Source organism: Rhinolophus sinicus, chromosome 1 (genome assembly GCF_057876585.1).
Source record: "Rhinolophus sinicus isolate RSI-liver-muscle chromosome 1, RSI-T2T, whole genome shotgun sequence".
NCBI classification, from domain to species: domain Eukaryota; kingdom Metazoa; phylum Chordata; class Mammalia; order Chiroptera; family Rhinolophidae; genus Rhinolophus; species Rhinolophus sinicus.
Window position 1 is genome coordinate 25,389,760 of NC_142501.1, and position 114,285 is coordinate 25,504,044.

The 114,285-nt window shown below is 46.6% G+C and overlaps 4 protein-coding genes and 2 long non-coding RNA genes across 18 annotated transcripts; 3 read left to right on the forward strand and 3 right to left on the reverse strand.

Annotated features, from left to right (window-relative positions):
* The first annotated feature begins 4,688 nt into the window (after positions 1-4,688).
* Positions 4,689-20,904, forward strand: PLEKHG6 (pleckstrin homology and RhoGEF domain containing G6). 7 transcript variants are annotated; one of them, XM_019754360.3, is made up of 17 exons: positions 4,689-4,852; positions 5,419-5,627; positions 6,346-6,551; positions 7,820-7,975; positions 8,467-8,640; positions 9,007-9,102; positions 9,369-9,419; positions 9,705-9,854; positions 10,779-10,889; positions 11,043-11,192; positions 11,408-11,545; positions 11,847-11,966; positions 12,198-12,330; positions 12,448-12,563; positions 19,032-19,189; positions 19,756-20,454; positions 20,670-20,904. In XM_019754360.3, exons 3-17 carry the CDS (start codon positions 6,414-6,416, stop codon positions 20,677-20,679), a joined length of 2,400 nt encoding a protein of 799 aa, XP_019609919.3. In that variant the 5' UTR covers positions 4,689-4,852; positions 5,419-5,627; positions 6,346-6,413; the 3' UTR covers positions 20,680-20,904. The 7 variants fall into 7 exon arrangements, with proteins under 7 accessions (XP_019609919.3, XP_074182252.2, XP_088653599.1 ...); XM_074326151.2 differs by having other exon boundaries at positions 8,476-8,640; XM_019754358.3 differs by lacking the exon at positions 4,689-4,852 and adding an exon at positions 4,884-5,157.
* A 200-nt stretch (positions 20,905-21,104) lies between these two features.
* Positions 21,105-33,453, reverse strand: TNFRSF1A (TNF receptor superfamily member 1A). The gene is made up of 10 exons (XM_019754367.3): positions 32,992-33,453; positions 26,321-26,474; positions 25,953-26,081; positions 25,603-25,752; positions 25,345-25,423; positions 23,235-23,302; positions 22,997-23,110; positions 22,663-22,691; positions 22,239-22,473; positions 21,105-22,100 (listed from the first exon to the last, which is right to left on the reverse strand). The coding sequence occupies exons 1-10, from the start codon at positions 33,028-33,030 to the stop codon at positions 21,793-21,795; spliced, it is 1,305 nt and encodes a 434-aa protein (XP_019609926.3). The 5' UTR covers positions 33,031-33,453; the 3' UTR covers positions 21,105-21,792.
* On the forward strand, positions 33,369-35,023 carry LOC109459676 (uncharacterized). The gene is made up of 2 exons (XR_012494058.2): positions 33,369-33,476; positions 34,678-35,023. It is a non-coding gene; the product is annotated as an uncharacterized LOC109459676 (long non-coding RNA).
* Positions 35,024-36,924: 1,901 nt separating this feature from the next.
* On the reverse strand, positions 36,925-60,695 carry SCNN1A (sodium channel epithelial 1 subunit alpha). Of its 4 annotated transcripts, XM_088797481.1 has the most exons (14): positions 59,674-60,695; positions 59,127-59,191; positions 58,606-58,966; positions 48,127-48,388; positions 47,076-47,266; positions 43,442-43,545; positions 42,884-43,047; positions 42,364-42,462; positions 42,038-42,155; positions 39,262-39,340; positions 39,073-39,130; positions 38,911-38,966; positions 38,659-38,734; positions 36,925-38,290 (listed from the first exon to the last, which is right to left on the reverse strand). In XM_088797481.1, exons 1-14 carry the CDS (start codon positions 59,745-59,747, stop codon positions 37,922-37,924), a joined length of 2,076 nt encoding a protein of 691 aa, XP_088653607.1. In that variant the 5' UTR covers positions 59,748-60,695; the 3' UTR covers positions 36,925-37,921. The 4 variants fall into 4 exon arrangements, with proteins under 4 accessions (XP_088653607.1, XP_019609924.2, XP_019609923.2 ...); XM_019754365.3 differs by lacking the exon at positions 59,127-59,191 and having other exon boundaries at positions 59,674-60,435; XM_019754364.3 differs by lacking the exons at positions 59,127-59,191; positions 59,674-60,695 and adding an exon at positions 59,420-59,558.
* LTBR (lymphotoxin beta receptor) lies at positions 59,620-73,358 on the forward strand. Of its 4 annotated transcripts, none has more exons than XM_088797493.1 (12): positions 59,620-59,758; positions 65,694-66,287; positions 66,475-67,498; positions 67,635-67,731; positions 67,988-68,113; positions 68,193-68,345; positions 68,721-68,817; positions 68,956-69,047; positions 70,859-70,966; positions 71,277-71,302; positions 71,879-72,107; positions 72,447-73,358. In XM_088797493.1, the coding sequence occupies exons 3-12, from the start codon at positions 67,403-67,405 to the stop codon at positions 72,686-72,688; spliced, it is 1,266 nt and encodes a 421-aa protein (XP_088653619.1). In that variant the 5' UTR covers positions 59,620-59,758; positions 65,694-66,287; positions 66,475-67,402; the 3' UTR covers positions 72,689-73,358. The 4 variants fall into 4 exon arrangements, with proteins under 4 accessions (XP_088653619.1, XP_074182256.1, XP_088653623.1 ...); XM_074326155.2 differs by having other exon boundaries at positions 66,744-67,498; XM_088797490.1 differs by lacking the exon at positions 59,620-59,758 and having other exon boundaries at positions 65,699-66,287; positions 66,475-66,646; positions 66,744-67,498.
* Positions 73,349-104,532, reverse strand: LOC141570149 (uncharacterized). The gene is made up of 3 exons (XR_012494060.2): positions 100,563-104,532; positions 89,945-90,225; positions 73,349-75,752 (listed from the first exon to the last, which is right to left on the reverse strand). It is a non-coding gene; the product is annotated as an uncharacterized LOC141570149 (long non-coding RNA).
* Positions 104,533-114,285: the final 9,753 nt, after the last annotated feature.

Here is a 114,285-nt window from a genome sequence, read left to right on the forward strand (position 1 = left end):
CATTCTTGCCATTCTTGAAGGCCTGAGCTACATGGGAGGAGAGAGGAGTGGGGAACATTCCCACAGGTGGGGGACTCCCTGTCATCACCTTAGCCTCATGTCATGCGGGGTGGCCCTCGGGGCCTCTAGTCCTGCTCCCCACATAAGAACGCAGGACATGGAAAGGCCAAAAAGGAACACCCATGGAGCCATAGATAGGGGAGTCATACTACTATATTCTCGCTGGCGGCTGGGTTGGAGACACAGGAGGCAGGAGCCACACAATCTGCAACCCGCCGTCAACTTCTCTGCCAACCAACCTCACTTGTTAGCTGCAATCCACCTCTCTGCAATCCGTAATCCACACTCCACCACACCACGCCACGCCACTACACCACCATCTTCTTGCTAGCTTAGCCACGGCAGTTATATTAGTGGCCAATGGCTCACTGGTTACAGCTGATGGCCAACTAGCCACAGCTGATGGCCATCCAATCACAGTTGATGGCCATTTACTACCTGAGCTAACACCTTTCCACGTGCGGGCGAGAGCCTGGAAACTGCTCTCCTGGCTCTGTCCCCACACCTCACCTGCTAAGGAACCTGTCGGGATCCCAAGCTATAAAGGCCTATTGGCCTGGCTAAGATTCCACACCCCCTTGAAGACTGATCATATCAGAGCTCAGACCTGAACATTCAGACACTGACTCCAAGCTCTGTCCCAGGAAATCCCAAAAAAGGAAATCTATCTTTGGAGCCCTCACCTCCTCTTCCACTCACTTTCCCCCTAAGCTTTCCCCAGAGGCAAAGTTCTCGTGCCCTCATAGTGCCCCAGTCTTGGCTTAAGGTAAGAAAAGCATCTGATAAACTAACCTCTTCACACTAAAGCAGAGGGAGCCCTCCTCCCTCCAAGGCAGGAGTCACTAAGCCATCTGTCATGCAAGGTCTCAGCTCCCGCTCCCCGCATAAGAACTCAGGATATGGTGAGGTCAAAAAGGAACAACAGCCATAGATAGGGGAGTCATACCATTATATTCTCGATGGCAGCTGGTAGAGACACAAAAGCAAACATCCGCCAGTACCCCAATGAGGGGTCTTCCTGCACCCCAGTCTCGCTGGCGGCTGGGAGAGACACAGGAAGTAGGATCCACACGATCCGTAATCCACCATCCATGCTTCTCTGCCAACCAACAACCAACCCCTTGCTAACTGCAGTTAGTGTTTGCTAGCTTAGCCATGGCAGTTATATGAGTGGCTAATGGCACCGTACCAGCCGATGGCCAACTCATCACAGCTGATGGCCATCTACTACCCGAGCCCTCACCTTTCCACGTGAGGCCGAGAGCCTGGAAACTGCTCTCTGGGACTGTGTCCCCACATCATTTTAGCGCTATTTCGTCTGAGCGCCTCCTTCAATAATCCACAGAATCCTTCTTAACATAATATTCTAAGGAAACCACTACTAATCCATCAGAATTCACATGGAAGGTAAAACTTACACGGCACGTTGGTCCTAAAGGGTCAGAAACCTTTAGCAGGAGCGCCGAGAGAATGCTGAAGCCACAATAATGAACCAGGAATGCCAAAGCGAAGTTGTGGGAGAATTCCAGATATCTGAAAAACACAGGCAGGGCAGAGAGATGACAGAGTAGGCAAGTCTACCTAAATGTCGATTCTATCTGATTCTAGGAAGTCAATGCAGCTCAGTTCTACACTAGGGGCTGTTCCCTGCCCTCAAGGAGCTTGGAGTATAGTGAGGGACATGGGTATATATGCAAATAACAACCGTACTGAGCAGAATAAAAGTGGTGCCTTTTAAAGAAACCCAGGCCATTGAAAACAGGGAGGAAAGTGGTCACTCTGGTTGGGGTATCATCAGGAAGTTTCCTGAAGGAAGCAGTCCTTGGGAAGGACCTTGAAAGAGGAGGAAGTGGAGATGGGGGGATAAGGTATCAAGAACGTCATGCCAGTTGAGGGGAAGTACTTGAGCATAGACATAGAATTAGAGAAGCTGGACAGATTCAGAGAATGGGCACATGTCCAGGGGTGGAGTAGGGGAGTAGCAGATTAAAGGCAGGACGTATAATTGGGATCATATTGTGAAGGTCTTTGAATGCTGGGAAGACGATTTGTCCTCTAAGCCAACACCCAGAGATCAGCTGCTTGGAGGATGGGTGTCCTCAGGAAGCCTTTGAGAAAGCCTGCCCTTTCCCCTTTTCTTTTTAACAGTGCTCCTCCACATCTTTGTGTCTTTGCTCATGCTGTTCCCTACTCCAGAAATGTCCTTCCCTCCTGCTTTGCCCAGCAAATTCCTACTTGTCCTTAAAGTCCTAGCACAAAGTTCACCTCTTCTATGAAGACTTCCTGGCTTCCTTCTGTAGTGATCAATCCTCCAAAGTGCTGCTATAGCTCTTGGTTCATTCTTTATATGTATAACTTAACATATATCTATGTTCCGTTCCCCATATGTCTGTCTCCCCATTAGTCTGTAATCTCCTGGAGATCAGGGACTGTCTCTTATTCTAGAAATAGAACTATTTCTCATCCTGGGAATATATATTCTATATACAAGTACTCCTAGTACCTTGCACAGATGAACACTGCCAATCAGTGTGGAAGGAAGCGGGAAGAGAGGAGGAGAGGAGGAAGGGAAGAGAGGGCATCAGTTCTGGTATAAGGCACTGGCAGCTGTGCCAGGGACCTGGACTCCTGGTTTTATCTGCCTCACATGACCTGGGCCTCCCAGACTGAGTCCTCAGCTTCCCCTCCTCTACCTCACTCTGCACCAAGGAAGACACCCCTCCCATCAGCCCCGTCTGTTAGCACCTGCTGGCACCTCATTAACCTAGATGGCTCAGCTCTGCCCTGCAAGGTGTGGAATAGGCTGAGCTCAGGGGTCAAGTGAGTCTCTGTGACCTTCCTGCCTGTGAGGGAAGGTAGAAGAGACTTGGGGCCCCAGATGCCAGCCCCAGAAAGTTACCCTCATGATGTATCAGATAGAGGCTTTTGATCCCCAGAGCTCTGATCTTGATGAGACACCTTCTGTGGGGTTAGCTGGGGACCTGATGAGAGGTATCTGCACTAGATGAGAAACTGAGGCATGAAGGAAGGGTAGAAGAAGTGTGAGGAAAGTCTGGGGCCAGTCAGGAAGAAAGACAAGTCTCCAGGTCCCATCTCTGGGCCAAGGGCCAGGTGCTCCCCAGAGCCATCCCGCAGGGGCCAACCCTCCAACCTCCCGACTCTTTAGGCTTCATTCATTCAGCCCTCTAAGTTGTGTTCCCCTCAGCCTGCCTTGTGTGTCTTCTCTTCACAGCACAGAAGGGGCCAGGGAAAATGGAGGTTGTGAGAGCAACAATGTGACAAGAAGGCCAGAATAGGACAAATAGAACACAGGAGCCCCACCTCCCACCCACAGGAGGGCCCTGCCATGCCTCCGGCTTTAGACTCTGGCTTTCCTGGGAACCTCCCCTCCCAGAGAGGCTGAAGACAGACGCTGGGGCAGTGGCAGGTGGAGATTGGATCCCAGCCTGGAGGGAAGTTAAAGGGTTAACTTTCCCGGTATCCACTGGGTCAGTCTAGCTGCTCCCCCCAGAGCACAGTGAATCCAGGCTTGTCACTGGTGTTCTCTCAATTTCAATTTCCCTCTTACTCCTCCTTCTGGGAGACATTGGGAGAAGAAGCTAGGGGCCCTTGGCACCAGCTCTCTCTGGGGTGTCATTTAATACCGCCAGTAATCACCATCTCCTGGTTTATTATTAGCTCTTTCCCTCATACCTACTCTTGTCATCCCTGGATCTCTCTCTCTCTCTCTCTCTCTCTCTCTCTCTCTCTCTCTCTCTCTCTCTCTCTCTCCCTCCCCCTCTCTCTCTCTCTCTCTCTCTCTCTCTCTCTCCCTCCCTCCCTCCCTCCCTCCCTCCCTCCCTCCCTCCCTCTCTCTCTCTCTCTCTCTCTCTCTCTCTCTCTCTCTCTCTCCCCTTCCCCTCTCCCATTCTGTCTGTGAATGGGAAGATAAAAGAGCTTCTCTCCACTGCAGTTCCTGCCCTAAAACCCTAGGATGCCGGGGCTAAATGTACGAAGAACTCTTCTGAACCAACAGAGCAATCACATAACAGGAAATTCAGGGGAAAACAAAACAAACATACGGGAGGGCAGATGAAATTAGAAACCATCAAATGATGCCCAATATCCAGTACTTCCATCAGACAATGTGTCATGATTTACGGATGTGAAAATGTGGTCTTTTCGTGTCATGCCCAGCGAGTTTCAGTAGCCACTGTGGGTGCTGGGACAGTCCTTGTGAAGCCTGGAGTATGCCTGTTTGCCATGAAGTGTGAGGGTGCCCCCATCTGATGCTCCTGTCCTCCCACCCCAGTCTCAGGTAATGTGAGAACTGTTGGGTCAAGGGCCTGGTATCAGAGGCCATCCCTGGAGCACAGGCAAAGTTCAGCCTTCCACAGATGGCCAGGGCAGGTGAGATAAGGGTCACACTTTGGACTCCAAGCCAGAGAACCCTGCGAGGGCCCCCGGATGCCTGGGCCCACACGCCCCTCTGCTGGCAGTCCTGCTCCCCTGCCTGGTTAAAGGAGAAAGACGAGGCAGGGGGTGACGGGGATGGCTAGCCACTCACAGCGCCCAGACAGCAAGGTGACAGCTGCCGTAAATCGCTCAGTCATTCCTCTCGCCGCCACCCCCAGCGCGCCCAGCCCTGCTTTTGTGCCTCATGACTCTGGCACCTCGCGGGGGTCTGGCTGAGATGGGAGCGCGCTGGGGTGGCGCGCGGCTCCAGCCCTTCCGCCCGGGCCGGGTGGGTGGTGAGCTCAAGTCCACAGGAAAGAGAGGAACAGGGGCCGTGCAAAGCGAGCCTCCCTGCCGGGTAGGGTGGTGTCTGCGTCCCGGACAGAGGCCCCTCAGTTCCCAAGGCCCCACCGGCGCCCGCACTGCGCGGCAGGTCTGGTGCCCGCGGTGAGAGGGCGGTACCTGCCCGCGTCCCCGCCCCTCTCCCGCCACCTTCCCTGGTGCCCGGCCCTGCTCTGTGCTGCCCCGGTCCTGCGGGCCGCTCGGTCCCAGACCCAGGCTGAGCAGCCGGGCTGGCATCGCTGCGGCACCCGTCGGCGAGCAAGAGCCCCGCGGGCTGGGGCCGGCAACGCCGGCGGCGGGCACCGGGATACCTGCGGGCCGGTGAGCAGGCGGGGGCGGGGCGGGGGCGGGGCGGGGGGCGCGGGGGCGACAGACCGAGAGAAGCCAGATCCAAACTCAAAAAGGACCGTGGGTTAGGAAGAGAGAGAGAGGGAGCATTGAGAGGGGGCCTGGGAGACAATGACTTCTTTCCTCCCCTGCTCGCAAATCCGAGAAAAAATAAAAGGGGGGAAGGGCGGATCAGGGGCATCAGGCCCACCGAGAGGGGGACCAGCACCTGCTTAAGAGGCATCTCCTCTCCAGGCCCTCCCCACTCAGAAGGTGGGTCCTCTACCCTGGTGGAAGGGATGGAGCTCCACACCTGGCTCCCAGTTCCATGGCGGTGTCCCCAGAGGCTGGGGAAGACCAAACGCAGCCCAAGACCAGAGACACGGCTGCCACCCTGCTCATCTCTAAGGCCAACCGCCTAATAGCTGTCCCTCCCTCTCCTCTTTGTGGCCAGAAGGCTCCAGGTAATGGGTGGACAAACTTTTCAGTAAAGGGCCAGATAGCAAACATTTTAGACTTTGAAGCCTATTCCGTCTCTGTCAGAACTAGCTGGAAAGTAGTCATAGACCATCGGCAAACAGTAAATATGGGTGTGTTCCAATTAAACTTTATGGACACTGAAATGTGAATTTTATATAAATTTCATGTGTAATGAGATAGTATTATTTTTAATTTTTTTCAACTATTTAAACATGTAAAAAGCATGCTTAGCTTGCAGGCTGTACAAAAACAGGTGGCAAGTCCAGGCAGTCTTCTGCCTTCCCTCTCCATGGCTGTGTATGAGGAAGGGGAGGGAATAAGTAGGTGTGAGGGGAATCCCCACACCACCATCCCCCTGCCCCTACCTGAGGGCATCCAGGAAGCTGGGACCTGTCTGTCACCCTTGTTCCCAGCTGCTCTTAAGGCTGCAGCATCATTTGAGACCAGTGTGGGAGCTTGTACCCTAAATGTGCACATATGTGAGGGAGGAGGTATACCTCTAGCAGGCTTTCTACCCAGCATGTGGGGGCACTCCCCAACCCCACCAAGTCAGAGATGAGGCAGCCATGCTTCCCAAACAAGTGACCAAGCCCTTGACTCTTCACCGTCCTTCCTTCCCCACCCCCTACCACCTTGGTCTCAGGCCTAGTGCTACCCATTGATCAAGGCTGGCCCTTTCATTCCTTCATTTTCTCTTTGCAGCCTTAGGAGACCCCTTTCTCCTGGACCTTGGAGCTATGACCCTTCAGAGGTGACCCAGGAAAGAAGGAATGCAGGCCTTTGGTCCTCCAGATGAGGGTCCCCTCCGAGGACTTGCGGACTCCCACGTTGAGAATTATAGGGGCCGGCATCGGGCCTCTGCCCAGAGTACAGCTGTCAGTGTCTATCCCCGAGGAAGCCCCGTGCTGGTGAGTCCAGGCTGTGCCCCAGAGGTGACCTGGGTGGGGCAGGAGGGAGGACACCCAGGCTTTCAAGTCTCTGCCTTTTACAGGATCATGGGCAGCTCTATTCCTATCCCTCACCCTACCTTTTTGCCCGGTTGGGAGAGAGAGGAAGGCAGTGCTGGGCCAGGTTCCCAGGACTCCACACCCATCCCTGACAGATGGGGCATGCAAGGCAGAGAGCCAGGAGAAGCCAGGCCCTAAGAGGAGGTGCTGTTCGACAGGTCAGAGACAGGAGTCTGGGGAACTTCGCCAAGCCCTGGGGATGGCACCTCCCAGACTCCCGGCCTCTAGTTGGGAGGAGCCTGTGGACTCCTTCTGAGTCAGGGCTGAGGAAGAGCAAAGGTTCAGAGTATCCCTTCTCTGCAAGTGAGGAGGGATGGGGGGCTCCACCCCAGCTCCACCCTCCTGGCCTGCCTCCAATGCTGACCAAGGAAAGGGGTGTGGAGGCCAGCGGTCTTTCTCTCAGCTTCCAGGCTTTCCTCTACCTTGAGAACAGTTCTGCATCTGGTTTGGGGTATCCCCAGCCCTAGTGGAAGAAGACTTGGCCCTGGGAGACAGCGAGGACAGCCTGGGAACTCCCAGGCTGAGGGGGGTTGGGTGGGAGGGAGACTAGGAAGTCTATGGAGCAAATCGGGCCACAGACAGATCAAGGAATGTGACCAGTCCTGTCCAGGAGGAGGATTGTGTCCTCGGCTTCAACCTCTCCCACGGAAGGGCAGCTGCTCCCCACTGGATGGGACGCAGGCTGCATGCCTGTAGGGAGGAGCCGCTCGTGTATGTGCCCTCATCCCCATGTACAAGGGGGCTGTTCACAAACCAGGGGAGCTGCAAGGGACCCAGATGTAGTGTGCACCATGGGTTGTGTGTGCAAGCCTGTGATCCAGAGGCACACACGTGAGTGGGCAGCCATGACGGGGGACACACACCAGAGCCCAGGCGTGTGCGTACCTGTGCGCCTTCTCTTCAGGAGGCCCCTGCTTCTGCCCCCAGGCCCACTCAGGGAGCCAGCTTGGCATGTCCCTGCCCAACTCACTTGGCCGCCGTGGCAGAAGCCACTGTGAGTCAGAACAGGAGCAGCTCACACCAAACTGGTTTGAGGGGAGAAATGAGTCAGCTCAACTTGCAGGGGTGTGGGATGCCATCTGGGGTGAAGCCTGGCCCCCACTACCTCCTTAGGACTCCTGGGGGAAGGAAGGCACCCCCCCACAGAACTTCCCCTGCTCCTTCCCCAGGACCCTAGTCGCCTGCGTCTCCAGGTCTACGTCCCTTTTACCAAGAGTTCTAGCCAGGCCCGAGGTCCGTCTCCCATACGGTTCCGAGAATCAGAGCCTGAGAAGAGGCATGGAGTCCATCTGGGGGCTGGCCCACCTCACTCCCCCAAACTAAAGGTAAGGGGTTTCTCTCCTCCTACCCGTATGCTCAAAGCCTGAGCTGTGATATCCACAGAGGAGCAGAGCTGAGAGCACAGGCAGCCCCTCCAAGAAGCCGGATTCTGCGCTGTCTGGAGGCCCTCTCAGGGATACACCCCTAAGCCTTACTACCTCATAAATGTGTGCATTTGGGACAAATGTCGAAATGCTGCCTGAGACCACTGGTTCCCTAAATCCTGTTCTGGTGGGTTCTGTCTCAGGAGACCCCTGGAAGGCACCTTTCTAGTCAGGGATCCCATGTCAGACCCCACTGTCCAGGGACCTTTCTGCAGACCAAAGTGCCTATCTGTCCGCGTTCCAGCAGTGCCCTTTCCCCTGTAATCCCCCGTTGTGCAGGCTTTCGTGTCAGTGCTCCCATACACACACACACACACACACACACACACAGCCCTCCCTGAACCAACCGGGCTGAGCGCCCAGGCTGTGGCCAGGGCTGATCTCATTCTCAGTCCCAGCAGGAAGTCACCACGACCCAGGAGCTGGAGAAGAGGCTGCATATATTCAGCATGTACGGGATACCCCGCCTGCCCCCCGAGGACCGGAAGCACTGGGAAATAGGAAAGAGCAGTGACAGTGGCCTGACCATTGAGATGTCCTGGAAGGAGCTGGTGCCTGGGCACAAGGTGGGCCTGTAACACAATGTCTGTCCCCAGGGCTTCACAGACACACAGACACACATCTCACCTCTGCTTCTTCCCAAGGAAAAGGCCTCAGGAAGTGGGGTCATGTGGGGAAAGCATTTGGAGACATCTTGCTCTAAGTTCAAATCCCAACTCCATCACTTACTAGTGAGACCTTGGTCAAGACAGCAAACCTCTCAGAGCCTCAGTCACCTCATCTGTAAAGTGGGGGTGACACCACCTACACACTGGAAGATTGATTTGAGGATTAAAAGGTCATCTATGAAGTAGATCCAGTAGCATTTAACAAATGGTAGCTACTGTTCTTGTCATCGTTCCCCAACTGAACCAGCCCTACTCCCACCCCAGGAGATGAGCCGGGAGCTTTGCCACCAACAGGAAGCACTGTGGGAGCTACTGACCACCGAGCTGATCTACATGCGAAAGCTCAAGATCATGACTGATGTGAGCCTCCCTCAACCCCAGCCCTGGCCCCATCCTCAGCCATATACTCATCTCATTTGTATCTCTCCCAGTCCTCCCAGATCAGAAGGGGCAGGGTTGATGGGAGAGGGAGGGACAGCATACCAAGAGATCTCCCTGATTTGAGACCTTCACGGGATCTTGGGCGAGAGATTAGCAGTACTAAAGATGCATTGAAGGGTTAGGCTGGGATCCCATCCGACAGGACAAGGTCAAGTGGTGAGACCCTCATCTCTCCCTGCATCTAGCTCCTAGCCGCGGGTTTGCTGAACTTGCAGCGAGTGGGACTGCTGACAGAAGTGAGTGGGACCTCAGGAGGGGAGCCTGGTACATCCCACACTCTGAGTCCAGGGAGTGGAGGGGGTGGGGTGGGGGTGGGGTCCCAGAGAGCCCTCCAGGCTGCACAGTCTGAATTTCCACTGCCCCGTGCTCTTCCTACTCTCCTTCTTGCTCTATACCTCAAACAGACCACAGGCTCCACTCTCCCCCCACCCCCGCCATCCTAACTGAGCAGTGCTCTCTGTCCATGGCCAATGCCGCCTGACAGTGACCTGCCAAGACATATCACTACGTTCTCCCTCCAGGTATCAGCTGAGACCCTGTTTGGAAATGTCCCCAGCCTGATTCGAACTCACCGGAGCTTTTGGGAAGAGGTGCTGGGGCCTGCCCTGCGGGAGACTCGAGCCTCGGGACAACCTCTGGACCCTGTCAGCCTGCAACATGGCTTCCTGGCGGTGAGGCATGAAGGGCAAATGAGGCAGGACTAGGACAGTCCCGAGGGGTCCTGTCTGCAGGGTGTGCCTATGCAACTAGAATCCTTCCGTGACCTGAGGGGGTCCAAGGGCATAGCCTCTACCCCAAAATATCACCTCACCTCCTGCCCTTCATTCCACAAGTATGACTTCCGTCCCAAAGATTCTTTGGGCTTCTGGAGACTCTTATGACATGAAAATGCAGCTGTCTCAGGGAAGGGTTGCACCTAAGCTCTTATCAGCTATAAAATCTTACTTCATGGACAGAGATCCATTGACGAACAGCTGGGAGCAAGAATGGGGCCTATGTGAGATGCCCCCCAGGGGACTGAGAAAGGAGGTATAAAAGGCCACAGGGTCACCTGGAGCATGGAAAAGGGAGACAAGAGAAGGCGAGAGGCCCAGGATCACACTTCCTTCTCCATGTGACCCAGCCAGGAAGACATGGGCCTTGCAGAGTTGGACTGGGGTAGAGAGGTAGTGAGACAGTCTCCTGGGAGCCTGAGGTGGGCCCCTTCCATAGGACAGGGCTTCTGGGCCAGCCTCAGGTCACCACCCCTCTGCCGGGTGAAATGGGATCTCCAGTGTCCTAAAAAACATTCCAGCTGAATTATTGATGGAGGGAGTAAATTTAGAGCAGCAGGGTACAGCAGGGGCTGTGGACAGGAGCTCAGAGAGCAGCAGTGGGTGGACCTCTCAGGACCTCAACTCCTCCTTGGAATCTAGAGTGAGGGGCTGGCAGTCATGGGAGGTAGGGATTGGAAGGAGATGGACTAAGGGTCTATGAGAGGCTGTCTCCAGCCCCCACCCCCACCCTCGCTCCCCATGTTCTACAGGGTGAAGCCTGTATCTCATGACCTTCTTCCCCTGCCTGTTCCCTGACCCCCCCCATATCTGTCCCTCCAGTTCAGCCAGTGGTTCCAGCCTTATGTCCAGTACTGCCTGAGAGTGAAGCAGACCATGGCTTATGCCCGGGAGCAGCAAGACAATAACCCTTTCTTCCGTACCTTCGTGCAGGTGGGAGAGGGGTGCTGGGGAAGGGGGATGGGGCGGACCCTAGACAACTAGGTCTCTCCCTAACTCTAGCTTAGCCCAAGGCTGAGGCTGTCACTAGGGTGGGGCAGGAGGGACGTTGCAGACTGCTGACCCCATGCCCACCTTCCCTGGCAGTGGTGTGAGAAGCACAAGCGCTCGGGGAGACAGATGCTGGGTGACCTACTCATCAAGCCTCAGCAGCGCATCACCAAGTACCCATTGCTGCTGCAGGCTGTGCTCAAGAGGAGCCCTGAGGAACGAGCCCACCGGGCCCTGACCGCCATGGTAGGTGGCCTGGCAGGGCCAGGACCCTTGGGATTGGGGGCTGCTGTGTGGGAATTGCTCTCCAGGAACTCTTGAGAGTGTCCTGTCATGTGTACGTGACAGCGTGGCACTGACTGGCCAGCCTGTGTTAGAACGCAGTGACTGTCATTGATTGGGTGGGAAGTCCAGGGTGTGGACCTGAGCTGCTCCTCCTTCCATGCCCTGCCCTCGCCTAGATTGCAGCTGTGGAGTCATTCCTGCGACACATCAATAAGCAGGTCCGCCAAGGTGAAGAGCAGGATAACTTGGTGGCTGCAGTGCAGCGCATTGGGCCCTATGAGGTGCTGGAGCCATCCAGCGAGGAGATGGAGAAGGTGAGAGAGGGAAGGGGGCTCAGAAAAGGCAAGGTCCCCAGGAAAATGGAAGTAGCCGAGGCCTGGAGGGGAGGGGGCAGAGGTGCCACAGCAGGGCGTGCCCATCATTCCTTCTCAGTGATAAGGGTCCCGGGGGCAGAGTTCAAGAGTAGAAAGAGGACCCAGAAACACTTTCTCTCCCTCCAAGCGAAGGAAGGCTGGAAAGAGACGGTGCTGGTGAAAGGACAAAGGATGTGACTGGTAGGTAGACAGACATAAGCGCCGCCCAGTCTGCTGACCCTCTCCTCTCTGTGGCCCTCAGAAGCTGCGTCCATTCTCCAGCCTGGACCTGATGTCCCCCATGCTGGGGGTGGCTCCTGAGCACACCAGGCAGCTGCTGCTGGAGGGACCCGTGCGAGTAAAAGAGGGGCGAGAAGGGAAGGTGAGGAGCTGTGGGCATGAGCGGAGATGAAAGATAGATTGAAGAGAAGGGAGAGATGATGGGAGACAAGCTAAATCAGAAAAGCTGGAAATGGGAGAAAGGGGTGTGTGTGTCTGTCTCTGCATGCGTGTGTGTGTGTGCGTGCGTGTGAGCCCCATGAACCCCAATTCCTATCCTGCCATTCCCCCTGCTCCAGCTGACCCTGCCTCTCTCTCCTCTGCATGCCTCCAGCTGGACGTGTACCTGTTCCTCTTCTCTGACGTACTCCTGGTGACAAAGCACCAACGCAAGGCAGACAAAGCCAAGGTTGTCCGGCCCCCCTTCATGCTGGAGAAGCTTGTGTGCCAACCACTCCGAGACCCTAGTATGTCTTTCCTGCGGGGATCTTTTCCTTCTCCTTTCCTCTTGGCAAGGGGAAGGGGGAGTTGGGATGGGGTTCACAAAGGTCTGGCCCTTGAAGCAGACCTTCTCCTCCCCCCAGACAGCTTCCTGGTGATCCACCTCACTGAATTCAAGTGCGCCTCCAGTGCCCTCATTGTGTACTGTCCCACTGCTACAGACTGTACCCGGTGGCTGGAGAAGACCCAGAAGGCCCAGGTATGTGAGAACAGGCCGGGGAGGGATGGCAGGGCCCCTGGAGCTCAGAAACGGGGAGCACAGAGGGGAGGAGAAGAGAGAGACTGGAGTGGCTGCAGGTTCAGACTGCCTTCAGGAGGGAGACGCAGCATGACCATTCCTAAGAGCAGGGAAGACAGCCTTGAGCCAGCTGTTGTGCGTGTCACTGGGAAAACCCAAAACAGCATTCCCTCAAGGTTTCTACACCCTGAAGCAATTCCCTTCTGAACTGTATCCTCCATTCAGCAGGTATGAATGGGCCCTTGCTGGCTATAGGCACTAGCTAGGTGCTGGGGAATCAGACAGGAGTAAAATACCATCCCTGCTCTCAAGGAATGTGCACTGCAGCCTAGCTAGTCGCTAGACAAGTCATTGTATGACTAGAGAAACATGTGTATGGAATGGAACTGGGACCAGGAGGGAGTAGTTCGTTCTGTGTGGTGGGTTGGTTGGGAAAGGGACCGCGGTGCACAGGGAGACTACACTGAGAAGCCTTCCCAGAGGAGCTCTCGTCTGAGCACTGTTTGAAGGAGTGTCTAGGAGCACATCAGGAGACACGGGTGGGAGGGAAAGGCATTTCCAGTGGAGAAGCAGACTGTGCAAAGGTCGGAGATAGGAAACAGCTGTGTGTTTTGAGAGACGACCCGCCTTGTAGTTCATATGACTAGGACATAAAGCTCAGGGCAGCCACAGCGACAGAGGCCGGGAGGCAGGCACCACCAGCGTGCCCATCTCTGGATGCCACGTAAGGAACTTTTGTCCTTCAGATGATGGGAACCAGTGAAGGTGTTAAGCCGGGGAGTGAGTGGGCAGATTTATGTGATTACAGCTAGAGGAGTTTAGAAGAGAGATCCAAATGGATCTGTATTGCCATCACAATACACTGGGCGCTTAAAGCAACAGAAACTTATTCTTCCCCAGTTGTGGAGACCAGAATTTGGAAATCAAGGTGTCAGCGGGGCTTTCTCACCAAGGCTCTAGGAGAGAATCCTTCCTTGCCTCTTCCATCGCCCAGGTGCTCCTTGGCTTGTGGCACAGGACTCCACTCACTCTCTGCCTCTGTCTTCGCACTGTCATCCTCCTCTCTGTCTCTGCATCCAAATCTCCCTCTCCTGTCTCTTGTAAAGATACCAGTCATTAGATTTAGAGCCCACCCTAAATCCAGGATCATCTCATCTTGAGATCCTTAACTTAGGATCTTTGCACCGCTGCAAAGACCCTTTTTCCAAATAAGATCACATTCACAGGTCCTGGGAGTTAGGACGCAGACATATCTTTATGGGGCCACTGTTCCACCCACTGCAGAAGCAGAATAACCGAAGAAGAATGAGGATTTGACTTGGACTTCTAAGGATTGGGAAAACCAGGAGCAGAATCCAGGGAGCATTTGGGCTGGACTTGTTCTGGGACAGTGACCACATCTGTCTGAGTCGCAACAAAGGGTCTGTGTAAGCTAGTGATGAGAGGCCAGGCTCTACAGGTCCCCGAGAGCTGCAGAGGAGACTGAACTGAATTGGGTCGAAAGAGAGCCACCATAGATTCTTGAGCAAGGGAATGCCATGGCGAAGTCAGTGTTTTGTCTTGAATTGTCAGGTGGCGGTGATAGGTGGGCTAGGAGAGGGGGATATTGGTGACAGGAGATTCACTCTACTAGTTTGGGTGTGAAACATTGAGGTTTAGTGTCATGGCCTTAGGGACTGTGTTGCAAAAAAAAGGAAGGAAGAAAGGAAAGGAGGGAGGGAGGGAGGGAGGGAGGAAGGAAGGAAGGAAGGAAGGAAGGAAGGAAGGAAGGAAGGAAGGAAGGAAGGAAAGAAGGAGAGAAAGAAAAAGAGAGAGGCAGAAGGAACGAGCAAAGGAAGAGACAGTTGAGCCTTAGGGAAACTGGTTAAAAGCCTAACACTGAATACGTGAAAATCTAGGCTCAGATACCAGTCCTGCCTCTTACTTCCTAGATGATCTTGGGTGAGTTATGTGGCCTCCCAAGTTTCCATTTCTTCACCTGCAAATGGATATAAATAGTAACAGTCCTTGCCTCTTAGGGAAGATTCAAAGATCATTCAGATTAGGCATAAAACATGGTGCCAGTTCTAGGTAAATGCTCTGTATCTTGTCCACAAGGACAAAGGATGGTTTGCTTCCTGAGGGTCCCATTTGAAAGACTGCTTTGGCAGTGGTGCTCCTGACAGAAATGAAATCATTAGAAATGAAAACTTGTTTGTTTAATTGTTGTTTCCTGAGAGAGATTGTTTCCTAGGGTAGCAATATTTAGTTTTAAACAGAAGTACTTTGGAAATGCGTCAGTAGGAGATAAAACTATTGAAACACAAGTGAAACTATGGAAAGTGAAACTATGGAAACACAGACCCTGGAGTTCAGTTGAGAAATAAGGATGAACTATGAAAGTTTTTTAAGAGAGTAGATCTTAAAAGTTCTTATCACAGGGGGAAAAAATTTTTGTAACAATGTATGGTGACAGATGTTAATTAGATTTATTGTGGTGATTCTCATTATATATATAACGAGAATATGCTCGAATATATATAGAGAATATATATATATATATATATATATATATATATATATAGAGAGAGAGAGAGAGAGAGAGAGAGAGTCATTACCTTATATGCCTGAAACTAATATGTTATATGTCATTTATACCTCAATTTTGTAAAAAAAAAAAAAAAAAAAAAGACATTTTGAACGAGGAAAGAAATCTTAGTGTAGACTATTTCTAAAGAATGCAACTTCATTATTTTTAGAGTTTAAATCAAATTAGTGGTTCGCATAGGGCTTGCAATTAAGGTTTCTGAAACTTCTGTGAATGTGTGAAAAGTGTTCAATAATTTTAAGCATTCTTCCCACAGTCTTATCTGTGGTATCCTATCATAACGTGGAGAGCTTATTTGAGAAAGGGAAAACCAGAGCTTAGTCTCTGTCTAAATACTGTATTAAAAATTCTGAATTAGGAGAGTAAAAAACAAATACAAGGTTTTTGCCATTAAAAAAAGAAGAAAAATGAAATAAGGATGAAAGACTAAACCTAAAGATCTTGTGTCCTCCAACCCGCTGAGGCTGCCACTTCCTTGAATACTAAACAGGCTGGTGACAGTCCCCAGGAAGCAAGAGGCAGGAGACCAGGGTAGAGGGTGGTGGTGGGTTTTGTGGTGAGAGTATTCTCCCATCTTCCCTGACCCTGCTTGAGCCCCGCTCATAGTCCCCGCTCTCTACGTGGCAGGGACCTTCTCTCGACACCACTCTCCCCAGCCTACAGTGTCCATAAGGCCAGACTGGCTGGCAACTCACATGGCTCCCGTGATTAGTTGAGTTGTACTGAAGGCTGGGTATGAGGAGAGCAGGGGACAAAACTGGAAACAAGCCCCAGCTTCCCCAGGACAGCAGTCGGGCGCCCTTACTGTCAGGCAGCCTCTTATCTTTACCACTGCCACCAGCAGGACTTTCTCCTTTTCCTTTGGTTCCCAGTCCCAGGTTGACATCTCCCCTCCCACCTTCTCCTTTTAGGACCCCCAGGGGACTACTGAAAACTGCTGGTATTCTATTGTGCAAGTAATTTAGTCCTATTCCTGGCTAATAAAGGAAAGGAGGTCCCTTCTGATACCTAACCAAGCAGTGCACCGGCTCCCAGCCTCCCCTGGCAAAACAAAGATTTAACGCTTTGAAATTAATTTTTTCTGCTATTATCTCACACCAAATTCTTTGGGAATCCTGCTCTCTAGCACCATTAGTCTTTGTAAACTGAAGAGGGCGGTAGAATATCTATCTACTGAGCCCTGGAGAGAGCAACCCCCAGGGGTCAGGCGATTTTTTTCTCCCCCTTACAGAAATGGAGATGGAGATTTTTTCCTAGCGGGTCTACCCGAGGTGGCTTAACACGTTGCGTACGGCGGGGTTTAAATCCCTCGTGAAGATTCTCGTGATCCGTACGCAACGTGTTAAGTTTTTATTGAAAAGGATCTTCTCAAGGGAAGAGAGAGTGAATCTTGGGAAACAGCCATATTTAAAGGCTGGGAAGAGGAAAGGACCCCAGTGATGGGAACAGAAAGAGCGGTCAGGGACAAAGAAGGCTGAGCAATGAAAGGCGGGGAGAGCCAGCCCAGCTCTCGTTATCTGTGTTCTTACAGGCATTGCTTCATTTCTCTAAACTCAGTCCCCAAGTGCTGGGGCCCATCCTGGGAACCGCCATGCACGGAAGATTATGTTTGTAAATTGTTGGGCTTGAGGCCCAGCACTGAATGGGTGCTTCATAAATGCTTCTTGTCGTCATGAAAAGGGTGGTCCGTGGTGCCTGGGCGGGCCTGAGGCTGACGGGGGAAATGCCTCACCATCTGGGGGACTTCGAAAGGAGAGCCGGTAAATCTGGGAGCCGCCCCAGAAGTAGCAGGGAGAGGAGGCATTTCCTCTCAAGGCTTCAGTTCTCCACCAGGGCAAAGGAAGAGGAGCTGTGCTGAGGGAGCCCTCCCTTCCTTTTCCCCAGCTTTGTGGGGGTGTCACATTCTGGCTCAGGCACCAATTTCCTCTTCCTTTCCCACCCTGCCTACCTCGTCTCTCCTCTCGCCCAAACTGAGAAGACGCTCCCGGGTTGCTTTGGGGTAGCTGGAGGCTCTACAAACAGCCCTCACCCCTGGTGCCTGAGGTCCCCACATCCCTGCTTCTTCCAGGGCCAAGGAGATGCTGGTATTGGATATTCCTTACACACACACACACACACACACACACACACACACACACACACACACCCCTTCCTTCCAGTTCTTTTCTTCCACAAACCATTCCTATCCTGTACATCCCAAACACAAAATTGAACTTGGCTCATGTGGGGCAAAAGGACCCTGCATCTCACTGGACAAGCAGGCTGCCCCAGCCGTGCCCAGGCCCCAAGAATGGCTCCTCTCACCCTCCTTTGTCCTAGGCCCTCCCCACACTCCACAGATGAGGTTGGAGACGGAGAGGTCACAGGCCCTGCCCTGCTCTGCTGGTTTCCTGCCCCCAGGCACTGTTGTCCCTTGCTCTGGCCAACAGACCAAGTCTTAGGAGACTGCTAAGAATCCTTGCAATGCTTTGTCCCCCATGAGATCAAGTGGCTGGGAAGCCAGGGCAAGGAGAATTGGAAATATGTGTCATTGAGGTCATTTTTCTATCCCTGGTCACCATTTCTCTAACATGTCTCTTGTGCTGACCCGACGACTCCCTGTGTTTCTGGAGAAGCTTTTAGAGAATTCCAGATACCCAAGAGTTGCTGGTTCATATACCTCAAGCCAGGAGATATTCAAAATATTTAACAACCAGTACGGCATGGGCATCAACCAATCAAGAATGGAGCATTGGTGATGGTGGTGGGGTGTCCTAGAAGTCCCCTGCTGTGCCAGTTGCTATCCCTCCAACTGCTGGCTCTTAGAGGACAGGGTAGTCCTGGGGAATGGAGGTGGGAAGCTCAGACAGCAGCCCTTTGCTTACTAGCATGGAAGTACTTCAGTATTTTAAGAACAATAGGGCCATGCAGTGAGTGCTGATATCAGCGCCACCATCCACAGCAGCCACCATCCCTCTTGTGAAGTCTCTGCCTTCAGCCTCTCAGTGGTTCTGCTGACTTCCCTTCTCTTCCCCTCCCCAGCAAGTGTTATCCTCTAGTAACTCTCTACCCTTTCCGGCTGCCCTTGAAAACAATGCAGTTACTGCTTTAGCACTCACAGGGAAAGACCCAGTCCCAGTTCTGCTTCTCTCTACCTGTGTGACCTTGAGCAAATACTTTCATCTCTCGAAGTCCTTTTCTCATCTGTAAAATGGGCTAATATCCATGGCTTCCACCCTGCTGGATGATGGTGTGTCTCCAATCACCATGTACATGTGGAGGTGCTCTGTAAACCATTTCTTGGATCACTATTTTACTCTGATGTCACCTGTATGAAAATATTGAGGGACGAAGACAGAAAATGTAATGTATCCTCTCTCCAACCCTCATGAGACAGTCTTGCTTTCAGCTCTGAAGGACAGCAGAGTCCTCAGCCCAGGACAAAGCCTGTCCCTGCCCACCCTGGTAGCAGAAGGAAGGTTAACCTGCCCGGCCCAACACTTATACCACCATGACCACCAATCAGGGACTGCTTCCTGAAGGAGGCGACAGCCTGAATAAAGGGCTTTCCAGGGGGCAGGAGGGTAGGAAAAGGGGCCTTGTGCTCAGCCCACCCATCCCCAGGGCCAGCTCAAGAGTTCAAATGTTGGTTCTGTCTCACTTTCTTACTGCATGACCTTGGCAGTGACTAACCTCCGAGTCTCCATTTCTCAGTAGTAATGTAGAAACAAAAAACAATGTCTGCCTCATGGGGTTGTTGTGAAGATTAAAGGAGATAATTTATGTAAGGCACTTAGCCCAGTGCCTGGTATATAGCAAGTGCTCAATAATTCAGGGTCTTAATGAAAGTATCCCCACCCCAGGTCACCCTGCAAAACCTGAAGGACAAGGAGTACGTCCAACAGAAGAGGGAGCTCCTGGCCCTCTACAGGGACAGGGACCAGGACCAGGACCGGGGGTCCCAAGGCACCAGGCCCTCCACGCCTTCCCAGGAGGGCTCTCAGAGCAGCACGGAGGGCAGGTAAGACCCAGAGGGACCACAAGCTGTCCCATAGTAAGGGGGCTGCAGGCAGGGAAAGAGAGAAGAACCCACCAGGCTGAGATACAGCATGACAGCATCCAGGGAAATTGGGAATAGATTGTACAGCCCAGGCTACAGGTTGGCAGCAGCCGTGCAAAAGGCCTCCTGGGACAGCCTAGGGGGTTAGCCAGCCTAGGGTCGGCACAGGCTGAAGGAAACAGACACAAGAGGCATCAACTGCCTGAGAGGGGCAGGCTCCCCAGGCTAAGGATAGAGAGTGAAGGCCAGTATGGATCTGCAGAATGTCAGAGCTGCAGGGGCCCGTCCAAATCTCCAGACAGCATGACAGTGTCAGGTTCAGCGGCACGGCATGTGCTGTGGTTAAAATGTCTTAGAGGAGCTTACAGTCCAAGCAGACAGATGAGAAAAACAGTCAGTGCAATGTAAAGGTGATACTAAAATAAGTTTGGAGGGGCCATTTCTGAATGGAGTGATCAAGGGACTCTTCTTAGACTTGATTTTCAACCCTTAGCATCTGACTCTGACCATTCACTATATATTTGTAGGACTCCTGGGTTCTCCACCGTCATCCCCCATCTGGTGGTGACAGAAGACACGGATGAAGACACTCCCTCAGTAGCAGATGATACCTCAGACTCTGGCTATGGCACTCTGATCCCAGTCTCCCCCAAGGGGCTCCACTCCCCACTGAGCCGTCTACGCCCATGGGCCCATTTGCGGGATCCCCACTTCACCTTCTCCACCCTGGATCTCCGAGATGTTACTTTGCACCACCAGCTTCCTGACCCCCAAGCTCCCCAACGCCGAAGTGCCCCTGACCTGCCAGGAGAAGCTATCCAAAGGGGATGCAGTCTTCCCAGGGGAGAACCACCTACCTGGTCTGAGGAAGAAGATGGGACCTCAATGGGAGGGAACGTGGTAGTGGAAACCTTGCATAGGGCCCGACTTCGGGGACAGCTCCACTACCCCACTACCCACACTGACTCTGCAGGGGAAAGCTCTTGGGCATCCTCAGAGGATGAGGACGAAGAGAAGCCCATCTTCCTGACACCCCATCGCACCCCTGCCCCCCACCCCCACCGGACTGAGGACATGCTCAGAGACATCCGGGTAGATCTGGCCAGCCAAAGGATTGAGGACATCCCTGAGCCTGGGGACAGCAGGCCTCGGAAGCTGACTCGGGTCCAACTGCAGAGGATGCGTGGGCTCCACAGTATACAGCTGGACACCCCCATGTCCACATCGTAAGTGCTGAAGGGAAAGGTGGCATGGGGGGAAGCAGAGGGCAAGGGCAGCATGCAGTGTGTGTGTGGGGGGGGGGTCAGAGTAGGAGGTCAGTGGGAAGCGGGTCAGTATAGGAGGGCAGTACCAGAGCAGGGCCCGTGACAGGAAAGGGCCCCTTAGCCTCACTCTTCACCCCCATCTGCCTTTACCTAATACCCACCTCCTTTCTTTTCAGAGAAGCGTGAGGAACACTCAGACACTCGGGACTTTTGGCATTGCTCCCTGAGGAAATCTCTCCCAAGAGTGCTGGTCACCACCCCCACCCCCGGACTCTACCTCAAGGTCCACACTCCCCACTAAGAAGCCTGGCCCAGACACCCTGTGCTTCCTGCTCTAAAAACTCTGGGGATCAAGAGCTGTACATTTATGTACCGTAGACACCTGAGCCCCACATAAAGTTGTGCATAGAAGGACTGTCCAGTTAGTGCTCGATGAGGCGGAGAAGAACCTGGGGGTGGGGGTGAGTAACCAAGTGAGCACAGACTACTGCTGTCATTGGGCATCATGGTGATGGGGTATCTGACCCTAGCTCAGGGCTTTTCCCATCCCCCCCATCAGGATCCAGCGCTCTGCCCCAGGCTTCCACCCACCACTCACAAAGACCACTCTCTCCAGAAACAGAGTTTTAATTCCCCAGTTTTAGTGTATTTACAAAAGTCCACAGCTCCAGCTGGAGGCCCCATTGTTCTGTGCTGTCCCTGCCTTGGGACAGTTCAGCTTACTCTGTGCTTGTCCAGGCAGGGGACAAAGGGTGCCAAGTTTCTATTAGTGTAACATAATTGATACAAAGATTGCTTATCAACTGTAAAAAAAAAAAAAAAAAAAAAAGGCTCAGGGACCAGCCAGGGGCCTCTAAACAGCCCTGTTGGATCCTCCAGGCCCAAAACAGACAATGAGGTATGGCGCCTATTATCTCCACAAGTGCCCTCCTGGGCTCCTGATACACTCAGCCTCGCTCATAGTCACACACATCACATCTATCTGTTTCTCTATTTCTCTATTTCTATCTCTCTCTTTCTCTCTCTTTTTTGCGCGCGCACGCGCACGCGCGCACACACACACACACACACACACACACACACACACACACAGCTGACCCTCTGCAGTGCTCAGACAGCTGAGAAAAACTATATACACTGAGGGAGTAGTGCCAAGTGGCTGCTAGCTCATGCCTGCCCCTCCAAGACCCTTCCTCTCCATAAAAAAGGGAGCTCTAGAAAGCATCTTGCAAGGTCCTTGGGGCGCCCTGGGGCAGAGAGCAGCTGTCCTCAGGGTAGGCCCCTCCGGGAGGCATGACCTCATCTGGGCAGGCAGGAGGAGGCTGAGAGGGAGGTGGGGCCACACAGTGCCTCCTGGATGTTCTCCAGGCAGCCAAGCAGCTCCATGTCGCGGAGCACAAGGCCCAGCAGCTCCAGCGTGGCTTCTTGTCGTGGCGCGCACTGCCGCCAGGCCGCCAGCATGCTGTACTGCGCTTCACGCAGGCAGCGCCCGTTCTGCAGCTCCAGCCTCTCAATCTCGTACTCCCTCAGCCCCAGCCGCCGTATGAACTCCTTCCAGCGCGACGGGGGCACGTGATCCACCACCGCATACAGCGTTGCCGGGTCGGCTGCGAGGAAGCAGGCAGAGAGCCTGGAGGTGCGGCTCCGTGCCCCCGTCCGCCCTGCCCCTCTGCTGCCCACGAACGCGCCCTCTAAGAGCCCCGCCCGCCTGTGTCCCCAGCCCGGATTCCCCGCCAGGTGCTCACTGTCAATGCGCTGTGTGCGGGCGCCGTCCTCCAACTTCTGAAGAGGGGTGGGGATGGGGGTGGAGGCTGGAGCCGCTGTGGGGAGGGGGCCCGCCTTCTCTCTCTGGAGTGATGCAGGACTGAAGTTGGACCAGTCACTAAGGTTGGGACTGGGGATGGAGGTGGAGCTGGGGATGGGACTGAAGCCCTTGGCGGGGCTGAAACTTGAAGCTGGGTTAAGGAGCTCAGGGTCCCCCTAAAAAAAGAAGATAGCATTAGTGGGGAGAGGAAAAACATCCCACCCTCTTTATTCTGGATGGGGTTGGAACTAGAGGGAATTAGAGGAGCTGGAGGGTCAAGGGTGATTCCCGGTGATTTGGGTCTTACAAGATTGCAGTGGACAGTCAGAAGGAAGATTGGGGGTAGGCCCCTGGCTTCATCTTACCTCTTCTGTAGGTATTGATTTCCCACAAACTGAGAAAAAAGAAACAAAACGTCACAAATTTCACTTCCTCTCTCAGTCTTGGTGCCTGTGGCTGGGGCTGGCCCCGGGGACTTGTGGTGACATGCTTCAGGGCATATGTGGCCCCAAGGACAAGAGAATTACTGATACAGTATGACCTCTCACCAGCCATCCAGGACCATCTCCTGCCAACCGAGTTGCTGCCGCAAACTAAGGGGATGCTCCTCGTTTCCCTCCAGGCTGGTGCGTCTTAACCACCCAGCCGCCTCCCACATCCCCACCAGCACCCTTTCCTCCTTCCAGAGGCCCCACTCACCAATAGAGTAGAGCTTGAGCTTCCACCGTGGGAAGTGGAATATGACACCCAGGAACAGGAAGGATAACAGGCAGAGACCCAAGATGATCACCAGGGGCAGCAGCATCGTGGTGTCTGGAGACAGAGCAGATTGTGGTCAGAGGAGAAGCTGCAGGAGGTAGCAGGGCTGGCTGGGTGGGCTCAGGGGCAAGATGAGCGGAGGGCAGGTGAGTGTGGGCACTGGGTTAGTTCTCCTCACCTGAGTCCGGAAAGGGCTTAAAAGATCCAGATGGGCACAGCATCTCGCACTCCGTGTTTGACTTGCAGCTAAAAGAACAGAGAGCAATGGTGAATAGGGGCCCTCCCGTAGGAGGAACACGGGTTCAAAAAAAAGAAAAAGAAAAGAAGACATTGTTGGAAAGTCTTTGCTTTATCAATATTTTAGGTATCTCTTGATATATAATGGAAATTAAACCTATCTTGGGAATTGATGCAAAGGAATGAAACATAAGTTAATCACAGAATCAGTTAGTTTAGACCTGGAATTGATCTTGAAGAGGCTGTGTAGAAAGACTTAAAAGCAGTCAGGGGGCCGGCCCGGTGGTTCAGGCAGTTAGAGCTCCGTGCTCCTAACTCCAAAGGCTGCCTGTTCAATTCCCACATGGGCCAGTGGGCTCTCAACCACAAGGTTGCCAGTTCAACTCCTCGAGTCCCGCAAGGGATGGTGGGCTCCGCTCCTTGCAACTAAGATTGAACATGGCACCTTGAGCTGAGCTGCCGCTGAGCTCCCGGATGGCTCAGTTGGTTGGAGCGCATCCTCTCAACCACAAGGTTGCCGATTCGACTCCGCAAGGGATGGTGGGCTGCGCCCCCTGCAACTAGAAACGGCAACTGAACCTGGAGCTGAGCTGCACCCTCCACAACTAAGACTGAAAGGACAACAACTTGAAGCTGAGCTGCACCCTCCACAACTAAGATTGAAAGAACAACAACTTAACTTGGAGAAAAGAAAAAAAAAAAGCAGTCAGGGTCAGGGTATAAATTCCAGCCCCAGTCATTGGCTAGCAGTGTAATTCCAAGCCAAGTCATTTAACCTGTATGCCTCAATTTCTTCATCAGGAAAACAGGGACCCTACCCACCTGTCAGGATTGAGGATTAAGTGAGAGAATTATGCCTGACATATAGTAAGTGCTCGGTAAATAGTAGTTGTCATTGAATTATTTTATCATTGTTCTACTGATGAGAATCTTATGGCAAAGAGAAGTTAAAAAGCTTTTTCTTAAGATGACAGTGCTGCTGACAACACGTGACTTTGAGAGAGAGGTCAAGCATGCATGTGAAAAATTTAAAAATACATATTGCTGGGGGACACCAGAGAGCACACTATCATAAGCACATCTTTCCACGTTGGGAGCTGTCACTGGGCAGTATGGAGCGATCAGAACTACATGGGAGGCCTGGCAGGAACTTGAGAAGGTGAGTTATCTGCAGGAATTTGAAAGCAGGAAGAGGTACTTTTACCCTCCTCATAAACTCATGATGAGAATTACATGGGATGAGTATAAAAGCTCTTTCAAGGAGAACAAAACTTAGTAGGAAGAAGGAAGTAGTTTCTTGTCAGACACTTTGTAGCTATATTTTGTGGTTCTTACAACTTCCAAGTGCACGTCATTATGCTTAAAGGTAAGAAAATTAAGGCTCTGAGACATTAAGTCACTTGCCAAAAGTTGCACAGCCAGTAGTGGCTAAGCAGAGATCAGTTCAACTTTAGGGCCCACAGAGTTTCTTCCTTACAAGCGAGAATGTACGTGCAGCCTCCATGGAGCCAGGAGTGAGCAGGCTTGGTCAAAGGGACCGGGGAGGACATACCACATTTCATCAAACCTAAGATGCCATCACTAGTGAGGCATCATTATTTGCATACCACACACACACACACACACACACACACACACACACACAAACACACCCCTGCCAATTAAACCATGATACATCATCAATTGTTGTAAGATGCAGTCTGATTTCATAGATGTAAAAGTGTGTTCTAGAATCAATAGTAGACCCTGTCACCCAAGAATCTTAATGCAAAAATAATAATAATCTGAATGTTTAAGTTAGAAGAACTACAAGTCCCTGGGTTATAAGCCTCTATCCCCAAAGGCTTCTTCATATTTAACATTTGACGAACAAGTTGGGGGGAAAAGAGACAGACTATCTGGTATCGTGATATGAAGTGTCTCCCAGTCAGACACCCAGTAGGAGCCAGAGCACCCTGCGTGTCCCCCTCATCCTGCTGGTGACTCACCACAGCCACCCCATCACTCCCTATGCCCCGACCCAGTGCTCAGCAGCTTGCAGAGATACTCACTTATCACAGGACACACATTTATTTTCTCTGAGAAAGAACCCCATGTGGCAGGTGCAGATGGTGTCCTGTCTCTCACTGCCTGTGGGGAGAGAAGCAGCACAGCTGAGGATGAGAAGAAGAGCCAGGAGGGGCTGGGATAGATGGCCAGACTGGAGGCACTCCCACAGACTGCGGGAATGGGGAGGATAGACCTTGCTCCTGAGAAAGAGCCTGCCCCTGCAGTGAGGAGGGGGCTGGGGTCGGGAGAGTGGTGCTCACAGTCGATTTGCTTCTTGCCATTGATGCAGAGGCTGCAGTTCTTGCACTGGAAAAGATTGTCATCCCAATATTTCCGGTACTGGTCCTTCTTACAGCCACACTTGGTGTTCCGGTCCACTGTGCAAGGAGAAAGCTCCACCTGGTCCATTTCTGGTGAGGGGAAGAGATGGAGTATTAAGCTCTGTAACACACACTCACACCCATGCACTCTATCACAGATGCACATGCTTTCCTGCCCACACCCAGCAGCACAGATTTGCATACCCTCACAGGTGGACAGGCACGCTCACCCCTCTCAATGCCCACTTGATACATCCTGTTTAGAGCCCTTGCCCTCTCCTGAGACTCACCTTTTCGGCATATTGAGCAGCTGAAGCATTGTCTGAAGTTGTTCTCAACAGCAGTATAGGTGCCGTTTTCACACTCTCTGCAGTCTGTGTCCAGCCCTGGGCCTGGACAGTCATTGTATAGGTAGGTCCCTGTGATTGGAGTGTCTGGGTCAGGCTGCAGCCAAGAGCTCAAGGAAGGAGCCCCATGCTAAGCAGAAGAGCCTGGTCTACCTTTCTGAAATCTTTAGGACAGGAAAGGAGGAAGAAAATCCCAGCCCAGGAGAAGCAGACTTGGGGACAAGGACCCCAAGTTCTAGAACATTTGGAAAAAGCAAAGGAAGTAGCAGGGCCCCATACCTGAGGAGATCACTGTTACCACTTCCTCCTACCTTTGTGACACTTCGTACAGCAAATGGAATTATTTTGAGGGTGGCTGTATTTTCCTTGGGGACACATACTGTCTCTTTTCTCCCGGTCCCTGAGGTCAGGGACCAGTCCAGTAACCCCGGAAGGGAATCTTTCCACCAACAGAGCCAGGAGCACCTGGGAAAGAATCAGTACAGGAGGACTCATCAGGATGTAAGCTTGGCCAGGTGGCACCATGCAATCTATACTTAATTGTTCTCTATTTGTCCTGTGTGCTAATTGTTCTATGTCCCTCAACTCAAGGCTGGTAGACTCCAGGCCTGGCTCTATTTTATCCTGATTTCCCCATGGCAGCTAATAGTGTTGGACACGAGGCAGATGTTTAAGGAAAGGTTTTTGTTTTTATTATTGGGAACTGATAGGTTATTTCCATTCTAGCCCTTCCCAACAAGCAGCCCTAAATATTGGGGTGGTGCTTCTCCATCTGAGTGCTGCATTCCCAATGCGTTCACTTTGTGAACCCCCACGGAGGTGGGATCTGTGCTTTCCTGTATTATGTTATGCCAATAAAAAGTTCTTTATGAAATCAGGTTTGAGCGGAGATGAGTGATGTCCCTGTGGGCAGCGTTCCTGGAGAGTGCCCAGAAGCCAAAGGAAAAGTCTATTTATTAATTTGTATCAAAACCTCACCCAGGATCCCACCCTCAGATTCTATTCTGCATCCCTTTCCACCACTAAATCTGCACAAATACCCCAGGGTGGCCAGGGCAAATGGGGAGGGGAGTAAAAGGGGAAGTTCAGGGTCAGGGATGGGGTCGGCAGTTGACAGTTTCAGTGGGGGCAAGAGTGGGCAAACCATGTACGTGAAACTAGAGCTGGCCAGAGGCTGGTGATCCAGCGCAAGTGACCATCAAGTCAGGAGCTGAGACCGTGCCAAGGAGTCCTGAAGCTCTTCGCACACTGGGGCATTCTGGAAGGCATGTTTTACAGCCTCAGGCCAAGCCCACAGCAGCTGAATCACTTGCCCAGTTCTAGTTTAGGTGCCTGGACAGCAAAGCCAGGAGTCAGAGCTGAACTCCAACCAGAGTTGAGACTTTGCTCTTTGCTTTTTGACCAGCATCTTGCTGGCTTTCCCTGGGCCTTGATTATTTTTCTCTGCTAGAAGAGCCGCTTTATGTAAAGATAAGAGGATGTCGTCAAAGTATTTTAAACGTTGGGGAGCAACAGATCACAGAAACCCCAGCCTGAGAAGGAGGGTGTAGCAGCCTGCAGCCACCCAGCAACAGCCCTGCAGCCACAATGGCTCCACATCTCAGCAGAAAGGCAGGTCACACCCTGAGTCACCCGCTGGGAGATGCAGGCCGAGCCTCAGCCACAAACGGGAAGCCACACTCAGAAACACAGCAGCAATCCCTGCAGGGGTGCACCCCTCTACTCAGAGGGCAGCAGTCTTCCCTGGCCCACTCTGGCACTGTGCCATCTCTCCTGAGAACAGGACCGGGGCTTCCAGGGCAACAGGAAGAGTTTGGGGTGGTTATGGGAAGAACTTCCCATCCTGAAAGAAGAGCTTTCCCCGAAGAGAAGAGCGCATAGCACCTAAGGTCATGGGCACTGGGCATTCCATCCAGGGGGGCTGGGAGCAAAGCCAACCAGCAGAGACAGAGTCGGGAAGAAGTGGGGGGCTCCAGTTCCGGGACTGCCTGTCGGGGGAGAGCTTTTCATGGACCTATGGCCTATGAGAAATAAACTTCCCAGGAGGGAGGGAGAGAGGCTTTCTCAGGCCACGTGTCCCCTCCCTCTACAGCACTTTGGGGGTTAAGTCAGATCCGGGAAAGGGAAATCTTTTCCCAGCAGCTCCGCCCAGTGACTCAGGCCAGAGGGAGGGAGAAGATCTGGGGGAGGGGAGAGGGAACCAGCAGCTTCCCCAGCTCTTTAAGGGTCATGAGTCAGCATAAACACTGAAGGGACCAGCCAGCAGTTGGGATCCCTTCCTCCTGTGGGCCAGTCTATCCCTCCAATCCCCACATAGAACCCCCTTTAGATCTGTCTTTCCTTCTCTCCTCCTCAAAAGATCCAGGCAATGGACCCCTGTCCCACTGGGCCCACGTATTTTGGGAAACGGCCCCCTCTCCCATTCCATCCCTTAAGGGAAGTCTCCCTCACCCCCTGACTTCCTCCCACTAAGTCACTACCCATCCCTCCCTGAGGGCTACTCAGTTCCTTCCCACCCCTCAGCATCCTTCCTTTAGATTAGGCCCCGCCCTGGCTCCTCCTCAACCAGTCCCCACAGATAAACTGGGTCCCTGTTTTCTCACCCAGCCCCCTGACACTCCCCAATTCAAGAAGGAAGCCAACCAAGGCTGCCCTCCTCCCAGCCGGGTTCACTGCATTCCCACAGCCTGGCTGGTTCTGGCCAGTTGGACTGGCTTTAGGGACCTCCCTGGAGTCCCAGACAATCCTTAGGAAATAAGGCCAGTTCTGAGTCTCCTCAGCCCTCCCCCCAGGCCCAACAGCAGCACAGGAAAAACTCCAGAGCCCTGAACACCCACTTCCAAAAGGAAGGGAACAAGCAGAAGGGATGTGAGACAATCAGCACTATTGCCCAGGTGTCTCACGGCCCCCAGCAGTGGGCACCATTCGTTGGCTCTGGCTGGCTCTGGTGAGCACCTCCTTAGCAGCTGAATCTTGCAGCAAAAGAGCAGAAACAGGAGGTGAGCTCGGAGCACCCCGGGCGGATTGCCTGTCACCTGGAGCAGGGGAAGGGCAGGAAGCTGGGGTGCCTGTGGAGAGACAGTTGAGGGGGTGGCCCAGCACCCCTCCAACTCCCCCACAACTTCCGCCTGGGGAGGCTTTAAAGTGTGACTTCCTGTGCTGGGCCTGCAGCGTAGGGTAGGGGGTGGAAAGTGACCCTGTGGTCTAACTCTGATCCAGCCACCTCATAGGATGGCTTAGCTGTTCCTTTCCCCCGCATACATGTGTCCATTAAATTAAAATGTGTTTGTTCATTTTAATGTGAAAATCGTTGGGGAGCTCATGACAGCTTCTCCTCCATTAATGACGTTTCCCCCACCCAAGCTTATTGGACGCTCAGCCTCCTGTGAACTTTAATAACATGAATTAACTATATCTACTCTTGGCTCTGAATATAATTATCTTGGGTGAGGAGATATGATCTTCCCAATAGACCACAAACTCTCTAAGAGATCAGAAAGAGTGTTTTGGTCAGAGATAATATCCTATCTTCCTGGGTATCTTCTCAGCATCCAGAACTGGGGGAGCAAAATAAACATGGATTCATGGGTTGATCTAATGGCTGTTGTGTCTTCCATTCCAGGTGAAGCCAATGATTTCTAAAGAGGGAAGTAGGGAGTCAGTGTCCCACCAAGGTGGGAATATATTTATCTCCAGGGGAGAGCTCTCCAAGTAACCCCCGCCCCCTCCATCCCACACACACGAACACTCTCACGAGAGATGGGGACAAGTGTTTCTCTCCCTTTGAGAGTCACTAGTAAGTAAAAGCAGCACCTACGAAAGATAAGAGTTTGAGAACCTCTGCTCTAGCGTTTAGATGCGTACTTCGCTTGGTTATTCCCTGGACCCTTAACACGCCCCAAACTAAATTCATCAATCGCTTGGCCTAGACAAATGTCACACCACCAACTTCTCAGCACCAGTGTCAAGACGTTTGCCACCTTTCTTTCCTCAGGGCCCCACCCCCATCCCTGCTGCCAGACAGTCTGTCAGTTCTTCTTGCCAGTCCTTCCTCTGTGATCTCCCCGTCTTCCCTCTGTCCATGCCACATGCCTGGAGTAGTGCCAACTGCCTTCCAGCCAATTGCCCAGCCCCTTTCCTGCTCCAACACATCCCACAGACTTCCCTATCTGTGTTCAGGCTTCAACTTGCAACTGCAATTGTGGGAATCTTGCTCTTAGGATCTGACCTCGACATCATTTCCACAGGTCACTGCTTTTCTGAATGAGTTCTTGCAGAGGTACTTCACTGCTATTCTGAACACATGCTCCCAAATGCAGTGGACCCTCAGAGAACCGTTTATGAATGAATGGAATGAATGAATGAATGAAGTCCTCTACCTGGGACCATGTTCAAGATCTTCTCTTCATCCCCTCCCCACTTTCTCCAATTTTCTCATTCTCATTTCTTCTTGTTCCTAAACATGGTCCATCCACTCCAGCCAAAGTGTTCAGCTTCTTACCACCACTCATCCAACACAAAACCCATCTCTCTGTTCTTCTGCTCTCCCTCAAACCAGTCTCCCTTTTTCTAGCCACCCTGCCAGTCAGTGCCTTCAAATCTCAGCTCCAAATCCACTTTTCTATGAGGCTTTTCCTCTTTCATCCCATCTGAACAATCTTTTGTTCCTTTATTCATTCAATAAATAATTAAGGAGCAGTCTGGCTGCCAGGGAGGCAGAGATGAAATACACCACTCATGCTCTCACGGGTTCTCTGCTGGGACCGAGACAGTCAACTGTAGGCTCTGCGCTCTGTGCAGGGAGCGCTCCAGGAGCACTGGAGTTGAGATCTGCTAAGCAAGAAAAGGCAGCCGCACGGTGCTCTCTCCTCCTTGGCTCTGCCTCCCATCGGTGTTCCAAGGCACCACATCACAATGCTTTTGTGGGGATTTTCCTCCAGACTGTTCTCTGAAATCATTTTTTTCTGGATGCTGTCTTGGCTCCTATACTGTAAGCTCCTGGAGAGCAACAAAGTCCTGTTTGCTTTGTCCCGTTCTCTCCTGTATTCTTCCCCACTACCACCGCCCCTCCCACCCCCGCCACATATACAGTGTGTGCTGTGTATTGTCCATTGAGTGGTGAGCCTTACCCAGACCTTGCATACCTCGTCTCCCCTCCAGCTCCAGGCGGAGGTGGCTCCCTTAGCAGTCATACCCCAACCTGGGCTCCAGCCCCAGCCCACAGGCACTTTGCTGTATCTGTTCAGGCTACCATACCCTCTGTTTTCCAAACACCACGTAATTACTAACAATAATACTAACCCTAACTATAAAAGATACCTCTATTGAGTGCTTTCTATTTGCTATACCCTATTCCTACACTAGAATGTAGACGCCACGAGGGCAGCGATTTTGCTCACTGCTGTAATCCCAGCTCCTGTGTCTAGCACAGAGCAGGCACTAGTACATTGAACACTTAATATATATATATATATATATATATATATATATATATATATATATATATCAATCTATTTACTCTTTAAAACAACATTAGGAGGGGGAAAAACCAACACTATGAGGTAATGACAATTATGTTCATTTTAGAGATAAGGAAAGTAAGGAAGGCATGGAGGGGTTACATCACCTGTTCAAGTTTAGGCAGCGAGTATGTGAAAGAGCCAGGATTTCAATCCAGGTGATCCACTTCCAAGGAAAGAGAGAAGAGAAATAAGATGGCAGGGCAACTGGATGGGGGCGGGGCTGGGAGAGGACATCCTTGAGAGAAGGAAAAGATGGGGCTGGGGAGAAAAGATAAGGTGGGAGAACCAGAAGAACAGTGAGACATGATACAGAGAGGTGCTGCGTGAGGAATTAAGGTCTAGAAATGTGGAGTCGAGCAGAGAGGGAACTAGAGAGAAAGGGTTTTAAAAAGGAGAGTCTGAAAAGTATCTGAGGAGACTCCTGGGAGAGAAAGTATAACACCCTGAGGAGAGGAAAGGTCGGGGAGCCACAGGTGGGCCAGGCAATCAGAAGAAACTGGCCAACACAGGCTGGGAAATCCACCCAGCTAGGTAGGGGAGGGGGCTCAGGGATCTGCCAGGATGATGCCAGGACACGACGGAGATCAAGGATACCTTGACGCGTCTGAAGCAAGAGAAAGGGACATTTTCCAGTGACGAAAACAACTTTCTACCAACTTCCCCAAATTGAGCTGTAGAAGAAACCAAGGGATTGTTGTCTAGGGCTTTGGGGAAGGGCTGGAGGACAGGCACAGGGTCCCTGTCCAGGTGGAGGTGGTGTTAGCTACCCAGAGAGGGTGGATCCAACAGAGGCCACCTGCCTAGAAGCTGTCACAAGCAGAGGCTGCTGAATGCCCCCAAGTGAGAGACCTGGGCCTGAGGAGAGCACTGAACGCTCTCCACTGGGCTGCCCTGCCCCTACCTCGTTTCCCACTTGACTCTCAAATAGCCCCCACCACACGGCCCCCCAAGCTTATCCCACCAAGTCACCTCCTCTCCCAGACTCAGTTTTCCCACTTCACTATCACCCAGCTCCTGCCCTCCAGCAGGAGTTTGCTCAGCCAGAGCCCACTGTAAGCCTCACCGCCCCACAGCCCAACCCACTCCTGGGCGAACCCGCTGACCAGAGGGACAGAGCGAGTTCTGAATCATCTGGACTCTGAGAGGACTAAGCGTCCTTCTTCCACTCCTCTACTTTCCCTACCAAATCTGCCCCACCCTCGGCCATCACCTGCCCCCACATTTCCAGATTCCCCATAGCCCCCCAGCAAACTTCCTAGACTGTGAGGGGCCAGGGCTCCCTCTTACTCCATGCCTTTCAAACTGCTCCCTTGCCCCTGACTCAGGGCAGGTGGATGAAGAGGGAAACCTGGGCTTCTGTCAGGTCACGGCCCTCTCCCGACAAAGGCCCATTCTTGCCGGCCGGCGGCCCGCGGTGCCCTTTGCCCACCAGCCCACTCGGCCCTTGTCCCTGGTCTTACCAGTGGCAGCAGCAAGCCAGGCACGGTGGGGAGGCCCATGTCCGGCCAGCTGTGACCTCTCACTCCCCCATCAGGACTCAGGCAGTGGCAGCGGCTGGCGCAGTGGCAGCGAAAGAGTCCCGGGATGAGCGGGTCAGGAGGTCCCAAGTGGAGCCTAGGCCTTGGGTAGGGCCATTAAGAGTTGAGACTGGGATGGAAATCACGGCCTGGTCCCAGAGGCCCCAAACCCCGAAGGCCAGAACCAGAGCCTGAGTCCGGAGAACTCCGAGGAAATTAAGAGGCAAGAGGAGGTGGGAGGGCTAGGGAGAGTGGCAGATGTGTGTTGCAACAGCGGGACAGGAAGAGCTTGGGGGAGGAGGCGGGACGAGGCGGGAGGAGGCAAAAGTTCCTTAACCCTTTGTAGAGCTTCAGAGGCCAGAGTCCTGGATCCACCTGCTGCGTGCTCCCGAAACCACCAATCTTACCACTCCCAACCGATCACCAAGGTACAATAAGCCCCCTCCCTCCTCATTCCCATCACCTGGCCGTTCCCAAAGGAACAGCAATAGAAAGACCTAGGGCTCTGGAGTCCAATTCACTGGGTTCCAGTTCAGGATCCTCTACTTTTCAACTGGGTGGTCTTGGACAAACAACCTAGGCTCTCTGAGCCTGTTTTCCTGTTTGTAAAATGGAGAGAACCTATCTCAGGTGGTTGCTGTAAGGATTTATTGAAACAGGACAGAGAAGTGTGTGATAGATGACAAGTACTCGGTGTTCTTAGTAACTCTTCCCTTTTCCCAAGTTCTCCACTGAGTAGCTCCTACTTTCTTGGGATTTACCCTTCCAACCCAAACCTCAGAGTAATTCCTAACCCTAGTTTTCTGCCCTTTCTGGGGCCCTCATACCCAGTTCCCCCCAATCTAGTTCTTATCCAGTCTGTGCTTGGCTGGGTCCCCCAGCTGATGATTCTGGCTCTGCCACCAAACAATGGTGGGACCTCCGGCTGGACACCTCCACTGCACTTCAGCTCATTACTATATGAGAAACAATGCCTACCTAGCCCACTGAGACGGGAAAGTAATGCCCTGGGGATTAATGAGATCCGACCTGGGAAAACGCTTTCAGAATTACAGGTATCTCAATCAGATATTACTATAGTTCCCAGTGCCTTTTCTCCAGATATTCTGTACACCAACCTAAACTGACCTTCAAGATAATCTACTGCACCACTCTTGTTTTATAGATGAAAAAACTGAGGCCGAGAGACACACATGCCATGTTCCCCGCAGAGCCAGCAGAAACCCCCGACTCCAGACTTCAATCCAAGGGCTCATTTTGCTACAATAGACACAAGGCCACTTTTTTTATCTGTCCCTTTGAGTCCAACCCCACACCTTTTCTCTTTGGTATTTTATGCCACCCCATTTGTGCAGGACATCTCCCAAGTGAATCCCATAACAAGGGTACAATGTTCACCCAAATATTCTCTGGGTACAATGACCTTCCCTATACCCAGCCCAGACCCAGGGTCCTCCAGATGCTGAGGTTGCTAGAAATGCAGGGAGACCAGAGAGGAATGAGGTCCAAGGGCTTTGTGACTTGGAATCAGAGCTCCTGGTCCCTTCTCCCCTTGATCCAACCAGCTGACCCCACACCCCAGAGTCTACCCTACCTGGCTCTTCCTGGCCATCCCTCTCTGATCCCAAGAGCAGAGCATCTACAGATGAGAGTGGAGTTTGGATGTCCCCACCTTGGACTGACTTCACTCTACCTCATCCTCCAGCTTCTGAAGAACTGGAGAGTTGAAGCTCGACTCACACAGGAAGGAGCTCACCTGCACCAACGCACAGGGAGCCTGCAAGTGCAGTGCAATGGACCCAAAGCAGAGCTCTTGAAGAAACAGAATCACTGGAATAAAGTGCAAGAATCAGAATGCCCAGTTTCCAACGTGAAGAAGCAAGGAGGGCCACAGGCTCCTCATCTACAAAATGGGGAACACACCAGTACCCCTCACATCATATGCATTGATAATTAAATGCATGTAAAGTGTTTAGCAAGTGCTTGCCATATATTAAGCATTCAATAAGTGGTAGCAATATTAGTAGTTTGTATTAATAATGAATAACAACTTCAATGTCCTATTTTTAATGTTACAAGGAATTTTTAATAGTCTATGCCAACTGTCTAAGCCATTACACATAGCCTGGCACAAAAGGAGAATCTCTCATTATTCAGGATAAATGCTTATTTACTCAATAAGTTTAAAGTTTTGAGAAATGTGGCATTAAATTGTTCAATGAAATTCTGTTTTAAAAATATGGTGAGAGATGGGTAAATCTAGGAATATGAAAAGCTAACTAGTCTCACGGAGGAGGTAAGGATATGACCATAATCCCTCCAGGAGAAGAGAAAATAATGGTGAGAGAGAGAATGGGAGAGATGGAGAACTTGGATAGGAGCAAACTGGGGATGACAGAATTGGTTGTTAGGGTCTATAGAGGTAAGGATGGAGAGAAAAGAGGTTCAGATAGCAGTCTCCCCTCCCGCATCACGTGTGTGTGGGGGGGGGAGTGTGTGTGTCACACACACACCACAGCAGTACAGAGTGATCATAAGGGCACTGGACTCCGAGTCAGGGTGATGTTGGTTCCAGCCCATGCGTCACAGGAGACAGGGTGGGTCATAGAAGGTGACCCAGTCCCAGGCTGGTTCTGTAAGAATCATAAACTTGGACAGGTCACTTCACCTGCTAACCTCAATAAGGAAAAGGAGGCAACTTAAACCCTTTCTTCTCTAACACTCTGATTCTAACTCTTGACCATAAGGTCTAGGGGTAGCGTATAGATAAGGGAAGGAGAGACGGAAACACCACAGGGTGGAGATGCAGCAGGTCAAGAGAATTCCAGGTGGGAAGGGGGACCAGAGCTGATCGCTGCCATCCATAGCACATCCAGCTTTGTCCAGCAGGTCCTGCCCACCTGAGCCAGAGGCAGAGGGAGCGGGGGACAGGTGGGACAGGGCTGAGGCTGGGCTGTGACAGACAGCACACAAGCGCAGGCTGAACCTGAGGGCACTGACAAAGGAATTGTTGTAACCCCACCGTTTTCCCCTCATCAACTTGAGTCTAGGAAAGGGAAGTCAGAAAGCACATCAGTTCCTGGTCACAACCTTTTATCTCTCTCTCCACTCCCTTCACCATCTCTTCCTCTTTCCCCAACGTTCACTTGGTTCCTCAGGACAGGGAGACGGTAATTGAGGGGAGCAATACCAGGGCAGCAAGGGACGTGACACCAAAGATGACGAGGAAGGGTAATTTCTGGGTTGCAGGTCTGACGCTGGAATGGGGGAAGGAACCAGGGGTCCAAAGATCGGGGTCCCACTCCAACATCCCTCAATTAAGAGCTGGGAGGATTCCAACTGCTGCTCTCTCTATAATGATACAAGAACGAGAATATACAAAGCTTTGAGGGTCCAGAAGACTCTAGCTTGAGTCTCATCCTTCTCCATCACTACCGAACAGCGAGTGGGGAGCTGGAGCAAATGAGGATGTTATGTTGCAGCTGGGTGGTGAGTCGTGGGTGCTCAGCAAATGGAGTGGCAGATTACTGCTGATGGCAACTCAAGTTAGGAAGGAAAAGGAGGTTCAGACAAAGGACAGGGCGAGTTATCCCAAACACTGCCTCGTAGGTCTCCTGAGGGGAGCACCCATGTTTGTGTCCTCCCACCCTAACATGGTGACGGGCACATAGCAGATGCTCAGTAACGTCCATGGAGGGACTAGCAGGACAGTTTGTCTCTCCTAAGGCCCCTGAAGAATGGTCACTTCCATAGCGAAGCCAAGGGGTATAGGAGTCTGCCCCCCACTCCGGGACCTCCTGGGAGCTTGGGCAGAGTCCCAGGAACTCACATCCACGCCCTGCCCCCTTCAGGGTGCCCCTTCCATCTCTCCAGACATTCTTTTTGGAGCAAATATTTATTGAGTACCTGCCTACTTGCTCCAAGTGGAACACTGGGCTAGACCCTGAGGATACATAAATGAACGCCAGTCCATGACCACAAGGAGCTCACAGTCTAGTAGGGGAGGCAGACACAAATGAACAAGACAGTAAAATGCCATATCGGCACTCCAATAGATGTTACGGTGTGCTACGGGAGTCCAGGAGAGAGGGGCGTGATCAATTCTGGGGAAGACACGGTGGGGCAGGAGCCTTCACAGAAGTAGCGATACCTGAGCAGGCTTCTAAGGGATGCACAGTTCTCCAGCAGATGGTGGGGAAAACATCCAGGTGTAGAAAATAGTTTGAGCCAATATAGAGGTATGGAGGGCATAGGGCAGAGGTGCTGGGTGTGGTTCTGTGGGGGCGTGGTGTAGATGAGGCTGGAAGAGTCCTGGGGCCTACTGGGAATGGCCTTTACTACAGTGGTCTGCTCCAGCCCCTGCCCTGGGGAGTCAGAGAAGGGAACTGCCCAAGAACTAACGAAGGGGGCTTTTGGGTGGGGTTCCCCACCCAAGTTCAAGAAAAGGAGCAAACGCCTGTGTCACTGCAAAGCAATGTGGCCAGGCCAGTCTGGGGCTGGCTTCAGCCATCCTTGTGCAGGAAACCGGAGCATGCCCTGTGCGCCCTTGTTTGTTCTGTTCTAGTCATCAGTTGTTTCCTGGGAAAGTTCCTGGTCAAAGCTCCAAGTTTGACTTGGCTGATCCAAAAGAAAAGGCGACTAGTCTGCACTTGGGTGAGAAAACCAGATTGTTCTAGAGGCAGGACCGGGGGTACCGTGCAGGAGCCAGGATAATTCTGGGTAGTTTCCTTGATCCCTGTTCTCTGGGCAATTTCTTTAACTCCTTATCCAACCTGCTCCCCTCCCCCACACCAGAGGCAGTTGGGCAGCTCCGAGAGAAAGCCCAAACATTCTTTAATCCTACCAAGGCTGGTTCCTGGGCTGACTTTCCCTCTCAGGGCTCCCTTGGAGTGAAGGCAGAGGAGCTGGTCCCTGCCAAGCTGGATGGAGCCAGGGTGGCATAGGCAGGTGGGGGGGCAGTCAAGGCCTGGGAAGTATCAGGGCTTGGAGGGGATGAGGTGGGGGAGGAGGGTTGGGGGCAGATACGGGAGGGGAGGGACGAAGCTGGAGTGGAGGCCACTTCTTGGGCACCTCTGCCCCCTCGGCCTGGAGACCAGTATCGGCTTCGGAACCTCCGGAGCAGCATGAGGAATGTGATGACCATGAGGTCAAAGATGAACTCGGCCATTTCCACCACAGACAGCACTGAGGAGCCGAACCACAGGCTCCACTGGCTGCCCAGGTTGGACAGGAGAGTGACCATCTGTGAGGGAAAAAGGCACATTGACCACTGGGGCAGAGGGTCCTGGGTGGCTCTGGCAGAGGAGCCCCGTCCCTCCTTACCCGAGGCCCTCAGCCACTCCTCTCAGCCTCTCTGTGGCCCTCGGGGCCCCTTCTGTCTACGTCATACCCATCTGGTCCACCCTTCCCTCCCACTAACCCAAGACTTCATCCCCCAGCCAAACTCCCCTTCTTCCAACCCTCTCACCCTCACCCTTCACCCCTTCCCTTAGTCCCCTACCTTCAAGGCCCAGACACTTGTGGCCCCACAGAGGCAACCCTCTGTTTTCCCTGACAGCTACCCACAGAGACCCCACTATGCAATCACAGGCTCAGTGTGGCAGGACGTACTGTGACTGAGGGAGACTCAGAATTGGTTTTGTAGTTCAGCTCCTTGAAGAAGATGTTGAGTTTGGCAACTCCATTTCTTGAGTGGGGGAGAGAGTGGGAAGTGGGGGAGAGAGTGGGAAGAAATGGCAGAGGATTAATTTCTCAGACTCTCACAAACACCCTCCTCCAATCTACTGTATCAATTCTTCTTCCCAGATCTGTTTTCCCTCCCAAGGATTCCTTTCCTGGGGCTGGGACCAGCGTAGGACTGACCTCTTGTTTTTGATGGTATAATTGTTCTGTAGGGATAGCATCTGGAAGACCCAGTCCTGGGAAACATGTGAGGTGTCAAGGTCAAATACACCAAACACACATACCCAGAGAAGACCAGTGTCAGACATACACGTCCCCTGTCCTTCACCTTCCCCACTTTACCTGGGATGTCACTGAGGGCCATCGTGAATAGCCGGCAGAGAGCTGGTAGCTGGTCACACTGGGGATGGAGAAAGGTACTCAGTGATGGGGGTGGGGCTCTCCCACTCAAAGGCTTAGCTGAGTAGCCATATTCTACCCAGTCAAGCAGCCAACTGCCCAACCTGTGCCCCAGGGGGAGGGGACACTCACCTGCATGGCTTCCGGCACTTGGTGAAACAGCCTAGGCGATCTGAGGAGAAGGCATCCTGGAGCTTATAATAGCAGTAGCCTGTGGGTGCAGAGAGGTGCCCGTTTTCCTAGGGCACCTCAGCACCCCACACCCAAGAGGTCTCCCAAGATCCCTGAGCACCCCCTTCATAGGAGCATTATATAGATTATAGTGATGCTTCCTGAGTGGCTGCACCAAAAAATATTTAAGTAATTTAGCTAAGTCAGGAATAAAAAAAAAAAAAAACAGGATACACCTATGTAAAGATGTAGGATATGGACAAAAATTAAAAAGTCAAAAATAAAAATGAGAACAATTGTGTAAAAATAACGAGATTAAACCACAATGAGATAACACGCCTTACTAAGTAGGATGGCTATAACTGAAAAAAGATAATATCAAGTGTTGGTGAGGATAGAGAGAAACTGGAACCTCCTACATTGCTGCTGGGAATGTAAAATGGTGTGGCCACTTTGGAAAACAGTCTGGCAGTCCCTCAAAATGTTAAACATTGAGCTACGATATGACCAAGCAATTCCACTCCTAGGTATATACCCAAGAGAACTCAAAACATATATTTAAACAAAAACTTGTACACAAATGTTCATAGCAGCATCATTCACAATAGCCAAAAAGTGGAAATAACCCAAATGTCCATCAACTGATGGATAAACAAATTTGGTATGTCCATATAGTGGAACATTATTCAGTCATCAAGAGGAAAGAAGTCCTGACACATACTACAAGATGGATGAACCTTGAAAATAGTATGCTAAGTACAAGAAGCCAGTCACAAAGGACCACATGTCACATGATTCCATTTATATGAAACGTCCGATTAGTACTTGTCAAGGGGAGAGGAACAAGGGCCCTGTTGGTGCCGGGAATGGGGAGTTTGGAGAGCGCTAATGGGTACAAAGTTTCTTTTTCTTTTTTTTAATAGGATGCAGCTCACACTGGGCCACGTGGGGATCAAACTGGCAACCTTGGTGTTATTAGCACCATGTTCTAACCAACTGAGCTAACCGGCCACCCCCAAAGTTTCTTTTTGGAGTGATAAATGTTCTAAAATTGATTTTGGCCATTGTTGCACAACTAACTCTATGACTACACTAAAAACTAAACTATACGGAAATTGAATTGGACACTTTACATGGGTTGAATTATCTCAATACAGCTGTTACCAAAAAATAAAACAAGAAGAATGGGTCTATGGTTTCCCTGTCTCCCCTATTTGCCAAGGTCTAAGGAAGGTTATTTGGTCAGTCTTGCTACTGTTAGTCACCCAGTCCTCCTTTATTTCTGACCCAAATTCTTCCATCTACCAGGGCTGGGGTTCTTTAATTAGGAAAACTGGAAAGGAGCTGAGCCCTTTTCTCTAGGGAGTAAGCCGTCCTTAGGAAGCTCAACAGACTGAGTTTTCAGCCTAGTTCCTCTCTTTCATCCTCACAGCTTCTCAGCAATCAGTATTGTTATTTTTTTCTCCCAGATCTTCTTCAAATTCACAACCAGTTAGAACTCATTGTTCGGGGGCAGGCAGGTGCGCTGGGCAGAGAGTCACGTCTGGACTTCCTGGGACGTCACACCTTCCCTCTGGGCCTCAGCTTGCCCATCTAAGAAAGGAGAAGGTGAGGCCAGAAAGCCTCTGCATTTCCCTCCAGCTCTGACGCCCTGTGATCTTCAAAGGTCAGAGAAACAGGAAGGGAGGCCACAACTGCAAAGTACAGGCAGGGGGGAGAGCTGCGTGGAGCAGACACAGGGAAGGAAGGAGGCAGAGAGAGCAACACACACAGAGCCAAGACCGAGGCAGACGCTAAACTGTGGGGTCTGCAGTGCCCCTGCCACATCCTCTGAGGGGTGTGAAGGCTTGTGTCCTCTAGCAATGGCCAGCCACCCACCTCCTGGGGGAACGCGGGTCCCAGGGGGAGCCCAGGGAGGAGGACCCGAGGAAGGACAGGCAGGTGCTCCAGATAAGAGCATATGCACCGGGAATGCCAACCCTCTGTTTTCTACAGTTTCTTGTTTAGGATATTCTCTCTCTCTCTCTCTCTCTCTCTCTCTCTCTCCCCCCCCTCCACCCCCCCCCCCCCCACCCCCAGCTTCCTACTACACGGCTTCCCTGCTGGATAACTCAGCTGTAGTGAAAAGAAAAAGGATTTGTCTACTCCTAGACCAGGAAAAGGAGGAGACTCCAGTACTCTCCAAACTTTGATTGTGCCCTCCTGTAGGTAAAAACTCCTGAAATAAGCAATTCCGATATATGTATTGGATTTATAAATTACATACCAGCTACGTTATAATATATACATAAAATGGAAGATGTAAGGGAATGATCTAGATACATTTAACTTCTAGTATTTTCTCCCTGCGCCCAGTGAGTTATCCCGTGCCTGGCCCAGAGCCCGAGGGCTGAGACGAGGAAGCTACAGGCAGAGCGTGCACAGAGACCTCAGCAGGCTGAGTGGGAGTGGGGAGATTTTCCTCACATGCTCTTTCTTCCTTATGCTGCAAGTTATTTTTAAATGGGGCCATTCCTTTATAAACAAACAGAAGCCTCAACAAAGGAAGAAACAGAGATAGTGAGAGGAAAGCAGAGAGAGGTGAGTCTAAGGACTGGAAAATGAGAAACAGGGGAAATTAGTCAGGGCCAGCGAGAGTCAGCAGCCACCCCACAGACAGAGGGCGTGGACAGGGAAGGGCTCCAGGGAAGTCCTGGGTCAGATGAGGCAGCGCAGGGGCTCCCTCCTGGACGCTCACCCCAGGAATCGTGCTTCTTGTAGTCACAGTACTCCACATGCTTGGGCCGCGGATAGAAGATGTAGGCACAGCCACACTCCTTGACCATGCTCTCCTGGAAGCAGGAGTGAATACACACCTGGAGGAGAGGAGAGGGAAGCAGAAAGGGGATTCAGGCCCGCCCCCTCCCTCACACAGCCCAGAAGCAGCACAGGAGGGAAGGACAAACAGTTCTCCTGACTGCACCTCCATCCCTCTTCACACACACACACACACACACATACACACACACACACACACACACACCCTCCAACTTTGACTGACCAACAGACATCGGCTGGCCTCACCTGCTGCGTGTACTTGGAAGGGTAAAGGTTCTTAACAGGGATGTCGCTGCCGTTATTGGTGCAGTCGCCATAGTTGCCCCCAAGTCTATCCAGGGCTTCCTGTGAACCCACACATGCCGGGAGGTCAGAGGTTAGAGCACGTGGCCCAGGCCTTTTCTCTCAGTCCCAGGTTGCATCTCCTACCCCACCAGCCCCTCCGGTCTGCCTCCCTGTTCTAACATGCTCCTGTAGGCCCCCTCATCAAGGACACTAGGCCGGAGCTTCCCCTGGAATCCCACACATGTCCTGACCCCTTCTCAGCACTCTCATTCTAGGTCTACCTGTCAGGTCCCTTCTTCCTGGTACCCCCTCTGCCAGCTCCCTCACCCGATTTCTGCTCCGGTAGACTTCCGCATACTCAAGACTCCGTCTGCACGATCTCCCGCCACAGCCTCTGGCTGCCAATTCCACCTCCCACGCCCTCTCCCTGCCGCTGCCGATCTGGGCCTCTCCTCCCAGGCCTCCCAGGCAGCATCCTTGCCTTCCTCATGCTGATGGAGGTCTCCACACCAGGTCGCAAGTTAAAGCCACCATCATCCATAAAGGGAGGCTCATCCTGCCCATGCACAGTTACTCTGGCCCCAGTCACGGTGGACAGCAGCGGGATGAAGTCATTCTGCTCTGTGCGCAGTGTCAGGGTCAGACCTGGCAGTGGAGAGGGAGCAGAGGAGAGGGTAGGTCTTGGAGAAGCATTAGGGAATGGACACGCACCCTCTCACCCTACCCAGTCCCTAATGTTTCAAGGAGAGTAAAGCAGGAAGGCCTACAAATGGATTTGGCAATCCCTGGGCTGGATTCTGGGGGCAGGCTGGAAGGACCGGGACAGGATTCCTATCACACCTGGAATGGACTACGCAGTGCCCATAGGGGAGAAAGAACAGTGAGGACCTTCCAGGATAGATATAGGCACGTTGTGGTGAGGCCCAGAGGCGCACAGCATCTCTAGGATATGAGTTCAAGGTGGGTCAATGTGGGTAGGCAAGGCAGTAGGCAGGGCTGAGGCAGCGGTCGGGGATGGAGTGAACGGTGAGTTGCTCACCATTGTCGATCCCAGGCATAGAAGACATCCAGAGGTTGGAGCTGTTCTCGCCATTGAAGGTGTAGCAGTTCCCATATATGGGGTGGTGGAAGTGAGAGTAATTCCTATTTAGGAGAGAGAGAGAGTAGGGTCACAGAGGAAACTGTAGGGGGGTCAGGGAGAGAGGGACTTTCAGCACCCTGTTTCCTGATCACCTGCTATGTGCCAACCAACAGCCTGTGAGGGCATCATCCCCACATCACAAGAGAGGAAGCTAGGGCACAAACAGTGATGGTAAACTCTGGACTCAAACGCAAGTCATCTACCTTCTAGGCCAGGTTCCTCCCACCAGACCACCTGACCTCACTGGGCTGTGACCTCTCTTGTGTCACGGTGTCGTATTATGAAGACTCGTGCAGTGTCCCCAGCTTCTCACATGTCTAAATCTTAGTTCCCCATTTGGACTGTGACCGGAGCCACATCCCATTCATCTCTGTATCATCTCTGGGTTAACTGCATAGTTCTTAGCATACAGGAGGTAGTTAATAAATAGTTGTCAAATAAATGAAAGAATGATATGGAAGGGAACAAGGTCAGAGGAAAGAGTGAGACCAGAGGTGAGCGTGTTGCTGAGAGAAGGAAGATCAGATCCCAGCACGGAAATGAGTGGGGTTCTGTTTATATGGCCTTGAGCAAGTCATTTTTTCTAAGCTTATTCTCCTCTGTAAAATGAGGAAATTGGAAATAGATGATCTGCACTATTCCGCTGCTTAAAAAGCAAAGGCACAGAAGTGGGAGACGCTGGTGCACATTCTGGGAAGTGCTAGAAAGCCAGCATTTCCAGAGCAAAGGTTGGATTCAGGGAGGGATGGGATAAGAGGCTATGGAAGTGAGCAGATGCCAGTCCTGGAGGGCCCGCAAGCCTTTCTCGGTGGGAGAGGGAGAGCAGACAGGTAAACGTGGTGGGTGCACATCAGGAACTCTGTAGCAGGTGGAATCAACAGCAGATGGAGCAACATGGATAGATCTTAAAAAGAGAGCTTAGTAAAAAAATAATAAGAGGTGACATGAGATACATAACACAACACCATTTATATTCCATACACATTTGCAAAAACACATACAAAGAGATACACATTAAGCACATTATGAGAATATATGAGAAGCAGTATAATATGATGGTGAAGAGCACAGGCTCCAAAACTAACCACTTGTATTTGAATCCTAGCTCTAACAAGTATTAACTGTGGGACCGAGTCACTTAATCTCGCTACACTGCAGTTGCCTGATCAGTAAAATGGGAATACTAATAATACTCCATAGGGGTGTTATGAGGATTAAATTACACTTAGAACAGTACTTAGCACTTAGTGAAAGCTATATAAGTTGACTATTAAGGTTATAGGGATTCATCAGGATGGCTAAAGTACAAAAGACAGACAATAATAAGTGGAGGATGTGGAGAATTTAGAACCCTCACACATTGCTGGTGGCAATATAAAATGGCACAGCCATTTGGAAAACAGTCTGGCAGTTCCTCAAAAGGTTAAACATACAACTACGATATAACCAAGCAATTCTACTCCTAGGTATATACCTAAGAGAAATGAAAATATACATCCATACAAAAACTCGTACAGGAATGTTCATAGCAGCATTATTCATAATAGCCAAAAAGTGGAAAGAATCCAAAAGTCCATCAAGTGAGGGATAAACTAAGTGTGGTACATCTATACAATGGAATATTATTCAGCCATACAGAGGAATGAAGTACTGACACACGCTATAACATCGGTGAACCTTGAAAACATTAAGCTAAGTGAAAGAAGCTAGATGTAAAGGACACATATTATCTGAGGAAAATGTTCTCAAATTAGATAGTGGTAATGGTTGTACAATTTTGTGAATATACGAAAAACCACTGAATAATATACATTAAAAGGATGAATTTTATGGTATGTGAATTATATCTCAATAAACTTGTTATTAAAGAAAAGATGATGGAGAGAAGGGGAAAGGGTGTTGATACAGAGGAGAAACGGGTGAGAAAGCCATGATTAAAGAGCTTCAAGTTGATTCTGAAGGCCATGAGAGACACTGAAGGATATTAAACAGGACTAACTTGAATAGTCAAAGTACAGTTAACCGAGGTATGAACACTGAAGTATAAAGCTTCCTGTGGTTATAGAATGAAGGGAGGATTTAGAGGCAGAAAGACAAATTGGGGTGGGGAGGGAACAGGGGTTGTAATAGTAACTCAGGTGAGAAATAATGAGGCTCTGAGCGAAGGAAGTGACCTAAGCGTCAAGACTGAGATGAACTATGCACTTTCCATTGACAGGGAGGTAGAAGCATGGGGCAGGCAGAGTTAGAGGATAAGTGGGAAGGTGACACAGACTCAGTGGCAGGTGTAAGCTGACCCAGGCTCAGGTGCTGCTACCGTCCCTTCCCAGCTGGTAGCGCCTGTCCTCAAACAAACACAGAGACTAGAGACCGGAACAAAACTGTGTGCTGGGCAGAGTGTGTGTACCAGGTGAGGGGTGGGGGGCAGAAGCAGGTGACATCTGGCCCTGCTGTCATTCTGCAGCGACATGGGAGGGAAGAGTTCCCTGTAGAGTGGAGATGCTGCCTAAACACCCTTCCTCAGCCAAGCAGAAGCAGGTAGATGGCACCTGAAAATCAAGGAGCAGAAGCACGGAGAAGGCAGGGGTGGCAGAGGCCAGAGGCTACAGAAGGAAACCTCCCTTACTCCTAGCCTCTCCCAGCCCTCAGAGAGCTGGCAGCTGCCATGACCTCTTTGCAAGGACATTATGACAAGAATGCCTGGCAAGAATAATTCTCAAGCTAGGGCTCGCCTGGTGGCCTAGGACAAGTCACGTCACCTGCTTGAGTACAAAGTAATAAGACCCGTTATTCACTGCAGTTTACAAAGTGCCTTCGAATTTGTCATCTCATGCACTAGGAGATGAATGTTATCACCATCTTCATCGCTGGAGTAAAAGTGCCAAAAGGGCAAGGATTATATATATTTTCTTCTTTGATGTATCCCAAATACCTAGACCACTGACTGGCACATAGCCCAGACAGTCAGAAATACTTGTTTGAATGAACATTGGATAAATCTCATTTTTCACTCATTTTACAAACAAAGAAGCAGGCTCTAAAGCGTGATGTGAAATGCCCAGAATCACCTGGTCATGAAGTAACAGAGCCAGAGCAGGAACCCAGGTGTAGTCCCTCACTCAGTCCATGCTGTTGCCACCAAACCACTTGCCCACCTCATCTGCAAAAGTGGCGGTTGGAACCAGATGACCTTGCAGGCACTTCTGAGTTTGGTGCTAGTGAGAAAGAGGCCTAGATAGACAGGGAACCATGCTTCCAGCCCTTGGTTTCTCAAAGCTGGGCCTCCTCTCCAACCTCCCCAGGGCAGCCATCTGAGGCCACCTTGCTCAGACCTAGCCCTGCAGGGAGCAGCTACAGTCCTGCACGGTGATCCGTGGAGCAGAGGTTTGGACCTGAGGTCACTGTATTCCCCTCCTCGGTGCAGACATTTATTTAGTCTACAAGCATTTCCTGGATGCCACCCATGCCAGGCCTTAGGCTGGCTCCAGGAAGGAGACACCGTGGGGAGCACAGAGCCAGGCAGGAGACTCACGCCTGGTTGCAGGAGACCTGGTTGAAACGGCAGTTGAAGATGAAGTTGCCCAGTTTGTCTTCCTCCAAGGACGTAAAGGTATCCGGCAGCCGCGACAGAATGTTGATGTAGTGGAAGCGGTACCACTCCCTCACTGCATCCACCCCTGAGGAGTATGTCTGATAGAAGCAGTCGGATTTGTTCTGATTGCACTGGAAACAGAAACCACAGTGTCAGGGGGACAATAGCAGGGGTCAGGCAGCAGGGTGGGGCCAAGGTCAAGGAATGAGTGGTCTGGGATCCTGAGGACTGACAGACAGGGCTGGGAAGCCAGGAGTGGACAAGAACAGCAGGCAGAAAGAAGCAGAAGCCCCGAGAACAATGGATCAGGAGGGCATGGGATTATGGGAGTGGGAGGCCAAGGAGGAGACCAGGAGCTGTACATGCCTACAGGTCATTTATTTATGCAGCCTCTGCCAGAAGGTGGATAGAGCAAGGATTCTTCTCCCCATTTCACTGATGAGAAGACTGAGGGATCAAGCAGCTTGTCCCAGCAAGAGCTAGGACTAGAACTCCGGTCTCCTGGTAGTCTGGCCAACTCGCACTAAAGGCGGCTTGCTTTTCTTCCCTCTGCCACTCTCCCCCTTCTTCTCACTCTCTCCTTTTTATTAAACAAACTGTAAATCTCCCTTTTCACTGTCTCCTTATTCTGTCTTAGGCCCATAGAACCACAGTTCCCTATCACACTGGAGGGTCCCAAATGAGTCCCACCAGTGGGGACTGCAATTCAGAAAGGTGCATTTTCCACAAATTTGACTTCCAGCCACTTAAATGCTTCCACAGAGGTCCCCGGAGATCAGAGACCCCACAAGCTGACGTAGAAAGCGATGTTATTTCATTTTATTTTTCATAATTAATTAATTATTTAACTTTGCCAGCAAGTGGACTACGTCCTGCCTCATCAGTAAGCAACAGGGGTGGGGTCCGAAAAGGGATTGGGGTCCACAGCGGGGGCGGAACCGGAAGGGCTGGGCCCCTCGGGCCGGTGGGCGTGGCCGCCAGGGGGCCTTACCAGCTTGAAGCCGATCTTCCAGTCCTTCCAGTTCACTTGGGGGTTGTTGTCCTGCAAGCTGGAGGCCGCGCTGCGGGCTCTGCGGAGAGGCAGCGCCGGGTCCCGCAGGCGCTGCAGGGGATGCAACAGGGTCTCCTGGAGATCGCGACGGCCGCGGGGATGGGCCACGAGGGAGCTGGAGGAGTTGTATTTGTACAGGTCGAAGAGCGTCTGCTCCGTGATGCGGTCCAGCTCCTCCAGCTCCCCTTTAATTTGGGTGTACCTGGAATAGACAATGGGGACAGGGCTGGACTTAGGGGGCGGCCTTGCTCGAACGCATGGCCCCTGTGGACCTCAGTTTCCTTGCCTGAAACTGGTGGCGGGGGTGGGGGGTAGATAAGTGTGTTCGCGAGGGGGGAGGCGCGGTTAGTGGAGGCGACAGTGAGTGAGGATGGTGACGACGGTGACGGCATTTATTACCACCTGTTTGTCGAAAGGGAGAGGCGGAAGGTGCCTGTCGGTGAGGCGCAGTCCTCCCACTCACCCTGGCCTGGAAGGGAACCCGGAATTTGCCCTTTTGCTAAGACAGGAGAGGGGGTGGCATCGACCTGGGCCCATATGCTCCCATGGGCCGGTGGGGCGCAGCTCATCCCTTCCTGAGCCCCTCAAAGCAAGGGTGGCCTTTGAGCCTGCCTGCCACCTGGCACCTTCTAAATCAGGGGTTCTCAACTTAATAGAATCTCCTGAAGAACTTTTAAAATACCAATGCTACACACTACCCCCACCATCACCACTGCCAGGAGTCCATTTTAATGAGTTTTGGGTGGAGCCCAAGTGCCATAAGTTAAACACTGTCCGGTATAAATCATCACGTTCCTTCTTTTCAATACAGGCCCTTTCCATTTCCATCGTTAAAGTCCAGAGTAGCAGGGCTTTAGGGATAGAATCTACCAAAACAAAATACACACACCTAGAACTAATAAACAAGGTTGCAGGACATACAAACACCTATACAAAAATTAATTGTATTTGTACACGATAGCAACAAAAAATTGGAAAACGAAATCACAAAACACCATATTAAATAGTATAAACATCGAATACTAGGAATAAATCTAATGAAAGATGTGCAAGACTTCCACAATGAAAATCCTGCTGAGTGAAATTAAAAAACAAAATAAATGGAGAGTTACGTACATTCATGGATCAGAAACTTAATGTAATTAAGATGTCTCCCAAATTGATCTTTAGATTCAACACAATCCTTATCAAAATTTCAGCAGACATTTTCGAAGAAATTGACAGGTTAATTCTAAGATTTATATGGAAATGGAAAGAATCTTGAACGGCCAAAATAATTTTAGAAAAGAAGAGCCAAGTTGGAGTACTTATGCTACCTGACTTGAAGACTTACTATAAAACCACAGTAATGAAAACAGTGTAGTGCCTATGTAAGGACAGACAATAGATCAATGGGACAGAATAAAGTCCAGAAATAAACTCCCTGACTTTTGACTAAATTAAAGCACCAATTCCATTCAGCAAGGAAAGTATTTTTTTTTAAACAAATGGTGCTGGAACAACTGTATACTGTACTGGGGAAAAAATGAACTTCAACCTCTACCTCAGTCCATACACAAAAATTAAGTCAAGGTGGATCATAGACCTAAACATAAAATTCAGAATTATAGAGACTCTAGAAGAAAACTTAGACGATATCTACATGAAGTAGGCAAAAGAATAAAAAATATCTAAGGAAGAACTCCTGAAATATAAAGACCTCTTACAAATCAACAACAGAAAAGACAAATTGTTTTTAAAATGAACCAAAAAATATATAAATGGTCACTAACTACATGAAAAGGTGCGCAACATAATTAGTCCCCACGGAAATGCAAATTGAAATCATAATGAGGTACCACTTAACATCCATTAGAAAGGCTAAAACTAAAAGACTGACAACACCAAATATTGGTGAGAATGTCACAAATATTGGAGCGGCTGAAATTGCTGCTGATGGAACTTTAAAATGGTACAACTGATTTGGAGAACCGTTTGGTACTTATAAAGTTAGACATGTATTTACCTTATGACCTAGCAATTTTACTTCTGGATATTTTACCCAGTTTCACTCCTAGCTATTTACTCAAGAGCAATGAAAATATAAATATTTGCGCATGAATGTTCATAGCAGTTCATAATAGCCAAAATGCTTGAAACAACCCAAATGTCCACCAATACCACTCAGCAATGAAGAGGGACTGATACAGGCAAAAAACATGGAAGAACCTCAGAAACATTAAGTTGAGCAAAATAAGCCAGACGCACAAACAAGAAAATTCATATTGTGATTCCATTTATATGAACTCTAAGAAAAGATCAAACTAACTGGTGGTGATAGAAGTCAGAAAATGGTCAGAGAGACAGAAATTGATGGCAAAGGGACACCAGGTAATGGAAATGTTCAATATCTTGATTATCAAAGCTCAATGAGGGGGCCCAGTGGCTCAGGAAGTTAGAGCTCCATGCTCCTAACTCCGAAGGCTGCTGGTTCGATTCCCACATGGGCCAGTGGGCTCTCAACCACAAGGTTGCCAGTTCAACTCCTCGAGTCCCACAAGGGATGGTGGGCTCTGCCCCCTGCAACTAAAATTGAACATGGCACCTTGATCTGAGCTGCCGCTGAGCTCCCAGATGGCTCAGTTGGTTGGAGTGCATCCTCTCAACCACAAGGTTGCCGGTTCGACTCCCGCAAGGGATGGTGGGCTGTACCCCCTGCAACTAGCAACAGCAACTGGACCTGGAGCTGAGCTGTGCCCTCCACAACTAAGACTGAAAGAACAACAACTTGAAGCTGAACAGCACCCTCCACAAATGAGATTGAAAGGACAACAACTTGACTTGGAAAAAAAGGCCTGGAAATACACAGTGTTCCCCAATAAAGTCCAATAAAGTCCTGTTCCCCTTCCCCAATAAAAATCTTTAAAAAAAAAAAAAAAAAAGAAAGCTCAATGAGCACTTAAGAGTTGTGCATTTTATTGTATGTAGATGATACCTCAATTTTAAAAAAAAGTCAAATACCAATGCAGGGCTCCACTTGCCAGAGATTCGGTTTAGTGGGAAGGGATGGGACCCAAACAAGGTTGTTTTTACAAGAGCCCCTGGGCGTCCTACATCCACCACTGTCTGTCTAGTCCACATCCTACAGTGCTCCTCTCAGCTCCGTTTCTTTCTCCCTCATAGAAATCTAGCTGGCTGGGTCGTAGGTATCAGCTCCAGCTGCCCTCATCATAGGAGAAAATGTAGCTCATGTCCAACGTGTGTGTTTGATATTCTGAGAGATTTGTTACTGGTAATTACAAGAACGGCAGTTAGCTAGCATTTATTGAGCACTTACTATAGCCAGGCACTGTGGTACTAGAATGTACATAGTTTAATCTTCAGTGTAATTCAGCCACTGTTAGCTACTAATACTATTGTCATTTTACAGATGAAAAACCTAAGGCAGGTGATTTGTTCAAGGCCATACAGTCAGGAAATGGGTTAGAAAGCACCCTAACCATCATTCTGCCCTCCATTCTGTCCCTGCTAGCTCCAGCTATTTTAGGAAGTTGGCGAGGTACCCCAGAAAGAGCACCAGAGCCAGCCAGCTGGATGTAGGTCCTAAAGTTCCAGCTGCACTTTCTGGCTGTGTGATGTTGGTAAGTAATTCAACCTTTCTGAATCCCACCTATTTCCTCATCTGTAAAATGGGCCTAACACTAGATCTGCCCATACATGAAGTTCTTCGAGGGTTAAATGAGAAAATAATGACACAAAGTGAAGAGGCCATCAGATATCAGGAAGACACAGACAGAAGCCTGAAGCCCAGGAAACTAAGGTATTTTTCTCATGGTCACATTGCAAGAATCCAGGTGCACCAACTTGGCTCCAGTTATTTCCACAACATGAGCCATCACATCTCTGACTGGGCTTCCCTTTCCACCCTCCCTAACCTGTCTCAAGTCCCTCTGTGCCCTTCTTCTGCCTCCTACACCTCCCTCATTCTCGTCACCAACTCCAAACTGTATCACTTCTCTAGACTCCTCTCTTCCCCATCGAGCCCCACACTGTCCCTATGCCAGGCTCTCCCCTGAGTGGCCCTTCTCATATTCGGCTCCCTCTTGCCTCTTCCACGGAGGCCTTTGGTGACTACCTCCTCCCTTCCCACCTGTGACAAGATCCCCAGAAGAGGCCAGGCTCCACACAGAACGCCATTGCTCCCCAATGTCTACTTCTCTCCCCTTTTTTTGGCTTAAAGCAGGAAGTATTCCCATAACACCGCTTCAATAAAGAAACCTCTTCTTGCCTTTCAGTTGACCCCTAGAACAAAGAGAACTGCCCACTGAGTAAAACCCACTGATGACATTAGATCTCGTCCTGCAAGCAGGAGGACCCTGGCAAGAGGAGACAGGGCTAAGAGGTATAGAATGCCAACAAGGAGTCTTCATCAAGACAGTCCAACCCTTCTAACCTTTACCCTTTGACCTCCTGCCCAGGTCACGGTCATTACCCTCACTCCCGTCTGCTCTCGCAGGCAGCCCTACATTGGAGGATGGGTGAACCCTTGCACAATTCAATCAGACAGGCATTACTATCTCCATTTTACAGCTGAGGAAACTGAGGCCCATCAACTAGGCAACTTCCACCCAGATCACTCATCTAGTACAGGCACCAAGATTAGAACCCAGGCTTTTTTGACTTCATGGCCCCAGCTTTTTCCACTACTTCTGCCTCCAGGTTCAGAAATACTTGAGATTGGGCAGCAAAATCCTTCCCCATAGCTGGCCATCTTCTCTCCAGCCCCGCTTCTCTGCTCAGGACAGACTGGCAGGAGCAGGAACACGGGGACATTTAAGGGCTGATACCATGTTCTCCTCCTGTTTGGGTCTGCTCCTCATCCTCCCTCCCTCTTTCCCCTGGGGACCTCCTCTCACAGAAGAGCCCAGGCTCTCCTCTGACCCCTGCCCCACCCACACACACACCAGCAGGCCTCTCTCCTGCCATTGTGCATCTGAGGACCTAGCCCACTCCCTCTACCTCCAGGGCTCACCTAGAAGCCTTGACTCCCCTTTCTTTGGCCCCTTCCCCTCCACATTCATTCTCCTCCACATCTGAGCATCTCCAACCCGTCTCCTAGACATGCTCCTTCCACAACGGCCCCTATGAGCTCAGCCTATACCACACTCCATTGCCAGGCAGGTGCCCTGCCAGCAGCCCCTCGCCTGTGAGTCTCCCTGGGGACGGTCAGCCTCTCTAGAGTTGGTTCTGAGCTCTCAGATCACATGTGGAATTCAGCCCTGGCTGCGACATTTTAAGAGCAATAGAGGTTCACAAAGCAATGATTATTCAGAGGATGGACAGCCATAGTGGTGAAGAATGCTAGAAACCATTTCATCCAAGGAAAAGTCCCAGGAGCTAAGGTCTAAGCAGCTCCCCAGGCTCATGGCTTTGCCACTTTTTAGATGGTTAGCCTTGGAGGAGTTACCCTCCGTGCGTCTGTTTCACCATCTGTAAAACAGAAGGATTAAGAGTAACTGCTGTGTCAAGTTGTCATGAAGATGAAATGAGTTAATATATGAAAAGTACTGAGGAAAATACCTGGCAGAGTAGGTACTGTACAACTGCTGCTGTTGTTTTTATTACCATCACTGTTATCATTACTAGTGTTGGAGAAGAAAACGCTAAGGAGAACTGCCTGCCACTAATCTACTGTGTGACTGTGGTCTTAACAAAAGTGGAGCCTAAGACCAAATTCCAACTCTGACGCCTCCACTTAATGGCTGGGTGACTTTTGCAAAGCCTTTAGGATTTCGGAGTCTCCCCCATTTTCTTATCTGACTCTGGGGTGCTATTCCCCTCCTTACCCACAAGCTTGTTGGGAATATCAGCATGCAATAGTGGACTATGCAAGCTGCAACACAGTTACTGCTGAACTGAACTGAACCGATGGCTGTTGGGTAAAGAATGAGGCGACATCTTCGGGATGGCGTCAAAGAGACTGAACCAGGACCAGAGGATAGATGTCATGGTGAGGTCCACTGCAGCTTTACCTAAGCAAGAACTTTCTAACACCAGTTGCCTCAGAGGTGGAGAGGTATGGAGAAGGAGTCTACACTGTGGGGGGTCAGCTCTAAGGGTCTGGGTTTTCTGTCCCCGCCAGGCCTGCCACCACAGAGCCTGGTTTTCAGATCCTGCAGAAAGTGCAGGGCCTCCCCACCAGGGTTAGGGACAGGAAGACCTAGCTCAGAGCACTTCACTTCTCCCCTGCAGCTTCTCTCTCTGGAGAATTGCCTCTCTCCTCACCCCATCCCTGTTGCCACGCCTCCTGCTCTGCCATCTCTGGGAAGAAAGATTCCATGCCCTCCTTTGTTGTTAAGAACCCCAAGTTTTTCCATAGGTCAAACTAAATCTTTCCCAGAACTGGGTGAAAAATATGTCCTTGGGCTCTGTTTTCCATGGATGTGAATATGACTGGCCCTCTCCCTTGGACAAAGCCCTCTGTTGGCCAGAAAGAAAGGGACCACAGTGGCTGACCCTTCACATTAGCTTCTTAGAACTTCCTTGCTTAGTGTGGAAGGTTTTTAGCCCTTGTCCCTTTTCCTGGAAGTGTCAAAGTAGCCCGGAATCCTGTACCTCCTTCTTCTTCCTCCACCTCTGCTGGCCCTGCCCAGCTGCCGGTAGGTGGGCATCCCAGGTCTGTCTTTGCCTCATCCCAGCTATCTCGTCCACTGATTTCCACCTCCTCCCTGCTTTCCCTGTAGAAGTCACTCACTTCACCTCTGCCTCCTGCACTCACTGCCAGCATGATTCATACATGGGTCACCACTCACCAAGCCGAGTTAACCTGTCCACCCACCCCTGCCTCTCTCCTTGAACAGAAGACCCCGCCCTCCTGCACTCCTGACAAGTACTCCCTCCTCTTACTGCTGCTCTTCCCCCGGGACTCCCACCAGCCCCCGCCTCAACCCTGGATGCCTTTGCCTGGCCCCTCAAAGTGCAGTGAGAGAAAGAACTTTCAAATCAAACACACTTGGTTTGTGACTCAACAGCTAACCTGGGAGGTACTGACTTCTGGGTGGCGGTGGTTGGCGGTGGGGGGAATGTGTGATTTTTGAATCCCAGGTTTACCACTTGCTACCTGTGGTAACTTGGGCAAGTTACTTAACCTCACTGGGCCTCAGTTTCCTCATCTATAGAATGGGAGTAATGCTGGTACCTACTCAGAGGCCTGTTATGAGGATTAAATAATTTAATTAATGTAAAAATTAATTTTTGTCTAGTACATATTAAGTACTATATAAGTGTTAGCTATTGTTGTTTTATTATTTGCTATGTGACCTTGCTCAATTATTTCACCTCTATTTCCCCATCTGCAAAATGGATATACGTTATAATAATGCCCACTTCCATGGACTTGTCAGGATTAAATGAGTGGTAAGTGTTCAATAACTGTTCCCTACACTGAGGAGCCATCCCTGACTCCCCCTCTTCCTGTGTGCTCTCCCCACTCAGTCCTGCAGCAGCCTGTCACACACGAGGGATTCCTTCTGTTCTTTCTGCATGGATGCCTGTCTCCCAGCCTGCAGGCTCCTGGGGGCAGAGGCTCTGGCTTCCATTCTCTGGGGCTTTGCCCTGAACTGGCCAGGGCCCTACACCCAGCAGAACCTTAGAAAATATGCAGGATCTCAATAGATTCACCTCTGTCCCCCCTATTTCTCACCCACATCTTTCTTCCTTTTTTTTAATGCAAATGATAATTTTATTGGCACTTTCCCTCTTTGTTTTTTTTTAGCTTTTTATTAAACTATAGCTAACATACAATACGATATTAGTTTCAAGTGTACAAAATAGTTATTCAACGTTTGTATACCTAAAGAAGTGACCACCATGATAAGGCCAGCAACCATCTGATACTCAACCACGCTATCACAGTATTACTGACTATATTCCCTATGTTGTACATTACATTCCCATGACTTATTTGTTTTTTACATGGAAATTTGAACCTCTTATTCCCCTTCACCTATCCCTCCTTTTAAATTTTTCAATTACAGTTGACATTCAATATTATTTTATATTAATTTCAGGTGTACAATATAGTGGTTAGACCTTTACATAATTTAAGAAGTGATCCCCCTGACTAGTCTAGTACCCACCTGGCACTATACATACTTATTATCATATTATTGACTATATTCCCTGTGTTTTACTTTACATCCCCATGACTATTCTATAACTACCAATTTGTACTTCTTAATTCCTTCACCTTTTTCACTGTCCCCCCAACCCCCCTCCCATCTATCAGCCCAATAAATCTAGTACCCATCTGACACCATACATAGTTATTACAATATTATTGACTCTATTCCTCATGCTGTACCCTACATCCCCATGACTGCTATGTAACAACAAATTTGTACTTCTTAATCCCTGCCCCTTTTACACCCACATTCCCAACCCCCTCCCTCCTGGCACCATCAAAATGTTCTCTGTATCTATGAGTTTGTTTCTGTTTTGTTTATTTATTTGTTCTTTAGAGTCCACATATAAGTGAAACCACATTGCATCTGTCTTTCTCTGTCTGACGTACTCCATGCAGCAGTGCACTCCAGGTCCATCCATGCTGCCGCAGACAAGAACCCATTCCTGTCCTTGGCCAAGCAATCTCGCCCATATCTTTCAACCACAATGTTTGCTGAGCACTTACTTCTCTACCTGTTGTACCTCCTGCCTGCCAGTGCTCCACTCCCTGCTGGCTCAGGCCTGTCCCGTGCCCCTCCCCTCCACCAAGGCAAGAGGGGATGAGGGGTGTAGAAAATGGGGGAAAGATTAGGGCATGGGATCTGCGGGGGGGGGGGGGGGGGGGGGTGAGAAAGAAGAGGAGGAAAGGCAGCGGCCACCAGGGAAGGCTGAGGGGAGGAATGAAAGAACCAGGAAATGAGATGTAAATATCTCGTAGGAAACTTCATTTATTCCATGTACCACACCTTGGGTATTAAGAAGAGGCAGGGGTTTGTGATCAGGCGAACACAGGTCAGTCCCAGGTCAGTCACCATCTCTGCGACCTTGTAACTTGTCTATTTTTTGCTTCCATTTCCTCAAGTACAAAATGGGATATTCCAGTACCTGCCTTGGAGGATTGTTGGGAAAAATAAAGGAGAGGCCTGTAGAGTACTTAGTGTCTGGCGCATCTTTTTAGTAAATGGCCCCTTATCCTGGACACTATATGGAAGCTAATCAATGAAATGGCCTGGCAGTTTTTCTCTCTGCAGGACAGGATGTCCCAACCCTTAGTCCACAACACACCTTTGCACATAACAGAACATATGGGGGACCTCCACCCCCAATATGTAACCAATCTCAATCCTCCATAACCACATGCATAACCAATATGTTTGCTCACCCACACACACACTCGTGCAATCACACACACACGCACTCATAAACCTTACACTCCGTGAAGGCAGAGACTACACCTCACACAATTTTTATTATACTTCTCACAGTGTGATGCAGTCATTTGTTTGCATGTCTGGCTCTTCCATCTTATTTTTTCTTTCTGTCCCCAATACCTGGCAAAGTACCTGGCCTTCAGTGAAGACCGTATGAATTATTAATGAACCCCTTTGCCAGGTGCCTAGCACTGCGTCTGGCTTGTGGCAGGTGTTCCCAAGGTGTTGCGTGACTGAGTGAATACAAATATAAGGTATATACAAACATCCAGCCCCACCTTCCTTTCTTCTCCATGGTTTACCACCCCCTCTGGCTTCCGGACTGAAAATTGGCAAGGAGCACTGAGGAAACCCAAAACTTGAGGACACACCCAGGCACTAGGTCAGGCTCCTGGGCAGGTGAACGGCGCAGCCCAGCAGGGGTCCCCTCCCCATTTCCACCTGGATGAGGGGAACAGGGGAACAGCTATCCTGTCCCAGTCTCCTTCTGGCTCTATAACTCTCCCCCCAGCCTCAAGGCTGATGATTGCTTTGTCACCACCCCCCACTTTGCTTTCTCCAAAACAGACTCCCCTTCTAAACCAAGACTGACACAGCAAGGTGCAGCCCCTGCCAGTTCCCACCACCCACCTCCACAGCACCTCGACGAGGGGTCCTTCTCTCCAAGGAAGGGCGAGGGATGATCTTTACCCGGCCCTTTTGGAAGTTACCATCATCGTGACCTCATCAGCATCCCCTCCCACTTGGCAGGAGAAAGGGAGGATGAGGGCACTACTGGTCCAACAACCACACTCTGGATAAGCCCTGGGCACTCGGAAGGCTCCACTGGGCTGAGCTGCCAGCCCATCAAGTCGGAGGCTCCCTATCTTGCCCGAGGAGGTCTGCCTGGGGACAGGAGTATGGCCTCCTACCCCTGGGTCTGAGGGTCTGCTTGCCTAGTGGGCACCTCTGTACCCTCTGCACTACCCTTCCAGGTGCACGAGAAGTGACGTAGGGCCCGACTGACCTGTAGGGATTGAGGGTGCAGATGGTAATGGCGGGGAAAACAAGCTTGTCGGAGTTTAGGTTGATGTTAAGGCTGACGGGGTAGCTGAAGTACTCTTCAAACAGCAGGCCAAACTGCCAGTACATCATGCCGAAGGTGCAGAGCCAGAGCACGGCCCAGAAGGCCGTCTTCATGCGGTTGTGCTGGGAGCACACCAGGCGGATGGCGCCGTGGATGGTGGTATTGTTGCAGAAGAACTGGAAGAGGTCTCGGTAGGAGCGGTGGAACTCAATCAGGGCCTCCTCTTCCTCCGTGGGCTGATGCGGGGCCGCGGGCTTGGGGTCCCGCCCCTGCTCTTCACACTTGTCTCCCTTCATGAGCCCTTGGGTGGGTTGTGGAGGGTGAGGGTCACGGGCAGGGCATGGTCCTGGGCTCCAGGTGCCCTCCCCAGAGAGAGGCTGCACCTGGCCATGCCCACATCCCACCCTGAGCCCATTTTCTCCCACTCCTCCCTCCCTCCACCTGCCCAGAAGCCAGCTGACCTGCTAGAGTCAGGGCCAGAAGAGCTGGATCTGGGCTCCCCTGGAGTGGCCTCTCCTCGGCTTCCCTGATAAGGTCACCTTTTGGTTTCAGTCCCAGCACCTCCCTTTTTGTTTCCACAGCCATCAGTCTCTGCTCTGCTTAGTCAGTCTCTTGAGATCTCTGAGTCTTAGCTTCTCTCTGCCTTAGCTTCTCTCTCTCTCTCTCTCTCTCTCTTTCTCAATTCCTCTCTCTCTCTCTCTCTCTCTGCCTTTCGCTTCTCTTGGATCTCTTTCTTGGACCTCTTCTTCCTCACCTGACTCCTCTGTGTGTCAGGCTCTCTGATCCTGCCTCTCTTCCTCTTCCTCCCTGCCTTTCCCCTCTCAGTTTGGGCTCTCTCCTCCGATCAGGCCCTGGTCCTGGGCTGTGTCCGGACTCCCTCTCGGTCCCAGTCACGGCAGGGCTCCAGGAGGACTGGCTGCCGCCTGCTCCCCTCTCCCAGGTTGTGGCTGGACTGGGACTGGTTCCTTTCCAGTTGAATCTGGCAGCCGAGCCTCTCCTCCCCCTCACCTGACAGGTGCAGAGGCTGGCCAGGGAGCCCGCCTGCCGGCCAGGGATGGAAGCAACAGAAGCCTCATTAGCATCTCAATTAAAGGTGAGCAGGGCAGGGGGAGGGACAGAGGAGGAGCCTGAGCTGAGAGTTCTCCAAAGGGAGGAGGATTCCTGCGGGCAGGTGACCATGGAGTGCTGGCACCGGAGAAGGAGAAGAGAGGGCCTGAAGAAGAGTCAGGGCCCGGGAGTAATGGGAAGCTGCCAGGCAAGGAGGCTGGGAGACAGAATGGCAGTGAGAGATCTTGACCAGGGAGAAGGATCCTGAACACAAAGCCAAGAGGGCCAAACAAGAAAAAAGGACAAGCCAGGACAAGTGAGACCGAGGTGGGGAGAGCAGAAGGACAGGGAAGGCAGAAGAAGGGAGCTGGGTGGAGGAGGACGGGATGAAGGACTGGGAGGGAGGCATGGAAGAGAGGCAGAAAGAGGAAGGTGAAGAGGAGCGAGCCAGCCCCAGAGGGACTCTCCCCTCCCCAGCAGGACAGCAAGGGGAGGGAGCCCTGTGGGCCTCCAGGAGCTAGGTCCCCTCCCTGGGGAGTCCTCCCTAGGCCCCCACAGGTCAGCCTCACCCCCCAGGTCGTGGAGAGGATTTTAGCGGGTGCGTCTCCTGGCTCTCAACATGAAGCACCCCTCTTCCTCTCCCTCCTAATGCATCCTCTTCCCCCCAGACGCCTCACCACCACCCTCTACCTACCTTGTCCAGACCTGGGAGGGGCCCAGGTGAAGCAGGGGGCTGGGCGGGGCACTGGGACATTCTGTTCTTTTTTACACCATTGGCTGCCAGGCCAGGAATGTGTAATGTCCCCTATTATGGTCACGGGGTTGCAGGAATGTGGGCACCAAGAGGCAGGCAGGGGACAGGCAGGGCACTTGGGCACAGACCTGGAGCCCAGGGGCAGCAGGCCCTGAGGGGGCAGGGAGGGATGTGAACAGCGGTGGGTGTCCTGGTGACGAGGATAGGCTTATTCCAAGGCTACGCTAGCCCCGGATGGACGGAAAAGCTCATGGTTAGGGGCTTTTCCCCCCACATCTCTTCCCCAAACTTAATCCAGCAAAAGGATAAAGAGTGAAGTGCCAAGCGGTGAGCAATCAGAGAGGGAAGGGTCAGAGAATCAGGCCGCAAAAGAGGGTTCAAACAGGTACAGGACACCCATCCACACAGCCCAGGCCCCTGTAACAGCGAAAGGTGTGGACACTGGGCAGGACATGCACTGGCTGCTCCCTCCTCCTTGCCTCCTCCGAGGAACAGGCATGATGCCCCTACAATGTGCAGACACAGCCCAGTGTAGGCTGGTGGAAGACGGGCCTGCAATACAGTGAGATAAGGATCCTAGTTGCAGAGATAAGAACTCAGTGCTGAGTGAGCCTGGGGAGGGAGGGAGAGAGGGAGAGGCACTAACCCAGAGACTCCAGAAGACTTCCTGGAGAAGGTGGTATCTTAGCTGGGTCTTCAGGAACAACAAGGACTCTAGCAGGCAAAGAAGAGGGAAGCGGGGTACTCCAGGCTCAAGGTACAACCCGCTTGCTTCCTTTCTGGGTAGTCTCTTGTCGCCTGTTAAAGTGAGAGGTGCGGTCAACCAGGGTTCCAAACCTGGCCCCAGTGCTTCCTTTGACACCTGCTGGGGACACCCCCTTAGAAGGGAAAGGCTGGCTTTTTCTTCATTTTCCAGACGAAGAAACTGACCCTCCACAAAGATAAGCCAGTTTTTTAAGGACACAAAACAAAATAGCAGCCAAGTGAAAACAAAGTAAGAATTCTTCTTCTCCTCTGGGGTTGTCTTCTTAGGGCTTTTGCCATTTACTTCCCGACACAGACCAGCCACAGACTCAGGGAATCCGAGCTCCCCGTACCTGGTTTCGAAAGCCAGGAAGGTACATATACTCATACAGCGTCCACAGATTCATCAGCAGTCTGGGTCCTCGATTATCTCCCTGGCTCTGTGAAAAGCTCTCTACATTGTCCCCACGGGACCCAGACACCCCTAGAAGCTCCATTCTCCCTTGAGCCAGGCCCTTAAACTAGAGATGGTCCTAACTACAAAGGGGATATGCAAGGCTGTGACTGTGTGATCTCAAAGGTTCTCAGAGGCCCCTCCCTGCCTTTTTCGACTTGCTACCTGGTGCCTGAAACCCAGCTTCTGGCTGAAGGCAGCACAGGCGGAGCGTTTTCATCTCAAGGGCTCTGGGAGAAGAATTGCATGGCCTGGACTGGGCTGAGCCAGAAGTGTGGTGACCCTGTCACCGCCTGCCAGGATACACGGTGGCAACATGTGCTTAGAGACCGAGCCGTCTAGATCTGGAATGGGCCAGAGGAAGCTTGCTGTTGTGAGAAAAACAGAAATCTGAAACCTGCACTTTTGTCATAGCTCCTATTTAAATGTTATCTTTTAAAGTGCAGAAATAACACCCAAATACATTTTTGTTGCAGTACAATCTTCCAATAGTACAGAAGTATACAAAACAATAAAAGCCTTTCTTTGTCCCATTCCTTTCCCACACCTAGGCCCAAGGACAGCCACTGCAATTTGTGTATTCATCTATATCTTTTTGTGTGCTTGTATAGACTTACATGTATTTTTGAAAAAACAAAATAGTTTTTTTTTTCATAAATGGGATGTTATAGGTATTATTCTGAGGTCCATTTTTGCCTTTAAACTATGTACGTGACTTTGAAAATGGCCCTTTACCTCTCTGGGTCCTAGTAATCTCATCTGAAAAACAAAATGGCAGGAGGGAGTGGATAAGGCAGCCCAGATGGTCACACCTAATCCCTTGCTTAACACATGAGGGAACTGAGGCCCTGAGAAGCAAAGTGACTTGCTTAACAGTCATCCAGGAGTTAGGGGTGGGGTCAGCTTGAGAGCTTAGCCTCCTTTTTCCAAGCTCAGTGCCGCTCCCCTAACTTCTAGAGAAGTGGAGCCTTGTCCTGTGGAGGATCTGGGGCCTTGCAGACCTTGTCTTGGAAGCTCCCCCATCCTCTCTCAGAGCCCCAGCCATTCCTTCTCTGCAGGGCTGCTTTCCCCCTCCCAACACCAACCATCCTCTAACCCTGTGGAGTGGCATAACAAGTGCAAAGCCTATAGGGGACATGGATTGCTTCCATATCCCCTCATCTCCAGTGAGCAAGAGAAGTGAAACTAGAGGGTCTTCAGTGGGATGAGGGTTATGAGTTTGAAGGGACTTCCTGCCTCTTGCTCACTGGAGATGAGGGGATATGGAAGCAATCACTTTCTCCACCACGGTTCCAGAGTGAGAACTGTTTAGAATACTATTACAGCACTTACATCTGTATACTATTATTATCCTGATGTGTGCGTGTGTGTATTTATGTGTTTACGTATGCATGGGTCATATTATGAGTTCTCTGAGAACAGGCACCAGGCTTCATTCTTGGCAGCCCCATTGTAGAGCTGTCACCATTTGCTGACCCACTTTGCAAAAGACAGCAGAATTAGCATCTGGGGTAAGACCCAAGGTTCATCTTGGATGGAGAGTGATCTGCTATGAGAAAGCATCCCCAACACATCAAACATCTTAATTTCCTGTGGTGACACATTAATTTGTGGTCTATTAATTTCTCTAAATTTTATTCATTTTTTTCATTTCAGCCTCCATCCTTTCTACAGTAAAAATGAGTCACTCAATTAAATGCAACTCTTTATTTTTACTACTTAGAGATAATTAGCCTCTCCACACTAAGCTGCCCACTGTGGAAAACAGTGGTCCTTTTATCAGAATTTACATAGTATGAATTTCTCTTTAATCTAAAATGATGTCCCAGGGCAGCCAGATGGCTCAGTGGGTTAGAGCGGGAGCTCCAAACAATAGGGTTGCCAGTTCGATTCCCACATGGGCCAGTGAGCTGCGCCCTCCACAACTAGATTGAAGACAACGACTTGACTTGGAGCTGATGGGGCCTGGAAAAACACACTGTTCCCCAATAGTCCTCAATTTAAAAAAAGAAAAAACAAAAAATATATATAAAAATAAAAAATAAAATAAAATAAAATGATGTCCCAGAAAATCCCTCCCAGCCACTCCTAGTCTAGCCACCTGGCAGGAGGCTTAGAAGCTCACCATTAGTTTATTCCTTTGGGTGAAGGCAGGAATTCTCAACCTTGGCACTATTGACATTTGGACAATTCTTTATTGTGGGAGGTGCTGTCCTGTGAGCTATAGGATGTTTAGCAGCATCCCTGGCCTCTACCTACTAGATGCTAATAGTACCCCCTTAATCGTGACAATCAAGAACCCCTCCAGATATTGCCAAATGTCTTTTGGGGAGCAAAATCACCCCATTTGAGACAACGGGGCTAAGGGATTATCCCCAGTGATAATGGCAACACTATGCAGAAGGATGACCCTCATCAGTTACACATTTCTCAGTCTTTACCAGACCCTTACAAGGGGTACCCAGTTGGCTAAGAGTAGTGTGGGGAAGAGGAGAGGGAAAAAAGTATTCAGAAGAATTCATTCCCACCAACTCCCTTTTTGGATTCTTCTTGGGCCTGTAGAAGAAGGTTCAGTGAGCAATCCCCTCTAAAGAAGACTTGGGGGTTGATGGATGCTTAGTCTGTGTCTGGTGTTGCCCAATGGAAATGAGTAACACTTCAAGGAAGATGGCCAAGAACACGAAAGGAAAGAAACAGAGACAGTGCCCTGGTCACAAAGAATTCATGGATTCCTCACCTCTGTGAGTCTCCCTTCATCCTCCTGGAGGTTGGCTAGGCATAATAACCATTTATTGATAGGATTTGTCCATCATGGTCCAGCCAGGAAACAGGAAACACTCAGTCTTTCAAACAGAAGAAACTTAACACAGAGAATTGGTACATGGGTGATGGAAGAGCTGAAAAGTCAACAGGAGACAGTGAGGCAATCCAGAAAATAGACCAGGAAGCAGTTACCAACTCTAGGGCTGGAAAGGCAGCAGGCTAATGTAGCACTATAGACCCAAAAGCCTCCAGAGCTATGCTGCAAGAGCTAAGTAGTGGGGGCTGCCTAGCAGGAAATGGAATTGTGGAAGGAGGGAAAGAACAAACACAACTATCTAAAAACAAAAGGGGTATGGGGTTGAAAAAATAGAAATAGCCTAGCTTCCTCCCTCTTCCCACCTACCAGTCCTCCACCCACCTGTCTTCCTATTGGCTGAAACTACACAGCAGCAAGAGGGAAGAAGAGTCTGGGAAATGTAGTTCCAAGTAGCGATGCAGATCAGAGCAGAAGGGTGAAGAACAGATCTGCAGGGAAACCAGGTGTTGACTAGAACAAAAAAAAAACAGAGAGAGGTGAAGTGATGGGGCCAAGATAAAGTCTAGATCTTAGGGCTCTTTCCGTAGGACCCAGAGAGTCCTTGAAGGTTGAAGTGACAGCATGAGATTGGCAGCAGAAAGAAATAGTTCAGGCAGCTGGGGTTGAAAAGGATCTGAGAGTGCTTACTGTGAAGCAGGGAGCTTTGACTGGAAAGGGTACGCAGGAACATATTGGGGTTCAGGAATTGTTCCACGGAAATACACAGGCTATAGAAAAGTGAAAATCATTGATCTGTGTAGTGTACTTTATACACACTATTGTTTATGTGTTACACCTCAATTAAAAGAAGAGTTGTTGTCTTTTAGAGTAAAATCCTGAAATATTTTCAAAAGAAATGATGCTATGTCTGGGATGTACTTCAAAATAACTAAGAGAGATTAGAAGACTGGGAGAGGATTGCATAAAAGAAATAAGACACCCTGAGTTGAAGCTGGGAGTTCACTAATGCTATTTTCTCTCTTTTTGTGTATGTATATGTTATGTGTGTAATTTCCACAATAAAACGTAAAATGAAAAAAGAGAAAAAAGGACCTAAGGCCACTACACACATACCTTTACGAGCTTAAGAGCTCAGTGCTAAGTCCAGTCCCAGCCCCCAATTCCCTTGACCTGGAAAGAGCCGCAGCCCTGAGCACTGCATGTCGTCCTGATATTTCTTCCCTTTCCAGGAAGCCTTGGACCGTTAAGTGAGTGCAGCGGAGTGCAGGTCCTAGGGCCGCACCAGGAGAGGAGAGGGAAAAGTCTACAGCTCAGGCCGACCCCTTCATCGGGACCTCCCAGCTCCTCCACCTAGAGCCTGTCCAGCCAGTCAGACAAACCAGGTTAAGGATGAGCGCTGAACTGGACTCTCCAGGGAGAGGGGCAGGGACAGTGCCCAGGTGACCTATCTCAAGAGAGCAAGTCAGCCCCTGACGTCAAGGGCAGCATCCCTGAGCCACAAGGAGGCAGCGTGGTTGCTGGAATGAGCTGGGACCCAGAAATAAGTAGCCCTGGACTCTAAGCTAGTTTTGTCATGGACTGGCTATGTGACATGGGCAAGGCATCGTTCCTTGATTCCATAAATACATATTGGACACATGGTATGTGCCAGACTCTGTGCTAAACACTGGGAAGCCAGACTTAAAGACTCAGCCCAGGCCATTGCAGAGCTCATGGCCTGATGGGCCGGCAGACAGTAAACAGCAGGTCACAGAGAGCAGCCTGCATGGGGCTGTACAGCCTGGAGTGGACGTGCTTCCCAGAGCCCCAGTGATCAAGAGCAGGTGAGACTTAGTCGGAAGACAGAGAGCCTGGCATAAGGGGGTTGGAGGGTGGGCAACTGCAAGTCACTCCAGGGGCACTGTTAATGGGTTGCAGGGAAAGGATGGGAAGAAAGGAAGCAGGCATGGGACTAAGCCCCTCTGGAATGCTGGTCTCCTGGGCCTGAGCCTCAGTCTTTTCATCCTTAAGGTGAGGGAGCTGGACTGGTGGACGCTCAGCTCTCCCCAGTTCAAAGGGATTCAAAGGCTCCTGGGTGAGGAAGCGGGGACAGAAGGCTGCGCTGCCCCTACTCATTGGGAATTTGGTCTCCACATCCTCCCCCTTCTCTAAGGACAGAGGAGCAGGGACTGCACCCTCTCAGGTGACCTGTGTCCATCAATGTGTGGACTGGGTGGATCAGGGGAGGGCAGGGCTGATTGTTATTTCTTTGCAGCTTATCTTAAAACGTCACTCAACAGGGCAGGGATCCAAACAGTCTACCACCCAGGACTTCTGGTTCCCAGATGTTGCATCTGGCTGGCTGTCCCTGGGTCTCTGCACTCGCCATGTTTGGCAGTCCCAGGCTCTCCACTTTTCAGATCTGACACTGGCTGAACACGGCTCTCTTGAACTCCGTCTGTTTCCGTCTGAGCTCAACCCTGGTTGGGCTCTCGAGGCCCATCTGAGGATTGTCCACTGGCTCTGCTGCCCCTTTCCCACCATCTGGGCCTGTCCCTGCAGGCCTCCTTTCACAGGCAGGCTTCCGGAGAAGGGAGGAGTCCCGGTTCCGGCCCTGTTGCCTTCACGTGCTTTCCCGTCCACCCCCCTCCCGCCCAGCATAAGGGCAGCCAAGCCTGTTCCTCTTCCCGATTGCGACAGCCAGCCAGCCGACCTCAGCTCCCAGCGCTCCCTGTCCCCGCCCCGTGGCCGGCTAGCTCCACTCCCACTTCCTGAGCCTGGAGCCCTGGAGGCGAGGCCAGGCCAGGCCTGGCGGCTCCGGCCCCGAGGGGCACATCGGCCCGAGTCCTGTCCCAGCCCCTGGGCTCAGGAGGCTGCTGCCACCACTGCTCCAGACATCCAGGCCTCCCACCTTACTCCCAGGCCTCCACCCATCTGGTCGGCTGGCCGACTGGCCGCCATGCGCCTGCCGTGGGCCGCCTCCCTCTGCAGCCTGGCCTGGGGGCCACTCATACTAGGCCTCTGCGATCTCCTGGCAGCGTTCCAGCCCCAACTGGTGAGGGAGGGTTTGTGCAGGTGGGTGGGGGCGGGCAGGTAGGGAAAAGGGCTCTGGGCAGCTCCCTCTGTGGTCCCTCTGCTCTCCCCAGCTAACCCCTGAAAAATTCTCCTCCCTCCCCCATCTTCCCTTGAAGGTGCCCCCGTACCACACGGATAAGGAAACCTGCCGGGACCAGGAAGAGGAGTACTACGAGTCCAAGCTCAAGGCCTGCTGCTCCCGCTGTCCCCCAGGTGAGAGGCAATGGCCAGAGGAAGCCTGGGACAGGGAGGCGGGTTACAGGGAACTCCAGTCTACCTCCCTGCCTCAGACGAAAGGCAGACACCTTCTCCCAGGAAAACCAGCTAGCAGAGACAGAGAATGAGAAACACTGGCCATCCTTCATTCGCAGGCACCAAGAGGGTCAGGCCCAGGGTCACACAGCAAGTGGCAGAGGTGAGGGTGGGGCCCCCGTCCCCTGACACTCCTACTGCCCCACTCACATTCTAGGCACGTATGTCTTAACTGAATGCAGCCTCAGCCATGACACAGTTTGTGCCACGTGCTCTGAAAATTCCTACAACGAGCACTGGAACCATCTCTTATCCTGCCAGATCTGCCGACCCTGTGACCACAGTGAGTAGGGTGTGCCTGGGGAGAGCTGGGGTCCCCTGGAGCACAGCTCCTCCACTGAGCTCTCCTGTCTCCCCACAAGTACTGGGCTTCGAGGAGACTGCACCTTGCACTAGCAAACAGAAAACCCAGTGCCACTGCCAGCCAGGAATGTTCTGCACCCTTTGGGACCATGAGTGTCTACACTGCGAGTCACTCTCGGACTGCCCACCAGGCACTGAAGCTGAGCTCAAAGGTCAGAGGTCACTGAGGGCAGAGGTAGGGAGGAGGCTGGGTGCCAGTGATCTTAAATGGGGGCAGGGAGCACGGTTCTGTGTGCATGGTGAGCCTCCAGGTAGTTCTCTTTGGCATGAAAAGCCTCTTCTCTCTCCCTGTGAAAGGCTCATAGATGGAATCTGCAGAGATATGGAACTGGGACAGGAAGAGGGGCAGTGGTGGGGAGGGGCAGTCCCCACAGCACTGGGCGGCGGGAGATCAGGAAAGGTGCGAGCTACAGAATGGGGTGGGTGGGCAGGGAAGGGCCATCCAGGGGGTATAAAGAAAGCTCAGAACTGGGCAAGAGGCTTCCTTTGCCCACTCACCCTGGCTGGCCTTGCTTCTCTCTTGTCAGGTGAAGTTGGGCAGGCTAATAGCAACTGTGTGCCCTGTAAGGCAGGACACTTCCAGAACACCTCCTCCCCAACTGCCCGATGCCAGCCCCATACCAGGTAAGTGTATCCATGCTCCTCCCACCCTCCCAGAAGCCCCAGCTGGTGACAACCCCATACTCAACTCTAAAATCCTCCTTGCCACTTTCCGCCTCCAGCTGTGTGCCCTCTTGAGTCGGGCCTCCCTTTCCTCCACAGGTGTGAGGACCAGGGCCTGGTGGAGGCAAAGCCAGGCACCAGCCAGTCTGACACCAGCTGCAAAAGTCCACCAGAGCCCCCCGAGATGACAGGTGAGGGGCCAAGGCTGAGGGGCAGGGAATTGCCAGGGGAGGTCTGAGAAAATGGGGAAAAGAGAAACCTTCCCTCTCAGAATGGGGGAAAGATGAAAAGTTCCTTAAAGAGAAATTGGAGTGTCCCCAAGCCAATTTACATACACACACATACTTTTTTAAGTTATATATGACACATATATATATCGTATTATGTCAAGGACACTCCCACACTGAGACGTAACTGTAACTGACATCACGGGCATCGTTTCAGACATGCCACCATCATACAATCCATTTACTAGACCGAATACCGCTATTCGATTATACGCTTTCGTTGTGAGAGAGATAACTCCACATTTGACTCCTTTTTGGTTTTTTTCTGTGGAGTTACTGGTTTCCTAGCCTAATAGACAATTATGGGATGTTTCTGATGATTGCAATCATTATTAATTGGGGAGAGTTTACTTTATTAACTTTTTAAAATTAGCACTTGTTTATCATCTTAACTTCCATTTATCGAGAGCCGGCGTGTCAGGCACTCTCCAGTCACTTGACAGTCACTAATTCATTTAATGCTCTTACTGAGCCTATGAAGTAGTTCTGTTATTATCCTTGCTGATGGGATGAGGAAACTGAGGCTCAGGGAGGTTGCGTGAAGCTCCCCCACGTGGTAATCGGTGTTATGAAGACCTGTACTCAGGTCTTTTTACTCCAAAGCCTATGCCATAATGCACGCACGCTGTAGAGAATTAGAAAATTCAGATACATAAAATTAAAGATCACCCACAGAATCATCACCTAGCATATCCACTCTTAACATTTTTTAATCTATCTCCCATTCTTCTATGTATCTCTAGACCTATAATTTTTTTCTAAAAAATGTGGAATCATTTGACTATTTTGTAACCTGATTTTTTTCATTCAACTACATCATAGATATTTTTCCATGTCCTCTTACTAATTTTTAACTAATGTATCAAATATGATGGAAATTTTAGTGCTGGCATTTTAGAGTCTAACGCCCTCATTTTACTTATGGAAAAAACTGATGCTCAAAGAGGTGAAATGACTTAAAAAGTCACACAGCTGAGCAGAAACCCAGGTGTTCAAGACTCCAGGTCCAATTTGTCCCCATGCCTCCCATTCTGGGTGATGGGCACTGCAGACTCCATGCCACGGATGGCAGCACTGAGGCCCACGAAAGACAGAAATTATCCACTGCCACACATGTGGTCCTGAGAAATCCAGCCTCCTATTCCTGTTCCCTCCTGGAATCTGAAAGAGGGTGGAGACTTTGCAACCCCTACTCCCCCAGGCAGCCACAGGCAGAGTTCAGAAGCAAGGCTCCCTCGCCCCCCTCTGAGAACACCCCCTTAGGGACAGAGGAGCACTCGCAGTTACTACAGTGGCCTCTGTAAGATGGTCAAGTCCACAGAAACATGGTTCTACCCTGTGGCCTGAGTTTGCTTAGAATCCCAAGCCCCACCCTCCTGGACTGCCTCCCACCCCGACTTCTAGCCCTTAAAAACCAACTGCCCAAGCTCCTGCCCTCACACAGCTGGGCACCTGCACCACTCCAAACATCTCCGCCCACAGGAGAGTTTCTCCTGGCTGTCAGGAGGTCCCTCTAAGGCCAACCGAGTTCCCCTTCTCCATAACCCAGGGAGTGTCTCTATTTCTGCCTTTAGGAACTACCGTAGGGCTAGAAGGGAAAAGCTGCTCCCCCTTTTCTCTGTCTGGGTTGCCCAGAGAACTGGAAAGCTGTTCCTAACTTCCTTCCCCTCTGCCCTTCCGAGTCCTCATGCCCCTCCTGTCTGCTGCCTTGGCAGGAACTATGCTGGTGCTGGCCATCATGCTGCCACTGGTCTCTCTGCTGCTCCTCACCACGGTCCTCGCCTGCACCTGGAAGAGCCACCCCTCTCTCTGCAGAAAGCTGGGTAGGAAGGGACCAGATGTACTCAGGAATGCAGTCCAGCCTCTGTCCCCACCTGGATGCGGGAGGGGGTTGGAAGGAATATTCAGCTTCCCCAGGGCCAGCCCTTCTGCCCCTTCATACTCAAGACTCCCAATGCCGACCTCCCAGTAGACATCATCTCCATCCAGCCCCCGACCCTGAGGCTGGAGACAAGGATAATAATAGCCTATTCCTTCTGGGACCTCAGGGTGGGCAGCATCACATTGTGGTGGGGGTGGGGTGTGGAGGGTGAAGGTCTGCAGAGACTGCCACCCATTTCATTTTCATTGCAGGATCCCTGCTCAAGAGGCGTCCAGAGGTAATGGGGAAGTCTGAGAAGGCAGCAAGGAGGGGCAGAGAGGGAGAGTGAACAAGGTGGGGGTAGGCAAGTAAAGACTGTGCAGGCTTCAGCATTCAGTCATTCACTCAACGAATAATTTTTGAGCACGCAATGTGCCAGGTGCTGGCCTAGGCATGTGGGTATAGCAGCAAGTACAACGAAGTAATTACCCTCCTGGAGTTACAGGACAGTGGAGCAATAAAGTTAAACAAAGATGTACCCGGTGGTGATAACTTCCGAAGAAAGCAGGGTAAGGGGGCAGTAAGTGGCAGTGGCAGAAGGTGGGTGTATCTTATCACAGACAGTAGACAGAGAGAGCCTCTCTGATAAGCCGATATTTGAGCAGAGAGCTGAAGAAATGAGGGAACCAGGCATCGGGGTATCTGGGGAAAGTGCTTCAGGAAGGAAGAACATCAAATGCAAAGGCCCGAGGAAGGCAGCATGAGAAGGAGCAGAGGAGGGCGATGAGCTGCCTAAGCTGGAGTGGGAATCACAGAAAGACGAGGTCTGCCTCAGGCCCACGTCATTGGTTGGTTCTCTGCCTCCCTCCTGCAGCGAGAGGAATCAAATACTCCTGATGGAAGCTGGGAGCCTCCAAGCATCAACCCACATTTTCCTGACCTGGTAAAGCCACTTCTGCCCATCCCTGGAGACCTGCCCCCTGCCTCGGCCTGGCCCCCAATGCCCTCCGTTTTGGAGGAAGAGATGCTACAACAGCAGAGTCCTCTGAGCCAGGCCAGGGAGCTGGAGGCCGAGCTCCCAGAGCAAGGCCAGGTGGCCCACGGTGAGCCGGCTGCAGGGAGAAGAGGAGGTGGGGAGGTGGAGTGGGAGAGACAGTTAGCAGGGCAAGAGCGTGTAAGCCAGACAGAATGAGACTAAAATGGAGGCAAGACAGAGACTCCAACGGCTAGCCAGAGTTTCCCAACTAAAGAGAAGGGAAGAGACTGAAAAACCCAGACATAGACGTGAATGCAGAGCTCCAGAAGCCAATAGCAAATGGAAGTGGGAACAGAGAGGAGAGGAGAGAAGGCAGAAGAACGAGAGTCCAACGCGGGGGGAACAGCGGCCTTCCTTCCTTAGCTGGGCCCCCTGAGCCCCTCTCACTCTGCCTCCCTTTCCACAGGTACCAATGGCATTCATGTCACCGGCGGCTCTGTGACTGTCACTGGCAACATCTATATCTACAACGGGCCAGTGCTGGGGGGAGCACGGGGCCCTGGAGACGCCCCAGTGTCCCCAGAGCCTCCATACCCCATTCCTGAAGAGGGTGCCCCTGGTCCTCCTGGGCTCTCTACACCCTACCAGGAAGATGGCAAAGCTTGGCACCTGGCTGAGACAGAGACACTTGGCTGCCATGCCCCCTAACAGGGCCAAGGACCCACTTTGTCACCCAAGCCTGACAGTGTCTGAGAAAAGCAGGAGAAGGGAGGTACAAGAGCACCTTCTCCCTGAGGTGGCCCTACCCACACAGGATTGACAGAGGGCCTGGGTAGGGCCCGGCGAGGCACTAAGCAGCCAGGCCTCAGACACGTCTCCGAGAGCAGGGCTGGGCACTGGCTGGGTACAGTGCCCATCACAGGACTCTCACCACTGCCTGAGCAGGCCTGAGACTTCATTGCAGACCCTCCTGCCCGCTGGGGCTGCACCAGCTCAGCTTCAGGCACAGACAGAACATATGATGTCTGCTGCTGCCCACCATGGCACTCTACACCCAAAGCATGGCACAGAAGGGAGCCAGCTACATGGTCACCTCCCTGGGACCTCTAACGGATTCATGGCGTTCATCTCCAAGCTGCAGAGCCCTTTGAGGAGCCACACTTCGCAGGGACTGAGGTAGACCCTATATGAAAATGGAGTTACATGGAAGACCAGCCCTGTCCTCCCCTCCTAGAGAGGAAAGGGAGTCATGAAAAACTGGAGGTTTGGCTAGTTACTTGGTATAAGAGAGAGTTCCGGGGGGGGGGGGGGGGGGGAGAAATGGCAAATGTATTTATAAATTGTAACCGTATGCAAATAAATTGGACATTGAAACCTTGATAATTTATTTTCTTGGGATTGATACAGAAACACTGTTCCATCGGGGCAATGTCAAAGGCAAAAATCAAAACATAAAAATACAATCCCACAAAGGTATTTCTATGAGGGATGGGTCTATGTAACTCAGGAAATAACAGCATTAGCCAGTGATTACTGACCACATGCCAGGCAGTGTTTAAATGCTTTCCAATAATAATTTATGCAATGCTCACAGCACCCCCATGAGCTAGGTATTATCACTAGTCCCATTTAACAACTAAGGAAACTGAGGAACAGAGAGGGTAAGTTGCTTGCCCGATCCAGCTGCAAATGGCAAAGCTGGGATTTGCACAGTTAGTCTGGCTCTAGAGGTCTCTTGGGTAAAAACTTCACATACCACATCCTTCCAGAATTTCTCTACACGGGTAAGATGAGCCGGTTTCCTCAAAGAGTCAGACCTCCTGCATGTTCCACAGGCATTAAGTCTCACAGCCACAATGCAGAGTGAAAAAGTGTTCTGCAAGGTTGACTGCAAGGAAGGATATGCACTTGAGACATTAAAATGTGAGAGGTCAAGTTCACCTTGTGTTGGTATAGGGATCCAGGCTGGTCTTCTTTCACTCAGAAGGAGAACTCACGATTTTCACTTTGTTTATTTCACCTTATTTTTTTCCCCCAAAAGAACTTTAAATCTTCTCAAGCTCTCTGATTTGTAACTGTTTGGGCCCCCAGAATTTATCTACCATGCTGCCTGGTACAGACGATCTTAGCTTGAAGGATTGTGAGGGGAGCGGCTGCCAGCTGACGGCTCCTTCCATAAAAGGTCACATCTGGGTCTAATGTTAAGAACTCCGTTGCTGGGGCTCATCAAGATGGTGTGGCTATAAATCACATACTCCGGGAGCCGTCTGATCCAAGTGAGGGGTTATTTAAGGTTGACCATCAAAGTATTAGATCCAACTTCCTTTGCTGAGATATAAAGAATGGTGATCTGTATCTTTAGATAGTTAAATCCTGCTCTCGCAGTATGCTAGAGCCAGACAACATAAATCCTTAATAATTGTTCCAATGTGTTTAGATAAAAAACAAATTTTATACATTTGCAACAAAATAAAAGGAAAACAATTTTAAAGAAGTGATGCTAAGGCACCGTCCTATGTAACACCATTCAAATTTAGGATTATATCTGCCTATATTAATTTGCTACGGTTACCATAACAAAGTACCGCAGATTGGGAGGCTTAAAAAACGAACAATTATTTTCTCACAGTTCTGGAGGATACAAGTCCAAGATCAAGGTGTCGGCAGAGTTGGTTTCTTCTGAGGCCTCTCTCCTTGACTTGCTGATGGCCGTTTTCTCCCTGTGTCTTCACGAGGTCTTCCCTTTTTGTGTGTCTCTGTGTCCTAATCTCTTCTTATAAGAAAACCAGTTATACTAGATTCAGGCCCACCTGAATGGCCTCACTTTAATTTAATTATCTTTTTAAAGACCAAATATAGCTCACGTTCTAAGTGCTGGGGATTAGGGCTTCCACATATGAACTGTGGAAGACACAATTCAGCCTGTAACACTTCCCGTGCCTATTTTGCCAGTGCTGAGTTATTATAATACAGGCTCCATGACACATTAACAGAGCACACTTTATACTGAGAGAGTTCTTGTTTAGAATGAAAGCTGATAGAAAAATCAATGAAGACAGCCTCTTGACTGCTGCCTTCGAAAGATGGAATCAGATACCATAGTAGCTAATCATGGGATAATTAAGTCGGAATCTAGGTAGTCTCTCATATATTATTTTTGAGAACCCCACTCCTATACTACATGGAGGAGAAAGCCAGTCCTGAATCCAACCAATGTCAGCATGGGTGTGGGAAGGCCAGTAAGGAGGCTAAGGCAGCAGTCCAGAAGAGAGATGGACGTAACTGTGTATAGAGTGGCAGCAGTGGGACATGTGGGGACATGTAGTCCTGAGGTAACTAAGAATTTCTTTTTTCAAACGATGGAGCAGTTCACATTGACAGCTGTGATGGACTCTTTCTGCTACCTACCCAGCAGGCTTCTGCACCTGTCCTAGGAACGGAACTCCTTTCCTGTACTAAGGCAGAGATTCCATGATATCAGGAGGGGAGGCCCTTCCTCCAGTCCCGGGAGCCAATAAACCCATTCCCCTTTGCCAGGAATTGATTTAGGATGGGGCCCGGGATCCATTTCTGGCCAGTGACAGGTACAGGGAAGTCTCGTTCCCAGGACAAAAAAAGCATCATTAGGAAAATATTTTTGGTTTTCCTTGTCCTTTCTTTCTTGTCTGGGGGATGTTTGTTTGAAGACATGATGCCTATGCTGTGGCAGCCATCTCACTATCATGGGAGACAGCCATGGAGCTAGAAAGCCAGTCTTCTGTGGAAGGAGGTCCTGGAAGCAAAAAAAGAACCTGATTCATGAGGCATCATTGAGCAGCTGAACCAACAGTCAGCACGCACCTACTTTGGGCTTCTTTTTATGAGAGAAAAACAAACCCCCATTTGTGTAAATCACAGTAAGTCAAGTTTTCCTCTACATTTTTAGTTTTAATTTTATCTATTTCCTCTTTTTGGGTAAGTAATTTATTCACCTGGCTCAAAATCCAAAAAGTATCAAAGAGTAAATGGTGAAATGTCTCATTTTCACTCCTGTCCATCAACCACCACGGTCCTCTCCTTGGAAGCAACCAATGTCACTGTTTCTGATGATTTTCCAGAGAAAAATGTATACACACATATGTCTTTCCTCTTTTCTGCCCCCACAAATGGTAGCACATTCTCCCCTTGCCTTTTTCATTTACCAAACAGCGTGGCCATAATTCCGTATCAGTATCAAAAAACTTCCTTCTAAATTTTTATATCTGCATAGTATCCCATTATATGGCTGCATCATTTCATTAGATCCCTCTGAGGATTTTTAATTCATTTTCAAACTATTACAAACAATTCTACAATAATAGCCTATGCTGATTTGCACATGTGAGAGTTTGCTATCAAAAATTTTGCTAGAAATAAAACTGTGGGTCAAAAGCTACACATGTTTTATTTTGATAAATATTACCAAGTTGCCCTCCATATAGATTGAATGTCAGCAATTTTTAAGGTCCATTTCCATATACAAACACCAAAATTGGTGTGCTATCAAATATTTTGATCTTTGCCAATCTGAAAGGTGAAAAATGTTATCTCAGTGTAATTTTTATTTGTATTTCTTACTGGGAGAGAGGCTTTTTATTTCACTGTGACTGAACATTTCCATGGGTTAAAGAGTCATTTGTAATTTATTTTCCACTAATTGTTCATATCTCTTACTATTTTTCTACTGGACAATTTCCAAATGTTATCTTGTTATCCTCAAATCATCTATTGAACAATAATGTTTTTTCACTAATTTAAAACACTACAATTAGAATTCAAATTTACATATGAATTTGAATTTACTTCTGGATTTTCAATTCTCTTACCGCTATCTGTCTTTTTAATTTGCTAGCACCACAGTCTTTCAACTATTTTAGCTTTACGTTTTAGTATCTATTAGGTTTCCTTTTAATCTTCTTTTTCAAAAATTTCCTCACTATGTTTTATTTCTTATTCCACATGAACTTTAAGATCAGCTTATCTAGTATCCGCACTCTCCCGCCCCTGAAAGAAAACTCCTACTGGTATTTGTATTGTGAAATTGCATTACATTTCTAGATTAATTAGGGAGAATTGACATCTCCCTGCTGTTAGTCTTCCTTTCAAGAACATACCTTTCTATTTGTTGATTCCTTTTGTGTCCCTCAGTAGTATTTTAATGTTTAATTTTTTAAAAAATAGATATTGAATATTTTGTGTTAAGTTCATTCATTCTTATAACCTCTGTAAATCTTATAGAATGGGATCTTTTCTGTCTTTTCTTTTTTTTTTCCTAGCCACCTACTGAATTCTCTTATTATCTATAATAGGTTTGCAGTTGATTCTCTTAAGTTACCACTTATAAAAATGTGAAACAGGTCTGTCTAATTTTTATATATCTAGCATATTTTAATCTTGTCTAAATGCATTGCCTAGTACCTCCAGAACAATGTTAAACAGTCATGGCATTAATGGACTCCTCTGTCTTGATCCCGATTTCAATGGAAATACTTTAGTATTTCCCCATTAAGCAGGAATTGAAATAGATATATTTATCTTATTATGCTAAGGAAACATCCATCTCTTACCATTTCACAGAGTTTTAAATCAATAATAGATATTGAACTTTTATGAGAGAAAAACAAATGTCTTTTAAGCATCTGTAGAAATTATTACACTACTTTTCTCCTTAAATCTATCAATCTGATGAATTACATAAATCAGTTTCCTAAACTACCCTTACCTTCCTGGAATAAATCCCACTTGATCTTGGAGTATTCTTTTTTTAATGTACCTCTGGGATTCTGTTTGCTAATACTTTATTTCAGATTTTCTAAGGGAGCTTGGTCTATAATATTGGTCTGTTTTATGTTCCTCATAGCTGAAGGCATTTCTAATATAACAGTTCATCCCAAAGGAATCACATCTTAGAGTTAATTTAGTTTAATATCTAGGACTGCCAACTCCTCCTCTTCCCCAGACTGTTGTTAACACATCCTCCATCCACACTTCTGCTCAGCACAGTTACACAGTTCTATGTTAAGAGATCTTCTAAGCAGCTGTTCATTTTTATGTGCTTATCATGAAAAAGTTACTTGTTCCAGTAGTATACGTCTGATGTGACCATCAAAACACCTGTTTCATAAAGTGGCTTATTCAGTCAAGTGGGATAATTTATACAGAAGCCATTCCAGAGTAACAAGAACCCTAAAGGCAATTATTGTCATACTTGAGGGCTGAGCCTAAAGCTTCCGTTTGGGATTAGTCCTATTTATAAAAGTTCTAATAGAATGTTCTGTAAGGATAAAAATTATTATTATCTGTGCTGTCCAATATGGTAGCCACCAGCCACATGTGGCTAATGAACACTGGAAATGTGACTAGTGCAATGAAGAAACTGAATTTTTAGTTTAATTTGATTTAATTTTGTATTTAAATAGCTATATGTGGTTAGTGGCTACTGTACTGGACAGCACAGCTCTAAGTGGTCTATGGAGAAAGTTGATTCAATGAGCCTGTGGTTGCCAACAGCTGGGAAGGCAAGTGTGATGGCAGACAGAACTCAGGCGTTAATAAATCCATTCATTTATTAAATCTAAAATATTTACCTACTGAGAACCTACTATGTGCTAGGCACTGTTCTAGGTATCGAAGATACAAAGCTAAACAAAATTCTTGTTCTCATGACATGAGGCAGATAATGAAAATAAATAAAGAACATTAAGTATTATGCTGAAAACTAAAATAGGGAAAGTGAAAGTAACTACCATGTGTCCCTGAAAATAAGACCTAACTGGAAAATAAGCCCTAGCATGATTTTTCAGGATGACATCCCCTGAACATAAGCCCTAACGTGTCTTTTGGAGCAAAAATTAATATAAGACCCTGTCTTATTTGGGGGGAAACACGGTATATAGCTACTGTAGATTGAATGGTCTTGGAAGTCCTTCTTGAGGAGGTGACATCTGAGCTGAATAACCAGAAGGAACCAGTCATAGGAAGACCAAGAGGAAGAATGTTCCTAGAGAAGAGCTTAGCGCCAAGGTCCTAGGAGCTTGGGACATTAGAGGAACTAGGAGTCTACAAGTCAAGGCTATAACCTGGTTGAGTAGTGGGGAGAGTAGTCCCAGATGGAGTCAGCAGGTCACATCACATAGGACTCCAAGGTAAGGAGCGCGGTTATTTTCTAAGTGCAGTGAAGGCATTGGAAGGTTTAAGCAAGGAAGAGGCACAACCTCTTTTCGTGTTAAAAAAGATCAATCTGGCTGCTATGTGGAGACTAAATAATGGTGGGTTATTATCTATAATAATCCAATAGATAATGAATGGAAGCAGAGAGACCAGGTAGAAGGCTATTGCAATAGGGAGATGGAGAAAGGTAGATGGTGTGGGGATACACCTTGGAAAAAGAGTGAACAGGATTTGTTGATGGGTTTGGGTCCCATCTCATAGTCTGTGGCCTTCGACTACTATTTTGTTAAACTAATCTGAGCCTCACTTTCAAAACTAACATTCGGTAAATATTAAATGAGTATTTACTATGTACCTGGCATCTGAAGATATAACAACAAACAAAACCAACCTGAAGCTTGAAAAATAGTTACAGTGAGATAAGTGCTACAAAAGACACAAAACATAAATCAGAGACTTAATCAAGGCTTGACGATCAGGAAATGCTACCCTGAGTAAATTTAAGATACCACCTGAAGAATTATTAGTGTTACCTAAGTGAAGGGGGAGGGAAAGATGAGCTTTCCTGGTGGAATGGATGGTATGTGCTAAGACCCTACGATCGGAAGAAGAGTCTGGCTGGACCTTGGGAACAGAGAGATAAAGCTGGAGAAGTAGGTAAGAAGTAGATCATTCACTTATAAACTATAATAAGGATTTTGGACTTTACCCTAAGAGCAATAGAAAACCACTTAAGTTTCTCACCACCCCCCCATTGTAGTTTTTATTCTCTTTTACTTCAATTTTTATTAAGTAATAACATATATAAAGTGTACTAACCTTAAGTGTACAGCTTAAAGAGCTGCTACATAGGTATAGACCCATGTTTCCATTCCAGACTACAGAGAGCTTTCAGTACCCCAGAGGAAGATTCCATGCCCCTTCCCACTCAGGAATCCTTACTACTTGGATCTCAATTTATACTCTGAGAGATACATATGATATCTGAAATATATGATATATCCCAGAGATACCCACTGTTTGATTTATGACTTATTTCCATCAATTAGTTTTGCCAATACGTGAATTATGTATAAATGGAATCATACTGTATTAGCCCTTTTGTATCTAGCTTCTTTTGATCAATGTCATATTTTTGAGATGTATCCTTGTTGCTAGTATAAGTAGTTTGGTTTCTTTTTTTAAATTTCGCTATGCAGTATTCCACTGTATGACTATACCTAAATTCATTTATACATTCTCCTGGTTCTTTCTAATTTAAGGGTTGTTTCAAGTTTTCAGCAGTTATGAATAAAATTACTACAAACAATTCTTGTACATGTCTTTTTATAGACATTTGCACTCATTTCTCTTGAGTATACACCTAGAATGGAATTGCTAAATCATAAGCCAGAAATAGTATAGTTTTAGTAAATACTACTAAAACATTTTTTTGTTGAAATATATTTGACATATAAATTGTGTAAATAAATATAAAGTGTACAGCATGTCAATTTGATACATTTGTATATTGTAATATGACTGCCATTGTAGCAACAATTAGCACCTTTACCAGGTTACATAATTATTCTTTCTTTTTAGTAGCTGGAATAATTGAGTTCTAGTCTCTTAGCAAGTTTGATGATTATACATGTATATAATACTGATGTTTATATTCACTATATTGTACATTAAATCTCTAGAGCTTATTTATTACTGCTTGAAAGTTTGCACCCTTAAGCACCTGTCCTATCTCCCACCTCCCACTAAAACATTTCTAAACTGATGCAACTAATGTACAATCCAACCCGCAATGCATGAGAGTTCCATCGCTTCACATATTCACCAAAACTTACTATATATAAAATTATTTCAATAATTTTAATATTAGCCACTTTAATGAGTGTATTTCTCTGTGGGGTTTCTTTTCTTAATAAATTGTTTGCTTTGGAATAACTTGAGAATTACAGAAAAGTTGCAAAGATAGTAAAGAGAGTTTTAATATATCCTTCACCCAACTTCCCTTAATGTTAATATCTTATATAACCATGATACATTAGTCAAAACTAAGAAATTAACATTGTTGAAATACTAATTAAACTACAGACCCTATTCAGATGTCATCAGTTTTTTCTCTCGTGTCCTTTTTCTGTTCCAAGATCCAAGCCAGGATATCACATTCTATTTAGAGGACATGACCCTTTAGTCTTCTCTGATCTGTGATAATTTTTGTCTCTCCTTATTTTTTTATGACCTTGGCAGTTCTGGAGAGTACTAGTTAGTTATTTTAAAGAATGCCCCTCTATTTGGGTTGATCTGATGTTTTCTCATGATTAAAACTGCCAAGTTTTCTTCCACAGTGACTAAACCATTGCTGCATTTCTAACAGCATGAAAGTTCCTGTTGCTCCACAGCATTCGGTGGTGTTATTGTTGTTTATTTCAGCAATTCTTGCAGGTGAATAGTAGTAGCTCACTGTGGTTTTAATTTGCATTTCTCTAATGACAAATTATGTTGACCATGCAAATTATGTTTATTATGCAGATATAAAAATTTATTTGCCACCCATATATCTTATTTGCTGAAGTGTCTTTTTATATCTTTTGCCCATTTTTAAATTGGGTCATTTGTTTTCCTATTCAGTTTTAATAGTCTTTATATATTCTGGATACAAGTCCTTTATCAGATATGTTATTTGCAAATATTTTCTCTTAGACTGTGGTATATCTTTTCATTTTTTTCAAAATATCTGTCACAGGGCAAAAGTGTTTAATTTTGATAAGGTCCAATTCATCAATTATTTTCTTTTATAATTTTTTTTTTATGTAGTACATGAAAACATCACCAAATCCAAGGTCACACAGATTTTCTCCTGTGTTTTCTTCTAGATGCTTTACAGTTTTACTTTTTAGATTTAAGCTTATGAGCTATTATTTATTTGCATAAGTATGAGGTATGTGTCGAAGTTTTTGTTCCGTTTTTTGCATATAAATGTCCCATTGTTCTAGCACCATTTGTTGAAAAGATTGTTCTTTCTCCATTGAATTGCCTTCGCATCTTTGTCAAAAAATCAGTTGGTAATGTTTGTGTGGGTTTATTTCTTTGACCCATAAGTGATTGAGAAGTGTATGGTTTACCTTCCAAATATCTGGAGACTTTCCAGATACTTTTTTCTGTGATTCCATTATGATCTAAGAAGATATTTTATATGATTTATATTATTTTAAATGTGTTAAGGTTTGCTTTGTGGCCCAGAATATGTTCTATCTTGGTTAATGTGCATGAGAAAAATGTGTAATCTGCTGGTATGGAGTGAAATGTTCTATACATGTCAATTAGGTCATGTTGGTTGCTGGAGCTATTTAGGTACCTATAGCCTTACTGATATTATGCTTACCTATTCTATCAATTACTGATAGAAGAGTGTTGAAGTTGCCATTAAAATTGTGAATTTTTCTATTTTTCCAACAGATATATTAGTTTTGCCTCATGTATTTTGAAGCTCTATTGTTAGGTGCATTTAAGAGTATGTCTTCTGGGAGAAATGACCCCATTATCAACATTATGTCCCTCTTTGATCCTGAGCTGTTCTTGTTCTGAAGTCTACTTTATCTGAAATTAATATAGCCACTCCAGCTTTCTTTCGGTTAGTGTTTTCATGGCAAATTTTTCTCCATTCTTTTATTTTTAACCTATTGAACATTTAAAGTAAATTTCTGGTAGACAGCATATAGTTGGGTCTTGCTTTCTAATCTAATCCAACTACCTCTCTCTTTTAACTGGTATGTTTAGACTATTCACATTTAAAGTAATTATTCACAGTGTCAGATTAAAATATGCCATCTTGTTTGCTGTTTTTTACTTGTTCCATTTATTTTTTTTATTTTTTCCTCTTTTTCTGCATTCTCTGGGTTTAATTGAGCATATTTTATGACTTACTCTTTACATCTCCATTGGCTTACTATTTATACCTTTGAAACCTTAGTGGTTGTACTGGGGTATAAAGTATACATTTTTAAATACTTGAGTCAATTTCTCCAAAGAAGATATATGGGGCCAACAGACATATGAAAAGATGCTCAACATCACTAATCATCAGGGAGATGTAAATCAAAACAACAAGATATTACCTCACATTGTCAGAATGGCTATTATCAAAAAGTTAACAAATAATAAGTGTTGGCAAGGATGTGGAGAAAAGGGAACCCTTGTGTACCGTTGGTGGGACTGTAAATTGGTGCAGCCACTATGGAAAACAGTATGGAGATTCCTAAAAAAATTAGAAATAGGACTAACATACAACCCAGCAAGTCCACTTCTGGGTATTTATCTGAAGAAAACAAAAACACTACTTCAAAAAGATACATGCACCCCTATGTTCATTACAGCATTATTTATAATAGCCAAGATATGGAAGCAACCTATGTGTTCATTAATAGATAAATGGATAAATAAGATGTCACACACACACACACACACACACACACACACACACACAGAGTGCAATATTACTCAGCCATAAAAGAGAATGAAACCTTGTCATTTGCAACAACATGAATGGACCTAGAGGTTATTATGTTAAGTGAAATAAGTCAAAGACAAATACACGATTTCACTCATATGTGGAATCTAAAACAAACAAACAAGCAAAACAAAACAAAAACAGACTCATAGAAACAGAACAAACTCATGGTTGCCAGAGGGAAGAAGGGTGAGGGGATGGGTGAAAAAGCTGAAGGCTAAGAGCTACAAACTTCCAATTATAAAATAAATAAGCCTTGGAGATGTAGTGTACGGCACAGAGAATATAGTTAATAACACTGTAATAACTTTTGCATGATGACAGATGGTTACTAGATTTAGTGTGATGATCACATCACAAGTTACATAAACGACAAATCAGTATCTTGTACAACTGAAACTAATAAACTATTGTACACCAACTACACTTTAATAAAAAAATATTTGAGTGCACCTTCAAATAGTATTATACTACTCATGTGTAGTATAAGGATCTTGTAGCAGTATATTCAAAGTAGAGGATATGTGTTCTCTAGTGTTATAATTAAGCTGCGGTCTCAGGCAGGTGCTACGGACCTGGGTCTTGAGGGTGTGGCTTTCACCAGTGTTCTGCCTCTTCTCCAGATGTACTTGTGGGCCTAGCAAGTATTCCTGTCCTCCCTCGAGGAAAGAGCCTTTTTTTGCCCTGTTCCTTTCCACCAACATCAGTGGGTTTCCATCAGTGCCTCGGCCTTCGGCTTTTGATGATCTTCCTCTTGCAAATTAAGTCTTGTCCCAGAGGGGTGGAGTTTTGACAGTGGCTGCTGTCTATTCCCTGCCAGTACCACAGAGGTTGGGTTTGGGGGGAGCTTTCTCAAAATCCTCCCGTATTTCCCCTATTTTCCTGTGGGTGGTTGGTGGGATTTCTGAAGGAAAAGCCTGAAAGAGTGCAAACCTCTCTATGTCTTCGGCTCCCACTGGCTCCATACTCTCTCAATAATCCATAATAGGCCTTTATTAATTTGTTTAGAATTTCTAGTTTAATCCTCTTTCTCAAGTAAGCAAATGCTCAGGACCTATTTCTCCCTGTAGGTGCCTGTCTCTCTGTCTATCCCAAGTTAATTTTTGTCCTGTGATTTCAGTTCTCTCCTGAGATCCAGAAAAGTCATTCATGTGCAGTTTTTTCAGCTATTTTCTTGTTGTACAGATAGGAGCAACCTTCTTGACAATATTTCAGTTTGGATCAGAATTCCACTGAAGGGTTTTAAGCAGAGGAATGAAAAGATCAGACACATAACCTTAAAATGCTACTCTGACTACAATGGGGAGAACGGATTAGGAGGTAAGAAGAGAGGAAGTGTGTGGAGCTCCTGATAAGGAGGAGCCTGCTGCTGTCATTCATGAAGGAGATAACTGTCACCTGGGTAAGGCTGGTGGCAGTGGGGATGAAAAGAAGATGAATTCTACAGATATTTGGGAAGTAGAATAAAGACACTTGCTAACTGATTGCATGTGGGAAGTAAGAGAGGGGGAGGAGACAGGATAACCCAAATTTCTGGCTTGAGCAACTGAATGGGCCGTGATGTCATTTGCTGAACTAGAAAATTATGAAGAATTAATAAGTTTGATTATATCAAAATGTAAAACTTCTGTCCTTTGAAAGACACTATAAACAAAGGACAAACCGGAGAAGATATTTACAATTCATATAACTGACAAAGGATTACTATCTAGAATGTTAAAAAAGAATACATCAGTAAGAAAACAATCTGGGCAGCCAGTTGGCTCAGGTGGGTAGAACGCAGTGCTCATAACACCAACGTTGCTGGTTCGATTCCCACATGGGACAGTGAGCTGCACCCTCCACAACTAGATTGAAAACAACGACTTGAGTTGGAGCTGAGCTGTGCCCTCCACAACTAGATTGAAAAAAACAACAACAACGACTTGACTTGGAGCTGATGGGTCCTGGAAAAACACACTGTTCCCCAATATTCCCCAATAAAATATTTTTAAAAAGAAAGAAAGAAAGAAAGAAAGAAAGAGAGAGAGAGAGAGAGAGAGAGAGAGAGAGAGAGAGAGAGAGAGAGAGAGAAAGAAAGAAAGAAAGAAAGAAAGAAAGAAAGAAAGAAAGAAAGAAAGAAAGAAAGAAAGAAAGAAAGAAAACAATCTGACAGAAAACCAGGAAAAGAATATGAGCTGGAAACTCAATAAAGAAAACCAATGCCAAAAAAAAGAATTTTTTTGAAAAGAGGCTCAACCTCATGAGTAGTCATGAAATACATATTAAAATAACAAGATACTATTTCATACATATCAGATTCAGCAAAAATTAACAAATCTGATAATACCAAGAACTGACAAGCATCTGGAGCAATCAGAGCTCTCACGCATCGCTGATGAGAATATAATCATCTTGGAGAGCAATTTGGCCATATCTTGCAAAACAGAAGCTACAAATCCTTACATGTGATGTACATTTCATTTCTAGGTATATAATCTGGAGAAACTCTTGTTCACATTCACAAAGAAACATATACAAGAATATTGCTTTAGGAATTGTTTTGTAATAGTTAAAAATGTGAAAACCACTCAAATGTCTATCAACAGAATGGATATATATAATGGGATATATTTGTATAATATAATATAAATACAATACCATAGTAAAAATGAAAGCCCTAAAGCTACATTTACCCATGTTGATACATGTAACTTTAGTTCTTATTGATGCATTTAACTTTGGATCTTTCATTTTTACTATGGTATTGTATTTAACATATACACATTTGACCCTTGAACAATGTAGGGGATAGGGGCACCAATCCCCAAGCAGAAAATCTCCACCAACTCGTATAGCTTTTGACTCTACAGTCTGCCCTTCACATCCACAGATTCAACTGCAGATGTGAAACCCGCAGTTACAAATAGCCGACTGTATTTATTGAAAAAAAAAAAAAAGTCCATGTATAAGTGGACCCAAGGAATTCAAAACAATGTTGTTCAAGGGTCAACTGTACATATATAACATATATATACATATACCATATTTTGCTGTGTATAATGTGCACCCAAATTTTGGGCCCAAACTTTCAGGGGGAAAATCTTTCGTTTTAACTTTTTAATCCAAATTTTTTATTTGTCTACATTTAGGTTTTTGTTTTTTTTGTATTATAAAGGAATTTTAGCATTTATTTTTTAACATATTATGGTACAAAAAAATTTATGTAACAAATAATTACAAAACACAAGAACAGATACAAGGTACAAGAAATTTTATGTACCGGTAACAAAGTTACGATATTTATGCATCATAGAAGGCCAAGAATTCTCCATTGTTGCAAGTTCGACAAAACTAATTATCGTATTTCAGGGTATTATTTTGCATATAGATATTGTTATTGATTTCTAGAGTTACACTTTTAACTCATAAGCATAAATAAAAGAATTAAAAACATTTATACCTGAAATCTATGTAATTTTACTAACAATTGTCACCCCAATAAATTTTTTAAAAAAAGAATTAAAACATTTATATAGATACAGAATTAGTACTTCCCATGTATAATCCGCATCCTTATTTTTCTCTCACAAATTTGGGCAAAAAATTGCACATTAAACACGGCAAAATACGTTTTATTTGAAATTTACCCACATTAATACATGGCATATCATATATATATATGTATAAGAGAGAGAGAAAGCTGTGTCAAAAAAAAAACAACCATTGGTAAGAACATGAAATAGTATCTTGTTATTTTAATATGTATTTACATGACTACTGGTGAGGTATAATACCATTTTTATGAAATTAAGAAACAAGTAAAATATCATATATAGATAATGGAGATATTTGCAGGAAAATGATTAAAATATACATGAAAATGATGATACTAAATTTAAGATATTAGCTACTTCTGGGAAGAAAGAGAGAGGGGTATACAAAGCACATCAATTTTACACACAATGTTTCATTTTTTAAGCGGAGTCATGGTTACACGTATGATTAGTTATATTATTATCTACACTTTTTTATATGCCAGAAATAGTTCATTAAAAATACTTTTTTAAAGAAAACAATAGAGAACTTCAAGTTTCCAGTAATAACAGAGCAGGTTTTTCAGTCCACACCTCTGGCTGAAGAAACTGAAAATAATGGATACATTTTTTTAATCATGGAAAAAGCACCAGATATACACAATGGAATACTATTCGGTAGTAAGAAAAGATGATATAGGAACATTTGTGACAACATGGATGGATCTTGAGAGAGTAATGCTGAGCGAAACAAGTCAGACAGAAAAAGCAGAGAACCATGTGATCTCACTGATATGTGGTATATAAACCAAAAACAACAAAAGAACAAGACAAACAAATGAGAAACAGAAACTTATAGACACAGATAATAGTTTAGTGGTTGCCAGAGGGTAAGGGGGGTGGGGGGTGGGGGGTGGGAGATGAGTGTAAGGGAGATCGAATATATGGTGATGGAAGGAGAACTGACTCTGGGTGATGAACACACAATGGGATTTATAGATGATGTAATACAGAATTGTACACCTGAAATCTATGTAATTTTACTAACAATTGTCACCCCAATAAATTTAATAAAATAAAATTAAAAAAAAAAAAAGAAATACAGATCGGTTAAAAAAAAAGAAAGAAAGAAAAAGCACCAGAAATGACAAGATAGTAAGGAATTACCCAGAAAAAATCTAAAAGACAATGAGAACCCAGATATACAAGTGGCAAAAGCTTAAACCCTCATTTCGCCAAAAAGGAAATTCAAATGGCTAATAAACACATAAAAAGGTGCTCACCCTCAATAGACATCAGAGAAATACAAATAAAACCACATCCACCAGATTGGCAAAAAATCAAAACTCTGACGATACGTAATACTAAATGTTACTAAGTGTGTGGAGCAACCGGGACTCTCACATAACGTCCAGGAAGTGTAAACTGGTTTCATTGTTTTGACAATCAGTTTGACATCATCCAGTAAAGCTGACTATACTCTACAGCCCTGCAAGTCCACCCTTGAGTGTGTATCCAGGAAAATGCATCCATACAATTACCAGGATACATGACATGTACAAGAGGGTCAATAAAAGCAGTGTTCATAATTCCAGTTCCAAAAACTGGAATTAAACCCAATATTTGTCAACATAAATAATGGTATAGTCACACTATGGGATGTTATATAGTACTGTATTTCCTCGAAAATAAGACCTAGCTGGACAATCAGCTCTAATGTGTCTTTTGGAAAATTAATATAAGACCTGGTATTATATATTATATTATATTATATTATATTATATTATATTATATTATAGACCTGGTCTTCTAGTATAATAAAATAAGACTGGGTCTTATATTAATTTTTGCTCCAAAAGACGCATTAGAGCTGATTGTCCAGCTAGGTCTTATTTTCGGGGAAACACAGTAGTGAAAATGGATGAACTATAGTGAAACTTGGCAATATGCATGAATCTCAAAATCATTTTGTTGAGAAAAAGAAGCAAGACAGAAAAGAAGATATACCGTATGATTCATAAAGTTTAAAAAACTAAACTACATTGTTTAGGAATGCATACATAAAAGTTGAAACTAATATAACAAAAACCAAATAAATGATTATCACCAAAGACAATGTAGTCACTGCTCTAAAAAGGAGGAAGTTGATTACGATCAGTGAGGGGCACATGGATGACTTATGAACATCCAACAATGCTCCATCTCTTGATCGAGGTGGTAATTACATAGTCATTTCGCTGTATAATTATTCACTAAACTGTACATATGCACTTATGCAATTTTCAGCTAGGATGTGTATTTCACACATAAAGTAAAATTACAGGGAACAGGTTTGGCTTAAGTATGGTGAAGGACCTGAAGAATTCAGTTTTGAGCAATTTGAAGATGAGCTACCAGTGAGACAATCAAATGCTGGTGCCTAATCGATTAGAGATAAATTTGGGACTCCTTAATATATAGTGAAAAGTGAAGCATAAGAGTAGATAAGATCACCTGTAGAGTGGATGAGGGTGATAAGAGAAGAAAACCTAAGACCCTGTGAAACTCCCACATTTTATGGGCAGGGAGAAGAAGAAAAGCTGGCAAAGGAGACTGAGAAAGAATAGTCAAAGAAATAGGAAGAAACCAAGGAAATATGAGGTCTAGAAAAAAATGTGCTAAGAAGAAGGAAGTGGTCAACTATGTTAAATATTGGAGAGAGGTCAAATAAGATGAAGACTGAAAATTGTCCATTGGAATTATTAAAATGTAATCACTGACCTTGGCAAGAGTAGATCCAATGAAGAGATGAGGATGGAGTGGTATGAAGGCTGGGTGGGAGGAAAGCAGAGCTACCACATAGCACAACTCCAGAAGCATCCTCCAAATGATGCCCTAGGAGGCACCATTTACACAGAGTACAATACAATGGTGGCCACAGAGCAATGGTGAGATCCCAGTGAAAAAATGGAGCTCTTGAGTAGAGTGGTTTAAGAGCAAAGGTCCAGCAGCCTGTCTTCAAACACTTGTTCCACTGCTTACTAACACATCAGGGGCCAAATCTGTAAAAATAATACCAATGCAATAGGACTGTTGTGAGGAGTAAATACAACAATTTACATAAAGTGTTTAGCACATAGTAAGCACTCAATAAATGTAAATTATTATTTCCTGTATTACTTAGACAACTCAAGAAGTTTAGCTATAACAGGAGGAGAGAAATGACAATAGCTAGAGGGGGATGTGGAATTGAGGAAAGGTGGTTTGGTTTGGTTTTAATTAATAGACTTTATTTCTTGTAGCTTTAGTTTACAGAAAACTGCACAGAAAGTACAGAGTTTCCATAGACTTTGTATCCACCTCCACACACACACAGTCTTCCCTAACATCCTGGATGAGTGTGGCAAATGTGTTACAATTAATGAACCAATATTGATACATTATTACTAACTAAAGTCCATCATTTACATTAAAGTTCACACTTCTTGTTGTAGTCTATGGGTTTCGACAAATATATGTCATGTATCCACCATTATAATATCATACAGAGTAGTTTCACTGCCCTAAAAAATCACTGCCCTCATCCATCCCTCCCTCTCCCTAAGCCCCTGGCAACCATTGATCTTTTTACTGTCTTTATACTTTTACTTTTTCCAAAATGTTATATAGTTTAAATCACACAATATGTAGCCTTTTCAAAATGGATTCTTTCACTTAACAATATGCATTTAAGTTTCTTCCATGTTTTTTTCATGGCTCACTTGTTTTTATTGCAAAACAATATTTCATTGTATGGATGTACCACAGTTGATATATCCATTCACCTATAGAAGGATATCTTGGTTACTTCCAATTTTGGGCAAGTATGAATAAAGCTGCTACAACATAAGTGTGCAGGTTTTTGTGGGGACATAATTTTCAACTCATTTGTGTAAATACCAAGGTATGCAATTGCTGGAACATATGGTAAGACCGTGTTTAGCTTTGTAAGAAATTGCCAAACCATCTTCCAAAGTAGCTATACCTCTTTGCATTCCCACCAACAAGGAATGAGTTCCTGTTGCAACTAATCCTTAGTGATAAAAATTAGAACAATGGTTGTATTTGGTGATGTGGGGGAGATACCAGTAGATTGCAAAGGGGACTTCATGGAGTAATGGAAATATTCCATAACTTGATTGGAATGGTGGTTATATGGGTATATATAATTGTCAAAATCAACCCAATTGTACCGTTAAAAACGATGTGTTTTCTTGTAAATTATATCTCAAAACAAATGTCAGTTTCTTTAAAATAAAAAAAAAATCAAGCTCTTTTCAGGTGCTTCTGCATCCTGCCACATTGCAAATATTCCTAGAAAATGTTATCAGAGACGAGGAATGCAGTCATTTATCTTTGGAGTATTAAGATTTAGGGATCCTACTGTTAACATATCAATTAAACAGTCAAAAGTGGTTGCATTTAGCTGACTTGGGCTAAGATGCTGTGAGGCTGTCCAATTCCTCACATGGGAGACAATTCGGAAGAAGAAGATCTATCTACACAGTCCAGGGACTGCAGACTTGGGAGGTGACGATGAGACTGGATAACGTCTGGCTTTGGAAGGAGGACGCATGGCTGTGTAAGATCTTGCAGGGAAGTGGTACAAAGGACCAGAGTGACCTTTTTCGATGGGCAGGATTTTCACTGGGGTGGACTCAAGAGAGGAGCAGGACTCTCAGCTGGTATGTGCTCAGATTTGCAGTATGGACAGAAGCAAGGGTGACTGGGCCTTGCTGGCAATAGCACGCTTAGTGGGGCTCTCTGCGGAGTCCCCGGGCTCTGCAGCCCTCCTCTCATACCCAGGCCTTCAGTCCAAGGCTGCCCTGACCTGAAGCAGAATCACTTTCAGAACTCCAACCCAGCACCACGGCCAGGAGCTGGCCTGATAACTGAGTCTCTACTTCATTTTCTGACCTCTGACTCTGCTCCCATCCAAATGTTGCTGCTGGAGCAAAGCCTCTTCTGTTGGGAACCAAAATCAAGTCCCCAGCCTGTCCCTTTGTAGTGACAGTCATGGTGTGGGAGTAGAGCTGTAGTTGCAATGGGACTTTCATTAGAGTAGTGGTAGTTGATGTTGTAGTTATTATAGTAGCATCACTGGCTGATATTTATCTGTAGCTTAACTATATGCCAGGCCTGTGCTGAATGTTTCAATGCTTTTTATCTTATTTAATTCTAAAGTATCCCCATCTTACAGAGGAGGAGCTAGAAACTCTTTGTAAATACTGTTATAACTTTATTTGTTGTTGTTGCATAACTAAGATCTATTCATTATAGGAAAAAATTAGATGATTGCGGTTAGCAAAAAGTATAAAAGTCACCCATCATCACATCTCTTTAAGTTAATCACTACTAAGCCCTACCAGGTATAAGTTCTTCAATACATTTATAAAATCAGTATTGTGCAGTACGTGGTTTAATCTGCTTATTTCATCCAATAATGTACTGAACCTTTTTCCCTATTAATAAATATACTTTTAAAACATCATTTAGGGGCCAGCCCGGTGGCTCAGGTGGTTAGAGCTCCATGCTCCTAACTCCGAAGGCTACTGGTTCGATTCCTACATGGGCCAGTGGGCTCTCAACCACAACGTTGCCAGTTCAATTCCTCAAGTCCTGCAAGGGATGGTGGGCTGTGCCCCCTGCAACTAAGATTGAACAGGCACCTTGAGCTGAGCTGCCACTGAGCTCCCGGATGGCTCAGTTGGTTGGAGCGCATCCTATCAACAACAAGGTTGCCAGTTCGATTCCTTGAGTCCCGCAAGGGATGGTGGGCTGTGCCCCCTGCAACTAGCAATGGCAACTGGACCTGGAGCTGAGCTGCGCCCTCCACAACTAAGCGTGAAAGGAAAACAACTTGACTTGGAAAAAAAGTCCTGGAAGTACACACTGTTCCCCAATAAAGTCCTGTTCCCCTTCCCCAATGAAATCTTAAAAAAAAAAATAAAAAAATCCCACATCATTTAAATAGCTATTTTACATTCCCTCATTTATAATACAATACTACTACCCAAAGTCTTGTTGGACACTTAGAGTGTTTCCTCTAAAAAAAATTTTTTTTTGCTGTTATAAATTTTCACAGACCATCCCTATGGCTAAATCTTTGCACACGTCTTCATTTATTTTCCTAGAATAGATTCCAGGACGTGGAATTGTTGAATTAAAGAGTGTGGGCATTTTTAAGGCTTTGGAGTCAGACAGCCCTGACCTTGAATCCTGGCTTAGGGCATATGGCCTGAGGCAAAACATGCCCGATGCTGCTCTGTCCCCCTCTATTTACTACTTATCACATTTTACTCTTACTACTCTTTGTCCAGAGGTGGCGTACTCTTCCCTGATTGTAAATCCTAAGGGCAAGGCCTGAGCATATTCCTCATTGTATCCTCACCAGCACCCAGCACAGAGCTCAGCATCTAGTTAGACGCAATTTGGTGCTGCAGAAAGGGTAATAGTCTGGAAGGAAGGGACCGAGGTTCCATTCCCAACATCACCACTGCTAGTATTATGGTCATAGACAAAGCCCTTCATGACCTGGCCTCACTTACCTGTCCAGACTCATCACCTCCCACTTTGTGCTTTCGCACTAGCAATCTGAGCTAATGGCTCTCAGAACTAATAGATCTCAGAATACACTTTGCTCTTGTACATTTCTATATCTTTGCCCACATTCAGGACTGTTAACCTCTACTGTGCTTTTGTGTAAATTAGGAAAAGGTGCCTCTTCCTCTCAGTGGAATGCAGTCCAGGCCCCACTCATCCCTTGGCCTGGCACCATATTGCATTGACCAGCCTGCATACCCTTTCCAAAGCCTGGAACAAACACAGCTAGCCTACCTAGAAAACCCCTTTTCATCCATTATGTAGCTCACATGCTGCCTCCTCTGTGAGGTCATCTTGCTCTGGCAGATGTAGTTGGCTTTCCTGCCAAGCTTCCCCTATTTTTTGAATACCCTCCATCAAACCAATTGCCTTTATTGAATTACAATTATTTGCATACATACCACTCAATTCCACTAGATTATTCTCTGTGTTTTTCCTCTTTTATTCCTCATACAAAGCCCTGACACATAGGAAGTGATTGATAAGCTTGGATGAATAAATGAGTGACATTTTACCTCCCTGGCCCTCAAGTTGCTTGTCTGAGAATAAAGGAATCAGAATAAGACATGCCTGAAGTTCTTGCTAATTCTAAAATTCTCTTTTCCAATATACATTCAGTAAATATTTGGTGAGCAAATGAATTGTACCCAACCAAAAGAAAATCCTTTTAAAGATGAGTCTTAAAGGGACATGGATCAACTTGTTCAACTTTCTTCTAGAAGCAGACCAGTGTGAGTTTTTTGAATCTCTTACATATTTTGTCTTGCCTCTGGAAATCTTTCAGAGACACTTCAGACCATCTGAAGTAGAGTTTAAGAGGAATTGCTTTAGGAAACCCTTCCAGAGAGTGGCCCGTCTTTCACGTCATTATGTGAACTATTTCTATTTGTCCTTCTCAGATATTTTCCCAAAAAGAACAACTGTTTTCAACACAAGGCAGCTCTTTAGCCTCTTTGAGGCTAATGTTACTTCTCTCATGAGAAGAAATTTTACCGTGTTCTGGCTTCCTCTCCAGAAATCTCGTCGTTAAGCAGACACTGTCAATCTTCTCTGAAGGGCAGCAAATTTATTCGAGGGCATCAAGCCTCCGAGACACTAATAGAAGCAGAGATCCAGAGTGGGTCCCTGGATCCCCACAGGGTCCACTATCTCCCTGATACTGTGTGCATGTGTATTTTCTGAAGGAAGATCAACAACTTTCTTCAGATTCTCCGAGATGCCCCTTGACCCCAAAAAAGTTAAGTAAGGAACCACTAGTCTAGAGTCTGGGGTAAAATAGCCTGGAAAATACAGGCGCTTTTAAGATCAGATAACGCTCTGGTGCATTCTTTTGCATTACACTAAAGACAGACTCCTCAACAGCTACAGACTAAGTCCCTGGGACTGAGTCCCTCTGCTCCTATCAGTGGCCCTCCCCGAGGGGCTTCCCCAAATCCCTAAGACTCGCTGAAACACAGCCTGCTCTGCAGACGCAGGAAAACTTTACAGGGATTTTAGATGCCTGGCACCTCTGTCCTTGTGTTTTAATAGTAGTAATGGTCTTGGAACCAGAATATTGGGTTCCTGAGAGGGCATGGGATCCTCTGAAAACCATAATCACTATTCTGCCACAAGGGGGCACCCAAAGTCCAGACTGATGAAACACCAAGCATCCTGCCTCCATTCAAATCAAGCACTGACTGGAGAGCAAAGAAGCTTTTTCCCACTGAGTCAAAGCTTGAAGCTCCTGGTTATACAATTGGCCCCAAAGCCCTTCTACCCACACCCAGTGTCCCCTGGGAGGCTTCAATGCTCTTTTTAATGCAAAGTGTGTGTATGGTTCTTGCTGACTTCAGTCCTCTCCCTAGAGGTGATTCTGAGCCCCACATTCTTCCTTGGGGTCTGCCCTGCATATGTCATTTGAACTGTAAAGATCCTGATCCTAGGTGAATGTAGCACACACACTTCTGCTCTCCACTCCTGGGAGGAGTTACTCCTGGGACCCTGCAGGGTCCTCACTCAGTGCTCAAGGTCATTGGCATGATTTCAGGATTGAGCCCAGAGTGCGCAAAGGTATGCAAAAGGTGTCACTAAAATATCACTAGAGTTGTGACCCACTCAGACAAGAAGAATAAGGAAAGGATCCAATATTCACTTAGGCCAAGTTACCAAGAGTAGCTACAGCTTGGGTGGGGATCCCAGACTCTTACTCTAATAAGAGTGTAATTTCAATCCAGAAGTCAGGATGCAAATCTAAACTCATTAGAAGAGTATAGACTTAGACAAAATAAAAAACATCACATTTATAGAGTTCAAAACATTTAAGGGAATTTAGTGTACTCACCTAGATGTATATGGGCCACAGGTGTGGCATCCTAGCCTCAAATCTCTGGCAAATAGACAACTTTAGCTTTCTTGAGGTAATAATCACAGATCACAGTCATATATTGTCCACTTGAGATAGTAAAACAGTTCCTTTAGTGGACAGGTATTCTTTTAACTCCAGGAATGTTTGGAATTAACATGGTGACTTTTTACTATGCCAGGTTAGCTAAGAAGAAACCACATTTCTTGGAAATCCCTCCCTTTATGGTTCCAGGTTGGCGTTCACCACAAGAAAAATGTATGTGAGATTTGAAAGGTAGAAAGGCAAAATTGAAGCAACAGCTAGGCATATGTGCATCTCCGTCACAAAAGGAAGATGTGGAGAAAGTCAAGAAAATGTGTGAACAAAATGGAAATATCAACAAAGAGATAAAAAAACTAAAAAGAAACCAAAACGAAGTTCTGAAGCTGAAAAGTACATAACTGAAATGAAAAATTCACTAGAGAAATTCAGAGGCAAATTTGAGCAGCCAGAAGAAAGAATCAGCAAACTTGAAGACAGGACAAATTATCAAGTCTGAGGAATGGGGGAGAAAAAGAAAAAAGAAAAAAAAACAAGATTGAAGAGCCCAATGGACCTGATGGGACACTATCAAGAGGATCAATATACACATCACGGGAGTCCCAGAAGAGCAAAAGAAAAACAAAGGGGCAAAGAGAATATTTGAAGAAATAACGGCTGAAAACCTCCCAAATTTGATGAAATACATGAATATAAATATCCAAGAAGCTCATAGAACTCTAAATAAGATGAACTCAAAGAGACTCCACCAAGATGTATTATAACCAAACTTTCAAAGGGCAAAAACAAAGAGAGAATCTTGAAAGCAACAAGAGAAAAGCAGATCATTGCATACATGTAAATCAGCAGATATTTCATCAGAAACTTTGGAAGCCAGAAGATAGTAAGTAGGCCAATACATCCAAAGTGCTAAAAGAAAAATAATTATCAACAAAGAATATGATGTCTAGCAAAACTGTCTTTCAAAAGTAAAGTAGAAATGAAGATATCCCCAGGTAAACAAAAGTTGAAAGAGTTTGTGACTACTGGATGTGCCATGTAAGAAATGCTCAAGAGAGTCCTGCAAGGAAAAAATGAAAGGACACTAGACAATAACTCAAAGCTGTATGGAGAAATAAAATCTCAATAAAGATAAACACATGGGAAATTATAGAAGTAATAGTATAAGAGTAGTATGTAACTGCAGTTTTTGTTTTCTACATGATTTAAGAGACTAACACATTTAAAGAAAAAAAAACAATTATTAGTATTAAAGCTAATATTACTGTAACTTTAGCTTGTGACTCCAAATCGTGCCTTCTACATAATTTAAGAGACTAATGCATTTAAAAGAATTAATTTATGTTTTGGGGCATGCAATGTATAAAATGTAATTTTGTGACATCAACAACTGAAAGGGGGAGAAGATGGAGCTGTAAAGGAGCAGTTTTTATATGTTATTTAAGTTAAGCTGGTATAAGATCAAACTAGAGTATTGTAATCTTAGAATTAAATGTAATTCCCATACTAACCACAAAAAGCTATAAAATATGGATAAAGAAAATTAAGAATATAAATACGTCACTACCAAAAATCAACTATACAGAAAAGAAGACAGGAATGCAGGAAATGGGGGACAAAAAGTTATAAGGCATATACCGTGTTTCCCCAAAAATAAGACCTAGCTGGACAATCAGCTCTAATGCATCTTTTGGAGCAAAAATTAATATAAGACCCGGTCTTATTTTACTATAATTACTATAATTACATAAATAATATAATAATATAATACCAGGTCTCATATTAATTTTTGTTCCAAAAGACACATTAGAGCTGATTGTCTGGCTAGGTCTTATTTTCAGGGAAATAGGGAAGAAAACAAAACCACAATGGCAGAAGTCCCTCCTTATTATAATTACTTTATATGTAAATACATTAAACTCCAATCAAAATACAGAGATTGGCAAAATGGATAAAAACACATGATCCAACCAAATGCTGTCTATAAAAGAATTACTAGAAATCCAAAGACACAAACAGGTTGAAAGTTTGAAATAATGGAATAAGATGTTCCATACAGATTGTAACCAAAAGAGAGCAGTGGCAGCTATATAAAAGATACCCTGTGTTCATGGATTGGAAGACTTACTATTGATAAGATGAAAATACTCTGCAAATTCGTCTACAGATCTAATGCAATCCCTATCAAAATTCCAACTGCCTTGTTGGAATCAGACAAAATAGACCTTAAATAGAAAATTTACAAGAGCCAAGGGACATTATATATTAATAAAAAGTTCAACATAGAAAGAGGATATAACAATTATGAACATTTATACTCCTACTAACGGACCATCAAAATACATGAATCAAAACCTGACAGAATTGAAAGGAGAAATAGTTCTATAATAATAGTTGGAGACATCAATATCCTACTCAAAATAATGACCAACCAGACAGAAGGAAATAGAGGATTTAACAAAATAAACCAACTAACAGACATATACACACACTTTACGCAACAAAACCGATATATACATTCTTCTCAAGTGCACATGGGACATTTTCCAGGATAGACCATATGTTAGGCCATAAATGAAGTCTCAATAGATTTTAAAAGACAGATATCATGCGTAAGTATCTTATCTGACTACAACAGGATGAAGTTAGAAATAATAACAAAATGAAAACTGGGAAATTCACACAATTGTGGATATTAAACAACACACTTTTAAACAACCAGTGGCTCAAAGAGGAAATCTTTGGCTACTATCCAAAAAAAAGAAAAAAACAGAAAACAAATGTTGGCAAGGACATGGAGAAATTAGAACGCTTGTGCTCTGTTGGTGGGAATGTAAAATGGTGCAGCCACTATGGAAAATAGTATGGCTCCTCAAAATTAAAAATAGAGTTACCATATGATCTGGCAATTTCACTTCTGGATATTTATCTAAAAGAATTGAAAGCAGGGTCTCAAAGAAATATTTGCACAACAGTGTTCATAGCAGTATTATTCACAATAGCTAAAACGTGGAAGCAACCCAAGTGTCTATTGACAGATGAATGGTTAAGCAAAATGTGGTGTATACATATCATAGAATATTATTCGCCCTTAAAAAGGAAAAAAACTCTGCAATATGCTACAACGGATGATCCTTGGGAACATTATGCTAAGTGAAGTAATCCAGTCACAGCAAGACAAATACTGTATGATTCCACTTACATGAAGTACTTAGAACAGTCAAAATCATAAGACAGAAAGTAGACTGGTACTTGCCAGAGGCCGGGGAGAGGGGGAAATGGGGAGCTTTTGTTTAATGGGTATAGAGTTTCAGTTTTACAAGATGAAAAGAGTCACGGATATGGATGGTGGTGATGGTTGCACAACAATGTGAGTGTATTTAACACCACTGAACGGAACACTTAATGGTTAAGATAATGAATTTTATGTGTACTTTACCACAATAAAAGAAATGCCGCCCAAAAGTGAAGATCATTGTCTTTCCATTACTGTATTATATAATAGTCAAACAAAATCTATAGGTTGAAATTAAAGAAAAACAAGTAATATTTTCAAATTTTTATTAGATTCAGAATAGAACAATTTATAATTTGAACTTAAAAAGCAAGGAAAACTGGATTTTGAAATTGATTATTTTAATAAGCTAACATTTGTTTAAAATTTCAGTAACTATGCAGAGACTTTTTTTCTCTGCCCTTAAATATCAAAACACATAAACTGGCAATAGCCTGCTTCTTGCCACTATCCCTAACCAGCCTGTCCCATTCCCTTGGCGTAAAGATGTGATGGGGTCTCTTCAGCCCCAAAAGCTCCCACATTGCCCATTCTAAAGTTCCTATTGCTAACTATGAGCCCTTGAAAGGTGAGATTTGTCCCATATGTCTCCCATATACCTCCGCCTGCTGCACTTTCCCACTCGTTCCCTTTATTATGAACCTTGTGTCACTTCAGGAATCCTGAGCTCTCACACTGCCCCAACCCCAAGAAGAAAAAGGGGCTTGATGACCAACTCATAGTCCCAGGAACATTTACTGGCACCTTCTGCATTAAGCCCTGTGCAGGGTGTTCCCCCACATTACCACACGTAACTGCTCACATCCACCCTGTGAGGTAAGTTTCAGCATCCCCAGGTACAGTGGAAAGAAGACTAACAGCTTGAGCCACTGACCCTGCTAACAAGTGATCAGGCAGAGAGACGGTCTTGGACATGGTCCAGGCAGTACAGATTTACCTTGAATGGTCCTCCACTTCGATTTTCACCATATGATTGATCCTTATACTCCCTCCCCAGACTCCTCTTACCCCACCAGCCTCTAAGACCCTGCCTGTACCTGTCACTGTCATCATTCCTCTGTGGGCATGATACCTACCAAAGGAGGAAGGATTCCAGCCCAACTTGCAGGTAACAGAGAAGGTTGCCACAGCCTCTGTCCTCAGGAATGCCTTCAGAGGTGCTTCCAAAACCCTGAAAGTGAGAAGGGTCAGGGGAAGCAGCTGTGAGAGAGAGGGAGGTCCCTGCCACCAACACACTGTCTTCCTCTCTCAGTCAAGGGAGCTGTCAGAAGCAAAGGAAGTGTAGGAAAGATGAATCAGATATGTTTCCCTTTGCGTCACAGCACTTAACTCTACATCTGTGACTTCAGATAAGTCACAGGTAACCCATGCAATGGTCCACAGGATGTAATATGAATACACCTACACCCCAAGGCATCACCTTCCAACTCTGTGAAGGAAACAATTGCCTCCTTCAAAAGTCAACGTGTTACACAAACAATGAATAATTCAAAAATGAAATTAAGAAAATAATTCCGTTTACAATTAGCATAAAAAAGAATAAAATGCTTAGGATTAAATTTAATGAAGAAAGTGCAAGGTTGGTATACTGAAAACTACAAAACAATATTGAAAGATGTTAAAGAAGACCTAAATAAGTAAAGATACCCTATGTTCATGGATTAGAAGACTTACTATTGATAAGATGATAACACTCCGCAAATTCATCTTCAGATCCAATGCAATCCCTATCAAAATTCCAACTGCCTTGGTTTGCAGAAATAAAGCTAAAATTCATATGGAAATGCCAGGGACACAGCATAGCTAAAATTATCTTGAAAAAGAAGAAAGTTGGAGGACTCACACTTCCTGACTTCAAAACTTACTACAAAGCTACAGTAATCAAAACAGTATGGTACTGGCATAATGATATTGGTCTCCTACCTCAAATCATATACAAAAATCAACTCAAAATAGAGCAAAGAAATAAATGTAAGAGCTAAAACTATTAAATTGTTAGGGAAAAAACCGGTGTGACCTGGGATTAGGCAACAATTTCTTTAACATGACACCAAAAATTTCAAGCAGCAAAAGAAAAACAGAAAAATTGGACTTTATCAATTTTAAACTTTTGTGTATCAAAGAACACTATCAAGAAAGTGAAAAAACAACCCATAGAATGGGGAAATATTTGCAAATCACATATCTGATAAGGGTCTATTTTCCAGAATTTATTTTAAAAAACTCTTATTACTCAACAAAAAAGACAAATAATCTAATTTAAATATGGGCAAAAGATTTCAACAGACATTTCTCAAAGAAGATATATAAATGGTCAGTAAGCACATGAAAAGATGCTCAACATCATTAGTCTTAGAGAAATGCAAATCAAAACCACAATGAAATACCACTTCATACCAACTACGGTGGCTATAATTTTTTAATGAAAATTAACATGTGTTGGTAAGTATGTAAAGAAACTGGAACCTTCATGTACCACTTGTGGGAATGCAAAATGGTTCAGTTGTGGAAAAGTTTTTCAGTTCCTCAAGAAGCTAAACACAGGGGCAGCCAGTTGTCTCAGTGGTTGGAGCATAGTGCTCATAACATCAGGGTCACTGTTTCGATTCCCACATGGGCCAGTGAGAGACAACGGCTCGAGCTTGGAGCTGAGCCACCGGTGGGCGGCCGGTTGGGTCAGTGGTTGGAGCGCAGTGTTCATAACGCCAATGTTGCTGGTTCGATTCCCACATGGGCCAGTGAGCTGTATCCTCCACAACTAGATTGACAAAACGACTTGGACATGAAGCTGATGGTTCCTGGAAAAACACACTGTTCCCTAATATTCCCCAATAAAAATTTAAAGAATGGGGGGGGGCAGCCTGGTGGCTCAGGTGGTTGGAATGCCTGCCATGCTCCTAACGCTGAGGTCACCGGTTCGATTCCCACATGAGCCAGTGAGCTGCATCCTCTATAGCTAAGATTTTGAACAACGGCTCTCCCAGGAGCTGAGCTGCCATGAGCAGCCAGAGGTCGGCGTGGGCTGCTGTGTGCTGCCGTGGGCTACCACAGTGTGCTGCCATGAGTGGCCGGTGGCCAGTGTGAGTGGCCAGCAGACATCATGAGCGGCTGGCAGCCGGTGAGAGCTGCCGAGAGCTGCTGTGAGTGGCCGACCGACGACCGGGGATCAACTGCCTCAGCCCGGGGGAGCGCAAGGCTAATAATACCAGCATGGGCCAGGGAGCTGTGTCCTACACAACTAGACTGAAAACAATGGCTTGAACCTGGGTTGGGGGGAAGGTAGAAGAAGGAGGGGGGAAAAAGAAGTTAAACATAGAGTTACCATATAAACCAGCAATTCCACTCAGAGGTATATACCAAAGAGAATTAAAAACATATGCTCAGGGCCGGCCTGGTGGCTCAGGCGGTTAGAGCTTCATGCTCCTAACTCCGAAGGCTGCCGGTTCGATTCCCACATGGGCCAGTGGGCTCTCAACCACAAGGTTGCCAGTTCAATTCCTCGACTCCCGCAAGGGATAGTGGGCTGTGCCCCCTGCAACTAGCAACGGCAACTGGACCTGGAGCTGAGCTGCGCCCTCCACAACTAAGACTGAAACAACAACTTGAAGCTGAACGGCACCCTCCACAACTAAGATCGAAAGGACAACAACTTGACTTGGAGAAAAGTCCTGGAAGTGCACACTGTTCCCCAATAAAGTCCTGTTCCCCTTCCCCAATAAAAAATCTTAAAAAAACAAACAAACATATGTTCACACAAAACTTGTACATGAATGTTAAAAGCAGCATTAGTCATAAGAGCCAAAAAGTGGAAACAACCCAAACTTCCATAAACTGATAAATGAATAAACACAATGTGGTATATTCATACAATGGAATATTATTTAGCCATAGAAAGGACTGAAGTACTGTTAATACATGTTGCAACATGGACAAACCTTGAAGATATTATGCTAAAGTGAAAGAAGCCAGACACAAATGGCCACATATTATATGACTCCATTTATATGAAATGCTGAGAATAAGACTATCAATAGAGACAGAAAATAAATTAGTGGAGATGGGGAGGAGGGGAAGTGACTGACTGCTAGCTAACAGGTATGAGATTTCTTTTAGGGGAGAACAGGATTAGTGGTTGATATTTGCAAAACATTGTGAAAATACTAAAAACCACTAAATTGTACATTACAAAACGGTTAAAACGTTGAATTTTACCTCAATTAAAAAGAGCCAACATGCACCAACGAGCCCTTCTGTCTGGGCTGGAGGCCAGAGTAATCTCAGGGAAGCATCTAGTGCTGAAGCGGAGGGGTCTAGGGGCTACTCAAGTCCCAACCGCCATCTTACAAATGAGGTAAGGGCTACCACTTCCCTGCAGGTCTGAAGTCTCCTGAGGTTTGTAAAAGGAGGACAGAATGACCTCCCCTGCCACAAGGAAGCTTTTCTCAGCCCCTAGAGCAGACGACAAACATCTGAAGGGATCCACAGGATTGGCAGAGGCTCTGCAGGTTGGGTCACAAGAGGATTTTTGTAGGGAAGAGTCAAGAGTGGACTTTAGAACACGGGTGGGGATACAAGGATAAAAAGTCATTCGTCACAAAGGAGGAAATATAAACATCCAATGACCATGCAGAGATGCTCGGCCTCACCAGTCATCAGAGGGAGTACACACTGACACAACAATGAGACAGCATTTTCCCTCAATTAGATTATCAAAAATGGTTAGGTAATATGAGAGGTTGGCAGGATGTGAGGAAATATGTGCTCTCATTCCACTGCTGGTGGGTGTGTGAAGTGGCAGAGCCACTTTAGAGGGCAACTTGCCAGCATCTATTAAAATGGAAAATGTGTATGCCCTATGACTCAGTGAGTCCAATGCCCAGTATTTATTCTAAAGAGACAACCCCACATGCACAGGGGAGTATAAAATGTTTATGTGACACCATTTGTAATAGTGAAATGTTGGGAAAACCTAAGTATTCATGAATAGTAGAATAGCTAAAAAGCCTACATACATCTATTCTCTATTTAACAGAACAAGTAGTTCTATATGCATAACATAAAACAACTCCAATACATAAAAAGCAAATTCTAGAAGGATATATATATATATATATATATATATATATATATATATATATATATATATATAGCTATATATCATTTATAAAAAAATAAAACAAAACCCCAAACACAACTGTGCTAGGGTTCTTAGAGAATTCTTCCTGGCAGGCTGAGATTCTAGGCCTATTAACAATCCTTTATTTATCTAGAAGACGGATTTTAAAAAAGCAACATAAGAACAGGAATTGCCAGGCTTGGACTATTTCATTTCCAAGAGATCATTTTTTAACAAGTGGAGAGAACCAAGGCATGATTTGTTCCTCAGGCTTTATTTCTTGCTCTGTGTTAGAAGAATTACTTCAGGCATGTGTAATACTTCCTTTAGAAAATAGAGATGTCCTCTCTGTCGATCATCTCAGGTATAAAAGAGAGGGGGTATGCCCCTTGCCAGGGAAAAGTCGTACATGCTGTACATGAGGTTTTTCGCCACCTCTGGAGACAGGGGGTCTCCCAGCTCTAAGAAAATCAAGTCGAGGGTCCTCAGTAGAAGAGGGGCTGAGATCAGAGTGAGAAATGTTCGATTATTACTTAATAATATTTTAAGTAGAAAATAAAAGGGAGTTTGCTGGGAAAATCCATCTGATTTTTTGCTGATCATTGTCTGTTTCTGGGAGGTCTAAACTTTCACTTCCTATGTGTGTGTGATATGCATATATATATATATATATATATATATATATATATATGAGTGTGTGTGTATATATATGTGTATATATATATATATATATATGCATAAAACTACTTATTACATACAGCCTAACAAGGAGAGGAGATCTTCACTTATTTTGGCCATGAACGTCACTTAAATAATAAAACACACACATATAATTTGTTTGTTTAGAAAAAGTTCTGGAGGAATATTTGCTAATCTAAAACAGTGATTGCCTCTGAGGAAGCAGGGAGAGGACCAAGGCTGGGGGGAGGAGATAAACCAGAGAGAGTTTGACTCTTATCTACAACTGTTCAATTTTTTTTTCCATTTTCACTTCTAATTTTTTAAATAAAAAAGGATGAAATAAAGTTGAGAAAAACAATATTTAAAGATAATACTATTTTTACTTATTTATAATATAAAAGATTATTTTGCTCTCAATAAAATATTAATATATAACATTTTATACAATATAACAATATTTGGTACTAATATATTTAGGTAGAGCAATGTGATTTAATGTATTTCATTGTTTTTTTAAACCTTGCTTCAATATGTTATATATAGTGACTAGTATTAACAGCTGACTTAGAAGAAAAGTTGCTCTAGGTCAAACTGTTTCAGATGTGTTTCTAATTTTGAATCATGAGTCCATTTTTACCAAGGCTTTTCTGTTTGAGTACTTGGTGGCCTATATGATGGCATGTTCCTTCAAAGTGGTTTTGCAGCTGAATTTATCAGACATTTTATTTATACATTTATGTAAATAAGTATATTAACATTATTTATATTTAAAAACTTTTTATTGTGAACTATATCAAATAAACAAAGTAGTATATTGAAATAACAGTATGAAAACCCATGCTAAGGTCAGAACATGAGAACCTTAGACGCTTCCTGATCATACCTTCCCTTCCTTCCCCAACAGGGGGCGCAAGTCTGCGTTGAGTCTATCACTCCCTTAACTTTTCTTTCTAGCCCTTAACATCTATGTATGTGTGTTTCTCTGAACTACAAATTGTTTAGTTTTGCCTGCTTTTGTACTTGATGTATAGGGAATCTTACTCATGTACTTTTCTGTGGCTTGCTTCTTTCACTCAGTACCATTCAATATTATGGTTTTATTTGTTTTGTTTGTTTTTATTACAGTAAAATATACATAATATTTACCATGTTGATTATTTTTAAGCATACAATTCAGTGCATTAATTACATTCACATTGTTGTACAAAATTATGTTTTTGAGGCCCATGTAGTGTATGTGATTGAATATAGGTCAATCATTATCATTCCTCTAAACTATTCCTTTGGGTGAATATACAACATTTATTATTCTCTCCACCATTTATGGACCTATAGGTCCTTTTCTTTTTTTTCTTTTTCTTTTTTTGTTACAAATACCAGTGTGTACACATTCTTGCATGTGTCTCCTGGAGCACAAGTGTAAGAATTCTTAGTGTATATAACTACTGGTGGAATTAATGGATTTTACTGGTTTAATTTTCTATCAAGAGATGATATGAAGATATTGTATAATTAAATTCCAATTTAGAAAAAAAAAGAAAGAAGCTGAGACAGTTTCATAGAGCAACAGGGCAGGGAACAGTCTTCTTGAGATAGGCAGCAAAAAGATACAGGAAAAGCAGAGGAGACAAGTCTACAGACTGCGCTCAGAAGGCATTGTCAGGTATAACCCTCAGTCCAACCCATGTACGGAGTGCCCAATATGTGCCTGGCTCTGTAGGTGCTGTAGTCAGCAGTGGACTGGGATTCAGGAGACCTGGCTTCTCTCCCAACTCTGCCACAAAGCAAGTCATCTCACCTCCGCGGCCGGCGGTTCTGACATCTGTAAAATGAGGGGATAAACCCACAGGAACAGAAAGCTTTCTTCTAGCTCTGCTAGTCTGGGATCCTCAGCTGGTTGCAATAGCTAAGACGAGCTCACCACAAGTAGTTCTATCTAGAAGCCAGAGAGGGCCTGGGGCCCAGATAAGAAAGAACACTGCTTCCCCAAGAACCAAAAAAAAGACAAAGACCATCATTGGGCCCAGCCCTAGTAAGCCAGTAGAAGTGATGTGGTGGTAAACATGCAGCCAGCTCTCTGGGGTGGGGACCCCTTGATTTGTAGCACTTCCTGATTTACGTGGTTGTAAATACTCCCACCACAGCCAATTCCAACCTACCAATGTGTAACCAGCAGACATAGTTCTTGACAATTTAACAATCAGGCTTTGGCTAGACAGTACTAGCAGGCTCCAGCACACCCCTGGGAAGTAAACTGGCCCTAAGAGGTAGGGCTCAGATGACACTACCATAGGCCAGAGGGGAAATGAAGGCAAGTTATTCATAGGACTCACAGTACTTTAGACTCGGTGTAAGTTTGGGGAAATCAGAGTTGCCTCCTGCTGCAGGGAAGACCATAAAATAGATCTAGACTGGTTGTGTGTACAGTCTCCACTCATCTGGGTGGACAAGAGAAATCACTCAGGAAAAGAGTAAGTAGGAAATGCCCAGGAGCCCACTGGGAGGGGAAACATCCCCCATCCCTTGCAAAATCACTTTTCTATAGTATGAAGAACGCTCTGAGTATGAATAACACATGGAGCAGACATACTGCATATGCACAGCTTGTTCAGGTGAGCGAGTTGTTCTGTCGCTTTCATGCTCCTTTGGTTTAGTTCCCAGGTGAACTGGCTGCTCCTTCAACCCCCTTTCTTGGAACTTGCAGCCTCAAACACCAAGAAAGGGAGGGCAGAAATGAACATTTATTGAGTACCCAAAGGACGCAAGGCATTTCATTTATGTTGTTATATTTCATTCTCCCAACCTGCTACATAGCACGTGACACTATCCCCAAGTAGACACAGGCTCAATTCAGAGAGGTTCTGGGACTCACCTGAGATGATCCAGGCAATAACTGGCCGGGATGCTTTTGGACCACCAATCTGGGTGGTTCTGAAAGCCACGCTCTCTCCACCTACCCCAGGATCCTCATATCTCAGTGGGCTTGGGGCCCAAGATCCTCATTGTATCTCTCTGCCCTGATGTCTTTTTGAGAATTTCCCTTCACTGGTTTTACTTTACCCTTTGCTGGCTACGTGACTGTCAGAAAACCTCAATAGTCAGCATTCAAACCATACACATGTCAATTTACATAATGTATGATTTCAGAAATTAGCTTTATCTCAAACCAGAATTAATTCTTTAAACCACCTATCACATAAAATCACGAGTCAACAAGCCCTAAAAAAGAAAGAGAAAGAAAGAGTGCTCAGGAAGGAGAGGGCCACACAGCACCCTGTGAAATGGGACTTCCAACCCCTGTAACAAACACCTTGAAATGCTACATGACATTCTTTTACATGAAGAGTTAAGCTCTCAACTAAGAAGGGAGAATCCCAGGTGCCAGAGAAGCAGGCAGAACTGGAAGTTGCTGGGGCGAGTGCATGAGCAGCCAATGAAGGGCTCTGGTTACCTAGGGGCTGAGGTTTTAACCCCACAGGATTCCCGAGGAGAAGACCTTGGGCCCCACCAGACAGGAAATTGGAAAAGACAGGCTCTCACATAAGCTGGAAACCTGTAAAGGAAATCTAGAAATATCCGCTGACCAACACAGAGCCATTTCAACAAGGAAGCTTATCTGTCTCTGACTGCCTTCTGGACAGAGAAAAATATTATCTTGAAAATTTGTAACTAACGCCTATGCTCATCCAGGTTTAGGGTTCAAATTTATATTATCATGGCTGGGAAACCTCATCTGCCCTCAAGAAAATAGCAAAGAAATTGATCTCAAGTCAGTAATATCCCTAGAATGTCTGATAAAATCAACTACAAAACCGCTTTTGAAGGTACATACCCTTAATTTGGGCCACTGCAGATCCCAACAGGAAAGACTTGTTGAAGATGGGCTCACAATTAAAAATTAAAAAACATACCTGAAACAGTTTGACCTAGAGTACCTTTTTCATCTAAGTTAGTCGTTAAAACCAAATAGTTGAATTTACCTAACTCTACTAGTCACTACATATACGTAAAGTATTGAAGCAAGATTTTGTAAAAATCATGAAACACGTTAAATCACATTGTTCATTGCTCTTAATAAATATATTATTATTAATATATTTTATTGTACAAAATGTTATATATTATTTTAATGAGAGCAAAATGATCTTTTATATTGTAAATAAGTAAAAATATTATCTTTAAATATTGTTTTCCCCAACTTTAATCCTTTCTTTATGTGACTATGTAATTTTATCTTACCCTTTTTAATGTCTATATACACATATATAGAATTCATATTTGAATATATAATCTATAAATATAATTTATTTTAAAATCTTGTATATTGCTCTTGTTCTCTGTCTCGCTGTCTCTCGTTCTCTCGACCTCGCTCTCTCTCTCTCTCTCTCTCTCTCTTCCCCCCCACCTCAGCTAGCTAGGCCTCTCTCTCCCACCTTGACTAAGCCTGTTCTCTTCCCCGAGAAAGTATCACTAATAAACCCTGCTTGTATACTGAAAAATAAATAAATAAAATAAAATATCGTATATACGTATTTGGGGATACACGCTCAAAATCATTTTATCAATGAAGTATAAAATCAAAAGTTTGGAGACCACTGAATCAGAAATATACATTTTTTCAAGCATACATGGAACATTTACAGCCACCTACTAGGCCACATAGTGAATCTCAAAAAAATGCCAGAGGATGTATATGTATTAGTTTTCTATGGCTGCTGTAGCAAATTGCCAAAGAACCCAAACTGACTATCAGATTTCTATACGTCAGAAGTCTGAAATGGGTCTCACTAGGCTAAAACCAAAGTGTGGGCAAGCGGCATTACTTCCTAAATACTTCAGGGGAGAATCAGGCTCCTTACTTTCTGGCTTCCTGAGGAGGCTCCCACAATTCCTAGCTCCTGGACCTCTTCTTCCATCTTCAAAGTCTGCAGCAGCAGGCTGAATCCTTCTCATGCTGCCACCTCTCTAGGTCTGTCTCATCTGCCTCTCTCACCCACTTGTAAGGACTCTTGCTATATACTGGGTCCACCTAGATAATTCAGGGTAATCTCCCCTTTTCAAGGTCAACTGATGAGCAACCTTGATTCGTCTGCAACTTTAATTCCTCTTTGCCATGTAACATAATATTCAGTTCCAGGGATGTACACATCATTGGGGGGGCCAATATTCTGCCTGCCATATTACACATACAGATGACATTCTCTGACCCACAATTACATAAAATTAAAATTAATAAAAAGGGAAAATGTTAAACCTCATAGATCATAAATTTTTAATATACTTATAAAATATGCAGGTCAAAAATAAACTGACAGAATGAAAATACAATATAGCAAAACTTATGAAACATAGTAAAGTAGTTCTCAGAAGGAAGTTTATGGCCTTAAATGCATATATTAGAAAACGAAATTTTTAATTAATGAACCAAGTATCCACTTCAAGAAGTTAGAAAAAGAATGGCAGAATAAACCCAAGGAAAGTAAAAGGAAGAAAATAATTTAAAAATCAAACCACAGTGTAAAATATAACAGAAAACAAGGAAATAATGGGAAAACACAACAAAATGTGGTTCATTGAAACAATAAGTTAGACATATTTCTGGCAAAGTATATCGAGGAAATAAAAGGAAACTATAAACAAACAATATTGGGACTGAAAAGGGGAATATAACTACAGATCTATGGTGATTTTAAACATTTATGCCCATAAATCTGAAACAGATTAAATAGACAATCTACCAGAAAAATATAACCTACCAAAACTGACTCTAGAAGAAATTGAAAACCTGAATTAAATCAGTATCAAAAAGGCTACACTCTACACACACACACACACACACACACACACACACACACAAACATACACACACACAAATTCTACCAAGTCTTCAAGGAACAGATCCTCCCTGTTTTATATAATCTGTATATAAGAAAAACTATCATCGATCAAAGAAGACAAGTGGTCAAAGGAATAATAGAGTGGTGTCTAGAAACCAAAGGAAGAAACCACTTTCCACGTGACAGCTGTCAGACCCCATATAACTCAGTTAAACTTTGCTTTCTGGTTGAAGCATTCCCTTGCCCTCAGCTCTCCCTATCAGCGGACAGGCACCTGCTGTGTTTTCCCGAAAATAAGACCTAGCCGGACAATCAGCTCTAATGCGTCTTTTGGAGCAAAAATTAATACAAGATCCAATCTTAGTTTACTATAATATAAGACTGGGTCTTTAATAATATAATATAATATAATATAATATAATATAATATAATATAATATAATATGCCAGGTCTTATAATAATTTTTGCTCCAAAAGACGCATTTGAGCTGATTGTCTGGCTAGGTCTTATTTTTGGGGAAACACGGTATATTGTACCCTGACTCTCCCTGTCATGGTGCTGCAATAATGGCCATTACTAATAACTTTACATTTGTCTTTGAGGTTATTTTATTTGATCAATGTGTGACTCTCACTGGTGCATCAACTCTGAGGGCAGAAACCATGGGATTTTTTTGGTTTTTTTTTCATCTTTGTGTCCCATTACTTAGCTGGTACCTGATACAGAATGGATATGCAGTAAATACTTGTCAAATGACTGAAGAGTGGAATTTAGGAGATCAAAGTGGCCTTGGGCACCCCTGAAATTTCAATTTTATAATTGTGGATAGAACTGTTAAGGAATAAGGCTGAGGCTGGACCATCTAATATTTAGAGAGTGCCTTACATGCTAGGAGACACTAGGAGCTGTGGCTGAGATACTGAAAAGTGATGAGAGATGGGGAAAAATGCCCAAGGTTGGTGAGTCTCCTAGGAGACCCAGACAGGGAGTCCCAGGAATGCAAATTACAGAATTGGGATGTGAGTCCCCAGGCCCTCATTAACTAGCCCAGCCCGCCCTACTGTCCTGTCCAGCTGGTCTCTAAAGGCTCACTGGGAAGGAGGAAATAAAGCAGTGGGGGCCGGGGTGGGTCGGGGTCATCACAGGAAATAGGAGTGGAGGAAGAAGGAATGGATTAGGAGACAAAGGAGGCCAGGAAAACTAAGGGATTTGGTTAATAAGAATCGCGAGCAGTGATTCCTAACTCCTATGTGATATAACAGAACTCCCTTCTAAGGAAAGGTGTTGGAGAGAGTTTAGTTCTGCGGAGTACTTTGACTGGTTATAAACTTATAAAGGGCCACGACTGATTTTGGGATCGGGGCTGAAGAGAGATGAGGTATTGAGGTATGCTGCCTGACGGAAGATTTCTGAAAGTCAGCCGGTGACAGAAAAAGGAGGGAGGGGAGAGAGGTGTCAGCAAGGTGGTCAGTGCTCTTACTGCCCTGTAGGATAGCTAGACCAGTGATCAATCTCTGGGCTGGAAAGACCACTAAGAACAAGAAAATCCAAAATGCAAGTTGTAGTTGTATCCTTATGATATATAAAGCTTCAGAGTTTTGCCACACATAACAGCCTTCTGTTTAGTTAGTTTGAAGGAAAATTCAAGAAAGCCCTGTGCCCCAAATTTGGGACGTATGGTAGGGCAAAGGTAAGGGAACAGCCAGGAGCAGAGAGGAGAGAACAAGACTTCAGCTGAAAGAAGAATCAGAATGAGAGGTGACCATAATGCCCAACCCACTGGGATTTGTGCCAGTCGACAGCCCTGCCTCCTCCCCACTCTGCCCAAGACCTGCCTGATTGGAAGGTGAGGAATATCTTATCTAGATATTAAGGAGCAGGTGACCCCTGCCGCTGATATTCAGGATACAGTCAGTGCTCCAGACTGAGGGTTTGGTCAGGACCTCTCAAAAGTAATGACAGTCGTCAAAAGAGAAGCTTCTGTGGGCCTATCTCTGGAGATGCAAGAAAAGGAGAGAGCTGTTGAGAAAAGACCATATATCTCTGTGCCAGCTAGGTGTGGGGACCAGCTGAGCCCCAAAAGGGAAAGAAGTGGTGGAAGATTCTGAGGGAGAGGTCAGCGGCTTGCACTCACAGGGCCTGTAGTCAAGAGGAAGGGACTATCCAAGGAACCAGCCAACACTCACCAGAAGTTGATGCAAACAGACAAGAAGGCAGGAGATGAGGTCATTCCTTTTGCCCAGAGAAGAGTAAGGTTCAGAAACCTGGTTTTTCTCCTCCCGGCCAGGGGTACTCCAAGAGAGCCAGGCAGACCCTGCTCCTGCCTTCTCCCCCATGGAGAAGTGATTAGAAGAGGGGAGGGGGCGGCCAGATGGCTCAGTTGGTTAGAGCTCGAGCTCTTAACCACAAGGTTGCCGGTTCAATTCCCACATGGGTCGGTGGGCTGTGCCCCCTGCAACTAACAGTGAAAACAGCAACTGGTCTTGGAGCTGAGCTGCGCCCTCCACAACTAGACTGAAGGACAATGACTTGGACTTGATGGGCCCTGGAAAAACACACTATTCCCCAATACGTCTTTTTTTTTATTAAAAAGAAAAAAGTGGGGAGATGGGACCTTGGCACAGAGAACACAGGCCTCACTTCGGTGAGCAGCTGAGGGGCTAATAAAGGTTGATAGTCTTCTAATTCCCCCTTAGGCCAAGGTTCTCCTTAAAGGTCCCCAGCTCCTTATAATTCCTCTCGGGTCTCATCCATCCACACAGGGCCTCCCCTCCCCACAGCAGTCTTGAGGTTTAAGATTAACAGTGGAGATACTGACTATGATCTGGGAATGAGGCAGTGCTGTTAGCGACAGCAAAATCCTCAGATCCCAAAGTTAACACTCTCTGAGGCGGGAACTCAGGCACCCCGAGAGATAGTGAAAAGGATGGTTTTGCTAAGTAACTCTTCAAATCGCACCCATGTGTGGTTTCTCACACAAAAGGACCCTCCTGAAGACTAGAGGGGGTCGGGGAAAGACAGGAAGATGGAAAAAATGAAGAGAAAGGAAACCAAAGAGTGAGATAGAGAACAGATCTAACAAGTGAGATCACAGGGGTGTGACATTTTATGAGCAGTGTGGAAACAACTGCAAAGCCCCTGAATGAAATAGGGCCTGGAGAAATG

Excerpts from the sequence above, each read along its gene's own strand:
- PLEKHG6 (XM_019754360.3), top strand. The coding sequence starts at position 6,414 with ATGCAGGCCTTTGGTCCTCCAGATGAGGGTCCCCTCCGAGGACTTGCG. Across the intron at positions 7,976-8,466 it reads CTCACTCCCCCAAACTAAAG|TCCCAGCAGGAAGTCACCAC; the intron begins GTAAGGGGTTTC and ends TCTCATTCTCAG. Across the intron at positions 10,890-11,042 it reads TCTTCCGTACCTTCGTGCAG|TGGTGTGAGAAGCACAAGCG; the intron begins GTGGGAGAGGGG and ends CTTCCCTGGCAG.
- TNFRSF1A (XM_019754367.3), bottom strand. The coding sequence starts at position 33,030 with ATGGGCCTCCCCACCGTGCCTGGCTTGCTGCTGCCACTG. Across the intron at positions 26,082-26,320 it reads CTGTACGAAGTGTCACAAAG|GGACCTACCTATACAATGAC; the intron begins GTAGGAGGAAGT and ends CTCCAATCACAG. Across the intron at positions 23,111-23,234 it reads TAAGCCCTTTCCGGACTCAG|ACACCACGATGCTGCTGCCC; the intron begins GTGAGGAGAACT and ends CTCTGTCTCCAG.
- SCNN1A (XM_088797481.1), bottom strand. The coding sequence starts at position 59,747 with ATGCTAATGAGGCTTCTGTTGCTTCCATCCCTGGCCGGCAGGCGGGCT. Across the intron at positions 59,192-59,673 it reads CCAGCCTCTGCACCTGTCAG|GGAAGCCGAGGAGAGGCCAC; the intron begins GTGAGGGGGAGG and ends TGACCTTATCAG. Across the intron at positions 43,048-43,441 it reads TATGCCTGGGATCGACAATG|GTCTGACCCTGACACTGCGC; the intron begins GTGAGCAACTCA and ends CTCCACTGCCAG.
- LTBR (XM_088797493.1), top strand. The coding sequence starts at position 67,403 with ATGCGCCTGCCGTGGGCCGCCTCCCTCTGCAGCCTGGCCTGGGGGCCA. Across the intron at positions 67,732-67,987 it reads CTGCTCCCGCTGTCCCCCAG|GCACGTATGTCTTAACTGAA; the intron begins GTGAGAGGCAAT and ends CTCACATTCTAG. Across the intron at positions 68,114-68,192 it reads CTGCCGACCCTGTGACCACA|TACTGGGCTTCGAGGAGACT; the intron begins GTGAGTAGGGTG and ends TCTCCCCACAAG.